The sequence below is a fragment of the Solanum lycopersicum genome, chromosome 7 (assembly GCF_036512215.1).
Source record: "Solanum lycopersicum chromosome 7, SLM_r2.1".
Lineage (NCBI taxonomy): Eukaryota > Viridiplantae > Streptophyta > Magnoliopsida > Solanales > Solanaceae > Solanum > Solanum lycopersicum.
Genome location: NC_090806.1, coordinates 59,341,693 through 59,466,444, shown reverse-complemented (window position 1 = coordinate 59,466,444; position 124,752 = coordinate 59,341,693). Strand labels below are relative to the sequence as shown.

Genomic DNA, 124,752 nt, shown 5'->3' with positions numbered 1-124,752 from the left:
ACCCAGATTATGCCATCCTAAAGTTTAAACCAGTAGGCAAGAAGGCCATTTAGGGGAGTAAACAAAGTTGAGGCGCTGTTAGGGTAATTGATTGAAAAAGAAAGCCATAGTAGTGACCAGAAAAGATGATTATTAAATTATTAATATTTCATGATGAATAAGTATAATCGGCTAAGAGGTTAGGGGAATAGAATTTTTTAAGCACAACATATGATAAAATGAATACCTACTTGCTAGACGATGATGATAACTACAACGTATTGATATTATATATACTAAAAAATATAAACACAGATGTAAAAAGGATAATCTATGAGAAATTATTAATGTTTGAAATAATAGAAGTTACAACCCAAGGTTGGACAGAATTAATCATACCAGATAATTTTGAAATTGACCTATATCATGACTTAGATATATATTTTGACTAATGATAAACTACGACTATTTGGATTATTGGATAGAAACAACTAAAAACCTAATACTACTAGGACATCTGATAACCAAAAATATAATGGAATATCAAAGAACTCAAGATATGCAGTATGAAGAATATATACTAGAGAACATAAATTAAATAATTAGGCTAACCAAACAACAAAGAGAAATTTATGAAAATGTTAAAAGACAATTCACTATTAAATAAAGCAACTGACATAACAAGGACTAAGATAAAAAGAAAAATACGAAAAATACGTAAAAAGTTAAAAACTTTATACAAAAATTATAAAATACTACAGATTATTAAGACAAATGAAAGTAATATGGACCACTTAATAGATATAATTTCTAAAACGGAATATAAATATATTTGCTATTTGAGAAAACAATATAAACAAAGAACATAAACAACAACTGATAGAGAAAATAATTGAAAAACGACAAGAGTTAAGACATCGAAAAGACGACTTTAAAGAAATATATTAGCAAGAATATGCCAAAAATCAATACTAGCACAAAGAAAAGTTATATTTACTTTAGAAATACAAATACGTCACCTTGAATACAAATTACAACATAACCTACCATGAATAAAGATGAATTTGCAGTAGATGAAAAGATATATGAAAATCAAGATGGACTAAAAATAAAAATAATATTTTCAAACTTAGGAAGGAGATATAAAAAGATAAGAAATATTTTATACCTAATGCTAGAAAAAGAAATGGCAAAACTAGAAGATAACCTAACAGTTATGTTACGTATAACAAAAGAAAATGAAGAGATAGATAAGCTAAAAGAAATTGAAATAATAAAATCACAAGCAAAACAAGAAGTACAATATATAGAAGAAATAAAAAATATAAATATCAACGAATTAGAAAAAGAACTAAATGAACTAAATTATTATATGAAAATAAACAAAAAAAAAAAGCAAAGAAATTGAATTAACTAACGAAATAAATAAAATTAAACAAAAGTTACAAGAAAACCTTGAAATAGATGAGATAGGTGAATTAGATACAATAGGTCATGACAAAAAATCAGAAATAAGTGAAACATATACAGAACTTTTAGAACAAATAAATAACTCAAATGAATTAGAAATAAATACAGGAGATGTTAAAATAGATGACAAACCCAGTACATCAGTAGTAAAAAACCCAAGAAGTAGTCCAAGAAGAACAACCCCCACTTATTAAACTTACAAACAATCGGATAGATCAGATACACTATGGAACAGTAGCCTAAATAAAAAATGGACACCTAAACCAATAACAGAACAACATAATTTTTAAATTTAGACTGTGTTACAGATACTAATAAAACAATCCAATTATGGATAGGATACATATCAAAACAACTAATTGACAATAAAATAGCAATCAACGAAACACCAGACTATATAGAAAGAACACTAATAGGAGCAACAAAATTATGGCTCGGAAATCTAAGGAAAGTTTAGAAACGCTCAGAAGTAATAAACAATTGGATGGAACTATAGCAACAACAAATATGGATATACTAGCTAAATATGAAATGACTATAAGAAACGAATTCAGTAGTATGACTACAGAAATAGAAGAACAAAATAAAGAAAAATTAACCAATAGATTCCTTATGACAAAATTATCTATATGCAATATGTGTTATCTGGATGAATATACATGTGCATTTAAGGAATATTATTACAAAGGAAAATACGATATAAACGAAAGTAAGGAGATATGAAAGCTATATTTCTCAAAACTACGAGAACCTTTTGGTTCCAAAATACTTAAAGATTGGAATAATGAAGGAGTAACAGTTACCCTAGGAGCAAGAATAAAATTCTTACAACATTGGTTTATACAACTATGTGAAAAACACAAAATCGAAATAAAAATGGAAAAAGTATTACTCATAAACCTAAAATGCTGCAAAATTAAAACAGTCCCACAATTTGGATGTACAGAAAAATATTATAAAAAACGACGACCTAGACGATATAAAAAATATGGAACTAAATATAAATACAGGAAACCACGCCAAAGATATTATGTAAAGAATTATAAAACAAAAGGACCATATAAGCCAAAAAAGAAACCATCAGAATGTACTTGTTACAACTGTGGAAAGCTAGGACACATTGCTAAAGATTGCAGACTACCAAAAAATCCAAAGAAAAAACAAATAGCAGAAATATTAATAGACAATGAAGAATACATGCAATTAGATTACTTAGACTATGAATTAAGTGAAAATGACAGCATATACGAACTATCAGACAACGACCTAAGCTTAGAAATAGATGAAGAAATAATCGAAGAAGAAATCTAATGTCTGAAGAAGATATAAAAATAATATCAAGAGAAAATTATCAAAACGAAGAATCATCAGAACAAAAAATCATATTTGATAGTACAATATTTGAACAAATAAAAGGAAAAGAACTAGACTTAAGTGTCGAAAAAGTACTTGAGATACCAACCATAAGAAATTGGTTTAGAAAGCAAAAAGATGAATACTATATAGTTAGTCAAAAGGAACACATCAGATTGTAAATATACAAACGGAAAGGCACAAATACCAATAATAAATAAAAGAATAATAAACAAGGAAATACAAGATGTAAAAACCAAGACACCAATAAAATATGTACATTTAGGAGGAAAAAAAATACTAATAAAAACATGTTTTAGAGAAGGAATAGATATTCCTATTGAAATATACCTAGCAGACGATAGAATTATACAACTTATAGAAAAAAGCATAATCAATACAGTAAAAGGAAACTTAATATACCAAAAATTTAAATTCATAATAAGTGCTAACTATTCAGTAGCATTAACAGACCGAAATATAGATAAATCATTAGTTCTATACTGGAAAATGTCTGGCATAGAATTAGCACTAGGAAGTAAGATATTCACAGCAAGATGTAAAAATTTATATGTATTGACAACAAAACATAAAATAACGGCAAAAAATAATATTAATAAAATAAAAAGAGAAAATCCATTTGAAAGGATAGTAACTGTAATAGATAATAACGACTACAGTTATAAAGAAATCGACATAGAAAAAGACCTAGAAATAGTAAAAGAATAATTAAGTACTTCAAGCGTACCGAATATACTAACAAGAGCTACATCATCAAGAATGAGTACATCTAAAAGAAACTATATACTCCCACAAAACTTACTACTAAACACAGGCGAAATAACACCATACCATAACTACATAACCGGAATAATGGACCAAAGAAAATACCAAATCTTAATAAATACAGGACAAGAAGAAAATTATATAACAAGAGAATTAATACCAGAAACAGAAATCATAAAAACAGGATTATTATGCCCTGAACTATCTAGAGAAATAAGAACAAATGAGGAAATGACAGAAAAAGAAATAATTATAGGAGGAATACCCTTAATAATTCAATTTAAATTTTACCAAGGAAATCAAAACATTACCTTAGGGATAAAATGGCTAGAGAAATTTAAACCATATAATATAGAAAATAAACAATTAACTATAACTTATCAAAATAAGAAGATAATTATCAAAAGAACAAAATGAATAATGAAAATCTATATACTTGCAAAAATTATTGTAGAAGGATATTACAACAGATATTATACACCAATGATAGATACAGGAGCAGAAGCAAATATATGTAAGTATAATTGTTTATCTAAAGATAAATGGAAAATATTAAAAACACCTATGGTGGTAACATGATTTAATAACGAAGAAAGTATGATTACGTATAAAGCAAAAAATGTAAAAAATATAAATATCGGATAAATGTTAACAATAGGAGAAATCTATAATTTTGAGTTCACAACAAAAGATATGTTATTAGGAATGTCATTCTTAGATAAATTATACCCACATATAATAACGAGAACACACTGGTGGTTTACCACACCATGCAAACATAAAGTAGGAGCAAAAAGAGTAAATAACAAACAACGTAAATCCACAGAATGGATCAAAGGAAGTGAAAAAATTACGCAAAAAATTGGAAAATATAAGCAAAAACAAAACAACACAATTAGAAATTATTATCTTTGCAATAGATAAAGTTAAAGCAATACAAGACAAGCTAGAATTACTCTACAATGAAAACCCACTACAAAGATGGAAAAAACATAAAACAAAAATAAAAATTGAGTTAATTGATGAAGCTAGCATAATAACACAAAAATCCTTAAAAGACAATGCTAATGATTTAACAGAATTTAAGATGCATATAAATGAACTACTAAATAATAACTATATACAAGAAAACAATAGTAAACACACGAGCCCAACATTTATTGTAAACAAACATAGTGAACAAAAACGAGGTAAAAGTAGGATGGTCATAGATTATCTAATCTAAATGCAAAAACAAAAACATATAACTACCCGATGCCTAACAAAATATTAAAAATTAGACAAATTCAAGGATATAATTACTTCAGTAAATTTGACTGCAAATCAGGATTTTACCATCTAAAACTAGAAGAAGAATCCAAAGAATTAACGGCATTTACTGGACCACAAGGATTTTATGAATGGAATGTTCTACCATTTGGATATAAAAATACACCAGGTAGATAGCAACATTTTATGGACAATTACTTTAATCAATTAGAAAATTACATTATCTATATAGATGATTTATTGTTATATTCAAAAACACAAGATGAACATGTCAGATTATTAGAAGAATTTATACACATCATTGAACATTCTGGCATAAGCCTAAGTAAAAAGAAAGCAGAAATTATGAAACCTCATATAGAATTTCTAGGAATACAAATAGAAAAAATGGGATAAAAATGCAAACCCACATGATACGAAAAATAATCACCCTTGATGAAAATATAGATACAAAAAAAAATTACAATCCTTTCTAGGATTAGTAAACCAAGTGAGGGAATACATACCAAAATTAGCAGAACATTTAAAACCATTACAAAAAAAACTTAAGAAAGATGTCGAATATCATTTTGACAATAGAGATAAAGAACATATAGATATATAAAAAATTTATGCAAAAAACTACCGAAACTATATTTTCCAGATGAAAATAAATCATTTACTTATATTGTTGAAACGGATTCGAGCAATCACAGTTATGGAGGAGTCCTAAAATATAAATATGACAAAGAAAAAATAGAACACCATTGCAGATATTACTCAGGATCCTATACAGAAGCATAATTAAAATAATAAATAAATAGAAAAGAATTATTTGAATTATATAAATGTTTATTAGCATTTGAACAATATATTGCTTACAATAAATTTATTGTGAGAACAGACTACACAAGTAAAATGGTGCATAACCAAAAAGGTACAAGATTCAGTTACAACAAAAGAAATAAGGAGATTAGTATTGAATATATTAAATTTCACATTTACAATTGAAGTGATCAAGACTGACAAAAATTATTGCAGATTATCTCTCCAGAGAAAAATAATGTAGATACATTGGAAAAAATACTAGCTACCATGACAACACTTTGTCAGAAAATGGAGAAAAATTGAAAGCGAAATACAGATGCTAAAAAAGACAGCTAATAGTCAGCAACATGACTCTAAACATGCGGAGCTAAGTCAGAAGCATGACTCTAAACATGCGGAACTAGAAGGTGGCGTTGGGAAACACCTTAAAACCCATAACAAAATGTTAAATACAGTTGCAGGTAGCACATCTACAGGAGGATCAACTACAAAAAAAGAAGATGGTAAGATAAAATATACAAATACCAATATGAATAAACTATTCTCCAGACTATACCTTCCAGAATATACCCAAAAAGATGTATTTGTTCCCCCACAAGTAAATACCTACAAAACCAGTTTGGATTCACACAAACAAATATATAACCTTATCACCAGGACGTATATAGAAAATATACACAAAATTCAAACCTTTTTGAATCTAAACCCCAGAGCTAAAAATACCCAAAATCCAAATGAAGATTATATAATCCAACACTTACAGGAATATAATAAACTCATAGCACAACCATGTACCGATTCAAATCTAGTAGCAACTTGCTACAATTATGGACTTTTAAGTACAGTATACACCATAACAGGTGAAGAAATAACTAAGATACCAGAACTACACAAAGTGTTTCTACATTACAAAAGAATAACTAATGGAACTTTATTTTATACAAAGTTTTATTTAGCAACTGCGAAAATATTATACGACGAAATCAAACCTATAATACAAGTTATCAAGATTGGTTTGACCAAAGAATTGATAATCCCGGAGAAAATAGAAATACAAGAAGAAATACAAAGGGTAAATATCCTAGAATTCTATGCAAATAAAAGAACTATTGGGATAGCTACCATTTTGAATGAATTATCGAATAATTATCTAAATAGAAACGCACTTTGGAGCTAATACAATCGAGATCAGACGATGATATATTCCAATTGCAAAGAGCTAAAAATAGCAGATATGGAAGAACTACGCCAATGGATACTAAGCCTGTTGAAACCAGAGCAGCCACCTACCACAAAAGCTATCAGAAAAAAATTTATTTCACAAAATATGATGACTAGATACTGTAAATTAGTAGGCCAAAAATACCCAGATCATCTATGCAAAAAATGTGACGGAGAAGACAACTACATTCTAGAAGTACAGCTGGAATAATAAAAGCAGAAACAGCCAATAACTAGAAGACAAAGAAATTATGTAAAGTTATAAATAGTATGTCAGACCATATGTAAAAGTAAAGGCCATTATGTAAAGTTATAAATAGTATGTCAGGCCATATGTAAAAGTAAAGGCCATTATGTAAAGTTATAAATAGTATGTCAAAAAAAAATTGTATATATAGGGGACTTCTTCTCATCAATAAAGACAGGGACTTTACCGTATCCTCTCATCAATAAAGAAAGAAATCCGCATGTCACCAAAAGATGAATAACTCACTGCATTTCGCACGCCAAAAGGTATTTATTGCTACAAAGTGATGCCATTTGGTTTAAAGAATGTTGGCGCCACATATCAAAGGGCTATGCAAAATATCTTTGGCGACTTGCTCCATAAAAATGTTGAATGTTATGTTGATGATTTGGTAGTGAAGTCGAGGAAGAGGGGTGATCATTTGAAAGACTTAAGGATGGTGTTTGAGTTATTCTGAAGATATCAGTTAAGGATGAATCCGTTGAAATGTGCCTTCGGAAATACTTCCGGCAAGTTCCTTGACTTTATTGTGAGACATCGAGGAATTGAAATTGACCAAGCCAAAGTCGATGCAATATCAAAGATGCCTGAACCTCGAGATATTCATGAGTTAAAAAGTCTCCAAGGAAAGTTAGCCTACTTGAGAAGGTTCATCTCGAATCTAGCGGGGAGATATCAACCATTCAGTCATCTCATGATGAAAGGTGCTCCTTTTAATTGGGACCAAACATGTAGCGAAACCTTTAAAAGTATCAAATCGTATCTAGCGAAACCTCCAATTTTGGCAGCCCCTATACTTGGAAAACCATTGATACTCTACATTGCAGCACAAGAAAGGTCTGTAGGAGCCCTGTTAGCTCAAGAGAATAGTGAAGGCAAAGAAAATGCTCTTTATTACTTAAGTAGAACGATGACGCCAAATGAGCTAAATTATTCGCCAATTGACAAGTTATGCTTGGCACTGGTCTTTTCAATTCAAAAGATGAAGCATTATTTTCAAGCTCATGTTGTCCGCCTTATTTCTAGAGCAAATCCCATCAAGTTTGTTATGTCAAAACCTTTCCTTAGTGACCGACTATCAAGATGGTACCTCCAATTCCAACAATTTGAGATTGTGTACATCTCTCAAAAATCCGTGAAGGGACAAGTACTAGCGGATTTCTTAGCAGACCATCCTATACCAAATGATTGGGAGTTAACCGATGAGATGTAATGTTAATTGAAGTTCAACCTCCTTGAAAATGTACTTTGACGGGGTTGCACATCGCGATGGAGTTGGTGCTGGCGTGGTGTTCATCACTTCACAAGAAGAGATTCTACCATTCTCTTTTACCCTAAAACAATGTTGCTCCAATAATGTCGATGAATATCAAGCATTGATACTTGGACTTGAAATGGTCGTTGACATGAAACAATTACATTTACAGGTCTTTGGTGACTCTCAATTGGTGATTAATCAACTCTTAAGAAGTTATGAGGTAAAAAAGCCTGAATTGTGCCCTTATCATGATAATGCTCAAAAGTTGATAAGATGGCTTGGAGATGTAACCCTTCAACATGTGCGTTGAACAGAGAATAAGAAAGCTGATGCATTGGCTACTCTAGCTTCAACGCTAACCCTTCCTGATCAAACGCAAGTAACTGTCTATCAAAAATGGATAGTACCACCGTCAAATGAGGAAGAATATATTGAAAATAAGCTTGATCATATCGTCACCATTGTTGAAGCTGCGAAGGAAGATTGGAGACAACCCATCATTGACTACCTATGTTATGGGATACTTCCAGAAAATCCAAGAAGAAGAACTAACATACGTCGTCGTGCACCTCATTTCCTTTACTACAAGGATACATTATATAGGAGATCATTTGAGGGTATGTTATTACGATGTTTGGGAGAGAAAGAAGCGATTCAAGCTCTGCAAGAAGCACACTCAGGAGTATGTGGATCACATCAATCTGGACCAAAACTTCACTTTCACATAAAAGAGGATGGGGTATTAGTGGCCAACCATGGTGAAAGATTGCTTATATATTCTGCCAGGAAATGCGATGTTTGTCAATTTCATGCAAATTTCAAATATCAGTCACCCGAAGTATTACACCCAACCATCGCATCTTGGCCATTTGACGCTTGGGGACTGGATATTGTAGGACCATTACCAAAGTCTTCTGGTGGACACTTGTACATCTTGGCTGCAACTGATTACTTTTCAAAATGGGCTGAAGTTGTCGCTCTTAAAAAGGTGAAGAAAGAGAATGTCACAAATTTTATCCGAGTAACTATTATCTATCGCTTTGGCATCCTTCGCTATATAATAACAGACAATGGCAAACCATTTGATAACAAGTTAATGAACAAGATTTGCGATCTTTTTTACTTTAAGCAGCGTAAATCTTCTATGTACCATGCTGCCGCTAATGGTCTTGCTGAAGCATTCAATAAGACTCTATGCAACCTGCTCAAGAAAGTTGTCTCCAAATCCAAACGGGATTGGCATGAAAGAATGGAAGAAACTTTGTGGGCATATAGGACAACATATCGCACACCAACTCAAGCAAGAAGCTTTGTGGGCATATAGGACAACATATCGCACACCAACTCAAGCAACACCATATTCACTTGCTTTTGGAGTTGAAGCCGTCCTGCCACTACAAGCTTGTTGATGCTGATGGCTTAAGGATCGGTCTTATTAATGCGAAATTCCTAAAGAGATACTATCCTTGAAGTAAGATGGTTCTCCTTAAGGTACGAGCCTAAACTGCATGTCACTCTTGGCCCGCAAGAGTATAAACTGTGTACGGCACAACCACAAAAAAAAATCACTCAAATCCCCATAACTACGTTGTGAATTGATCCTCTTTATTGAGGTACGTAGGCTCTTAGAACCATATTCTAAGTTCAGTTGCATGATTATAAAAAAAAAATGTTCCCACTTGATTTTTCGCATGAAAGTCAAAGCGATATGTATTTTATTTTATCTTTTGTCGCATAAAACTTTAGGCTTGTACAATGTATTGATAGGTCAATGGAGGGGCAAACCCTTATAAAATATGAGTCTCTTATTAGTATGGTTGAAGTCTTTAAATTAGATCAAGTATGCAAATTGAAGTCTTTATATCCTTCAAGTTTATTTTTTGAAGTATCCAAATTCTCTTAGTATACAGGTTGAAGTATTCAAATCCTCTAAGTATGAAGGTAAGGCTTCAAGTATGTAAGTAGAAGTCTCCAAATGCGTATGTAATTGAATTCCATGCCTAAAGGTGCGTGAGGTTTGTCCCTTTGCACCTTAAGCTAGCTTTGTTGCGGATTATCCCTCAATAGATCTTTGAATTTATATGTTCTAAGGTGGACAAACTTTTTCCTTTGCACCTTAAGCTAGGCCTTTTCACGGGTGTATACTTAAAAGAATCTTTTTAAATTTTCATGCCTTAAGGTGGACAAGATTTGTCCCTTTGCACCTTAAGTTGACCTTTTCACTGGTGTATATTTAAAAGGATCTTTAAATTTCCATGCCTTAAGGTGTACGATATTTGTCCCTTTTCACCTTAATCTAGCTTTGTTGCGAATTTATCCTTCAACGAATATTTAAATTTCTATGCCTTAAGGTGGAAAAACTTGTCCCTTTGCACCTTAAGCTAGAGTTTCCATGGATTTATCTTTAAAGGATCTTTAAATTTTCATGTCTTAAGGTGGACAATATTTACCCCTTTGCACCTTAAACTGGTCTTTTCATGGATTATCCTTCCTCAAGTTGGTTAAGTATTAGAGACCTTGTAACACCTTGAGTTTATTTTCAAGGCGGGAGTGTTACACGGTATTCTAGTAAAGCTTCAAATTGGAGAAGCATTCGAGATCTTGTAACACCTTGAGTTTATTTTCAAGGCGGGAGCATTACAATTCTAGTAAATCTTCAAGTTGGTTAAGCATTCGAGATCTTGTAACACCTTAAGTTTATTTTCAAGGCGGGAGCGTTACACGATATTCTAGTAAATCTTCAAGTTGGTTAAGCATTCGGGACCTTGTAACATCTTGAGTTTATTTTCAAGGCGGGAGCGTTACACGGTATTCTAGTAAAGCTTCATGGTTAAAAACTCGGGACCTTGTAACACTTTGAGTTTGTTTTCAAGGCGGGAGCGTTACACGGTATTCTAGTAAAGCTTCATGGTTAAAAACTCGGGACCTTGTAACACCTTGAGTTTATTTTCAAGGCGGGAGCGTTACACGGTATTCTCGTAAAGCTTCATTGTTAAAAACTCAGAACCTTGTAACACCTTGAGTTTATTTTCAAGGCGGGAGCGTTACACGACATTCTAGTAAAGTTTCAAATTGGTTAAGCATTTGGGGCCTTGGAACACCTTGAGAGTATTATTTATTTATTTTGTTAAGGCATGTACGTTAAACACATTTTTATGTGATAAATCCTTCCATTATGTAGCCTCCGTAAAATATAAAATTTTTGTTGTTGATCTACCAAAAAAAAAAGAAAAAAAAGAAGAAGAAGAAGGAGGAAAATACAAGTGAAGGAGAGATAGTTATCCGTCAAAATGTTTGAGACCCAGAAGGTATTAAATCTTGAATCTTGCATGTGTTGTAGACCTTTATGTCTAGATTCGAAATCATCAAGAGTATTGTGATCTCGTTGTTCCTATGTCAAGACACGAGATTTTTAGTAAGTCACACAAATCTGAAAATTTTAGCATGGCAGAATCTAGAGTTAACTTCAAAAAATCATCTAGAAAGATTCTGAAGGTATTAAATTTTGAATTTTGGATATGTTAGAGATCGAAAAGTCTAGTTTCTACAAAATCAAACGGTTCATGATTTTGATTTTTCTACAATGAGATATGAATTTTATACAACGGACATGTCAGGCTGTAAAAAAAGTGATGAATTTTTAGCATGACAGAATCTAGAGCTAACTTCAAAAAATCATCTAGAAATATTCTGAAGGTATTAAATTTGAATTTTGTATATGTTAGAGATGTATAAGCCTAGTTTATGAAAAATCAAACGGTTCATGATTTTGATTTTTCTACAATGAGATATGAATTTTCTACGACAGACATGTCAAGCTGTAAAAAAGTGACAAAAATGAATAAAAAAGGAGGAAAATTACCTTGAGTATGACCTTTTCTTCGTAGGCTTACAATCTGTAACTGAGGATAAAATTATGGAGACAATGTATTTATTTATAGATGTCATGTGGTGGGATAAAATCCTTCTCCCAGTTCAATTACAATTTCTTTTTTGGCTTGGGCAATAAAACATATATATGAATATGAAATTGAGTAGGATTACACTTCCTAGTTCAATTACAATTCCTTCTTTTGACGCGCGCGCGCGTGTGTGTATGGTGTGTGTGTGTGTGTGTGTTGAATTCATAAATATATTAATCCAAATAAATATTGTGGATTGATATAATTGAGTTAAATATTTAATTCCAATAAATATGAATTTAATTAAAGTCTAAATTAATTGATTTGGGCTACATTGGATGAACCCAATTTGTTAAAGGGCAACTTTCACATATAGCAAACAAAAAATTCATATTTGTATGCTATAGCAAACTTTGCATAATTGCGCTCCATAGCAAACATAAAACTGTATAATTTGCTATACATATACAATTGTATAATTCGCTGGCCTAAATTGTATAATTCACTGGCCTATTTCGTTGTAATTGTATAATTTGTTTTGCATACAGTTGAATCGAATTAAAATGTATGTATATTGCATAATTATAAGTGTATAGCAAGAAGATATATGGTTTTCTCGCTTTATATAAAAACATAAACACAATATATACACTTTTGTTGTATAAAGCTAGAGAAAATTGTATTTCACTGCAATTGTATAATTCGCAATTGTATAATTCGTTGGCCTTTTTCTCTGCAATATTTGAAGTAAAATGTTTGTAAATTGTATAATTAAGTGTATAACACGAAGATATACATTTTTGCATGTGTATATACAATTTTTTCTCGCTTTATACAAAACAGAAAAACAGAATTATACACTTCTGTGTATAAAGCGAGAGAGGCGAGCGAGAATGGAGAGTAGCGAGCGAGATTTTTGGGAGAGAGACGCTGGCAAATTTTAGCTAATGTTTGCTATGGAGCACAATTAAATCAAACCCTAGCTATTCCATTTAATTTAGGTTATTAATTTGCTATTATATACAATTTTCCCTTTGTTAAACCCAATCCATCTCATTCTAGAGCCCATCTTGGCGCCACGTGTGCAGATGATGTGGCATGCCAAGTCAAATAAGAAAATCAATAGAATCATGACATGTGTCAAAGATGACAAGCCCACTCCATAAAGCCCAAATGTCATGTCACTTAAATCTGATTGGCTGAACGAAATCCTATTCCAATCGCAACTCCTCTATTCTAAAATTATAAATAGGGGTCCTCATAATTCATAATAGGGACAGAAAATTCTAAACAAGAAGCTAGAGAAACTCCGTGGTACAAACGTCATCTAATTCTCTACAAAGCTACAAGTTTAAGAATTCAAGCGTTCAAGTTCAAGAACGATCAAGATCAAGACCACCGAATTCAAGACCAAGCTCGAAGCCCTTGAATTCAAATAAAAGTTAAGATCAAGATAAAGTTCAAGTTTAATTTCTATCATAGATTCCAGAACAAGTTTCAAAGCCCTTGAATTTATAAATGAAAAGGCGAATTCAGAGTAATTATAGAGATTGTAACACTCGCATTTGAAATAATAAAATTGATTGTTGCTATAATTTTCTGTTCTTGATTATTATTTTCTCAACGCGAATTTTATTGTCTACAAATACATTGAATAATTAACACATATATCAGTGTACTTTATAAAAGTTATTTTATTTCAAATTTAATTTTAAAGTAAATCCCGTAAGCTTAACATATAGCCCGAAGATGATAAAACAAAAAAAAAATTAACTCACCACAATTGATTTGGATATTTCTAATAGCAAGATATTTTTATACTTAACTCTGAAGTTAAACCCTTCTTAGCTTTTGTCATTATTTTATATTTACCTGGTTGATAGAAAAGATTAATAAATTCTGTATGAATTGAATAAAAAGAGTAGCTATAGTTCTGTAATCTATACAAATGTATACTCCCCGTGATGACATTTTCCACATTATCATATCATTAATAATTAAAAGAAAAAACATAGGAGATTTGCAAATTATAAAACATGAGAGATATATGTACGATAATAAGGAGATGCGAGATATTGCATTAAGTAGAAATGAGGAAAGTTAGACGTAGATCGCCGAAATATTTGAGAAAATTAGACGTAGATCGATAAAATATTTGAGAGAGGCAATTAAATAAGACATGACACAAATAACATATATATATACTATAATTTCAAAAGCACTGCTCATCAAGTATATACAAAACATTTCTACCTCTATTATTGTAATGGGATTGAAATCCGATTTTGACATCCCAACGTATTAAAAGGTGACACGTGACATTCAGAGTTTAGCGGCCCTCAGATCGGGCATGCCTTGAATCGTACCCCGGGAGATCCAAAAGAATACTTTTTTAATTTATCTTGAAATCGGGTAAAATTAAATCATAAATGTCTTCCTTCTACAAACTGAGCAGTATAAACAATATTATACATAGGATTTTGTTATGTGCATGCCATGCTCTGTAGAGTTATCAATTTGCAGTATGCAGTATTTTTGCTGGTGAATGGGCTTAGAAAAAAAGCCAATGCTTCTTTCTGGGAACTCTAACTGGAGCTTCTGAAAGAAAAAACCAAACGTGTTGTCAGAATAACTGACCAAAAATTCTCAACTACTGCGCAACATCGAAAACAATAATGCACTTACCTCCAATTTCGTATAACGAATTGTAGTGAACTTCACTCCAAAAACTCAGCCACAGTTCTGAAAATCGAGAACAACGAGTCAAGAGTTCTGTACTTTCACGAGATTAAACATGTTGACGGCCTATACACATTGATAAATTGCTAGATCAAGACAACAATGTTCATCAGCACAACACGATACATCTACTAACTAGTGATTTGGAATTTGTTTACTTATGAAGACAGGATTACTTTTTTGATGACCATGGTATCCAGGTTAGATTGTAGGCACCTCGACTAGTTTCTTGGGGTACCTGCTACCTCCCACTAGCATAGATATAAGCAACTCTATCCACCAAGACTTGGATAGACGAGGAAAAAGTCACCTGACTGATTTCAAAAATAAAAAGTCACCTAGTGTTTTTCTCTTCGTATATCTGAACATCTAAGCCACACCGTTGGGTGTCAGACAAGGTTAATCTTATCAGGTTTAACTTAGTCTTTCCTAAGAAAACCGTGAACCTGTGTGTTTGTCTATATAAATAGAGTCAGTAGGACTTGATAAAAAAAAAATGATTCAAGTTTACAGTTCATAACAAATAAAACTTAACCAGTGCCCGGCATTATCAAATTGTGTCTCATGTGATCCTCGACTTCTGGAAGTTGCTCTAATTTAGTACTTAACAGTTGCTTAGTAGCATTTCACTTTGGGATGATACTTGTCCCAAGCAAAAACAGCAAGTACTATTTTATTTAAATTCTGGATTTGATATCACAACTCGTGATCTGAGTATTGTTTAGTAATTTTCAGGTATCCTTTTTGTATTTTTGAGTTTTAATATTTATGCAGGAAATTTAAGAATTAATAATCATAAATGAAATAACTGTCACAAGTACTGATTGGACCATGATCATTAGGTAACAGAAAGGATGACATACCCCTAGAAGGTTGTATGTCCTTGGGAAGGATATCAATGTAGCCATTGTCCCGGAAAGAGGTGACCAAACATATTTTTACCCCAAACTGCAAATAAAATCCAAAAAATTACATAGAATTAGAAGACAGCAACATCAATCACCTAACAACAGGAAAAAAAAAGAAGAAAGAAATGCAGATAAAAACGTATGCATGAGAGGCTTATTAACTTGCTTTCATGCTTTTAAGTTGCTTTCATGTCTGATGCTATATTGAACTTCAATCAGTAACAGTGGAACTACTTTATTTGAATTCTTCCCCTTCACCAGTAAGAAAAAAGAGGCAGAAGATATTGTTTCTTTAACGGCGCCGTTTCTTTAAACAGTTTCTCTTCTTCATATTTTTCGCTCATACTAAAAAGTACTAAATCTCGTCTTCTTTAGTTTCAGTGACACAATAACATGACAAATGAGCCAGAATTGCTGGTTTTGTACTCATTTCCTGATTTCCATAAAACTGCTGTTGCCTTTTGGGACAAATACGGCTTTACTTCTTGAAGTAAATAAAACACAAGGGGATTCCAATCCAGACTCACTTTGTGATACAGATTATCTTTCAAAGACCTATTTGATGTCTTAAACAATTGTATGCCTTCTTAAAGTCTTATGTAAATTGACAAGATGTGACGAGCCAAATTTTACTCTTCCCCACTTCTGCTCTAAAACCTACAGTTACTTTTCAGCAACATACATGCAACACAGGTATACCACATAAAAACTAGATCAGGTTAAGCAAATGAGATGGTGCCCGTTTTGCAAGGAAGTAAGAGGTACTACTAGAAACGTTCATGTTAAGATGATCAGGTTATTTGCTGTGACAGTTTCGGTCAAGAATAAAACTCCATCATAGTCAAAGAGTTCCAAGTAGACCTCCTTAATTCACTAGTTTTTTCTCTTAACAAAAAGAACTTCCATGAAAGCCAAATGGTAAAAGGCTAACAGCTCAACCACGGTGAAGCTTTCAGAATTGCACTGCACTCATAACTTTTGATGCTACCACATTATATACCAACATCAACTGAAAATTTCACTTCCTAAAATCTTTCAACTTTTCCACTATGTATATTATGCAATGATAGGATGCTACTAACAAGGTTACTTCATTGCTTTTTCTTATTTAACAAGCTCAAGTTTGGAATGCATCAGTTTTTCTGTCCAGGGCTCCAGGCAATACATCTTTACTAACAGTATAATTTGTTGGCTTTATCTTGTAAGCAATGTTCCAAATCACAATGAATCATAATATTGCATAAGTACATCCTCATTTTTCTTCTGTGCTACCTCAACAGTGCCATTGAATATTAGTTCAAATGCTGCATTAAATATTCATAAGGATACCACATATATGCATCCAATGCTTGTTAAGACACAAAAAGAGAAACTTGCAACTTACTCTATCAGCAGCTGCTTGTAGAGTGACATGATCTCCCCATTCTCCCGACCTGGTTAGAATGAGAATATGTTGGTTAAGTATTGAGATTTCTTGATATAAGCACAGAAAATTGACCAAACAGCTTACCTCTTCATCTTCTTCAAGTACCTTTTGTATTTCATGGGTACATAACCTTCATATAACTTTCTAAACTGCTTTAGCTGAAATGAATTGCCAACTAGGATAAGAAACATGTAGGACAAAAACTAGATATAGAGATAGCGTCAAACTCAAGCAAGTAATTGTATTAATGTTTACTAGATCCAGAAATTAGGTCAAGCAATTGAGCTGATGAGTCTCAGATAAAAACCGAGAAAATATTCTTTATTATTATGCACAAGTTACCCAGGAGCAGCAAAATGAGAGTTTCACCAGAAATGTCACACTCTGAACTTATGATATAACAATAGTTGTTCTTAGCCTTCTCTTTTCCCAAAAGAATAAAAAAGTCAATCCTTTTTCTTGGCCTACTTTAGTTAACAGTCTATAAGTCCTCGGGCAAATTATCCAATCGATAGTTGTTTGGATTTAATAGTACCAGGTACAGTAAGTGGCAATCTTAGATGCACACAATCCTCAAACATAAGCATAATGTAATTTTCAATTCTTAGCATATCCTGTTTCCGATGATGAGCAGAAAATATTAAAAACATGCACTATACCTGTTTAACAACCTCCTTCCTTACATGCTTGTGATACTCTGGATTATGATACAACTGATCTGAAAGGGCTCGAAACTACAATAAGTCAAATAAGACAGTCACAACCAGGTTCAAATTGCCTGTGAATTAATAAGTAGCATGTGGGTCTGAAGTGCAACGAAAGCTTGTCGACCAGTCAAAAGAGACCAACCTGGCAATTCCCATCCCCTTCTATTTGCATTTCAAAGAGACCATATGTCGCCAACCTGAATCGAAGATAAACATAGGATCAGAGTTGTCAAAAGGGAAAACTGTAGAAAAACATCAACAAGTTGTCACCTTTTAAGTGCAAAGCGCAATTAAAGTGTGGGTTCAGCTATGTTTAAAGGTTCTAATGAAAGGACATAGTGTGTATATATATGTGTGTGCATATATATATATATATATATGTTACACATAGAGACTCACATGTCTGTAAAGTGAAAAAGAACTTATGAGCACAAAAAGTAATAATCTGGATAAATACTTGAAATAGTATAATTCCGTGAAATATATGACGTAAAAAATCATGTCAATCAAGTTCAAAAACTAATATAGAGTGATTTTGATAGAAAGATACAGTTTTAAGCTTTTAGTGACTAGTTTTCTTATAGATATTTCTAATTTTTATTTTTATTTTGATAGGAAAGCACAAAAAAGGCTCCATCCTAGCTCTGGTTTTACATTTTTTGTAATCTTGCTACCAACTGCCTATTTCATTCATCTTCCCAGAAAGACCTTACAGATGAGTGGATGGAATTGTAATGTGAACCAACTCCCTTATCTACCATGAAAGATAGTTGCAGCTATCTTTGTTACAAAGAACACGGGTTTACAATAGAAATAAAATAAGAAGAACTTGATCACAAGACAATTATTGTTAGAGCAGGACATTAAGTAATCCAGTAATTTATATCTATATAGAGGAAATAAAATAGGCTCAAGGATCAAAACTGATATATGTTGGATTCACAAAAGTAAGTCAACCAAAGGCCTCAAGCTGAACAATTGTGGCATGATCAGTATAATGATAAATAACCTGCTGGAGAGTCTTCCGTGGTCTAGCGTGGCATCATTTGGGTCAGGTATCTCCCCAATTACCCGTGGAGTGTGCTGCCAGGAAAGTAAGACTGTAAATAGAATGCAGAGATAGTACACAAAGGTTTCCATGGGATAAAGCTCATGAAGTAGTATACTGCAATGCAAACTAAGGACACATACACACAATTCATTCAAATATACTTTTGCTAGAGTTTGCAGAAAATAAGAAACAAATGTAAAAGTTATATGCTTGTTCATAAAAAAGTCAAAAATTTCCCTGGATTTGATATCTTTTATAGATCATAGCAGACACTAGACGTTATCAGGGACAAATGTATAGATAAAATATGGGGCAGATGAACCCGTGGTCTATCCATAAAACTAGGTATTTTATGTACGTATTTTCTAAAATTGATATAATATTATCTGCCGTCACCCATGATACAAGAGGGCTAAATGGTACACTTGGTCGGATTTAAGGATCCATTTCCACTTAATAAATCTTTACCTTCTGCCCAAGTTCTAAAAATCTTAGATTCGTATTTGGAAATTACAAACAAATCTCTACATAAACCCCAGTGAGTCCATGATCATCAAATCATAAAACCTCATTGAAATTACTTCCTTTCTCGTACTAAAACAAAAATACAATCATACCGGTATCGAATCTAAATGAGAAAGTCTCTTTCCAAGCTTGCCACCATACTTTCTAGCATTTTCCTCTTCTTCAGCTAAAATAGTAGCAATGGCATGATCATCCTCAGTACCCTGCTGTGAATTGCTATTCAAACTAGATGCAGAACTGGAACTTGCTCTTGAATTCCCATAGTATTCATTCATGTTATATCAAACAACTTCAAACAAACAGAAAAAGAATTCATATCAATAAACATCATCCAACCAAATAAACCCTCAAAAAAAGAATCTTTAAAAGTTTGTAAGGTTCGAATCAGATAATTGTCAGCATATATACGCAAAATAAAACACCCCCATTACTTTAGTCAAAATACCCATATAAAAATTCAAGAAAAGGAACATTAAAAGATCCAAAATCAAGAAAAAGAAAAAGAGAGATACCTGTAAATGGAAGATAGCGAAAAAGGGTTTGGAGAAGAAACAAAAAGTAGTTGGTTGAAATATAAAAAAAAATAAACGTCATATATTTGTGTTGAAGAGATTGAATGTTTGGGTAAACCAACAGCCAAAGGGAAACGGAAGCGTGTGCGGGCTTAGCTATGGAAGCTTCTTTCTTATATCTAACTCTGACTTTTACTTGCACAAATTCGGCTACTAACTATAATTTTTTTTTTTTTTGGAGGTTTAAAAAAGAATTTTCTACATGTTTATACAGACCTGAAATAGTTATATATAAAAAGATTGAATGTATTCGGAATAAAACTGAAAAATTAAAGGAAATTACAGCCATATATAAATACAAATTATTTTATACAAAATATAAATCAAATAAAGAATTGTTAGTTGAAATTATAAAAATATGACGAATTATACAAATTAAACGTGATTAATTATACAAATTTAAATTTAACTCACGTAATTAGCAGTTAATATTATTCACGAGTGATAATTATTATAAATTGTAGCTATGATATCTAATTAGATAGTATAAGTTTATTCTTTTGGCTACATAATTTTGGATAATAATTAAAAAATATTTCGAATAAATCTTTATGTGTCAAACCATATATGATTTGATATATCGTCTTAATTAAGTAAATGTTTGATCACATTTTTATCTCATTGTGAAATTTGAAAATTAAATTTTTATTTTTAAAGTGAAAAAAATTACATTTAAAAATTAAAGTTATGATTGGCCATAAATATAACTGTGTTATGAAATCTAAGCTCAGTAAAATATAAATGAAAGAGAAGAAGACATAAAATGTAGATAGAGGAGAGAAGTTTTCTTCTTATTCAAGTGTGTCTTTCAAATTGTGAGTGATATCTTTATTTATATTGTTGAGATATCACTCCCAAAAGTCATCCAACTAGTAGAGACATAGTTATCCTAAATGACCTTATCACCTTGAAGCACTTATACATGAATTCAATTAATTGTTGGATAAATCTAATGGATAATCCACATAATACAATGGATTTATAACACTTCCCTTTGAATATCCATAGATAATGTGCCTCGTTAAAACCTTACAAGGAAAAATCTTGTGGGAAAAAATTCTAGTGAAGGAAAAAGAGTACACATATTGTTTGATACGCACTATTTGTTGCCTCATTAAAAACCTTGCCAGGAAAACCCAGTGGGACAAAACCTCGGTTAATGAAAAAAAAGTGCAACGCGCATTACACTCCCCCAATTAAAACATCACTTTATTTCTTGCGATGATGTCTCCAATCATGTACATCATCTTCTCAAATATTGACATTGACAATGTCTTTCTGATCAAATCACATTCACGAAGATGTTGCATCGTTGAACTCATCTTGATATATCATTTTCTGATTTGATGAATATCAAGACTTTGAGCTTTGCCGGATATATTTATTGAATATCATTCTAGTCGTCATGACCTTGTTGTTGCAAGTAAATTGCACATCAAACTTGTTCACATCAATAATCATCTTGTGGACAATTTCATTTGCAGTTGATTGTCTATATACATTGTGGTTGGTAAATTCTTTTTTAAAGAGGCATATGATGTGTCATTGATTTCAAGCGGATGCACTCTCGACTTGCTTCATGGAAGACTTTATTTCTACATGGTTTGAAGAAGAGATCACCTGCATTTGCTTCATTGATACCAAGATATTATTGTGTCTCTACATGCAAACAAATAGCGTGTTTGAGATCAAACTTTATTCGGATCATATTAATATTCTGTATATGCATAATCAATCAATTCTGTCTTAGATTCCTTGGAATAGAATAAACTCATAACTATGGTCCTTCGAAGATATTCAAGTATGTGTTCAACACCATTTTAATGTTCTTTTGTTGGGGAGGAACTGATTCTTGCCAGTAAATTTACTGCAAAACAAATGTCTGGTCGAATATTGTTAGTAAGATGCACTAGTGCCCTGATTACACTATGATATGGAGTTTCATCACCAAGAAGTTCTTCATACTTATTTTGAGATCAAACTGAATCATCATTTATGTCAAGTGATTTCATAATCATTAGGGTACTCAATGGATGTGATTTATCCATATAAAAATCACATCAAAATTTTTCTGTGTATTTTAATTGATGGACAAATATTTCATTCGTCAAATTCTCAATCTAAGATTTGTCTTTCCAGAATCTTTTCATTTTAAATCCCCTTCTCGAATACTCAATAGTTTTTAAAAGCTCCTAATGTTCAATTCATCAACATACAAAATTTATAACAAATTCAGATCCTGACCTTTTCATAAAAATTCAAGGACAATTAAAGTCATTTTTTATACTTTTTTTTATTATTTCAATCCATATAAGGATTCTTGAAGTTTTATTGAAAAAATTTCCTTCAAAATTTTATATGCTTCATACACCTCGATTGATTCAAGGATTTTCATATAACCTTCATTGTCTAACTAGACATGACAATTATTCATTATATGCATTCAAGTTTTTCATATGTTGTCAGATCAAAACAAACCCCATAGCATCCACCATAAGAGAAAACATCTCCAATAATGTCAGAATTTTTACGACTAACATTTATGCCCCAAGGCACAAACCGTACTTTATGTCTTACGATTATACTACCGCATTATAATTTATTGTACCACACTGACACTATAACTTGATTTATGGACTATCAGTCCAAAACATCATTTTCACTTTTCCAAGTGAAACAAAATATACTTGAATTATGCAGTTTACTTGGCAAACCATTTATCAGTCCACACTATATGACAGATTTGAATTCAAGATCCTCGTCACAATTTATATTACTGAGTACTACGTCATATCAAAGATATCGTCGATGATTATTTGATATCGATTTAACATGACATAACTTATCGAGATCTCTTCATTTTTTCATTATTTTTCAAGTACCTGAACCTTTTTCAATGTTTTATGAAGTATTATGTCGTGGTGCTCTCTCATAGCACTTTCCTCATTATCATGACCATATTGATCATTTGCTCCTCTCCTTCTTCAAGGAATTTTATATTTGAAGCCGATTGTCTATTACGCTTCCGGCGTACCATAGACTCTGTCCTTCAAGGACTTTACATTGTAGCATTTGCAGCTAAATTATATCATATGATCATTCATCTAACAATATATTTGCAACATTATGCAAAAGAATTATCCCTTGAACTTCAAGTTCGCATTTTCTTTAACGAGGATCTAGTTAATTCATAATTACCTCATAAAAAATTTCAGCTGTCAATCATATCTCTCCCCATAATGTTAGAAAATCTAACATTCATCCCAACCTTATTTGGAAATTCATGTTTGTGCGTGGTGGAGCAATTAAAATCATAATCGAACATTCAAATTTTAGATGAAAATTATTTAGTTCCTAACCCTGAACCAATTATGATGGGGAAAACCTTGTTGACTTGATGCATACATGTGTTACTATAAGTTAAATAAATTTATCTCATACCAAATCTTATTTGGGAGTTTTGTTCTAACACCACTGATTTAGCTATAATTGGAGGCATATAAATTTTGCTAAACCAATCAGCATTATCAGTTGAATTTCATAGTTGGAACTGTGCTCTTAATTTAACAATCGAGCAAACAACCAAGTTTACAACAAAGCACATGTGACCCAGCATAGATGCATCTATCATAAAGTTACAAATCATCCACATGGCAGATGAATGGACTCATATTCACCTTTTTATATGTTTCCAATGATTTCAGGGAATACAATCCCAACCTTAGCTGGTACAATAATAATTTTATCAAGAGAACAAGCAACACAAGAATTCTTGAAGAATCTTTTAGTTCTTCATCATATAAGCCACCTAAATTCTCAATTACATTTGCATCACATTTAAACCAGAATGGTCAACCGGTCATGCCAACTAATCTTTATTTCAGTATACTTATAATTTACTTTTATATGTGATTCCATCACCATGCCCACGTTTGTGTGCAACAAACAAGAGAAAAAATGGGTAATTTTTTTATAATAACCCGCTTCGATTATTGTAATATGAAAATAATAAATCTTTTCATAATTTGTAGTCTCAATATTTCTTTTCAATTCATCTGAAACTTAAAAGTTTCTTTTGAGACTTACTACAATCCCAATATTATTCCTCTGGTAATAATACAACTCGTTAGAGCTTGCAATTAATTTTGTGTACTGTCACATATTCCATGATACCATCCATATGGTGAATATCTCCTGAAGAAGAAATTATATTATTATTATCATGATCAAAATTATTACGAGCAAGACATGTTTCTTGCTTTACTTTGTTGTACCATAGGTATACAACCAATGACAAATTTATTGTTACACAATAATATTATTTTGGTCATGACACAACCTTTACAGGCAAGAGTTTTTATTTCTTTTGCCCTTGGTAGTTCACAAATAATCATACCATAATATTTATGACGTATAAACATAAATGACTATTGACCATTTCTGCGAAATAAAAATTTATTTTTTCCTCTCAAACCTCTTGTAGAGTTGAGTTGTGGCATATATCATTTTTTTTAGAAAAGACATAAATACATCATCGAAGTTGTCCCATATTTTCATAAAGACACCTAAACTTTAAAATTGTCTTATCACCCCACTAAACAACTATATATCATTGTAAATTGGTCATTTTTACCCATTCCCTTGTCTACGTCGTGCGCGTGTTGCTCACTCCCTAAGATAGAATTAACCCGACCCAACTTATCTCTTGAAGAAAAGTCGTCTATGTTCTCTTCTCATCACCCATCACCAGATTAGGTAAAGAAATAGGAACATCCATGGAAAATTCAAAGCCATTATAAACGCACAAGCACTTAACAAGACAAGAAGCCTCTCTGATAAGTGAATGCAACTGAAACAACATCATTTTTACTGGAAATCTCCCTTCGTCTTTGTCAGGTATATCCATTACATCATTTATTAAATTTAACAGAATGGTGCTCGTTCTCACCATTGTGTCGATAATAATCTTCTGGTTAGAGCTTGTGTTCTCATCTTGAAGTATGGAAAGCAAACCCAAAATCGATTGCATTGGTCGTCTCATCCCATTGTTCATTACCCTCTTAAACGAATTACTTGCCTTCACAACATTCTCCTTAGCTTGTTGCAGACCGTTCCTCGCTTGTAGTTTCTCCCTTATTAACTCTTCAAGAATCGTCGCATGGGATAGGGCCACAACCACCTGATCAGCAACTACTTCCACTATCTCCATCTCATTATGGCTCCGATCATCATTTGCACTCGGAATAACAAAAACTAAAATAGCCTAACGAGTGTCAATCAACTCAGACGTCACACCTTTGAAATCCGAAGCAACATAGTTCTTGCTATGAAAATCAAAATATTAGGGCTACCACATCTATTTTGGGTTTAAATTGGGAAAGATGACATAAATTGATTAAATAATTAATAATAAAGTAAGGAAATAACATGTGGCCCTTTTAAACAGGCCAATTAAAGTGAAAACTAGTCCATGACGCGCCTAACGTGTGTGTAAACAACCCAGACGAGGGAATGGGTGAAAATGACCCATTTACAACGATATAAGTTGTTTAGTGGGGTGATAGGACACTTTGAAAGTTTAGGTGTCTTTATGCAAATATGAGACAACTTTGATGGTGTATTTATGTCTTTTCTCTTTTTTTTCTTCTCAAACCTCCCATAGAGATAAGTCGTGACATATATCAAAACCATAATGATTTTATCATATATTGACACATTCTCTTATAGAATGGTCGATCATTCACTATACTCATCACAAGTCACATTCTCTTCAAGGAATGGACTAATCATTTATATGTACTTCATAAATTTGCATTATAAGCACATTGTCACTTTGAAAGATCAAGTGTTCCATCACTTTATCTTCTTGTATTTTGACGGAGGATTTATAAACTTGTCAAACGATTAGATCGATAACATTCATAAGTCCAATGATCTTTCATACCATTTTGATGACAAAAATTGCCTTCACATTTTGAAGGACTATTTGGAGAACCCATTGTGTTTTTCCTTTTATAGTCACCACAATGATGACTATTATAATTTCGTCTCTTCACACTTTTTTTATATCGTTTATCATTTGTCATGTATCAGACTAATTATTTACTGCTATCATATTCATACAAATAGAATGAAGCAAGTCAACATGAGGATTTCAAAGTTATCATATGTTGCTACCACATTCTTTTCAAGAAAATGAACAAATTCAATATGACAAATTCAAGACTTTTCATCAAATATATTATTTTTGTCTTAGTCATCATTATCATCATTATGGTGCATTAGCCTTAAATCCAACGTCTTATCCATATAAAGTCATCTTAAGTAATAAATTTATGAGATTGGACCCAATACCTTATCATCATGGTGCATCAAAACTCAAATTGATGTCTTACCCTATTGGTGTGATAGAAATTGAATCTATCGTCTTATCCTCAAATATTTTTCATTACGTGCATCCGGACTTTAACTTGATGTCTTATCCTTTTGATGAGATAGGAGTTGAATCCATCGTCTTACCCTTCAATCAATGTTATATAAGTCAATACCAATAGAACTCAACCATGAACCTTTAAAACAAATCAAGAATTATAGAAGCAAATTTAGTCAAAATAAGACTGAGAGTTTTCTCACCTCTAGCAATTATAAATATAAATAAGTTCTTCATAATTAACACTTAAAAAATCAACATGAAAATTTTCTTCTTTATCCTTCAATTCTTTTCTGAAACGAAGAACTGTTAGTATAATCATAAATCAATGTATAAAATTGTTAAAGTAAAACAAACCAATATGTTCTACCTTTTCATATATCACATATATACTAAAATAAATTATTAGTATAAGAGGAACTTTTGAAAATATAAATGTGTAACAAGAAAAATAAATAGAACATGTTCCTGGTCACAAGTGTTTCAACTACAACACTTTTGCGAAATGCTACAACTTTTAGAATATATTCGTGCTTATAATGTGTTATAAAATCTAAGCTCAATACAATATAAATGTAAAGAGAAGAAGACAAGAAATGTAGATAGAAGAGAGAACTTTTCTTTTCATTCAAGTGTATCCTTAAAATAGTGAGTGATATCTCTATTTATAGTGTTGAGATATCACTCATCCAGCTAGTAGATATATAGTTATCATAAATGACCTTATCACCTTTGAAAGCACCTATGTACATGAATCCAATTAATTGTTGGATAAATCTAATGAATAATCCACATAATATAATGGGTTTATAACAAATTGGAGTTATTTTTTACTTTTAATGAGTAATTTAAAATTAAAAGAAAAATGTTTTGTTATTATTCTCTTCTTTTAAAAAAAATCAAATTAAATTTCAAAATTTTACCTTTAAACATATTCTTCAAAATTCAACTAAAAAAAAGTTTCTTACTCAAATGTCACTATATAAGAAGTTGGTAATAATGATCATATTTATTTTTAGCATATGCACAACGGAAGTAATATTTAAAATCATGATTTATATTACAAATAACTAAACGACATAACTTGAATATTTATAGAAGAACACTAATTTGTTGAAACTTTTGCACAAATTGCTTAAAACACATAGATCCAGGACTCCAATCTTATTACAACTTGATTAATCAACACTTATATGGTCAAGTGAATATTTTGTTCTCTGAAAAGGTGTATCTTTTCTAAAGGAAAACCAATCCTTTTTTATACATGGTTTCCAATTGAAAAAATTCAAAAATTTGAGTAAATATTCCTCTATTAAAACTTAAAAGTTTCTATCTTCAAGGTGAAGTATGACTGAAAAGTTTTTGTATTTTTTTTAGAACATTAAATCTTTCTTTCTTTTTTTAGAATACCGCTAAATAAAATATACTTCTTCTTAATTTTCAAACATTTTTCCTTTATTAAAAATTGATTACTTAATTAAGCATAATAAGGACCGCAAATTTATTATTTAAGACTTTCAATTATGATATTGATTCGAAATTAGTGAATTATCGTTTCACAATAAGCTACAAGATATTCTATTAAAATCTTGTAACTGCACTCTTTGATTCAACTTCATAATTTTATATAACATTGTATGTTTTCAATGTCTAAAAAAGAAGTATTTTGCTTATTTTCAATATCACTTTGTATATCAAATAGTTTGTATTTAGATTTGATTTTGTATTCATCCTAATGTATACCATAAAGTTAGTAGTTAGATTTGATTTTGTATTCATCCTAATGTATATCATAAAGTTAGTATTTAGATTTGATTTTGTATTAATCCTAATGTATACCATAAAGTTTTGTATTTATATTTTGATTTCATATTCATTCTCAACTATAAATAGTCAAAATACAGTTTATTTATGTATTCATTATATGTGTATTCATCCTAATTGCATCAGTCAAATAGTTTTGTATTTTATTTTGCTCATTATATGTTTATACCAACTAGTTTATCTTTGATTTGGTATTCATTCACAATTTTAAATAATCAAAATACAGGTTTTGTATCTAGATTATCACTTTATAAAAAATAAATTTGACTACAAGCTACAGAATATTCAAAATACTTTCAAATACTTTTCGAAATAACTCAATACTTAAATACTAATGTAGATTCTACTAAATTTGAAATATAAAAACAAATAATAAAAAAAGATCGACAAAAATTATTTTAAATACTAAAAATCTGAAATACATAAATATTTGATGAGTATGTTAACAAATTCACATAAAAATTTAAAAAAAGTGACGGATAATCCTCAAAACATACAATCCAAAAATTCAACATAATGTGTGATTTTGAAAAAAAAAAATCTCGCAACATAAATGACGAATTCAAAAATGCCTTTATTAATTGAGAGATTTCTTTATTAATTGATAAATCTGAACTAATTATTATGAATTTGAATAATTAGTTCTTTTTCAACAATGAAATTTTGATGAAAGAAAAAAAAAAGCAGAAAAGTGAATGATGGGGATGGTGAAAATTGAAAAGTTAATGAAAGAGAATTTTTTTTTAAAAGTTAAAGATGAAAAATAAATTTAATGGTACTAAAGCATGTGAAAAAGTATAAATGGGTAATGGATGTAGAATTTGATTCAAAGTTGAGAAATAAAATGTGAATACAAATCACTTTATAAAATATTGACATTTTGATATTTTCAATAATTATTTTAAAATGTAGATATTTTTATTAATCAAGTTAGGGATTGTGACTAGTTTGCTGATTTTCCCTAAAAATTTGCCAAATGATGGATGGGCTTTGACCCATTTTAATCACAACAAGCTGCTGAACTGGGCTTTTGACCCATTTTTTCGCCTGGACCTGCTGGAATTACTTTTGGGCTTTCATTTTGTCTTTGAAAGTATGTGTATACATTCAGTGTACACCACAATACATAGGTATATTTAGCCCTTTTTCCTGTACATCATACTGTATATCAAGTATATACAGTATAACTCAGCTTCTAAATACCTGTATTTCCTTATTTAGACCAGTATATCATTATAGATAGTTATATACTACATGTATACAACCCATTTTGAACTTTCGTGCCTGTATTTGCTGCCTTCTACCTGTTCATCAGTTTACTTTGCTTCACATATTAGTCCATTGGGACAAATTTAAGTATGACTCGACAGAGGAAAAGAATTGGACCTTCAAAGCCCCCTTCTAAGATGCCAGGGGGAAAAAGAGCCCACAATGGACTCAAATATGGAGTTTTTCTCATTCAAACGAGGTAAAAAAAAAAAGAGGGGGGGGGGGGGGGGGGGTTGATACATAGTCCAACTTTAGATAAATACAACAAGAGTGAGCTGATTAAAAAAATGCACCAACTCAAAAGAGTATCAATAAATAAATAATCCCACTAAAGTATTTTATGCAGAGACACATTAAGCACTAACAACTTTAAAGGAGTAATTCATAGGACAAACTACATAAAAATTAGTGGTTTAGGTTTTAATTACTAAGATTTTCAATAATTTCAAATAATACTTCCTCTATCATATTTCGTGCTTATGATATATGATTCAAATCCACAAGATACATATTTTATTTCTTTAAATTAGTTGGTTGTAACTAATTTTCTTAATTAGAGGGTTAATGAGGATTTTTAAAATATACGGACAATTAATTAAACTACTTAATTTAAGGAAAAAATCAAAAATTATATCTATGTTTCATTAATTTCATTTTATTATATTATTAGTAAAAGATTAAAACATGTTTGTAATGTAACTTGATTAGTTTCATTTTATTACACTTAAAGTAATAATTTCATTAATTTGACGTATCTATCTGTTGATGCTTATTTTTGTAATGTAATTTGATTAGTTTCATTTATTACACTTCAAATAATAAATTCATTAATTTGATGTATCTATTATCAACATATAATGTATCCAACTAACTAAACACTTAGATACATGAGTATCTTGCAAGTACATTCATATGTATCATATAAATTAAATATCTAGTGTTAATTTCATGTGTCTATTTATATGATCTAACATAAATTTTATGTGGTTATTTATATGATCTAATATTAATTTCATGTATCTGTTATAGATCTAATACTATTTCATGTATTTTTATATGTATAATTTGATTTATTGGGTATCAGTTTTATACATTATATCCAAAACATGTATTTTAGATAAATACGAAAATAGTTAGATATATTGTAATAACACAACAAATATATACATGAGTGGATCTATGTAGACGGGTGGGGGTGTCACAACACCAATGATCTCAAAAAACGCTTTAACTCTTCTTGAACACATTTCTACTATCTGATTCTCAATACTTGGCTGAATTTCTCATCTTATCACCCCTCCCTTTTAGGTTTGAAACTGACAGTTTAAAGCAACGAATCTATTTTATCATCTCTAAACTGATTTACATTTGCTTTACTCTATTACTCGGGAAAGGCTTATCTCATAACTGAACTCTCCATATGTAGGTACTAAGATTCTGTAAGGGTCCTGACCAAGTAACTCTACATAGGCACGGTGGCGACAAAGGTTGGCATGAATGACTTTGTCAAGAGCCAAAGTGCGGGTGGAATCAATCATGCGTTGTTTGAGCAAAGTGTTATCATGGTCTAATGGTACCAAATAATGCTGGAAAGGAGGTGTCATGACATGAAATGGATGTTGGCAAGGCAACACTATGCAATGTAAAATACAAGGCTGCTACATGTTCAATAAATGGACAACCTTGTGTGTTGGACGTTTTAGGGAGGATAGACTTGTTATCCTAAAGATGAAAGAGGGAAGATTAAGTATGGAATTTCACCAAGACACATAGAAAAAGCATGAGAATTTTAAAAAGGTGTCGAAGGCAGCAACCGACTTGTGATTGTGTCTGTTGAAGTTGGACAGAATTGTTGTTCCAACGAGTGAGTGCCTTTATATTAGTTTTGATTATTAATATAGAGGTTGAGTTTGTCCATATGTTTATGTGTTGATTTAATTGTTGAAATTCTGAAAAATAATCCAAGGTAAAAACAGTAAGATGTCCTTAAACGTTAGGCAGACTAGGCTGTGAAAGAGCTGAGTTAAGTGGGACTTGACTGCCTCACATTGAGCTAACCTCTTGCACAAAATTTATGTGAAGTAATATGCCTGTGTGACAATTTGGTATCAAAGCGTTGCTTAGATTATTCGATGGCTGGTGAAAATGCTAAACTACGGGAGAGGGTAACACGATTGGAAACACTAATGGGTGGGAAAAATGATAGGGAGGACTTGGTTGATCTGGTCACTCAAATTCAAAGAGTGAATGCAGAATTGACTTTGACCAAAGAGGTCTTGAACGAAAAAGTTTGTTATTGGAGGTAGAATATGTAGCCAAACACGAACCCATCCAACAAGAGATGGAAGTAGTACGCAAAGAGAAGGAAGACTTGTGTGGTGAAGTTCTTCTTCTACACAGGGCGTTGCAACGGACCATTAACCCCATAAGGATGAAGGTTCTCAAATCTAAGGCTTACAATGGTATGAGAAGTGCCAAAGAATTGGAGAACTTTCTTTGGTATGTAGAAAACTACTTCAAGGCAACAAAAGTTTCGGATGGTGAAAAGGCATCAATCACAACAATGTACTTAAGTGATGATGCCAAAGTTTGATGGAGAACAAGGGTTGCTGAAGTGGAAGGTTTGAATCTACCACGAATTGAAACGTGGAAAGTGTTAAAGAAAGAATAACAATTCGTCTTGGTTGGCAAGGGACGGGCTGCAGCGATTGAAACAAAGCAGCACAATGAGGGATTATATCAAGGAGTTTTCATTCTTGATGTTGAAAATAGGCAACATAGTTGAGGAAGATAAGTTGTACTATTTCATAAGCAGATTGAAAGGATGGGTACAAAGAGATTTAAGAAGGCAAAATGTCCAAACTCTTAATTCTGCCATAGTGGAAGCATATAAGTTGGCTGAATTAGATGAGGGTGACGATCCAAGAGATTCTTTGCACTTCAAACAGAAGTACAAGGGGAAATAGTGGAATAAAAACAAGAAGGGCCATGTTACCGAAAAGGAAGACAAAGTTGGGTAAACTAGACAAGGGGAGTCTTATTTTCCAAAACACAAGATAAAGTTTGAGGGATTCTTACATATAGTGGTCCACATTTAAAAAGGGACTATCCGGTGCAAGTGAAAGTAAATGTCATGCTTGCTGCCGAATTGGAAAGGAAAACAAACAATGAGGCAGGAACTTCAAATTTAAACTCTTTAGCGTTGGTTGAAGATAAAGATGATGGGAAGGATATGATTCTTGTCCGGAATCCAAATGAGATCAGATGAGGAATGACCTCGATGTGGACGTCGATTTCCATTAGGTGGGGGAAGTTTGTAAGGGTCCTAACTCGACATATACATGGTTGCGGTAAAGGGTTGGCATGAATTACTTTGTTAAGGGCCAAAGTGCGAGTGAAATCAATCATGCTTTTGTGAACAAAGTGTTAGCATGGTATAATAGTACCAAATCATGCTAGAAAGGCAGTGTCATGACATGAAATTGATGTTGGCAAGGCAACAGGCCATGACATAGCTTGGACGCTGACCGACATTGATTTTGGGCGAAGTTGGCATGCGAAAAACACATGATATGGTCAAGTGTAGATAATCAACCTGAGCAAAATTAAAGCATAGTCAAACGTGAATGAAATGCATCAAGAAAACAATGAATGGCACAGGTAATAAAAGATAATATGGCCAAGGCAAGGCAGTGACAAGGCGTCGGTGATGCGCAAGCATAGAAAATGGACGGATGAATTCGGGTAGACTTTGATGAGACAATGAATATACAATATTTAGAAATTGTATTACAACCAAAATTATGGAGGGATAATGCAGCAAAGGGCCAAAATCTAGTAAGTCAAGTCATATGCAAAGCACATGCGATCATTACCTTTTTATAACTACTTGTGTCAAGATTCACCGTATCTTTTGAATGCTTTTTGAATTCAAAATTTAAATGCTTCTTATCAGTTGGGGATGTCAACTGAAATATTATTTAGTGGGTTGATTGCTTGACAAGTGTTAGACATGTGTCACAATACTATGCAATGTAAAACACAAGACTGCTACATATTCTATAAATGAATAGCCTTATGTGTTGGACATTTTAGGGAGGATAGACTTGTTATCCCTAAAGGTGAAAGAGGGAAGACTAAGTCTGGAATTTCACCAAGACACTTAGAAAAAATGTGAGAGTTTTAAAAAGGTGTCAAAGGCAGCAATCAACTTGTGATTGTGCCTTAAGTCGAAGTATGACAGAATTGTTATTTCAACGAGTGAGTCCTTTGTATTGGTTTTGATTATTGATATAAAGGTTGGGTTCGCCCGTATTTTAATGAGTTGATTTTATTGTTGAAAGTATTAAAAATAATCTAGGGTAAATAGTAAAACGTCTTTGAGCATTAGACAAACTAGGTTGTGAAAGGGTTGAGTTAAGTGGGACTTGACTGCCTCACATTGGGCTAACCTCTTACACAAAATTTAAGTGAAGTAATTTGCTTGTGTGACAGATTCCTTCTAAGACTTCTATGTATGATACTTCTCTTAACCTTTTCTCATTGGCGTCTAGGGTTGCTTCATCTAAATTTTAAGGAAAAATAATGCTTACATTAACTTATTCCATATTGATAGATTAAAATATTATGTAGGCACACATGAAAAATCATAAACTTAATTGGAACCTCGTCTGGCTACATATGATATTGTATTAATGTTCTTGCTAATATATGACTTAGGACTCATTTGGTTACACTTAATGAGAGTTTGAATCTTAATCAATCAGATTTATCTCATTTAGTGTGTTTGTTTTTTAGGACTGAATTAATTATTCATATTCAGCTCATTGAGTTTGTTTTATTTTCTTGTAAACATCTTAATGGACCTGAATATATCTGAATAAATCAAATTTGTAACACACTTTTAACACCATTCAGACTCAAAAATAAGACTTCTCTCTTAATTCAACTACATCACAAAAATTCATAAATATTTTTTTCTTATTTAATTAATGTTAATCACATTCTTACCGCTATTATTTATTTTATTATTATTAACTTAATATACGTCTTTTACTTTTATAAATTAATCAATATATTTAAATTGATAAGCACTTCATGAAATAATATTCAGCACGGTTATAGAAAATAAGAAAGTATTAATTATTTGATCGATAACAATAACAAATATCCATTAGAAAATAAATGTTTTTCATAAACATTATATTACTACTCTATATAAACTATTTTACATTGAATTATATTAGATTCTTAAAGTTTTTGAGTGCAAAGTATATCATATTAATGATGTAACTTAATGTTAAATTCTTAATAGATGAATCGTATTACCTTGTTATGATAAGAATTTTCAAAATATTATTTTCTATATATAAAAAACTATTTGGTTGCCCTTCAATTCTAAAACTCAGGCTGAAAAATCAGGCTTCAGTAATGTCACTTCGACTTGTGGCTAGTTCATTATCCATTTTGCATTCCCAAACGCTTCATCTATTCTATTGTAAACATTACCATTTTCCAAGTATAATATCGTCCTACAATTCTAATATATGTCAGATGGGATTTAAGGATGCATTCATTAAAGTCTCTGGCTTCTTGATCAGTTACCTTATTCCCATTAATTCTATCTTCCTCACTTAGGACTGAGTTGAAATCTTCAATAGTAATTCAGTCCCCTTGCGTTCCTCTGCTTTATTCATTTACCTCTTGCCATAGGTCTCTCCTATGTTCAATTGTATGCAATCCATACGCTGCTGTCAACCTTAATTGTGTATTGCTAGAAGGTATCATAACTTTTCCATGAATGAATTGGGCATGTTTAGCCAACGTTGTATATATGACAAACCTGGGATTCTGTACAATTCATATTCTACCTCGAGTACTATGAATTTACTTGTCGCACCACAGCCAACCTGGTGCAATCTTAATTATCACCTTCGGCGCTATTTGCTCCTTAATTTTGTGTTCTATAATAGCTATAAGTATCACTTTATTGATCACTGAGAACTTCTTCATCTCTTTTTGTTTATACACCTTATTCAATCCCCTCACATTCCATGCTACTATCATTGTACATGATTTCCTAATTAGTTCCATAACCCTTCGATTGTCATGGGCTCTCCCTTAAAATCGTAAGCCTAGGTTATATCTATCATCTTATGACTACTATGCTCTTTTATTCAACACTTTACTTGGTCTTCACTAACACGATGACACATCGAGATAAACTCCCTCCTGGTTAACGTATATTCTAAACTAATCTATACTAGTAACTCTTACTCTACCTTCTGTCATGAATATCTACACAAACTCATCACTTCTTAGTCTACCCATGAAGGAAAACTCCTCATTAATAACTAATTACGGGTGCGGACTAGAACAACATAATTTGTCTCATAACTATCTCCCTTTCTCAGTTTTTCTAGAAGTACGAGGAGTTACATAAAGTTTCTTTTTTCCCCATATCATTTCTAGCGAATATAGTCTTGAATCATAACAATTTTGATGAACTAATTTTTTTTTCTTAATTTTGTCTAATTAGCACAAGTACTTATCACATGAAATTGTTAGTGAAACAAAAATTTAATAAATATGATTTTAAAACAACTAAAGGAATTGTTAATCTCCAATTCAATATTACAAAACTGTAGCCAAATCTTTCAATTCAAGAGGCTACTCGAAGGGCCTGTTTAGCCATAGATTTCCCAAATAATATTTGGGAAAAAACTTGGCAAATAGTGTTTGTTCATACACTTTGTTATTAGGCAAATATTTTTGATAAATATCCCAAATTTTCAAATACTAGTTTTTTCTAGTATTTGACCCTGATCTTATTATTTGGGATCTTTTATAAATTGAAATTTTATCCTAAACTTTTATCTTTTACAAAAACATCATTTGTAGTTGTTGCTTGTGTTATATTACATAATTTTTTACGTTAACACCATAGTAGTGACAAAATATTCAGTGAATGTTAAATGATGATATGGTTATTGATAAAAATGATGAACAATCGGCTAAGGGTAAAAAAAAAAGTCATGTGTTTTGTCTAATTCACGATGTATGGAATGATGCTTGTAGCACTCACTTCATATTACCACATTGCTCTAGTGTCATAAACACTATTTGTTATTGTTGTAATGAAGATCCAATTGACTTATAATACAAACTTATGATTAGTTTTGATAGTTTTTAAAACTCATGGGTGTATATCATATTTTTATAAAAAAAAAAGTGAAATATATTTACCAAATATTATGGCCAAACACATGGCGAAATTTCACCCAAATTTTTACCCAAATAATATTTGCCAAAAATATTTGGAAATTTATGGTAAAATGTCAGAGGTGAAGCCAGAATTTTCAATAATGGGTTCATAATCTGTAGAAATAAATAATTGAAGGAGATTCGACATCTACTATACGACATCTACTATATATACATATAAACTTATTTTCACTATATATAAATAATATTATTTTCCGCCGAAGGGGTTTGGATAGCCCTGCCAAACGCTAGCTATGAAGATACCTATAAAGTAGAAAGTTACGTTAATCGAAACTTGAGCTAGTAAGTTGTACAAATCTATAACTATTTATACTAAAGAGGCTATATATTGACAAACTCATACAAAATGCATTAATTGATATTTTATTTTGATTACATGATCTAATTCGTTCAGCCTGGTCTTATCTAATTCGATTTGATTTTTTTTCTTCTGAAGGAAGAATTAAATTAAGATAACAAAAATTTGAAAAGAACAAGAAATTGTTAATGAGTAACGGCTTACTCTCTCCTTTTAAAATCGATCTTCACCTCAGATTGAATTACACGTGATATTTCTTAAAATTAACTATCGATTTTCTGTGATATTATTACAGCCATAAGTGATGATGGTGACGTACAAAAGAGTAAGGATCGTTATTTCCTCATCTACCTTTTTGTTTGCTTTCACCATTTTATTTTATTTTTATGACAAATACAGAAGATATTGGAGCTTTGTCCCCCTACATTAATTAGTTTTCCTTTATTTAATCATAGATATAGTAGGTGAGATTGGATTCTTTCATTTGTTTTTTTTTAATACATTAATTAACGATCATGAAAAATGTCCTTATCGCTAATTCACGTGGTAAAAATACTATGAATTTTAGTAATATTTAGGTTAGTAATGTTGGTAGTACTACGTAATATAGTTATATTGGCATTATTTTTTATATATTGTTTGGTTTGAAGTATTAGAAATAGAGAGTGTTATTGAACTAATGATAACTTTAAAAACATTTATTATGTGACTAATTTAACATAATTACACTCCCGATCTTCTAACTTGAATGAAATACACTCTTAAATTCTTGCCAAATTTAAAAGTGTTTCAAAACTTTCATTGTTTTTTATTATAAGGTCATACTCCTTCAAGAGTTTGAGATCACTTGCTATGTCATGTGAGATGAGAGGTATATGTAAGTCTAATTAGTCAAGTAAATAAGTATTTTAACACTGTCGTCTGTCAATAGTTCACAAATAAAACTAATAATTTGCAACAATTAGTTTAGGGGTGCTTTTATTACTCTTCCCATTTGAAATAACAAGTATGGCATAAAGGGATAATTATATCATTAGTCAATTTACGGTATATGTTGAAATCTTTTGCATTACTAATACATGAAAAATTATGATATAAGTATCGGGGAAGGGCCTAAAATATCCCTCAATTATTTGAATTGGTAAAAAGACTATCCTCTATTCATATTTGGACCTCCAAATACCCACGTCAATCTTTTGGATAAAAAATACCCTTATGTCTAACGGACCATACTCATCAGGTGGAAGATAATATTGTACCAAATCTAATAGATTTTAGGCCTTTTTTCGTTAAAATAATTTGAAATCACTTAATTTATAAGGTCACATGATTGACTTAGTAGGGGTTTAGCCATGCGAGATACCATATCACTATATGAGATGGAATCAGTGTTTGGATATGCGATTTCAAATTTATAATCACATTATTACTTTTAAAATTTATTATTCTCACCAAAATAAAATTTATTATTACTTTAAATTTGATAAATATAAAAAATAAAGCAGGAATTGATTTGGTGAATTAGTAAGAACGGTAGGAGTAATACTTTTAAGTTTTTTCATAATAAAAAAAATCTTCTCTTTCGGCTACATATGAAAATGTTTAAAGCAATTTAATATGAAAAAGGATGAATTTGGTGATACTATATGTTTAATAATCACTACTTCCAATATGTTTGATTTTATTACGAAATTAATACTCTAAAAATATGTAATCACACACAAGTGAAACAAGACATGAGTCATTATGATATTGAAACACAAGTGAAAATTATCATAACTTCTGCAGTGTAACATATTATTTGCGAGATTGTCAAAGGAGTGATGAAAATTTTTTTTGGTCAATAAACATATAAGTATAGTTGTGAATGATATTGACCAACAAATGACTTGACAAAACAATGATGGTTCGTCTTTTCGGTCATATGATCGAGAAATGTTAGTTCAATGTGAGGAGACTATTTGTACTATGTCGGAGAATATATTAAAAACTAGTACACAACAATTCATGATTTTTTTATTGAATTAAAGTTACACGAAACGATTACTTAAGGAAGTACAAATAACTTTGAAATAATTTATTATATAAATTTTATAAATTTTTGTTTATTTAGTAAGAATGAATAACCAATTGGGTATTTTAATAATTTTATAACTTATGATGTTTTTATGTTGATGAGAAAATATACAACACAAAAATTTCATATCGCATATCTAAACAAAACTTCAATTTCATCTCATAATTTGATACTTATTATGATATCATACGAGAATTCAATATCATATGGCCAATGAACCCTTAATCTTGAAACTCATAGTGAATTAAACAAAAAAGATTAGGCACGTTTAAGACCACAAGATTAAAAGACAATTTTGTATATTTGACATAATTTTAATTTAAGATCACATGATAAAAAAATTTATTTATTTTCTTAAACTCTATATCAAGTCAAATTAAATTACTCTTTGTGAAACGAATAAAACATTCATAAACTTGTTCGAACTTTGTGCAATAATAAAAAAATTCTATTAACTCGTGGTTTAATCTTTATCTAATACCTCAACTTTATAAACAATCTAAAAGCTTAATTTGCCCTTTTACTTTTTATTCAATTCGAAAAGATAATACAAATAACAAATCTATGTGAACTTGTTTTTTCAAACCAAACAACAACAAAGTATCTTCCCCAGATGATATTCAGCCTCTGCTTGTGGAAAAGGGAAGCAAATGAAAAGTGGCTTTATTGATGTAGTATAAAACAACAAAAATAAAATCCATTTGTACCTTTATTGAATTGGTACAAAACAACTAAAATAAAATTGGAAAATAGTGAAAAAATTTATTAGCCTCGATTATACCGAATATGTTATTGTTATGATTTCTCCGATGATAAGGTCCCCTTCTTCTCATCAATCAAGAGTTGTATAACCTTAACAACTCCATCCATCTCCTCTTCTCTTTGAGATCTCACATTCTCACCAAGATTATTCATCTTCTTCCTCAAATTCTCCCCTGTTTCGTCACGAATCACATGTTTAATTTTCTCAGCTATATTAACTCTATCAAGATTCCCTTTTTCATCTCTTGGGACCTCAACAGCTACTCCATTTTCGACCATCAACCTAGCATTCAAAGGCTGATCATAAAGCATAGGCATAGCTATGATTGGAACACCAAATTCTATGCTCTCTAATGTCGAATTCCAACCACAATGCGTTACAAATCCACCAATACTTGAATGCTTTAGAATTCTTTGTTGCGGAGCCCATCCTTCAATGATCCTTCCTCTATCTCCAATTCTTTCTTTAAAACCTTGTGGAAGTTCTAATTGTTCCCCTTTTTGATACCTAACAACCCATATGAAATCTACACCGCTAACCTCTAATCCATAAGCTACCTCTTCCATTTCTTCTTTGCTTAAGAAATACTCACTCCCAAATGAAACGTAAACAGTTGAATGCTCTGTTTTCTTCTCAAGCCATTTGACAAGTTCGATATCAATCTTATCGACATCACCAACGCCATCTTCAGGAGATTCTGTTCCAATTGGTACAACTTTTGCTTGCCCTGTTCCGCAAAGATAATCCATGTACTTCCCATCTATTGATTTAGTGCTATGAACAAGCACAAATTTATCGGATTCAGTAACTTTGTCTCTGTCAACTTCAACCTCCGCATCATCAGCAACTTCATGTGTCATCTTCGCTAGCTCATAATCCCTCATATAGAGAGCTGGGAAAGGGAATTCCTCTCCTGGATTGAAATAAAAATGGAAAAAATAACTAAAAATGGCTGCGTTTACAGTGTAGAATCTTAACGATGGGATGTTGAGTGAAGATGCAACTACAGCTGACCACAGTAACATGATATCATAAATAAAAAAATCAGGTTTTAAGTCACTCAAGATTTGGTGAAGCTGTGGTTTGGTCATCTTAAGTGTTTTGAAAAGAGTTTGTTTAAGATGATTTGGAAGGCCATTGGTAGTGTGGTGATGAGGAGGAAGTTCAGGTAAATTTGGTAAGTGAAGTTCAACTAAATGAATTGAGGAAGAGTACTTTTCTGGGATTTTTGCCTTGATGAAGCTAAGATTGATGGGAGAAGAACATATGTGAATGGAGAAACCTCTGTTTGAGAGTTTCTTGGCTAGTTCAAGAAAAGGTGTGATGTGGCCATAAGCTAAGTATGGCAACATTACAATTCTCATCTTTTCCATCACTTGTGTCTCTGTATTTTTTTCTCAATGAAAAAGAAGCTCTTTATAGAACAACAAATTGGATCCACCTCAGTAACCATTAACCATAGTTAAATTTCCTTGATTGACCAAATGAATTTTTATCTTAACCATTAAATAAATAATTACACATGTCTAAACCTATCAAAGCCTGAGAGATATGTTAATGAAGGTAGGTGAGCCAAGTCCAAGCAATATTCCCCCCCCCCCCCCCCCCCCAAAATATATTAGAAGTAGGACCGGACATAGAATATCGAAAATTAAATTATCAAATTTATTACTCATTAATATAAGTTTAAAAGAAAGTTATAGTTATTTGGTAGAGTGTATTAATATATTACAAAATAGAGTATAATAGTTATGTTTGCATTAAATTTACATAAATATATTTTTCGATATGCTTCACTATTATGGCGAAAAAAATATAAAAAGGTATTAGGGGCAATTGGTTTTTTAACTGAGTTAATGCATGCATTAAAAATATTGCATTGCTAATACCTAGAAATCAACGGTACTAAGTTGCAAAAAAGAACCAAATCAGGTACTAGTAATATACAAGGCTAATGCATAAATAAATATTTTTTATACACTCTACCAAACGACTTGATCAATTTGCTTTTTTAAACATATGTCTTTTAGTTATATCAATTTACTTTTCTTAATGTCTTCTTACTTGTTGATCTTCTATATTATTATGTCTCCACATAAAAAATGAAAATAATACGAAAAATAATAGTATTAGGAATACAATGCTATAACTTCAGTACTGTATTAGTGAATGCTATCAAATTAAATTTAATTTATTGTTCATTGAATTATTGAAACATTTTTTTTTAAAAAATACTTAATATCTACTTTTTACTATCAATTATTGAAATTACCAAATCTGAAATTAAAAAAAGAACGTGAACTGAATATTGAACGCCCATCTCTTATTAGATGAGTGGGTTTTAGGCCTCATTTGTTTCCGTTAAGATTAAGAGATCTGAATCTGAATACACATCTGAATATTAAGATTTGCATTAAGATCTGGATGTTTTGATTTGAATATAGATCTGAATATGAAAATCTGATCTCTAAATCTGAACAGTAAGTAATTAATGTTGTTTGTTTTCAATATCTGAATCTAAATGTGGAAGTGAAATCAAACATTATCTTGATAAAATATTATAAAATTTTCATTTTAACAAAGTATATCACTTTTGATAAAAAAAGTTTTAAAAGTTTTAATAATTATGTTTTGGAGTATTATTTTTTTCATTCAAAAACCTTGATAAATAACAATATACCAAAAATATTATTGCAAGCAGTGTTTTTGACACACATCAATACAAGAAAGTTATTAATACTTGAAAGGATTTATGAAAATTTACCAGTTGGGAAAAAAATAGTGTTTACTTGATAAAAGTGAAAAAAAGTTTTTAATTATGAGATAAAAATGCATACTCAAAGCAAACAAACTATGATTTATTATTTAATAACTTATCAAATGAGTCTAAATGTTATTAAGAGTCTCCTATAGATATGATTTATTCAGATATCTCCAGACCCATTAAGAGAGTTTTTAAAAAATAAAACAAATGAATTTAATGTGCTGAGTTTGAATGATTCAATCAAATCTAAAAATCAAACGTACTTAATGGATTGAATCTAAATAATTAAATCAAACCTCTCTTAAGTGCAAACAAATAAAGGCTTAATAAGAACGTGTCTGTTTTTTCGTAATTCAATACTTATTTAAGGACATTTACGACAGTCAACTATTTCCAATTTAAGTTTTGAATTTACGAGTCATTAAAGGAATGCAGTCCTTTCACTTTCTTACTTTGAAATACATATGAATGTGGTTCAACATATCTTTTGTTTTATTAGTTTTCCTATTTCGTGTAATTTAATTAAATTACGTTTTATAACATGGAGAGTATTTTTAATATGTTTTTCTTTATATTTTAAATTCAAATTTAAAATCTTTAATGAAGAGTGAATTACTTCATTAGGGCATTACAATTCATATCAATAACATCTCATTATTTTTCATTCTTCGGTACTTTTTATTTTTTCGATAACATATTTTCTTGAGTGCTTGCTTTCACTTCTCAAAGTTAAATTATGTAATCGGATCAATATTTGACAATATAACTTTAGGGCCTATTTGGAAAGATATCTAGCTAATTGAATTTGGTGTAATTGGTGTAGTTATTCTGTCTTGTCTTATTTGGAAGGATATATAATTACTTGGTCAGCAGATAATTGATATAATTGAATGATTGTAATTACACTCTATAATTCACAGACAGAGGCTGTGAATTGATGGTAATTACCACTTGATTACATTTTTTTTATTTCTATCTTAACTTTTTTGTTTTAATTTTTTTAAAGTTTATTTTTTATTATTATTCTAAAAATTTGTAAAAGTTTATTTTTTATTTTTTAAGAATGATGCATAAGTATCCCCCGTCAACCTATATTCGAAATCTCGGAAACACATTTATACTATACTAAGATCCTATTACCTCCCTGAACTTATTTTATTAATAATTTTCTACCCCTTTTCGGCCTATGTGACACTATCTTGTGGGCCCAACACTGGTTGATTTTTTTAGCTAGTGTCACGTTGGCCGAAAAGGGGTAGAAAGTTACTTATAAAATAAGTTCAGGGGAGTAATAAGACCTTTGTATAGTATAAGTGTGTCTCTGAGATTTCGGGCATAAGACCTTTGTATACTTGTGGATTTTCCCTATTTTTAATTATTATACTTCATTTTCTTCTTGTTCTCAACCTTACTTTACGTCATTCTATGTCATTTTCTCGTATTATCTATTTATTTATGTCATGCTTATTTTCTTATTAGCATAATTTAATTAGTATTCTAATTTTTAAATTAACATAAAATTTATTGTTAAGTATGGTTGTAGACACTTACATTTTCTTTATTACGAAAAAATAAAAATAAATTATATTTTTTGCTATGTTGAAATTTGTTATAAGAGTATTGTGTGAATTTTTTTGTTTTGAATTTATAACTTATGTTATATTTTTAGTTCATTTGTTTTAGTAATATTGAATTTACATTGCACATCATTCTTAATTAGACTTGATAGATTATGTTTTTGTCAAACATATAATAATTTATGACATTTTATTTATATATTATTCTTTTTTATCAAACATGCATTTTACGATATTCGTAGAAATTTCATAGTTTTAGTTGTTACAATCAATTCAATTGAAATATTTTAATTTGAAAAAATATAAATCAATTATTTGTTCATAATTTTATAATATTAGTTATAGAAAATATGTTATTAATTAATACATTTTAAAAAAAGAATATATATCTGAAATATTTGATTTAATGTTATTTATAAAGTTTCTTATTTGTCTAGCATAAATTTTTAATAATTAATTTTTATTTTTAAAATATATTATAATTTATGATTGCAATTGTGCATCCAAATAAACATATGTAATTAAACTGTGGCATCCAAACAGTAATGTGTAGTTACACTGTTGCAACCAAACAAGTCAGTGTAATTACTAGACAATGTAATTACTAGGTTGGTAATTACTAACCTAGTAATTACACCAATTCTAATAATCAAGTGACTTTCGAAGCAGACCTTAATCTTTCACCTGAAATTTTTTTCTTCTTATAGAACTTCTTGGATAGGTTTTAAATATCTTTATAAAATACTAACAATTAACTAAGATGATTTAATTTTAAAAATTAATTAAACTAATTCTTATAAAAATGAAACATGACAATTAATTTGTGAGGGGAGAAAAATATACATACTATCTTCTGTCTCTAACTCTCAACAAAGACTTAGCACACTAGACAAAAAAAAGTACTCCCTAATTAATTATATAAAATTTTCTTCCCCTACCCACAAAGCAATAGAGTAAAGCTGATTTTTGCTACTTCCTTCACATTTTTTTTAATATCTGGGCTTTGGGCTCTTCATATGTTTACCTTTTTTCTACAGTATAACAACTTAATATCACTAGTAGTATCTATATTAATTTCAGTTATTACAATTTAAAAATAATTATGATGAAACGCAATAATAATTTTGAACTATCAGTTAATGAATTTGCAACTTTGCATATATAAATAATGTGTGTATGCACAGCACAATCAGCATTATGTGTGCATACGGTATACAAATAGTTCAAACAAAATGCCTTACCTAGGGAGTACTACGGATAGTGTGTGTGTATTAACAGCTCAACAATCTGCAATTTATTAACAAATAATATAAACAAGTTTCGGCGGATTCTAAATTTGTATTCCAACTCAATGTTATATATAATATAATATACAAAAGATAAATATTGGGTCCATGCGGAGACGTATTTAGGATTTCGGTTAGATGAATGCACAATTATAAAAAAAATGCATCTTAAATATAAATTTGATTGATTTGACTTTTAGGTACTTAATATGAACCATAAAATATTAAAAATTATAGGTCCAAATATAATACTACTAGTTTTAAATTTTAATATACACATTTAATTTAATTATAAAAAAATTATAGTGCTAATTTTTTTAAGGAACTTTTAATGTAACACATTTGAAAACTTTAAAAGATTAAAGGGAAAAAACAAAAGCAAAATTAGTTGAAACGTCAAAAATGTAAATGATAACCACTTGGAGAGGTGTTACTCGAAAAAACAAGTGCACCTAATCATCATTTTATTATTTATGATACTCCCTCCATTTCACAAAAAAATGACTTAGTTTGGCTTTACACGGAGTTTAAGAGTATAAAGAAGACTTTTGTATCTTGTGGTCCTAAATTAAAGTTAGGTTAAATGTACAAAATTGCCCTTTGATCTTGTGGCCTTAAAAATGCTGCGTGAAAAACTGATTTTAAAATGTTACCCCAAAAAAGAAAGAGATCATTCTTATTGAAACAGACTAAAAAAGAAAGGATGTCATTCTGTTTTAAACAGAAGGAGTACTTTTAACATAGGTTCACACATCTATAGTTAAATATTTTTTTAAAAAAGGGTTTAGGTTCAAATATACCCCCGAACTATCGTAAATGGTATGCATATACCCTTCATTATACTTTTAGTACATCAATGCCCTTACCGTTCAAAAATCAGAGCACATTTGCATCTCACTCTAAGGAAGAATAATTAGTGACACGTGGCGCAATCCTACGGCTCAACCCGATTTGACCAATTAACCCAATATTTGTGTGGGTCAAATCGGGTTGAGCCGCAGGATTGCGCCACTTGTCACAAATTATTCTTCCGTTAGAGTCAGGGGCAAATGTATTCTGATTTTTTGACGGTAAGGGCATTGATGTATTAAAAGTATAACGAAGGATATATGCATATCATTTAAGATAGTTCGCGGGGGGGGGGGGGGGATATTTGTTCTTTTTTCCTTTAAAAAATATAACACTAATATATATGATCTAAAGAGGGGAGCATGGGTTCACGTGAAATCACGGCACCCCTTTTAGATACGCCTATGCGTGCATGAACAAGCAAGCATCATCTAGTTATTAGAAGAGAAAAGAGATAAACTAGAAGGTTCTTTGCTAAAGTGTATTAGAAAAAAAATAATGCATGCAATAACTTTGTGTTTTATTGCTACTCTCTCCATCCATATTTAATTGTCATAGTTTCTTTTTTTATAGTCAAATTATAAGAACTTTCAGTAACATTTTACGATGTATTTTTCATTATATTGATATGCGAAAAATAGTAATTTATAGTACTTTTTGTATAACTTTTTAATATCTAAATTTTTATTTAAAATAATGTTATCTAATTTAACTTTGAAAATTAATCAATTTGACTTTCAAAAAATGTAATTTGAAAATTAAAAAAAAAGTGGATGGAAATAGTAGTACCTTATTTGATATTCTTTCTTGACACTTGAGGGTGCTCCGTGTCGTTATAAACTTGGTGACAGAGCATAAGGTTTTGGGAAATTGTTTAAGGTCCAAAGTCTCACAAGCCACGTTTAGTAAAGTCTTGTTCATCGGTGTGAGTCGCGACACATCCATGAGCGAGAGGCCATAAGGCGATAGAAGTTTCACTTTCTTCATTACTCTCGTGCCGTGCAATAGAGCTTAACTCCATATGCTCTCTCTTTTATTTCCCTTGTCCGGTGGTCTTCTAGTTGTGATTGCTTGGAAGAAGGTGAGTTTTGATGCTTATTGTGGTTTTGTGACTAGTTGTGTTTATGGGAATGTGGATTTGAAAGATTGTGATGTGATGCCATTTATGGTTGTGTGTGATTTATGAGATTGGAGGTATTATGATGTGAAGTTGTATGATGATGTAGTTCTAGCATGATAAAAGTTATAATGGTTGAATGAAGTCTTTTTTGGGAAAAATGAGTTATCATATGGTTATGTGCAATGATAGTAGAAAATTAAGGTGTAGATTTGATGAGTGTTGAAGGAATGTGGTAAATGGTAATAGTTGAGGGCTTCTCTCTTGTGTGGATAATGTTACATAGTTGTCCTTGTGTTGGATTAAAGTCCTTGTGTAGGTTTACTCCAAAGAGGGAAATAGTGTGCTTACCTAGAAAGTTAATTGTGAGGTTAGAATCTACATAGCAAGACTGTTGGTTCCTAAATGAATCTACCTTAATGGGTGGAAAGAGAAAGCGGGAGTTTTGTTCCATGAGTTTGAGTTATGTGGTGCCTTAGAGTTGAATGAGGTGATGTTTAAGAGAGTTTGTCTAAGCTTGAATCTTAAGAGGAGAGGGTTATGCTTCACTAGTAAGGTTGATTGTTAGTCTTGGTGTTCATGAGTTAAGTTTAGTATGGGTTCCCACCTTATGAGAGGTATAGTGGGATTATGAAGTATGAGGCCTTGAAGATGCTTGGTAAGGATCCTAACAAGAAATGATGGGAATAGGCTAAAGAGTTAATTTGGAATAAAGGCCCCGGTAAGTCATGATTCCTTATGGTTATTTGATTTGTTTTAGATGAGTTTACCCTAAGTGGGGGAGAATGTATTGAGTAATAAGGTGTTAGATACCTTTATCTTTTCCTTCTATTCTTACTCAAGCTTGAGACCAAAATCTTTAGTAGTTTGGTTATGTTTTGGAGTCTTGAATTTGAGTATGAGTTGCATGTCTCCTTGTGTTATGAACTTCATTGATGATATGATGTTTTGCATGCTCTTGATGTTCTCATAGTTTCATGAGTAGATTTGTAGTTAATCTATATTTCCCATGTCAAAGTGTAGCTAATGGTTTTGCTTAATTGCTTCAAAATTATTATGTCTATGTGCCAATGTGTTATTTGAAGGTTATTACATGTTGAGCTTTGAAATGATATGATGATCATGTCTAATATTGGAGAAGATAGTTCCTTCATAAATGAAATGAAAATGAAGAAGTGAGTATCTACTTTGAATTGTGGAAATTGTTCCAATTTGTCTGTGTTGCTAAAAATGCTTAATAATGTGTAGTTTATGTTCCTTGTAAGTTTGACGCATCGACTATTGATGTTATGTGCCATATGCTTCTATTTGAGTCCTTGATGTTCTTGAAAGTGTTTAGTGTCATTCGAGGACGAATATTTTTCTAAGTGGGGGAGAATGTAGCGACTCTCATAATGAACTAGGTCTAACTAGATCTTAGCAAGTGTTTCATGAATGAATAATGTATTGAAATAGTGAATCTTAGTGTTTGAAGTCAGTTTGGTAAGTTTGAAAGTCAAATGTCAAGGGACGACCAAGACGCCCGACGACTAGACGTCTATGTACTTGCTATTTTTTTGGTGTGCCTTTGTATGTTTGGGGTTCAAATTGATAGGGAAGGAACCTTAGACCTAAATGAACATGTTTAGGAGTTTAACTTCGAAGTACGACTCCACATAGAACCCACGAAGGGACCTAGAGAAGGACTCAAGACTTGGCAACAAAACTGCCAAAACAGTGTCAATCAACGAACCAAACGACAACCTGTCGACCAATAGACGGTTCGTCGACTTGGTACATCAATTGGACCTGCAAGTCTGTAAGTTTTGGAGCTACATACCCAAAGCACTAGACCTCATCAGTGGGACGTCTATCAAATGACGGTCCATCGTTGATGAGCGTCGCCTGTAAAAGTTGTTGTGATGCGGCCTCACTTAGGGTATTTTAGTAAATTCACTCCAAGTATTTTATGGAGCATGAAAATTTGTTTTAGGGTATTTTAAGTTGGTTTATATTCCTAGAGCCTAGGTTAGCCTTTATTTTAAAAAATTAAAACCCCTATCTTAAAACACCATTGAAGCTAGAACTCAAGGAAGGGCTAGGAGTGAAGGTCTTGGACGTTTTCTTCACCGAATTTCGTAGGTTTCTTCACATTGAGATATGGTAGTTCATCCTTGAACCTTCTTCATTCAAGGAGTCATTCCAAAGACTTTTCAAAAAGGGTTTCAAACTCTAAATTCTTCTATCTTTGACTCTAAGAATGGATCTTTGACTCTTTGCATGAAAATGTTTTAATGGATGAAATATGTTATTTTCAATGTTAGTTGATGATTTTGATGTCAAAATCCCAATGAACCGATGCTCATGCATATTTCCTACTTTTGGATCATGGAGTGAGTTTAATGTACATGCTTAGATAATGTTAGGGTGGTTTTTCTTTATGTTGTAATATGAATAGTTATTGCTTTTTACGCTTATTTATGATGATTTTGTGAAGTCTTAAGAAAAGGTAGATAAGGCTTGGATGAAGTGTAAGTTGGTTTATGTTGTTTAGTTCTTATTGAAGTACTCTTGAGTGTATTATTGTCCACATTTAGTGGCGGTGTTTGCTTGAAGTATATGAATGTATGTATGAATATGTTTATGGCGATTATGGCCTTGAAAAGCATAACATGTGAAATGAAGTGATGATTATGAAGTATATTGAAGGCATAACATGTGGAGTAAAGTGATGATTATGATGTATATGCTTGATATGTCTTATGAACTTGTTACTGTGTATCTTGAAGATATTATTGTCTAAATGAAGTATATGTATATTTGAAGCATGATAGTGTGTGTATCATGATAGTGTGTGAATTATGATGAATGAAGGTGTAAGTATGTTTAGAAGTCAATGTTATGAATATGTTGATTATGTGAAAGGTGTGCTCACATGTACTCGCACACACTATGAATGAAAGAATGAAGTTATTAATGAAAATGGGAGATTGTAGGGTAAACACTCTTCGTGAGTAGAGATGAAGTGTCTAGACCATTCCCTACTATTCCTAATGAACTTTAGCAATGAAAAGGGGATTTTGGGGTGAACACTCTTCGTGAGTTGAGATGAAGTGTTCAGTAGCAACCTCACTATTCCCAAGAGCTTTCTGAGATAGGTTGGAGGTTGGATACCCTTCGTGAGTTGAGATGTGGTGTTAAAAAATAACCTCTAGGGATAAGTACCCTTCGTTAGTTGAGATGTGGTGCTAAATAGCTATCCCTTAACCTATAGTTAATGAATATCTCAGACTCCGTGGGGGAGTTATGCTTAGCACCGAGAGGACTTGAAGAATGGGTGGGTACACTTCAAGAGTAGAGATGTTGTATCCAATGTACCTCTTGAGATGAGTGATCTTCATTAGAAGAGAATGAGTTGCTTAGAATCAATCTCCTTATCCCTTAACTATGCGTCCGCATAGGTGTAGTTATTAGAGAATCCATGTAAAGGCTAAAGAGAATGACCTTACCTTAGGCAAGTGGGCATCCCTCATCCGATAGGTATTAATACCGAGATTTCATGTCTAGCTCTCATGGTCTATGTCGGTTAAAGTTAGCCCCCACAAATGAATACAATGAACTAAGTCTTTTAAAGGGTGTACTACTTAGGGTAGGTAGTGGAATGAGATGTTATCTATCCACTGCACAAGTGGGTATTTGGAGGGAGTCTTGGTGTGTCCTTATATGAAAATGAATGAAGAGGTCATTATGTATGTAAATGAAGTAATGTGACTTTACATCTAATGAAAGTGAAGCATGTTGATTCTATGTCTAAGATTCATGAAGTATGATGATTTATGTGTAAGATTTATGAAGATTATGTATATGATGAATGTGAATGTGCCTAGTCTATGGTAATCCTCAAGGAGCACTAAGGTGGAAAGTATCAAATGCTACTTTCACATTGCACTAAGTGTAACTTGGGGGTTGTCTTGGAGGATGGTTCTGATATGAAGTTCCTAAATGCAAGTATGTGTTTTTGCATAATGTCATACTTAGCACGTGTTTGTACTAATCCCATACTTTTATATACTCTATAAGTATGGGTGGAAGGCAAGTGAAGGTTCTTAAAAAGGCAAATCTTGAGAAGTGAATCTCTAAAGATTGGTATGTCCTCATATATTCGAGGACATAGTCTATATTTCTTTAGTTTCTTCTTAAAAACTTGTATAAGACTTAATATGTATATCTTTCAATGTAAAGGATCGTGACCCTAAGTTATTTAAGATGTGTCTTTAAGTTGGCTTGTGACGATGAGACTTATTCCTTAGTATGTTATAAAAGAGTTTCTTACTTATATTGTTGTGAAAAGTTTTAATTCCACACTACTTTTCATACTTATGTAACGAACGATAGCTAAGAGGCTTGTGCAAGACTTCCGAAGGATCAATTAATTTTCTATTTAACGATGTTTGAATTTAAAATAATCTATTTAGTCAAACAATATTTGATATTTTTTAATAATAAGAGAATCCAAGTGACATATTGATCATAAAATGATGCAATAAATGTTCTAGTGATATCAAATGCGTGGAAAAAACTTATCCTTACCGGATGTTTACATCAAGTGAATATATGCATGTCATATGTTTAAATTTATAGTTCATTGTGCTTCATTAAATCACATAAAATAATCTCCTCTCTTGTCATTTATATGTTTTTTCTTAAGGATATCCTAAGATATAGTATATTTTTGTATTTATTAATAATTTTTTTTTAATTTTTTTTTTTGAAATAATTTATAGTAATACAAATATCTATTACTTATTTTAAATTTGTAATTTTACAATAATCAAATTATATCACATTAAATAAAAAAGAATATTTATATCTCCCCATTTATTTTTATTTGTCGAAAAAAATAGTTTATTTCATTTTTGGTCCACTCCTTGATATTAGAGTGTGCAATAATTATCGATACAAACGAAGCACAACTCGAGGGAATTCTTCAGTACTTCAATATGCAATGCCTTTGTTTTCGGGCCAAATATTTTATCTACTCAAATTATTATTGTAGCGCGTGATTTGTCTACTTGGGAAAGGTATATATATATATATATATATATATATATATATATATATATATATATATATATATATATATATATATATATATATGTAAACATTTATGTTAAATTTTAAACAATTCAATTATATATAACACTGTTCGTTTTTTGTCTATTTTATTAAAAAATATAGTTATTCAACCTATTTGTTAAGTTTGAAAAATCAAAAAATAGACTATTCGTAAATGTATAGATTCAAACATTCGGACCAGTAAATTCACAATAAGTAGGCCTGGACTTGGTGCTTTTGCAATTTATTTTAATCCTTCCCACATTAATCTGAATCTTAGGGTTTAATAGCTAAATAAATTACGAATCATCTTTTAGCCTTCTTTCCTCGTGTATATATGTTATTCTTGCATTAAATTTAACAAACATGATGTATATACATCAGACTTCACTAACGGAAATAATTTTTTATACAAATCTTAAATTAATCTATATATACATATCAATCTAAAATTGATTATGCATACAATCTAAGGAATATCTTGTATACCAATCAATAATACTATGTATACAACTCTAAAATTAATGAGCAAAGGTATAAAAGACATGTATGCAATATTCAAACAGTTGTATACATTATAATAGCTAATATATTACTATTTACTACGAAGTATAAGAGACTAGGGAAGCAACGGTTGGTAAACATGCTTGCTTCCCTAGCTAGGGGCAATATTAGAATTTTCATAATTTTATGCTGAAATAATATTTCTTTTGTTCATAATTATTTGTCCACTTAAATTGATACATATATTAAATAAATAATAATTGAAATAGTGAGTTTATTATTTTACCCATATTAATTATAAAATAGATGAATTAATAATTTAAGATGTTCAAGAAGCTCTACATTTTTTCAAAGTAATTAATTTGAGGATATAATAAATAATTTTTATTTATTTATTTATTTGTCAAAATGAACAAATAATTAACGATACCTAAAAAAGAAAATGTACGTATTGTACATGAGTATTTTAGAATTGCACTTTCTCTTTGTAGGACATAAAAGTCAGTTCAAAACTTATTTTTTTCTTTATTTCAATCGAAAAGTAGGCTTATTTTTTAGAGCAATTTTCACATATAGCAAACACAAAATCATATTTGTATGTTATAATCATAATTTGCATAATTACGCTCCATAACAACATAAATCTGTATACTTTGCTATACATATACAAAATAAAAGAGTTGTATAATATGATTCTTTTCCATATACATATACAAAAAATCAATTGTATAATCTATATATGTATAAAGCGAGAAAGGTAGAAAGGTAGAAAGACAAAAGAAAATTGAGCAGGGAAAGACCATATTTGCATAATAATAAGTTTATAAGACTTAAATATATGCATTTGTATTTGTATATACAATTTTATCTCGCTTTATATATACAAACACATACGCAATGTATATATTTGTGTTTGTATAAGGTGAGAGAGGCGAGTGAAAGTGGCGAGCGAGCTGAAACAGGGGAGAGAGGAGAACGAAAATATATGTCTATTTATAATTTTCTCTCGCTTTATACAAACAAAAACACATTTTATACATTTGTGTTTTTATAAAAATGTGAGAGGCGAGGGGACTGCCGGCAAGAACAAGAGTGGCGAGCGAGACGAATAACCACTTTGAAACTCAGACCCGAAGAAAGTTATGAAAACCTAGCCACAAAATGAGTGGGAAGTTGTCAAACCCTAACTATCATGCTTTGAAATTGTAAACATAATTAAAAAAAGGAAAGAATTACTAACCTACATCCACGAATATCACTTTGCAACCCAACCATAAAGAAAACTGTGAAATCCTAGCTGTGAAATGAGGAAGAAGGGGTGAAATCATTTCAAAAATGAAATACGGGGGGGGGGGGGGTAATTAGAATTTAGACTATGAGGAAATGGAACCCTATTGACATGCAATGTGACATCCAAATGACATTATTTACTTATTGTTGTAAAATGGATGTTCACATTAATATGACATGTGTTTTAAGTTAATTATATACACAATATATTAAGTGGTGTATGCTAGTTAATCGCATAATATACTTGATGCTCAAAGTGTATACATGGCAAGAAGATATTCATGTACCACACTTGGTACCCAAGTATATACAATTACATATACTCCTTTTCTTGCTCATCCTCCTTTCTTGTTATCTTAGTATTAATATTTATTTTATAACATGTTATCAGCATAAAACTCCAAATTCTATGTCAGGTTTAATGAATACATCTCTTATATATTTAGTTCTTACTTATCTATTTAATTTTAATTAGTCAACTTGATAATCCTTATATAATATATCTGACTCTATTATTATTCTATGAGTTATATTAGTTTTAGCATGTATACATTGGTTACCTATATTTCGAGTAGGTAGTAAATTCAATATATTTCGTTTTAAGTTTATGGTACACATTGTTAAGAAGTCTCACATCAGCAGAACTATAAAAAAATTGGTCTCCTTATATGGACATGGACAAACTTTCCCTCATGAGCTAGTTTTTGGGGTTGAGTTAGACACAAGTGTCATATCTTTAATATGATATCAGAGTCAAGTTCATCCCAAGTTGTTGTTCACCAATGTTGGACCCCCATTTAGAAGTGTTCACGTTCCAGTTGATGTTTGGGCGTACGAGAAAGTGTTAAGAAGTCTCACATCGGTATATGGATGAAAAAATGATCTGCTTATATGAACTTGGGCAAACCTCCCATCATGAGTTAACTTTTGTGATTGAGTTAGGCTTAAGTGTCATATCTTTTAACACATATTTTTGTTTTTGCTCCAAATTTCTTATAATATTATTTTATAAATATCAAATCACTAATATCTCTTAATCTAATATTTATGTATTCTCCAAAAAAGTTTCCTTCTTGCGAAATAATATATTTTTAAAAATTATCTAATAATCATGTTGCTATAATTGGTTTTTAAAAAATAACTATGAACTTGTGAGCAAGACAAGTCCAGTAATATGTCACTAAATTATGTCAATGATAAAGTAAAATATAAATAAAGGTAGTACGCATTATATTTCTTTTAACTTAAAATATCTGTTTTCTTTTATTTTATTACAACCACAAAGTGTTGATGGTGAAAGACAAAAGAGTTAACTAGTAATTGGTCATAGATTTTCAAATATTTTTGGCAAATATTATTTGGATAAAAATTTGGGTGAAATTTTACGTGTTTGATCAAATTATTTAGGAAACATATTTCTTTTTTTAGAAAAATATAATTTATATCCAAAAAATTTAAAACTATCATAACTAACATTAGTTTGTATACAAGTCGATTGAATTTTTGTTGCAACAAATAACAAGTAGTGTTTATGAATCTAGAATAATGTAATAGTTTCGAGTGAGTGCAATAAGCATCATTCTATGCATTCTGAAGTAGACAAAACATATGATTTTGTTATCCTGAGCCGATTGTTCATCATTTTCATCAACAATCATATCACTACTTTTTTATTCACTGAATATTTCATTACTACTTTGGTGTTCATGTAAAAAAGTATGTAATACAATACAAATAACTATTATAGAGGGTACTTTTGTAAAAAATAAAAATTTAGTGTAAAATTTTAATTTTTGAAAGATCCTAAATCATTAGATTTGACTGAATACTCGAAAAAAAATTAGTATTTGGGAATTTGAAAAATTTGCCAAAAATATTTACCAAATAATATTAAATTTTATGAACGAACACTATTTGCCCTTTTTTTTCTTTCTAAATATTATTTTGAAAATTTATGGCAAAACGAGCGGTTAGGATCGTTATTTCCTCATCTACCTTTTTTGTATGCTTTCGCGATTTCTTTGGATAAAAAATACAAAAGATATTGAAACTCAGTGTCACGGATTTACATATACCCCTAAATTTATTCAAGACATAGTAGGTGAGTTTGGATACTTTTGCTTGGATTCTTTCATTTGTATTTTTTTAATAGATTAATTAAGGATGAAATAACAATTCACGTGAAATTTAGGAGTGATTTCAATACTTCTCTCATTTAAAATAACAAATACGATATAGAAGGATACTTACGTCATTAATCAATCTATCGCATATGTTGAAATCATTTGCATTACTATTAAAATAATACATGAAAAACTGTGATATTTAAGTAATTTATCATAGTGTGAATGACTAATATTTCGCTTGAACAAGTTAAGATCCATCCATTCCTTCACCTTAATTATTATTAAAAAAAGAAAAAAACACAAAGCTACAATGACTTATTCATTTCTTCCAACAAATTAAAAGTAACAACATAAATGGTGTATTAATTAAGATTAAAATTCTTGATGTGTTGAATGAGAGCAGTGAGATTGTTCCATGAAGATCCACCTTCATCTGTTGCATCTTGAGCCATTTTGCTCATTGCCATAACTCTATCCCTAATATTCATAATCTCCTCAGAGTCATTACTGCTCATTAGTCTCTCAATTGCTTCTCTAATCTTTGCGCTTCCTATTACAGGACCTGTGATCTCAATCCCATCGTTCCATACATCTATCCCGATTTTGATCCCCAATCCATTAACCTCGACTACCTTCTCGTTGTAGAACTGATCAGCATAAAGTGGCCATGTTATCATTGGTACGCCAAAAGTGATTGCTTCAAGCACCGAATTAGTACCACAGTGAGTCATGAACCCGCCTGTTGCTGGATGTTCCATGATCGTCAGCTGTGGGACCCACCCTACGATGAACAAACCCTTTTTAGTCTTGTCCTCGAAATTACCAACTGGTAACCAGGACGCTGTTTCTTCATTAGGCCTCAATACAAAAATAAAAGGAACATTTGAAGCATGTAGAGCTTGAGCTATTTCATTCAGCTGATTCTCAGGAAATCTAGCCATGCTTCCGAAAGATACATACAGAACCGATTTAGGTTTCTGCGCATTCAACCAATCTACAACGATGTCATTGTTGTTATGCTCAGTAATTAGCTCCTTACTACGGATTTTCGATGCAAAATGAGAGAGCGGACCAAAATGCCAACATTTTGGTTTCTTTAATTTCTGATAATAATTGATGTATGCAGGTTCTAGCTCATAAAATGTATCATGAACAATGCCATAGCTCCGTTCCTCCGAAACTCGAACTTTCTCAAGTAATTCGTCAAAAACAGTCTTTTGGTCATCTGGTTTTCTCAGATCCTCTGTCAATTGGGATAATTTGAATTCAATCTCATCAGGTAAACCAGGAACAACGAAACTTTGAGATTCGTCTAGATTAGGCTGCTTGTGAGGTCTGTAAAGCTTAAGATTGTGCATAATGCTGTAGCACATGTAAGCAGATAAATTGTACAAAATACGAGGGATGTGAAGGTCCTCAGCAAGATCTACCGTCCAAGGGTAATACATATCAGAAAAAATGCAATCAGGATGGAGTTGACGAATCTTATCTTCCATTGGCTTTTGTAGAAGAGAAAGAGCATAAAATACTTTATGGGGCATTTCAGGTGAAGTGGCAGAGTTAAAGCTCTCAATCCCTTCAGGCAACCCAACTTCAGCAGAGGGGAATTTTATAGTTACAATAGAAATGGGAAATCCAGAAATTCGAACATCGTCTTCAATAGTAGATCTGAAAAGTGAGGCGTTATGAGGGGTAGTGAGGATTGTGGCTTTAACACCGCGGGAGGCGAATAGCCTTGCCGCGTTAACTAATGGGATGAAATGACCAGCGGACAAGAACGGAAGGAACAGAACATGGAGGTTTTCGCCTGCCATTTTTACTACCCCAATACAAAGAACAGTTGTTGTTTAACAACTCTTATACCTTGCTCTGTTACTCATCTTTATATTTATAGACTAATGAATGGTGAGTTTGATCTTCCTTAATTAATTTTATCTATTATATCTTTAATTAATCATTTCAATATATATCAATTTTTTTTTAAAAATCTTAATTTTTTAATTCATTCACTAATTATGGGTAAAATGGTAAATTCACTGTGATAATAATTGTTTTGTTAATAAGTGTGTCAATTTAAAAATAAACAAGTAATTAGAGACACGTGAAGTATTTTAAATCCAATTAAATGACATTAATCTTTGGTATCCTTTGTGAAACTAAGACCTTTTCTTTCTGATCCACCCCTCCGTGAATATTTTTCAAAAGTCAATTTGATTAATTTTAAAATTTAAATTAGATTACATTGATTCAATATGTTAAGTAAATAATTTTGATATTCAAAAATTATATGGAAAATACTATAAATTGCAATCTCATTTCAACTTCCTTCCCAAATCTACCAAACAAAGGGTTGCAACGGGATTCTCATCATAGGGGAAAGGAGTCTGCGTCGTAAGGTTCATCATATAAGTTTGGGAAAATGCACAAGTACCCCCTCAACCGATACCCGAAATTCCAGAAACACATTTATGCTATACTAAGGTCCTATTACCCCCCTGAACTTATTTTATAAGTAATTTTCTACCCCTTTTCGGCCTACGTAGTACTAGCTTGCAAAAAATAGTCAACTAGCGTTGGGCCCACAAGATAGTGTCAAGTAGGTCAAAAAGGGGTAGAAAATTATTAATAAAAGAAGTTTAGGGGAATAATAGGACCTTAGTATAGTATAAGTGTGTCTCTGAGATTTCGCGCATAGATTGAAGGGGTACTTGTGCATTATCCCTATAAGTTTTAACATTGAGATCTCGTTTCTTAGCAGGTGTGGTGTGGGGGACATCACGTGGTATTCTCTCTTTGAGCAATCTCCTTAGTTGTGTTTTGGTCTAAGTGTCACGATTCAACCCACAGGACCGTGCGGTCTACACTTCAGTAACAGAACCCTCAATTCCTAAACTTTTGAACAAATGCAAAAATTAAGAAAACTAACTATTGAAAGAAATTCAAGTAACATTTTATAAAATAAGAGTTTTGAAACGACTCAAAGTTAAGACTTGTAAAGTAATTAACATCTCAGGGATCTAGCCTAAATAGGTACAAGAGCTACTAAGAGTACAAATATAACAAAATTATAAATGACGCAGCTCCCACCATGCGGAAGGAGAAATAGAAGCTATTAGAGATTGACTTCGTCTTTATCTATGTCACATCACTAATACTGCAACCAAACTATGCCAAAAAAAGGTAAAGCAAGAGTAGTATCAGTACAACCATACATACTGGTAGGTATCATCTGTCAATTCGATGCCCACCACATAATATAAGAAATCGACTAGTAAGAAACATGCAATAAGATTGTTCATTCCTCTACCTTTATAATTACCAAATGCTTTAGAGGTTCTAAACCTTACTCACTCCGTTCTTGATCATACTTACTCATTCTATTCCTTAGAGAAAATTCTAGAAACAACTACTACCATTCCGGTCAACACTCACGACACACCCTTACTTATTTCACCAACCCACTCAACCCTCAACTTAAAATTTACTCTATCAAGGCTTATAACCGTTCCCATACAATTTCCTAACTAGAGTAGAACCCAACTAGTTAGCACTTACAACCTATCATCACCCCATGTACTAAAAGACTCATAACTAACTGTCTGACTATATATGAATCCTCTAAAACAACTTAGATAGATGTTGGGACAAGCCCCACAATATCCTAATGAACTAATATAATAATTAGAAAAAGTACAAAGGAATCCTCCGGAATGCAAGAAGACTCACCAACTGACTCTAGAGTGCTCACTGGATCAATGATGCACTTCTTGTTCATCCTGGTTACCTGCGTCTTCATCATAATACGATGCAGGTCAACTGACATCAGTACATTGAATGTACGCGTATGCAAATTGGAATGCTAAACATAATATAGGCTTGAAAAGAGTCCGAAAGAAACATTTACCTGGGCTTTACTTAACTCAACTAATTTCAGTTTAAAGCAGTGTAATAAATGCACTATAAATAAAAACTTTAAGACATAATTTTCAACTCTGTATATTTATAAATACAATGATAACTCTGTATGTATGCAATGATACAATATGAACTCTGTAATATATATAAAAATATAAATATTTCCGATGTATATAAAAATATAAGATATTATTGTGGGAGTTTATCTAACCGATAACCATCACGTAAGAGGCATTGTGATGATACAACGATTTTCCTCATGCTTCCAGAACATCTTATACCTTGCCAAGGATATAGGACCTAAACTACTAGATGGATCCACTAGTCTATGCTAAAAGGCACTAAAGGAATCATCTAAAAAGTATGATCATTTTCTACGCATGATGGCTACATGGTTTATAAAGGCTGTGTGTTATCTGAACTCTTCTCCATATCGGTGCTCAATACTACTCCCAAAGTATGATACTAGCTCTTATGCTTAAAAACATACTTCTTCCTGTGATTTGAGATAATTGCTCAAAAATTTAGCTCAAAGTTATCTTGGAAATCAAAGTTTCTCCTCTTGCTTAATTGTGAAAGAATTTACTCTTACATGAAAACTAGCTCAAAGGCTCTTTGAAAATCTCAGTTTCCATTCTTATTTAAATGTGAAAAACATTTAAAACTTCTTGGAAATACTTAGTTCACATATACTTCTTTGAAGCAAAGAACTTCAACTCAGAACTCTTTGCTTAACTTTGAAACTGAATTCTTAGAACAAGTTAAAACGTTTGTGAAAAATTTGTGAAAAACTTTAAGAACTTATTTTTACATTACTCTTGATCTTGACTTGACTTTTAACTTCTTGACTTGACTCTTGACTTTTCTTGAATTGAATTATGGATTCAAGGATCATGATTTGTGATAGGAAAAATCTTATGATGTTTAGATAGAAATCTTGGATAAGAACTTGAATAGAAACCTTGAAACCCTAGCTTGAAGGTAAATGATCAGAAAACCTTTCTTGAGATTCTTGAATTAGTTTCTTGAAATCTCTATGGACAAGAATTAAGATTTTCGTTAGTAAAGATAAAAATTTAATTGTTTTGAACCTTTTATTAGCCAAAAAAATCGTTTAGGTTTTAGAGGTAAAAAAAAAACAATCCTTTCTAATATCTTCATGTCGACTAATTCATAACAACACTGTATAGATTACTAAAATAGTCATAATTTTTACTTAGAAATTGAATTGACGCAAAATTGGTAGCATTGAAAAGTGGATTCAATTACCTTTAATTGGATATATTATGGCTCACGTATCTCCGTATATTATAAGAGATATGGTCATTTTAATTTGACCCCAGTAAAATCTTACATAAAAACTTAATGATAAGGAAACTTCAAGAACTCAATTTCTAGAAAAACTTAAATTCGTTGGGTGAACTAATCCAACGCTATGTGATCTCATATACCTTGTAGGGATCAGACCTTGACGAAATCCACAAGCGATTCTTGAATGTTCTTGACGAATCTTGAACTGTCTTTCATTTTCTCCTTTTTTCTCTCTCTCTAAGCCCTAATGTGAATTTCACTTTCTAAACTGAATAAAATCTTACTTTACTCCAATTATACTCCTAAAAACTAATTAAGTTGGATATGGAAAAGATTAATCTACCGTTCTAAAATTCATTTTTTAGACTAACCTTATTCCAACAACCCAACTTTCAAAAGGCATAACACACTTGTACGAGGTCGGAATCGCGCTAACTTGGCGGTGTTGGAAAGATCATTCCAAGAGATTTCCAACTATATCTGGAAGTACACTTAAATCATCTTAAGGAAGGAGTTATGACCGTTGGAAGTTAACAAGAAACTCACTTTTCCTAACTTAAAATTTTTTTCCAAATTTTTCATTATTTGCAAAAATGACTATTTCCAGTTCTTAACTTCTTCCCAGCTATTTCAAAATGTAATATGTTACACCGATCCATGTTAGTGTGCCGGAACATGACATTCAATTTGATATGTATGTCATTACGTGACATTCGATTGGAGTTAGTGAGTTGGAACGTAATACCCAATTCATTCGATAAGCCACCATCATAATAGCAATGTACATTCTCATAATCATACAATCATGTGTTGATTCATGACATACAATCATACATTCATACTCATTTACAACAGGTGTGATCAATAGTGCAACATTCTTATACATACATGCACTACAAAAAAGCAATTGCTATCATACATCACACAATAAGAATCAACCATCACCTACCTTGATTCACAGGATTAGTCTCCTCCAACAGTTCAATCCAGATGAAATAACTAGAATAACATGTATGACTATTCCTTTTTCGATGCATAAAAGTCTACGGATGAATTGTACTAGTAATTACTAGTATATTACGCGGTGTATCACAGATTTACAACTACTCAATTAAAGAAACCTAGTCTTCCTAGACGCCAAGCATCTGTACAGAATTATGGCTCCACTTCTTGTTTCTAGACCTCATGATGGTGGATTTGATCAAGAATTCGCAAGTTATCATCATCCTTGCGCTTGAAATTTCTTCCTCCTTCTTTCCCAAGCTCAGAGGCATCTTTTTCAGGATTTTTGGTGTAATCCTCACCTATTTTTGGTGTTTTGAAAAAAACGGTGAAAATAAAACTTCACGTTATTTAAGTTCAGTCCCGTCATTCCCGCTCTGGCACGAGATCTACTGCTCTAGCACTGTCGTTCTAGAGGCAACTGGTCCACTGTGGTGGAATGGTGGCCCCAGTTTTCCCTCGACATTTTCCTTTCATAAATAACGACGGTTCGAATCGTTACACTAAGATACTTCATTTTTCGTTTCAATCCATTTTTGAGTGATTCCTTGTTTTTTTTTTATTGAAATCAACCTAATCATATTTATTAGCTCATTATATTAATTATATATAAAGAACATGGACATTCATAAGTTTATACTGAGAATTAGCTAATTTATGGGTAAAATATAGTCATTGAATTTATTATTATACATAAGATCATTACCCTACACTTAAAGCTTTTGTTATTCCTCGAACAACTCATCATATCCTATACAAACCTAATATCTCATCAATTTTATTCACACAAAGTTACTCACAATTCAATTTGCATAGATAATTTTATCATTATCTGAAAATTTTCTCATTCAACCACAACTGTATTAAGAAAACACCATAACTTATATATATATATATATATATATATATATATATATATATATATATATATGGTCAAATGCAACTATTGTAGTCATCAAGTTAACAGTCCTACTATCAAGTACCATTACTTAAGCCTATTAACAGGATCGTGTTGAATTAGACTGGCCCACTAAATATCACGCTCCAAGCCTACACTCGGGGTGTGACCTTCACTCGAGAACCATTGATTGTCTCCAAATGAACCCTTGTCCTGTATGACTACTTAGCTAAAGACTTAATCAAACGATAATAGACTTTAAAATAGAATTTTGAACATTTAGAGTCAAAATAAACACTCAACTCAAACGGTCTGTAAAAGACTCAATAACACAAGTATAATAGTTTGTAAAAATATCTCAAGAAAAAGTAAATGCTGAGAGTAGGACTGTTCAAAATCGAACCAAAACCAATAAGCCGAACTGATAAAAAAGTTATTGATTTATAGCATTGGGTTATTGGTTTTGTGGTTTTGGTAACAGTTTTAATTTTTTTTGTTATCGGGTTATTGGTTCTTAACGGTTTAAAGTTTTTTCTTAATGGGTTAACCGATAACCCGATAGTAAATTAAATAATTATATTTATACCATTTTGTATATAAAGTCCTCGACTAGGAGTTTAATTTTCTACTTTTATTTTTTATTGTCTCAAACACTTGATTATTCTACAATGTAAAAGTGTTTTCTTTTGAGCAAGATGTAACTTGTGAACTCAAGTGCATGATTTATTTGATTTCTCACCTTGTTTCTAAGTGATTTTCAATGTTTTTTTCATTTGTGTCAAATCTTAATGGTTAAACCGATAATCTAACCGATAACGATCAAAAACCGATAAACCAATAAACGATAAGCCAATATCTTAATAGTTCTATAAAGATTTAGCATCTCTACAAACCGATAACCAATAAGCCAACCCGATAAACTTCAAACCGAACTGAACCGACCGATACACAGTCCTAACTGAGAGAGACTCTTCAAATTTATCTATCTTTGAGGCCTTTATTAGTCAAGATGGATATCGGGAAAAGACCAACGACATTTCAATATAATTGACTAGAAAATAAATCTGAAGTCCACCCCCTCTGAAATGCAAGGAGGCTCACCCAAGCTATCTAAAGTATAAAGTTATCTCAACAAAACGCTTGTTGATGTTCCTGAACGGTTGTATCTGCATCATAAAAATCGAATGACATTATTCATCAAATATACGAGTATGTAATATAGTTGAATGGATAAATAACTGAACTGATGAGGTTGAAAGAATACTTACCTCAACTCAACTCAATACAAAACAATAGAAAAGATGGAAATATTTAAAACTTCATAAATAAAAGGGATAATGCCCAAGTACCCCCTCAACCTATGCCCGAAATCTCAGAGACACACTTATACTATACTAAGGTCCTATTACCCCCCTGAACTTATTTTATTAATAATTTTTTACCCCTTTTTAGCTTACGTGGCACTATCTTGTGGGCCCAGCGATGGTTGACTTTTTTCTCGAACTAGTGCCACATAGGCTAAAAAGGAGTAGAAAATTACATTTAAAATAAGTTCAGGGGGTAATAGGACCTTAGTATAGTATAAGTGTGTCTCTGGAATTTCGGGCATAAATTGAGGGGATACTTAGGTATTTTCCCTAAATAAAATATTCTAACTCAAGGATATATATAAAAATACAATATTTTACTCTTTACTCTTATTTGAGAGATTCTCTAATTGACAATAATCACTATGAGCTATGTGATGATACAACGTCTCGCTCACGTTATTAGAAATTGTTCTATACCATGTCGGGGTATAATTTCTCCCAACTCAGTGTATCCACTAAGCTATAAGTGTTCATTTAAAAAGTATGATCTCTTAATCGTGTTGGCAGACATGCTTATGAGGATTTTGAGTTGTCTGAACTCATCCTCATATCGATGTTCAACAGTTCTTCCAATAAATATATATTTATGGACAAATGTACAAATGATACTTTTTCTCTATTTTGAGATAATTACTCAAAATGTTCTCTTAAATGACGTAATACTCTGTGGTATCTCTGAACTCATAAACTCATTTAGAAATCAAAGTTCATTTTTCTAAATATAAAAGTAATACATTTGGGAATCAATTAGTTTTCTTACACTTAACTAAAAAATTCTCTTTAATCTCTACTCAAGCTTTGCTTTACTTTCTTAAAAAAACTGCATAAGCATTGATGACGTCTTTAAATGTCATACTGCTTACACATTGATGGCATACTCGCTTGTCATACTAATCCTGAATCATTGTTCTCTTCTCAATGTAACAAAATGATATATTTGAGACTACTTAGTTTCCATATGCTCTTTCTCAAAATTATTTTACAAACTCTTTCTCAAGACTCTTTTATACTTTCGGAGTTTTAAAACAATTATGTTTGCTTAAGATATTCTCAATAAAAACTCAATGATTATTCAGGGATATGGTTTGTGTTGAAGGATAAACATGAAAAATTAAGTCAATAAATCTTAACATACAATATACAACAATTCAGTTATTCAGAATAGAAGTTCAATAATCATGAACTCAGAATTCAACATCAACTCATCGCAAGAATATTCAAATCTAAGGATAGATCCTTAAATTATTCATTTACTAACTTGAAAGTAGATGTAGGGCGTGAGGACGAACTAATCCAATATTATGATAGTCTTACATACCTGATTATGAAGCTTTTAGACTGGAAACTTTGGTGGATACTTTATTTATATTGAGCTTGAAATCTTAGGGGTTGATCTTGAGTGAAGAAACTCTTTTACGAGATCCTTAGAGTGGAAGACCTTGGGAAAACCTTACATAAAAAGTTTCTCTATGTATCTTAAATTTTTGGCATGGAAATTTTAGGATTTTTGATGGAAAAGAGAAAGCCTAGGTGAGTTTTGAGAGAATTTCTAGATACTTGAATGTTTAGATTGATGATTTTGAGAGGAAATGATATACTCTGGTAAAATGCTTAGTTGAATCATTTGAAAGATTGTGTGTTTTTTAAAGTAATGTGACTTTTCTTAAACGTCGTCTTTTTTTCAAAGAGTTGTGATTTTTATCCTTTGTTGGTTGTAAATAGAGAGTTTTTCTCTATGTTTCCTTCTTTTGCATATATTTTTCTTGCAAAACAAAATATTGTCTATGTGTGATTTGTTATTGTCTTTTTTAATTTGTGGAAATTATTGGAGTTTGAGGCACCACTACCTCTTTAATGGTTAATCCATTTTATTTTGTGAGGAATTGATCTACAACCTTAGATACTTGAGAGGATTAAATTTTTTAAGGACTAATAGTAGATTTTATGGACTTGAATAGTTCCTTTTTTTTTAATTTACTAATCTTAGAGATAACTGTGATTTATAGGAATGTACTAAAATAATGACATTCATTTTTCTCATCGATACATCGATATGACAAATAATGACATTCATTTTTCTCATCAATACATCGATGTGACAAATTAAAATGATTGGAGTGTTAATACATTTTGTTTGTCCAATAAAGATGATTGATATAAATATCTTTACTATGATGTTCATATTTGACATTAGTTCAATTTTAGATAATAATTCTAAAATACGTATTTAATGTTAACTGTAAAGCGTAAAAAAATATATATACTTTTTTATTTTATCAAAAACAACAAATAAAAAGTTATTTTAAAAATAACAAGCGCATAAAATGAACCGAAAAACTAATAGTTTCATTACCCACTCTAACAAAAATATATCCAAATTTACTTGTATTATTTGATCATTTTACACTCACAAGGAAATAATTTTTGTTGTAGTACGTTCTTTGTCTAACCAACAAAATAATTTCCTTGGCTCTCATTGCTAATATCAGTGATGATTAAAGTAAAATTTCACTAAATTGATACTTAATTTGAGATAAAAAAAAAAATATTTTGAGCAAAAAATTACACATTTCAATATGATAATATATTTTTAAAAGAATCATATATAAGTGTATGGACCCATTAATATTATCAATTAATGACTTTTTAAAAGTACAAATATATCTAAGACAATTTAGTGAAATATGATGTTACTGTATATTTTTTTGTTAAAATTTAAATCTAGTTGAAAGTCATTTCTAATTTTTCTTATTGCATTTAAAAGTTTTGATATTGTCTTTTCGAACTTCACATTATATATGCGATATGTGCTTAATTGATTCCAAAGATATTGTATCATCTTCACCTTTATCATAAACATTGTTTATCCAATAATATCAACAATTTCTTCTAAATTATGGACTTCTATTAATGTCCAATTTATTGTGGCAACCAAGATCATTAATCATGACCTCAAATTCATGAATATATATTTCACGAGTAGATTCTTTCAAATTCTATGAGATTTCATCTCCAAAGAAATTTCGTTATGTTAAACACTCTTTAAATTAATAAATATTAATTTATCAATTAAATAATATTTCTATAAAATAGTACTATCTTATAAAACTACCTATATTGATTTAATAAAGTTTTATTATATAATAAATAATTTACAATTAATTAAATTCAATAATTTTTGTTCTAACCAGATGCACGTCAAAAATATCTGTTGACCAAGTGCAAAAGGTGGAATTCTAATCAATACGGGCATTGGAGTCTACTAGCATTAACTTCATTTCGTACCAAATGTAATTTGCTCTTTTTAATACGTAATTTAGAATAAAAAGCATTTAACATATATTAGCTGAGTTAATATCCTAAAAGATCACTCAACTTTAGGAATTAATCTATTAAAGTTTGTTTTGTATCAAAAATTACTCAACTAAATTTTAGAAATTGATCTAGTAAAGTCATTGAAGTTTGTTTTATATAAAAAAAATCACTCAACTTAGATTTTTATATCAATAAAACCACTCAACTTAGACATTTGTGTTAGTAAAATCACTAAACAAAATTTGTCATTTTTTTTTGTTTCATATAAAATAGACCCTACAAATAAATAAAATTAAGAAAACTAATTTAAATTTTTTATGGGAAACTTCTTTAGTGAAACAAATACTCTTTATCTTAATATGCTAATTACTAAATATAAAGAAATAAATAGGAGTTCTATTTATTGGTTCACTAGTGTATCTGTTTTTGAGAATTAGCACAAACAAATTATCGATGAAATTTGTATTTACAAATCTAATTAGGACTCATTAGAGAATAAAAGTACTAAAATAATATTTAAATTTGTGACCTCAATTAACTTTCTAAATATATTATAACTGACAAGTTTTCTTTAAGAATGCAAAAATTAAACAACAGTGCTCTAATAAAATTTATCTTATTTGTTTTGTAACTTTTTTCAATAAATAAATTTATATTATTGTACTTCTTCATTGAAGCTTGAAATTAATTTGGCTCTGTTAATCTTGATCTTTTTTTATAATGTTAAAATTTTTCAATTTAATGTTTTGCTTTAACTAGTCAATTTTGTGTAAATGTTTTTTTTTGAAATAATTATAATAATGTCGTAATGCTTACATACTTTAATATTATAAAAGTATATATTTAATTAATTAAGTTTGTTCCTAAAGCTTATTAACAAATTTTTAAATTTTCTTATTCATTTATAGAGTGCATATTTATAAGACATAGAAAATAATTTTTTTTTTACTATATCAAATGTTTTTTTAGTGATAAATTTAGTTAAATGATTTTTTTGAAATAAAAATCTAAGTTGAGTAATTTTATTGATACAAAATAAAGTTTAATGACTTTGTTAGATAATTTTCAAAGTTAAGTGACCTTTTGAGATATTAACTCTATATTAGGTACTATAGTTATCATTTAAGAAAATTGCAATTTGTGATGATAGTTTCTTAATTCTTATTATTAACTTAATTTGTAAAATTCTCTTATTTTATATAATTCAAAATTTAAATAATTTAATTTCTGATCGTAAAAATTTAAAATTTCATATATACTTACACTAGCTATTTGTATACAATTTGTGAAAAATTTATTATAAATTATTTAGTTTGTGTATTGACAAATGAAATATACAAACGAAATTCTGAAGAAAACAGAATACAAAATGTGTAAATTTAAAATTTATATATAATTATCATATTTGTACATTTGTAAGAGAAATATAGAAAAAGGCAAAAAAATACAAACCGCAGCCTCCATAACAAATGGAACTATAGTTAGAATACAATTATCGAAACTATAATTATAGAGCTTTATTATATCTATCATTACTGTTATTTTTTGAAATTTTTCATTTTCGAAAATTTCTTTCAATTCTTTATTGAAAAGATCATTTATTTTGGATTATTTAATAAAGGGAAAATGGTCAAAAACATTTTCTATTCATGTTAAATTAAATAAAAATATTGTCAGTTAAGTTTGGACTTAAAAAGCTATTACCGTTTTTAATTTGATTCAAAAATATTCTTCCTTTTTAATGGGTCAAAATATCCTTCCCCCCTCCCCCAACAGAGAGAGAGAGAGAGAGCAAGTGGTCATCTTTTTAAGTTAGAAAATAATTATCTTACAACCATTTGAAACATATTAATTTTTTTTTTCTATTTTATTAGAAACCTTTTTAGTTTTTTTAAAGTAAAAATTAATGATGAAGTTATAATGACCTTATATATAAGATCAATATTATCAGTTAAAACTGTATATGAAGTTATTCTATTTTAATTGTTAAAACAAAATTGAGTTGAAAAATAAATTCTGCTTATTTATCAATTTAAGTGACTTTGGTAAGTACTCTTTCATCCTTAACCAAGACGTCCCAGATTTGATTCCCCTTGAATATGTAGCGGCCTTTGTTAGAGAGCGTTTTACAACTCGATGTTGGACTTCCCGGTGCGAATTAGTCGGGCTCCAATGTAGATACCTGAGACCAGATGGTAAATAGTGACTTTTAAAATAAGAATTGACTTATTTAGAAGTAATATTTTTTACTAATAACAAAATATATTTAAAAAGAAAAATTTATAATATTATATCAGGAAAAAAGATACTTAAATCTAATTCGGGATTTTATAGGGGTGAGCTAAGATTTTTGGAGTCTATTTAAGAAAATGACTTTTTCTCCCGGCCTGAATAATCCTGTTGATATGTGGGGCTTGAGAAATATATGTAGGGCCGGCCCATGGGCCAATAAAAATTAATTAAATAAATATAATATTATATTAAAATTTAAAATTTAAAATTTAAAATTTAAAATTAAAGAGAGTCCAAACTCAAAATAATTAGGTTAATATTTCTATAGGAAAATTGTATTAATAGCAAACTATTAATTCAAATTAAATGCCATAAATATACTTTGATTTAATTGTACCCTATAGCAAACTATAACTATTCTCGCCACTCTCCTTGGTAGATCTCGCTCCGCACTCTCGTTTGGTTGCATTCTCGCTCGCGTCTCTCGCTTTTTATACAAACACAAATGTATAAAATGTGTTTGTGTTTTTATAAAGCAAGAGGAAATTGCATATATACATATATTTTTATTCCCCCCTCTCCTCTCTCCCAAATTTCACTCGTCACCCTCGCCACCCTCGCCTCTCTCGCTTATACAAACAGAAACGAAATGTATAAATTATTTTTCTGTTTGTATAAAATGAGGGGATAATATCCAATTACTCCCCTAGCCTATACCCAAAATCCCTGCGACACACCTTATCTTTGATGAGGTCCTATTACCCCCTCCAACTTTTTTTTAAGTAATTAATTACCACTATCGTGCCTACGTGGCAATAATCGTGATTTCACCCATGTAGGGCGCGTGAGTGCAGATTTTGGCTAACAATGACCAATAAAAGTTAGCCACGTGTCAATGCAATTTGAAAAAAAAAATCAAAAATAAATTTTATTGTTTCTCTCAAAAGCAGTTCTTCTTCCTCTTTTGAAAAAATAACCCCATTTTCATGGTTCTTCATTTTTTAAGAAGCTTCATCCATTATTAACTATCAAAATCCAACATCGAAAAATTAACTATCAAAATCCAACATCGAAAATCAAATTTTAGTTGGAAATCAAATTTCTAACCTTTGAAATCGATCCAGACATGCAACACTTTCCCTCTTTCTTTCCTTGTTACTTAATTTTTTTTGGTAAAATTAATTTGGAAAACATAAAACGCCAGCTTTTCAAACTTGGGAAGTGTAAAAGTTACTTTTTCGAAAGCTGAAAAAGTGGGTCCCGGCGTGTGTTGAACAAACACATCGACCTTTCAGATTATTATTGCCACGTAGGCACGAAAGTGGTAATTAATTACTTAAAAAAAAGTTGGAGGGGGTAATAGGACCTCATCAAAGATAAGGTGTGTCGCAGGGATTTTGGGTATAGGCTAGGGGGTAATTGGGTATTATCCCTAAAATGAGAGAAAATTGTGTATACACATGTAAATACATATATTTTCGTCATATACACTTATAATTATACAATAAAAATACTACCCTGCCAGTTTCTTTTGTCTTTCTCTCTTTCTCGTTTTATACAAATTCAAATTGTATATAATTTCTCTCTTTCTCATTTTATACAATTCGATTCAATTGTTTATTCTCTGCCCAAGTCTCTTTGTCTTTCTTTCTTTCTTATTTTATACAAATTCAAATTGTATATAATCGTCCTATACACTTATAATTATACAATACAAATATTTCTCTGTCCAAGTCTCTTTTGACTTTCTCTCTTTCTCGTTTTATACAAATTCAAATTGTATCTAATTTCATTCTTTCTCGTTTTATACAATTCGCTTCAATTGTCTATGTATAGCAAATTATACATATATATATGTTTGCTATGGAGCGCAATTATGTAAATTTTTCTATAGCATACAAATGTGAATTTTGTGTTTGCTATATGTGAAAGTTGTCATATTTCTATTTATATATTTATACTTTTACTTGGAAAAAAAAACTTAAAAATATTATAAAGATAATTTCATTTATGGATTTGATTAAGAAGTAGTAACAGTAATATCATCTAATATTGTTATGTCGATATTTATGATAATATTTTTAAATTATAATTATAATTAAGTTTAATAATGATAAAAATATTTTTTTTAAAAGTGAGCTGACCCGGCAAGTCCCTAGCCCACGTACTCGTGGGTTGAGCCGGCCATTTTCTAGCCCACGTCAAAAATGAGCTAGTCCGACCTGACATGTAAAATGTCAAAGCATGTATGAATTAACCCGGATGGGATGAGCTAGCTCATATTAACAGCTCAAAGTGTTTTATTTAATTATATTTGGTTGCTAGTCTTTAGCGATTCTTGCTATTTGTTGGGACCCCACTTCTTCCACTTCCTCCTAAAATATCTCTTCAAATCAGTTTGAATTTCATATTCCTCTGGATTTTGGCATCAAAATTTGTATAAACTGAATTGAACAGTTGGATGATTTGTGCGGAACGTTTTTAAAGTTTTTCTAAATTTGTAAGTGCAGTACGAGTTCGTTTGTATCTATGATTTTGTGTTTGTATATTGACTTTATTTTGTATATTGGTATGTTTGATGGGTTTAAACTTATGAATTGTATATGTATAAATTAGTTATAAGTCTGGAATCTGTATATATATACAATTTTTTTAGTTATAGATTGTATATGTATATTATTTGTGTTAAGCTTGTCTATTGTATATGTATACGTATATATAAGTGTAGTCTGTCTTGGATAAAATTATGTATCATCTGTAAATTGGATATGTATAAAATCATTGTCTTAGGATTGTCAATTGTATATACCATATTAATTCATGTCATTAGCCTTGTATTTATAAATTGTCAAACATTTTATTTGTGTATTTTCGATCATACATACAAATAAAGAAGGAAAAGTATACAAATCAAAACGAAATTATAGATTATGTTGATGATATTACAATACAAACTCATAATGACAGTCAAAATTTCAAACATGTAATCAAATGATGAACAACCATTTCCACCCGGAAAATTGTATTCATAGATATTTTGCAGAATTCAAAACGACGAACTAAATTGAATATAGTATGCGTTTTTCAATCGTATGTTTTTGAATCTATTACGTAAATATATACAACTTGAACTGTGACTAAGGAAGAAACGATAGCAATATAAAATCAATACCAATTTTCTCGACGGTTCAAAACCAAATTAGAGTTTCAAAAATCTCAATATACATCAATACGTTCACACAAAAGGAAGATTTGTAATACCCAAAAAAAACTTTTGAACTAATTCTCGAATCATCCTTCGTTGTGAGTAGGATTTTACCAAGAAATTCAAAAATTTAAGTATTAAGGTAAGTTCACTAGATGTAGCACCTTGAGTTTCAAAAAAAATTAAATTGAAAATAGCAAAATCTGAAATTTTGCAAGTTATGCTTAAGTTATGAGTTTTGGTCAACTTCAAATGACCATAACTCTTAGTAGAGGATGATTTAGGTGGAATAGAAGATAGAGAATGAAAGGTTTTTGAATTACTTTTCCAACGCCACCGAGTTTGCTAAGTTTCGAGGTTGGATGAGTGAGATATTCATTTTTGAAGTCAAGTTGTCCGGTTAAGAAAAGTTACCCAAAAGTAATAAGGGGTATTTTGGTCTTTTCCTTGCACAATAAGACTTAATTCGTTTTTAATATGGTTGTAAGGATGTAATCCTATTAGGTTCAGTATTATAATCCTAATATACGAAGAGAGTTTTAGTTGAGAGCTCAAAAAGAGAAAAGAAGATAAAAGTTTTTATTGATCAAGCTAAGGCGTTCGTCGAGGTTCTTGAGTTTTGATGCGGATTTTTCACATGGGTTTGATTCCTAAGAGGTATGTAAGCTTCAATAATGTTGGTTCAGTTCACCCACACGTCAATCATATGTTTCCTTTGTGAATCTATCCAGAAATATTGAACAATTTAATTACTTGACGAGTGTTCTTGAAGTTTCCTTATTAATTAACTTTTGATGAAAGATTCTACTTGGGTAAGATTTTTACAAAGGAAATTAAAAATTTCTTAAGTATTAAGGTCAGGTCAGTAGATGTAACACCTTGAATTCTAAAAGAACCAAATTGAAAATAAGAAAAATCTGAAATTTGAAGAGTTAAGCTAAGTATGAATTGTGGGTCAACTTCAAACGGCCTAACTTCTAGCACAAGATGAGTTAGGTCGCTACAAGATAACTTAGGAAAATATAACGCCACCAAGTTTGTTAAGATTCGAGTTTGGATGAGTGAAATATGACCCTTTTGAAGTTAGGTTGTCTAGTTAAGGAAAATTAGCCACAAATAGTAAGGGGTATTTTGATCTTTTCCTTACCCAATCACATTTAATTCGTTTTTAGTAATACTTTAGGGTCTAATCCTATTAGGTTCAGTTTTATAATCCTAATATATGCCTAGGGTTTTAGTTGATAGTTCAAGATAAGAAAAGAACAGAAAAGAGGAGAAGATCAAGCGTTTGTCGAGATTCTTGCATCTTGTTGTGAAATTTTGCCATGGGTTTAATAGGTACGTAAGCTTCCATGATGATGAGTTTTTTCACCCACACGCCAAGTTATTTTCAGCACAAATTTCATTTTTGAAGTTGAAAGATTAGAGTTATTGATGAGTTCTCAAGAGATGTTCTTGAAGTTCATTCTAAATATTGTTGTGTTAAGTTTTTGATATTTTCTTGAGATGTAACTGAGTGTTTTGAGGGTTGTAATGAGTAGATTAGAGTGTACTTATGTTAAGCAATCAAATCCAAGTGATTCGTAAAGAAACTGTTCGATTTTAGCGAGTTAAGGTGAGAAAACGAGCAAGAAAATTTGTTGGATTTTCTGGGTTGGAGCCTAGCACGATGAGCCAGCCAGAGAGACCTAAACCCTCCTCTGAAGTTTAGGTGTTGGCTCCCTGCGCCTCTCAGTGCACCAGGGTCGTCTGCCCCATCTAATTGGTCTTCGGTTGCTCCGTTTGAGTTTGTTTAAAGTGCACCTCCACTCTGTTTCGATTTCAACTACTCTAAGTTACTTCTAGACACCTAAAATCATTCCTAACATGATTATAACCTTGAATTCATTATTCAAATTAAAGGTAGAGTTGAGAGTTAAGTTTTGCAAATTCTTTCTAACATCCTAAGAAAGTCCCTATGATTCCTTTTATGGAGTCTTTTACAACTTCTAGTAACTTATTTTAAGACTCGAGCAATTGAGTATGAGAGTGAGGACAATGTATTCATGAGTCTACTTTGTCATCACGAGCTCCTTCATATCATGAATAATATTTCTTGAATTCATAATTCACATTCAAGAGAGAGTTAAGAGTAGAGTTCAAGAAAGTATTTGAGCGCAATTGTGAATCCTTTGAGATCAATTATCAATTTGAACTAAATTTTGGGGAAGTAAGTAGGAGAATGAGAAGAGTCATATACATGATTATTGATATTTTGACCCTTGAGTCGAGTTGTTCATGCCTATAACTTCCGCATGAATTTCATAAATTGAGTAGCATTGAGAGGATCAGTAGTATCTTCAAGTTCTAAGTCTTGAGTATTGAGTTCCTAATCCCCTTTGAGTTTATCTTCCTAGTCAGGGGACTATTACATGTTACCCAGGAAGTCTTTGAGTTGAAGTGTTCATGCCCATAATCCGCATGAACCCTATAAGTCGAACAATCTTGAAATGAGTAGTATCATTAAAGTTATTGAGTTCTGAGTATTCAGTTATATCTATGGTTAATTGCAAACCTTGTGTTAGGTTATTAGCATTTTAATATTAATATTTAACCTATTAAATTGCTTTATTTTGGAGTTATAAGAATGGATGACTTCTATATCATCCATTAGCATTGGTTATCCATCAATGTATTTCATTCTTAATTCCTCCATTACTCCCTTTGTAACCTATGTAACATATGTAACTCCCTATGTAACATATGTAACATATGTAACTCCCATTGTAACTTATGTAACCTATGTAACTCCCATTGTAACCTATGTAACTCCTAAGGCCATTATCTTCACTATTTACTACCTCCATTATCTTCCTATTCATTACTAGGAAGACTTCTTGTAGTATAAATAGTGGTAGTCTTCATTTGGTTTTAGTCACACACAATTCATAAGAGAAAACAAAGAGTGAAAGAGTTAGTCTAAAGAGAGTTCTTATTAGTTGAAGGGAGGTGTTCTTTTTTTGTGGAGCTTTGGACTCAACTCTTGTCCAGAGTTGTTGAGTTATACTTTGTAAAGGCTGTTGTATCCTGGAGGGGACAAGTCAAAGAGGACTACTGCTGGACCGGTGAAAACATTTGCTGCAGTGGGCTTGAATCTCCTTAAAGAGAGCGAGATATCCGCGCCTCAGCCTGAAGAGATTACTTTCTTCATTTTATTTTCAATTGTAATCTTGCAATTTTATTATCTTGTAAGTTTTTTCACTAACAATTTTAAGGAGATTCAATATGGCTACAATTGAAAAAACCGCGGATGTCAAGATGGGAGATCTTAACAAGCCATTTCGGTTCAATGGTAACCATTTCAAAAGATGGAAGGGTAAAGTACTTTTCTACTTAAGTCTTCTCAATGTTTCTTATGTATTAACGGAGAAGAATCCAAATAAAGAAGACATCACCACTATGAATGATGATGAAACTATTTCTCATCTAGAGAAAGTGGAAAAGTACGATGGTGATTCCTATAAGTGTCGGTATTATCTTCTTAATTGTCTATCTGATAATTTTTATGATTATTATGATAGAACTTACTCTAGTGCAAAGAAAATTTGGAAGGCATTGCAGAGTAAGTATGATACCGAAGAGGCTGGAGCGAAAAAATATGCAGCTAGTAGATTTTTTCGTTTCCAAATGGTGGACAACAAATCAGTGGTAGATCAAGCTCAAGACTTCATCATGATTGTTGGAGAGCTTAGGTCCGAAGAGGTTAAAATTGGAGATAACCTTATTGTTTGTGGCATAGTGGATAAACTTCCACCTTCTTGGAAGGAATTTCAAAAAACTATGCGCCACAAACAAAAGGAAACCTCTCTTGAAAGCTTGATAATGAAAATTCGCATGGAAGAAGAAGCAAGAGGCCAAGATGCACTTTTACAAACAGAAGAGAACAACATCACATCGAAGGTAAATTTAATTACTTCGAATAATGCTACTCCTGAAACTCACAAAAATACTTCTTTAAAGCCTAAGAAGAAAAAATTCAAGAAAAATAATGGTAGACCTCCCAAGAAGAATAATGGTGAAAATCACCAAGCACAAACTCAACAAGTTCAAGAAAAGGGACCATGCTTTGTTTGTGGCAAGAGTGGGCATATTGCTCGATTTTGCAGATTCCGGAAACGTGGTCCTAACCCTCAGGCAAACGTTACCGAAGAACCTTTTGTGGCGGTGATTACCGACATAAACATGGTTGAGAATGTTGATGGATGGTGGGCTGATTCTGGTGCAAACCGTCATGTCTGTTATGACAAAGACTGGTTTAAAAAATATACTCATTTTGAGGAGCCCAAAACCATCATGCTTGGTGATGCTCACACTACTCAAGTGCTTGGAAAGGGACATGTTGAATTGTGTTTTACTTCTGGAAGGATATTAACATTGAAAGATGTACTTTATACTCCTTCTATGAGAAAAAATTTGATGTCTAGTTTTCTTCTTAATAAAGCAGGCTTTAAACAAATTATTGAATCTGATCAATATGTAATAGTGAAGAAAGGTATTTTTGTGGGGAAGGGGTATGCATGTGATGGGATGTTTAAGTTGAATGTTGAAATGAATAAAACTTCTACTTCTGTTTATATGCTTTCTTCTACTAATTTTTGGCATGCTCGTTTGTGTCATATTAATGATCGTTATGTTGGAATCATGAGTAGTTTAGGATTAATCCCAATGGTTAAAAAGAATTTTGAAAAGTGTGAGACTTGTAGTAAAGCCAAGATCACTAAAAGGCCTCATTTTCAAGTTGAAAGAAAAACTGATTTGTTAGAATTAGTTCATACTGATATTTGTGAACTTGGTGGAATTCTAACTCGTGGAGGTAATAGATATTTTATCACTTTTATTGATGATTTTTCTAAGTTTACATATGTTTACTTGATGAAAAATAAAAGTGATGCTTTTGAAAATTTCAAAACTTATCTCAATGAGGTTGAAAATCAGTTTGGAAGAAAAATAAAAAGAATTAGAAGTGATAGAGGCCGTGAATATGAATCAAATGAGTTTAATTCTTTTGTTAGATCATTGGGAATAATTCATGAAACTAATCCTCCTTACTCTCCTTCGTCTAATGGAGTAGCAGAAAGGAAAAATAGAACTTTAGTTGAATTGACTAATGCCATGCTAATTGAGTCACATGCACCTTTAAATTTTTGGGGTGAAGCTATCTTAACTGCTTGTTATGTGTTGAATCGTGTGCCTCATAAAAAGTCTAAATTGACACCTTTTGAATTGTAGAAAGGTTACAAGCCAAGTTTGGGATATCTAAGAGTTTGGGGTTGTCTAGCCTTTGTGAGGCTAATGGATCCCAAGATTACAAAGTTGGGTAAGAAAGTTACTACTTGTGCTTTTCTTGGTTATGTTTCAAATAGTACAGCCTATAGATTTTTTAATCTTGAAGATAATATTGTAATAGAATCTGGTGATGCTATTTTTCATGAAAATAAATTTCCTTTTGATACTAAAAATAGTGGGGGTCAAAGGATTGAACAAAATATTTTGTCACTACCTAGTTCTTCTACTTCAACTTTGAAAAATAAAGAAGTTGTTGATTTTGAGTTAAGAAGAAGTAAAAGAGCTAGAGTAGAAAAAGATTTTGGTCCTGATTTTTATGTGTTTAATGTTGAAAATGACCCTCTAACTTTGAAAGAAGCATTATCTTCACATGATTCTATTTTTTGGAAAGAAGCTGTAAATGATGAAATGGAATCTCTAATTTCTAATAAAACTTGGAAGTTAGTTGATTTACCACCGGGTTGTAAAACAATTGGTTGTAAATGGGTCTTACGGAAAAAGTTGAAACCGGATGGATCTATTGATAAATACAAAGCTAGGCTAGTTGCAAAAGGTTTTAAACAACTAGAAGGCCTAGAATTTTTTGATACTTTTTCTCCGGTAACAAGAATTACATCCATTAGACTTTTAGTTGCTATGGCTGCAATTTTTGATTTGCAAATTCATCAAATGGATGTAAAAACTGCTTTTCTAAATGGAGACCTAAATGAAGAAATTTATATGGACCAACCCGAGTGTTTTGTTGAAGCAGGCCAAGAAAGCAAAGTATGTAAACTTACTAAATCCCTATATGGCTTAAAACAGGCACCAAAGCAATGGCATGAAAAGTTTGATTCCTGCATGATTGAAAATGGTTTTAAGACAAATGAGTGTGATAAGTGCATATATCATAAGTCTTGGAATAATTCACATGTGATCATTTGCCTATATGTTGATGACTTGTTGATCTTTGGCTCTAACATGAATGTTATTGATGAAGCTAAACGTTCTTAGAAGCCATTTTGATATGAAAGATCTTGGTGAGGCAAATTTTATTCTTGGAATAAAAATAACAAGGACATGTGAGGGGATTTTCCTTGACCAGTCACATTATGTTGAGAAAATTTTGAAAAAATATAACTTTCATGATTGCAAGCATGTTGCTACTCCTTTTGATTCAAGTGTTCACTTATTTCCTGTTGAAAGTGAAAATGTTGTAACAAATCAAAAGGAATATGCTAGTATAATCGGAAGTTTGAGATATGTGACTGATTGCACTAGGCCTGATATTGCATATGCAGTAGGAGTACTTGGCAGGTTTACAAGCAAGCCAGGTAATGAACATTGGCATGCTATAACAAGAATTATGAGATATTTAATTGGAACGAAAAATTGTGGTTTGTTCTATAAAAAATATCCTGCTGTACTTGAAGGCTTTTGTGATGCGGATTGGAACACTTTGTCAGGTGATTCCTGTTCTACAACTGGTTATGTCTTTACTTTAGGTGGTGGTGCTGTTTGTTGGAGATCAAAAAAGCAAACTATAATTGTCAACTCTACCATGGAGGCTGAACTAATTGCTTTAGCTTCAGCTAGTGAGGAAGCGAATTGGTTAAGAGATTTATTGTTTCAAATTCCTTATTTTGAAAAACCAATTCCTCCTATTTTAATTCATTGTGATAGCACCGCTGCAATTGGTAGAGTTCAAAACCGTTATTACAACGGTAAATCCAGACCTATAAGGAGGAAACACAGTAATGTAAGATCGTATTTGACAAATGGTACCATTAATGTTGATTATGTCAAATCTTGTGATAATCTTGCAGATCCTCTTACAAAGGCCTTAACAAGAGAAAAGGTTTGGAGCACATCGAGGGGGATGGGATTGAAGCCTACAAATTCTTGAGTCATATATGAGGAAACCCAACCTGGGGACTAGAGATCCTATAACCAGGTTCAAAGGGAAAAACTAATCATATGATGACTTGTTGTGAAAAATGCACTATTTTTTTCCCTCCCTATGATGTGAGTGCATTATTTCCTGTAGTTTGTGAAGGTTGAGTTGATAAAACTCTTAATGAATATCTGTAGCCCGTATGGGTGGAGTGTTAATCTTACAGGAGCACTCTCGACAGATTTCACCTATGTGATGTGTGGAAGTAGGTCGCTTCCTATGAGAATGGGGCTTATTCTCAAATGCACTCATGAAACCGGGATAGCACATGGCCATAACGTGCTGGCTGTTAAAGCTCATGTCAACACCTTGATTATTATGTGTGAGCAGTGATATTTTATTTCCCTTAAGTAGTCATAGTTCAAGTCTGAGACCACTACGACTCTGGAGTAAAAGTTACTGTTTCACTAAGTGGAGGTTCAATGCAAAGCACACCTTCATTATGCATAGTAGTCTTCCTTCAGCTGATATACTCTCTTATCTAAATATTAAAATGAGTGGGGGATTGTTAGGTTATTAGCATTTTAATATTAATATTTAACCTATTAAATTGCTTTATTTTGGAGTTATAAGAATGGATGACTTCTATATCATCCATTAGCATTGGTTATCCATCAATGTATTTCATTCTTAATTCCTCCATTACTCCCTTTGTAACCTATGTAACATATGTAACTCCCTTTGTAACATATGTAACATATGTAACTCCCATTGTAACTTATGTAACCTATGTAACTCCCATTGTAACCTATGTAACTCCTAAGGCCATTATCTTCACTATTTACTACCTCCATTATCTTCCTATTCATTACTAGGAAGACTTCTTGTAGTATAAATAGTGGTAGTCTTCATTTGGTTTTAGTCACACACAATTCATAAGAGAAAACAAAGAGTGAAAGAGTTAGTCTAAAGAGAGTTCTTATTAGTTGAAGGGAGGTGTTCTTTTTTTGTGGAGCTTTGGACTCAACTCTTGTCCAGAGTTGTTGAGTTATACTTTGTAAAGGCTGTTGTATCCTGGAGGGGACAAGTCAAAGAGGACTACTGCTGGACCGGTGAAAACATTTGCTGCAGTGGGCTTGAATCTCCTTAAAGAGAGCGAGATATCCGCGCCTCAGCCTGAAGAGATTACTTTCTTCATTTTATTTTCAATTGTAATCTTGCAATTTTATTATCTTGTAAGTTTTTTCACTAACACCTTGTATTGAGTCGTTTACGTCCATAATTCGGCATGAACCATATTTAAGAAGTCTTTTACAAATGTTTTATCTTTGTTTTAAGACATAAGCTTTGAGCTGAGTAATTATCTCACATTTGAGAAAGAAAGGGAACATTGTTTCCAAGTGAGCGTTTAAGCTAAGTTTTGAGTAATTATCTCAAATCGAAGAAAGAAGTTTTAAAAACATATGAGCTAAGTATATTTTTGGGATTAGTATTTAGCATCAATATGGGGATGCAAGTTTATATTGACTCAAGTCTCCATAAATTGTGTAGTTATCATGGGTATTAAAGGTTCATATTTTTTAGATGATTAAGTTAAAGCTAGTAGATCCACCAAGTGAAGAGTTCTATATGAAGGCAAAGTATAGGACAGTTCCGAAAGCGTGTACAAGACGTTGTATCATCACTTAAGCTCATAATGATGATTATCTGTTAGAAAATCTCGCACAGAAATTATATTACTTTATTATATGAGTAAAGTTGAGTTTGTTATTGCATTTTATTTAACGAGCTAAGTTGTTTTCTACAGTTTTAAAAGTTTTCCATATAATACATGTATATTATTGTTTTGTATTGAGTTGAGTATCCAAAGTTGAGTACCAAGAGTCGAGTATCTAATTTTTTAGTTGAGTATCTTATTCTTGAGTTGAGTTGAGTTGAAAAGAGGTACGTATGCTTCTTTTTTATCAAGTTCAAGATTATGTTTATGCTTTAGACTGCATCTTTGGATGATGCTGACACATGTATTCATGACCATCAACTGGAGCTTCATTGATACATCCGAGAGTTCGAGTTAGCTATAGTGAGCCTCCTTTCTTTCGGAGGATTTCATTTACTTTTCAGTATAGTCAGGACGTCATGGGTCTTGTAACGACTTTCATCTTTGTCATTTAGCGGCTTTATAGATAGTTAGTATAGTTGAGAAGTTTGTATCATTTATTTATTAAATGTTTTTAAGATTTAAGTAGCCTATTTATGTCCAGTTGAACACATTATTTTTATTTAGAGTTAATCTTTTAAGTTAAAGCTTTGTAATGGAGCTATTGATTTTATTTAGTTTTTAATCTTTGTATGCTTGATTCAGTTTTCCGCTTGTATTCATCCAGAATGAAGGTTCGCTTAGGAACCAACAATGGTTCTCGAGTATTTGCCACGTCCAGGGTGTAGGCTCAGATCGTGACATGTATATTGAAGGGGTGCCGCTTCAAATAAGATCTAAATGGTATATCTTGTAAATATTTATTAAATTAGAATGAACACATGGCCATAAACGTGCTAAAGAAAATATTGAGATCTCTGAGCTATAATAATATTATGTGTGTGATATTTCCGGTTTTGAGGCGTGGAGTTGTGGTTCAAATCTTTTAAGATACCAATTACTTCGTCAGAACTTTAAAGTACTTGCACTAGCGGAAAGTTCAAAACTATTATAGGATACTCTGTTATATGCATGATACTATTATAAATATTACAAACTAGCGGGGAATTGCTGGATATTTAGTAAAATATAGATGTCTTTAAATGAATAAACACATATGTCACGAAAGAACATGATCTTTATGAAAAGTTATTGTACATGAAAGAATATGACTCTTATGAAAAGTCATATCTTCATCAAAGAACATGACTCTCATTAAGAGTCATCTCTTAAGTTCTATAAATATAAAAACTCTTTAAATGTAGCTTAAGAAAAATTTACACATATAAGCAAAGGGATTTGTTATATTCTTAAAGAGAATTGTTTGTATTTATCCCAATATATGCGCAATGTCCCTTTAAAAAAAAAAAAAGGGGTTACACGCCTCAAATCCATCTTCTTTCTTCAATTATATTCCCTATTCTTTTTTTAATAACATTAAATACCTTTACCTAATGTTGATTTCTAATCTCTACTGTTTGCATTGCTCTAGATTAGGCAATTTGAGCAACCAGTAACAATGCATCACTTCATCTTGCCGAAGAGCTCATTTGTTTTAAAAATAAAATTATATACGAATAAAACATATTTTTCAATTTATACGGATTAGATGATTCATGACAAACATAATTAGACTATGGAGTGCAAATGGAAAAATTGTAATTATAAAATGCTAATATAATTATTATATATGATATTCCTAAAATTTACTTTTAAAAAAGGGGGTGGGGGTGGGGGGTGGGGGCAGGAGAGGGGAGGGGGAGCCAGAACTGTTATAAATTGTAAAATACATTATATCTTACTATAGGGATAATTGTATATAATAGCAAATTAATAACTTAAAATAAATGGAGTAGCTAGGGTTTGATTTAATTGTGCTCCATAGCAAACGTTTGTCAAAATTTGTCAGTCCCCTCTCTCTAAAAAATCTCGCTCGCCACTCTCCCATTCTCGCTCCAATCTCTTGCTCGCTTCCTTACTTTTTATACAAACACAAGTGTATAAAAACTATTTCTATTTGTATAAAGCAGAGAAAATTGTATAAATACATATATTTTTATTCTTCTTTCTCCTCTCTTCCAGATCTCGCTCGCAACCCTCGCCTTTCTCACTTATACAAATAGAAGCGAAATGTATAAATTGTGTTTTTGTTTGTATAAAGCGTGAAAAAAATGTATATACACATGCAAGTACATATATTTTCGTCCTATACACTTATAATTATACAATAAAAATATTCCTTTGGCCAGTTTCTTTTGCCTTTCTCTGTTTCTCGTTTTATACAAATTCAAATTGTATCTAATTTTTCTCTTTCTCGTTTTATACAATTCGATTCAATTGTATATTCCCTGTCCAAGTCTCTTTTATCTTTCTCTTTCTAATTTTATAGAAATTCAAATTGTATATTATCGTTCTATACACTTATAATTATACAGTTCGTTTTATACACTTTGTTTATACAATTCTCTGCCCAAGTGTCTTTCTCTTTCTCGTTTTATACACTTCGTTTTATACAATTCGCTTCAACTGTATATGTATAGCGAATTATACAGTTTCTATGTTTGTTATGGAGCGCAATTATGCAAACTTTGCTATAGTATACAAATATGAATTTGTTATTTGCTATAAGTGAAAGTTTGCCCTACTATAAATGATAATTATGAAGGTAATATATATTGTATATGTAAATTGTAAATTGACGTAACTATTAACTCCTTGTCATATTACTCAAAATATAGTTTAATTATTTGTTGCAAATGTCCTAATATTCAATATTTTAATCTGCACCAAATCAAACCTGTGCCTTTTTTTAAAAAATAAATAATATGTGAAGTGTTTGATTAGACTCATGAATTTAAAAAATTTAAGTTGAAAATATTTTATAAAGAGTAAAATAAAAATTAATGTAATACTTTATTTTTCAAAACAAGAAAGATATTTTTAACTTTTTAAATAATAATTTAGACATTTTTAAATTCGTTGAACATTTTAAAATCAAATTATTAACTCCCTGTAACATTACTGAAAAATAGTTTAATTATTTGTAGAAAATGTCCAAATTTTTAATACTTTATTCTGCACCAAATCAGACCTGTACCTTCTTAAAAAATATATACGAAAGGTGTTTGGTTAGACACATAAATCTTTTTTAGAAAAAGTTTAAGCTAAAAATATTTTTCAAAGAGTAAATAAAATTTAATATAATATTTCATTAGAAAAAAAGGCACTTTTGAGTTAGCAAATAATATATGGGATACGCTTAGATCAGCTGAACATTTTAAAACTAAACTATTAACTCCTTGTCTTATTATTGAAAAATATAGTTATTTTAATCTGCACCAAATCAGATCCGTGTCTTTTTCAAAAAATAATAAAGTAAAATATACGACAGCATTTGATTAGACACACAGATTAAAAATATAAATGAAAATGAAATTTTATAAATAAAGAAATAAAAATATATATATATATATATAATATTTTATCAAAAAGGGAACTTTTGAATTATTAAATAATAACTGAGATATTTTTGGATCCGTTGTACATTATAAAATCAAACTAGTAACTCCTTGTCACATTACTGAAAAGTAAATTAATTATTTGTGGCAAACGTCCAAATCAGATCTGTGCCTTCTTTGTTAACAAAATAAATATATAAAGGTACTTGATTAGACACGTATATTAAAAAGAAAAAATTTAAGTCAAAAATATTTTATAAAGAGTAAAATAAAATAAAAACTTTATTTAGAAAAAATATATTTTTAAGTTATTAAATAATAATTGGGATACTTTTGAATCCATTGAACATTTTAAAATCAAACTATTAACTTCTTGTCACCTTACTGAAAAATAGTTTAATTATTTGCAAACGTCCAAATCTTCAGATCTGTGCCTTTGATGCTAAAAAAAAATTATGCCACCGATGTTTGATTAGACACATAAATTAAAAAAATAAATTTTAGCTGAAAATATTTTATATAGAGTAAATTAAAAAAAATATTAAATATATGAAATTTTGTAACAAAATATTTTTTGCTTCTTTTTCTAAAATAAAGTTTACACTTAACAAAATTGTCATTTAATTATTTTTTGAAATATTTAAAATTATATTGTCTGTGACCCCGCTCACCCATCTTCATCTCCACCACCACGCACATTCCCACGGTTATCTTTACTTTTCATAATATTTATCTAAATTATATAAAACTATTTTTAGAATAATACTTTTTGTCAACTTATCAAAAACAAAAAAAAAAAGTAAATAAGAAATATATTTATTTTTCTAAAAATAATATTTTTAATTTTAACAAACACATCTTCAATAATTATTAATCATATACTCATAGTATTGCATACGAAAAATTGAATACCCTCTCGATCCATGAACAGATTATACCATTACATACTTAAAGCGACACTTTATGCACATATAGTCATCAAAGTTCTTATTTTTAGTTTTTTTTTTCAAAAACATTTTACGGAATAATTTTATTAAGTATATTTTAAAATTTATTATTAATATGTTATTGTTAAAATAACAATTAGGATAAAAATAAAGAAAATGTGCATACACTACTAATTAATTTAATTATAGACTCTCAATTATCTACGAGTTTAACTTGAGATTATGATTAATGATTTCGGTTACCACAATAAAACGGATATCAAAAATCTGTTGAATTATTCAGGTGAAAGTGATACATATTTAGAGGAACCACTTAAGGAACCCTAATCGTATCTAGACCTCTTCACAAATTTATGATGTAGCTTAAAGAGACAACATTGGAGTTCTCCATGTAATAAGAAAAGTTAGAGATAGTTTTAACTAGATTTAAATTTAAAAAAAAAACAGAACATAATCTAATCATATTTCACTAAATTGTCTTAAGTATATTTGTACCTTTAAAGAATTATTAATTTATGATATTACTGGGACAATATATTTATATAGGGATCTTCTAAAATATATCATCTCATCAAAATTGATGATTTTTTTTTCTATTGGCCCAAATTATGATAAAAAAATATTATTTTAAAAAAATTATTAATTTATCGAATATTAATTTCTAGAAGTTGGCCTTAATACCACAAAAAATTTAATTTAATGTCAGAAAACTGACATATTGAAAAAGACTTGAAACTGTCCTTTCTAATATAAATATATAATATATAATATATATAATAAATATATAGAACTTCGAAGTAAGTGTTTTTATTTTGTTCTGATTTTTTGTTTACATAAGTGTTATGGCCGATGTACGTTCGTTAACACTCCTTCAGTCCTTTTTATACTATATATTTGCATTTGTGAGACAATCCAATATATTTGTAATGAAAAATATTTAAGTAAATATTTTAATTATATAATTTTAAAAGTAATGCAATTTATCTTTAAAAAGATATAAAAATTCATCAAAAAGAAAAGGATAAATATAAATAAATCAAATATTCATCATGAAGTTAACTAATTTAATTATTTTAAATAATGAAAAAACTCCAAAAATAGTGAGAGTATTTAATTATCGAAGTTATTAACTTAAGGGAAAAAATTTTTGGCCAAAATATTTTATCAGAATCACAATTTTTCTATGTTATTTTACCTTTTTAAATATTTTTACCCTTTAAAAAATTTAATACCTTTTAAATAAAAAAAATTTAAAAAAATTCAATGTATTTTAAAATTAAAAAATATTATAATTATTTTAATTTCATAACCAAATACTAACCAAATTTTCTAATTATTTAACCCATTCTTAAATTTAAATTACCAGAAAGAAAGAAACCAAAATGTAGACTAAGAAGAAAATGACATCAATAATTAATTATTAATAACAAGACAAATGGATTACTGTGCATATCTATAGCACCTCACAATAATTTCAACGAATTTGACACACGTTTATTAATGTTCCACGGCTGGCCAGCCAGAACAAAACTTTTAAAAGTGTATTATATTTCTTTTATACTAAAATAAATTTATGTTTTTTTTTATTTTAGTTAAACAATATAAAAGTTAAAAGTAATAAAAATATTGAAAAATAATATGGATAAAATCATTCTAGCTTTTATATTAAAATATTTTTTTTGAACTTTTAGTTAAAAACATGAAAGTTAAAGTAATAAAAATATTTAAAAAGGTAAAAAATAATATGGATAAAATACATTCTAGCTAAATTTTGGTGAAAATGATTTTTTCTTTTTAAAATAAAGCTACATTATATTTTTGTATATTGCTAAATGACGAAAAAATTTAATCAGATTAGAAAATGAAAAAATTATAATATTTATTTTATCTTAAAATAAATTAATCTTTTTTCTATTTTTAATTAAAAAGATAAAAATATTTAAAATAATAAAATAATAGAGTAAAATATCATTCTAAAATAGTATAAATAAAATATTATTCCGACCCAATTCTTATTAAATTTTCTAGTTATAAAGATTTTTCATATCTATAGCACCTCACAATAATTTAAACGAATTTTGCACACGTTTATTTATGTTGGACAGCTATATTTTCAAAAAATAAAGCTACATTATCTTTTTTTCTATTGTTTCTGAGGACCAAATGATTATTTATTTTATTAAAGAAAATCCAAAAAGATAGATGTATATAGTACAATAAAGCCGAGAAGAAATAATCTTTATCAGATGGAGACAGGGCATATCTAGGAGGTTTATTACCACTAATGGATCAAAATAAATAATTGTCGAATAATATTATTTTTTAATAATTTTCTAAAACAATTTAATTGCAAGTTTATTATTTCAGTTAATGATTTGAAAGTAAATAATTTTTATCTTAATAAATTATTATTTACAAAACGTTAACTTCAATTCAAAAAGGATAGACCATCTATATATTTGAAATCTAAAAAACGATAACAATAGTAAAATTGAATAAAATAATCTACATTTATACGTAAAAATTACAAGTTAAATCTTTAATATGTATGCAATTTAAGTTTAAAATATAAATAATTAAAAAATCATATATATATATATATATCAACGAATAGTACATTTAAATAAAATCTCAAACGTTTATTCGGGGTGCTAAAGCCGAATTCTGTTATGTGATGAAATAATTTTAAAACAATAATATTCTAAAAGTCATGCATACATTTAAACAGTGACATGTACAGTGTGATGCAGGCAAAAAACAAAAAAAAAAGAATCTCAGATTAGAAGGAAAAATTTCTTGATATGAAATATTTTACTCTTACTATTTTAAGTGTTTTTGCTCGATCTAGATTTGAAGTTTCTTAATCAAATTAAATAAAAGAATATAATGTTTTAAAATCTATACATTTTTAATAAAGATCTTTTATGTACAAAAAATTAAAAATTGCATTGTTTTTTTTGTCCTAGCTTTAAGTGAGAGAGAGAGTCAATATTAGAATGAGACATAGCACGTGATGAGGAACACTTTTTCCAAGGTATAGATTGCGACACCACTTTTACCCTGTTCGGTAGATTTGGGGTAATGATAATTTTTTTTATCGGACTTTTTATTTATATGAATTTTAATATAATTACATTTTAACATTAGATAGAATATATAATTAAATAATATCATACAAATTGAGATAAATGAATTAAGATTCGCGGAGAAAGTGATTTGATTCTCGAGATGATAATGCGAGTTTCAAAGTGTTTTGTATATGTGAAGTTTTGACCAAAATTAATATTTGATGGGAGTTCCAGTTTAGTAAGGAGCATGTGCAAAGGCTTCTGATAGATTAATTATTGAGGTCCCAAAGACGGAGAAGACAAAATAAGCTCACATTGCTTCTTATCAATTCATTAACTTCTCTGGTCACGAGTTCACACAAATTTATATTTTTTTGTTAATATACTATTTTCTTCGTTCGGAATTATTTATCATATTATTAAAAATTAATCAATTAGATCATATTAATTTGATATTTTTTTAAAAAAATAGATATTTTAATATGAAAAGTACTATAAATTATAATTTTTTACATATTAATATGATAAAAAATATATCGTAAATTATTAATTAAATTTTTTTATAATTTAACTCTAAAAATAAAAACTATGTCAAATTATATCGAACGGAAGGAATATATGAATAAATTAGTGAATCTGTTTATACTTGGCCTGATTATAAAACACAATAAAATATTTGAATAATATATATTTGCTCGGATGTATAATTGATTTTATAGAGGAAATATTTGGTTAGTATAGTTAGCTGACGGACTTTTAACAAAGTCTAAAGTTATTATTTTAAACTATTAACAAAATCAAATTAAAATTATATAATACAAAATTAAAAAAGGTCATAGAGAAAACTACAAAAATAAATAAACAATGCACATCATTCCTACTATATTAATCATTTGAATATAGGAGAATATGAAATCAATACACAATCTTTCGAGATACGTCCATTCCCTCTAAAAGGCTATCACCATTTTATAATAACCTTTATTTTATTCTTCAAGTCAAACTATGTTGAAAACATAGGCTTAAATGACTATGTGATCATTTCCACAAAATCTTACAATATCTTTATTCATAGAACTACAATATGAATACCAACTAATGTCAGGAATATGAAACTAGTTTAGGGCTTATGATAGTAAGAAATTATGGGAGTAATGAAACTAAAGATCATTAAGTTTTGCATTGAAGAATATGAATGAATGATTAATTGACACATTTACTTTTTTTATTGTAAATATAGGAAAATAAAAAAAATTCTTAGCCAAAGATTATAATATAAAGATGAAAAACTCAATAGACTTAAGACATTATTATGGAGTCCGGAGCCTAAAGGTACAAAATATTAATAAAAATTACAAAATGGTATATAAAATTTTATATTAACCAAAATGGTAAAAACGCTGCACTAACAGAGACTTACACCACCGAAAAAAGCAAAATCGCTGCCTCTGCAGCGATTTTGCAAAATCTGATTTTTTCTAAAAAAAAATTATGAAATCGCTGCTTCCACCAACGATTTCTTTATTTTTTATTTTTTGAAATCGCTGCTGGGGCAGCGATTTCCTTATTTTTAAATTTTTTTAAAAAAATCGCTGCCTAGGCAACGAATTCTTTTTTTAAAAAAAAAAAATCAAATTTTGCGGTGGGGTAAGTCGCTGTTGGTGCAGCGATTTTACCGTTTTGGTTAATATAAAATTTTATAAACCGTTTTAGAATTTTTGTTAATATTTTGTACCCTTTAGGCTCCAGACTTCATTATTATGTAGATTTTACTGTTATTGTGTAGATAAAAAGCTCATATTTATATCACTGCAGTTCACTTGTGTAAATTTGAAATTGGTAATTCTAAGTGAATCCTTAATGGGAAGCCCTCGGTTGGATGGAATGATCATGAGACTAACTAGGGTTGGAGATTAGGATATAATCTGAGAATATTTAGGTCATTCAGAGTTAATTTCATATTGTGATTGTTGTTTATAAATTAAGTATAAGCTGAAGTTTCACAAAAGGGAAAAACTTGGGTCCAGTAGAGCATTCAGGCTTGATTTAATGTAGGTGATGGTTGATTTATTTTCCAATTTACGTTATGTATGCATGTTAAATCTTCATTTATATTGTTTGTACAATACATGTTTAGAGAATAAAGAAATGGATATGAAATAATATTTTGTTGTCAATCTCACGCAATGAACTTGTTTAAAGTACTTGTGGTGTTACAAGTGTGGGTGTATTAATTATAGTTAATAATGTGATATCGGTAATTCTCGGTTAGCTCATACTACATGTTTGGTACATATTATTGATTGGCTCGGAAACCACACTATAAATCCCCAAAAAAACTTTCAGTTAAGATCCGAACGATTCTTTATTTGTATGTAAAATCGTATCAGGTAATTTTTAAATTGCTCATATGCGAAAAAGGTCAATTATTTAGTGTCGGAATGAATTTGGATATGACCTAAGAGTTGAGTTGAAAGCTTTCTTACCTATTGAGTTTTGACATAAAATTCTACTTAAATCAACTTAAAACGATCATATCTCCACAACATAATGACTTAGGTGGTCCATGATCTACCAAATTGAAGGTGTTTGAGTTTTTTTTTTCCAACGCCACCAAGTTGCCTCATTTCAAGTTAAGAGTAAAAACTTATGAGTATTTTACCAAAGACTATCATATCCGAGTTTCCTGAAGTCAGTACCTACGACTAGCTTCTACATGCTGTCAAAATTTCGATGACCCATACTGTCAAAACATCAAAAAATCAAAGACTTGAATTTTGGGGTCCAATTCCTACGGATCCAATTAAAAAGGGGTTGGCGAGGCAGAAATCGAGTTTAGAGAAATTCTTATTTTTTCATCTTTCCAAAAATAACATATAGGTCATAAATTACCCTAGAAACCTGAGAAAAGTTATTTCAATTTTGGAAAAGAAGAAGAAGGAACTTTTTAGCATGGGGATGTCGAAATCTTGCATGATCTTGGCCCAATTCACCGCATCGAATCCGGAAAAGTTGGAAAAGAGACCATACTTTGTACAAATTGCTTGGCACCCAAGTAGGTTAAATTTTTTGTGTATTAAGTAGTGGTAAATCCGTGTGTATCGTGTAATATTTGAAAATAATAGTATGGGATATGTATGGACCTTCGTGCACCGAGTAAACTCCATGAAAAAAGTTATACACTTATGACGTATTTGGGATTAGTGCTTGATGTAGTGAATTGATGATTGATAGTGTTCTTATTATTTTTCTTGAGTAGAATTCCTTCATTAAATAAGGGTATCCTGTAGAAGGGAATGAAATTCGATCTATGCTAGGTCAAACCTATTGAAGTAACTTGTTGAATGTTTGGTAATTTTAAGTTTAAAACCCTAATGACGAAACCTAATGCAGAGCTAGGGCTGAACATAGTCTCTTGTGTGATAAGGAATTCGAAGAAAATTTAGTAAGTGATGGGGGTGATTTCATGATTTGTGTGATGTATGCATGTTCTTGTTTCATTATGATACTTGTATGTATAGAAATGTTGCAATATTGATCACGTTGTGGTAATTGGATAGATGAATAATTTAGCCACGAAATCATGATGTAAATGTATGATCTTGATGATATACTTGCAATTGTGTTTGTGGTGTGTGATTGGGGATCAGATTGTCACGTTCCGGCAAGCTAACTTGAATCGAATTATCACATTCTGACATAAATACTGGATCAGATTGTCACGTTTCGGCACAACTATGTGATCAGTTTGTCACGTTTTAACAAGCTAACTTGGATCGGGTACCACGCCGCTGCACTAACAGTTTAAGTTTGGGTTCTGTAAGATGACTAACTACTTGTGATAAGTTGAAGAGAAAAACATGTAATATTTCGATATTATGATGTTGTTATACTTGTGTTGATTTTGTTCTTATCTTAGCATGACCTAGTGTAGGTTGAAACATGGGTAAATATGTGAGTGTGGGGTGATGTGTAAATATCTTATGAGGGGTACTTGTCGAAAAAGAGTGATTTGTCGAGGCGTTTGTCGGGGTAAGTATTCGAAGGAGAAATGTGCCAATGTCTAGAGACTGAGGCAAGGGGGAAACCTTATGGATGGGGTAGATAAGGTGGCGATACTTTAAGAATGTGACAAGCTTGATTGGTAGGAAAAGGATGTTAACGGTGGTTGGGATTATCTTATGTGGTTAGCAGTGCTTAGGCTATGACTTAACAGGACTGAAAGCGTTAGTAGTTAGGAAAGAAAGTGGTTAGTAATTAGAGTGTTGTTACAAGTTAAGGGTGTTGTAAGAAAAGGGGCAAATGTGGAGAAACGAGTGGTACATGGATGCTCCCATTATTCTTTATTGTATTATGAGGTGGACTTGGGATGACCGAAGATACCTACTAGTACGTGTGGTTGTACTGATACAACTCTTGCTATGTCTTTTTGACATTGTTTGAATGCGGGATTGGTTACATTTCATTAGGTGAAGACGAAGAATTTCTCCAGCAGCTTCGACTCTTCCTTCCGCATGGTGGGAGCTATGTCTTATTTAATTATTGTCCATCGTTATTCATAGTAGCTCTTGTACCTGTTACTCTAGATCCTTGGGGTTATTAAATTAGTTTACACGTTTAACAAAAAGTGTATTTAAAAAGAATTAATTATTTAATCTTCTTAATTTTGTTGCCCGTCTTCTTTAATTTTCACTTTTTTTTCTCTATTAGGTTATGAGAGTTCTCCTACTTAGGTGTTAGAATGGGTGACTTTAATCAATCTCTCGAAAGCTCCGTATCTCTATACGTATTTTTCTTTATTATAGCAAAAGTGGTTTCACTCAAATGCTCCTTTCTCAATATGTACTTTTCAACAAGAGTAAAGGGTCCTCTCTCTGCATAGTCATTTAGAGTAGGTTTACGTTTTTTTTTTTTTTTTTATAAAAAAAGTGGTTCATATATATCTTAATGTTATATGAATGTGTCACATATACTCTTTTTCTGTAATAAAATTTTAATCTAATTTTTTTGTTCATTCTTTTTTAGAAAATATAATCCATTTGAGGTATATTTGATCTTTCTCACACATTTTTTTTGATATTTTTGTTTTAACTACTAATTTAAATTCATTATATTGATGGTCAAACTTATTTAGATTTCACAAATTTTCTTGTAAAATATATTATAGATACCCAATTTTTTTTTTAAAAAACTAAAGTACAATATAGCCGAGAAATAGTGTAAATTATAATATAATCATAAAAAAGATTAGTTTTTTTAAAAAAATTTCTGTACACTTAGAATTGATGAAAAAATAAGAAAAAAAATTCAAATGATGATAATCAATGAAGTCAAAAAACAATTGATTGATGTATGATAAAAGATTAAAATATCCCTTAAACTTTGCTACAAGGACCCTACGTGATTTTTTTAATACCTAATAGTTAAAAATATAAATTTAAATTATTTTTTCACTTATGTTGAATTAAATGTATATGTGAGTTCCTTTTGTAACGCTAGAGGTATATGTAGGTTATTTATATAACGATAAAAATATATATAAATCACTTACATAACGAGAAATAGATCATGTCTAAATAATAAAATTGGGAGATATATAATACTCTTTTCCCTTACTATGTTATAGAAAATAGTGGTTTCAAGTTTCAACGTGGTTGTTTCTTGTCATTATCGATAAGGTTGGGGGTAATTTTGGCTTTATTTGTTTTCATTAAGATTAAGAGGTATGAATCTGAATACACACCTGAATATTAAGATTTGCATTAAGATCCAGGTGTTTTGATCTGAATATACATCTGAATATTTATATGAGATATCTAAATCTGAACTAAATAATTAATGCATTTGTTTTCAAAATCTGAATGTGAAAGTGAAATTGAACATTATATATTATTAAAATATCATAAAAATTTTCTTTCAACAAAAAATATCAACTTTTTATTAAAAGAAAGTTTTGAAAGTTTTAATAATCATGACTTGGAGTACTATTTTTTCATTCAAAAATCTTGATAAACAACACACCACATAAATACAAGAAAATTATTAATATAAAAAAAACTTGACAGGATTTATGAAAACTTACTAGTTGGAAAAAAATAGTGTGTTTGATTGACAGAAATAAAAAAGAAAATTTTTAGTTATGAGATAAAATAGCACGCCCAAAGCAGAGAAACCATGGTTTATTATTTGATATCTTATCAAATGAGTCTAAATGTTGTTAAGAGTCTCCTACAGAGTCGGATTCGTTCAGAGCTCTTCAGACCCATTAAAAGATTTTTTTTTAAAAATAAAACAAATAAACTTAATGGGCTGAATCTGAATGATTCAGACTTAGACCTAAAAAAATAAACTTACTTAATGAGCTAAATCTGAATGATTAAGATATAGACCTCACCTTAATCATTATATATCTCCGCAAAAGTGGCTTGCGATTAACAACTAAGAATAGCAAACTAAACTATATAAAGATGGTAAGAATATCGTTTTTTTATATATAAATTAAAATGACCCCATGGTCATAATTAATTTTTTTTTTTTAAAAAGAGAGACAGGCTGGTAGGATTAATAATATACCCAAATAGGATATCCAATCGTCATAAACGTTAGAAGTATCAGATGAAAGTTGGAATTACAAAAATATGAAAAAAATAAAAAGATATTAATAATTTTAAAACGGACTAAAAAGAAAAAATAATGAGATCTTCTTTCAAATTCAAAAAGATTTGGATCATTTCTTGATTTGTGGGTGACATTCTTGCGCAAAAGTCGCGCTGATCTTTTCTAAATGGTTTCAATTTTATTGGTGTCCCCATCAAAGGGACGTAAAGAGACACTAGAAAGTAGAATTCAAGAAAAGACTAGCAACCTTTATCTTATTTAGGAAATTACCAACAACACAACCAAAATACTTGATAACAATAGGAACATTGAGGACACTCATCAATCTTAAACAAGTAACATTCTATCTTGTGATATGCGCGATGAAAGAATCCAACTCCATTCGAGAAACACCACCTTCCTCCGTGGACCGCTTTACAGCCTTCCTTAGTTCTTGTGCTCTTTTCCTAATCATATCACCTTCTTCCGATGCCATTAATTTGCAAACTGTATTTTGAATGGTGGAAGCAGTCACTAACTCATTCCGCTGCTCCCACTCCCTAACATGGAGCCCTATTTTTAACACTTCCGCGACTAAAAAAGCATTTTTTGGTTGATCAAATTGGATAGGCCAAGCGGCTATTGGCACACCTTCAATAATGCTTTCTAAACAAGAAGTCCATCCACAGTGACTCATGAAGCCACCAGTAGACGGATGAGCGAAGATTTCTTGTTGAGGTGCCCATTCTCTCACCACTAAGCCAACCCCTTTTACCCTTTCTTCAAATCCTTCTGGCAACTCAAGTGTTCCTGATCTATTCTCTTCGCATTTATTGTTAACAGGATCTCCTACATCAGCATTTCTAAGTACCCATATGAACTTTTGTTTGCTTAGCTCTAAACCAATTGCTAGCTCCTTGATTTGTTCAGCTGAAAATGAAGTAGATGTTCCAAAAGACACATAAATAACTGATTTAGGAGGCTGTTTGTTAAGCCAATCCAAACAGAAGTGTTTGGTTTGGACCTTATCATGATCTTGTGTAAGGAGAATTGGTCCTAATGCCCATAACTTTTTGTTTTGCATGGTGGCAAGATTTGCCATGGAATCAACAATAGCAGTACCATCAATTACTTGACTTGTGTTAAAGATATCACCAGCATTCTTGCCCATGCAATGATTTAGATACTTAGCATGGTGCTCCACATCCTCAGGGTTGTAACATCCATCATTGGAAGGTAGCCTTTTAAGAAGCGCTTCTTCAAGTGGAATAGGGAATCCTGCAGCTGGGGCATAGTGACTACAATACATATCGAAAATAGGTAGGCAATGAAATACATAGGATTCTCCATTGGGATATGAAGAAATATCCTGAACATTATAGGACATTAAAAGATCATGAACAACAACAATTCGTCTTGCCTTTGAGGAGATATCTCCAAGGAAAGAAGCAATGGGTTCACGTGTTCGCATAGAAGCATGCCAAATATGCATGGGAATATCTGGAGGAGGATCTTCATTAGGAATTTGGAGGTCATGGAAGTGGATTTTCTCTATGTCACAAGGATTTAAGGTAGTCGAGTGTTGCCTAGCTTCACGGTTAGAGGCGGCTAAGCCGAGATAGTAGACCGGTAGACCATAGGAGGAAATTCTACATGCAAAATGGAGAAGTTGTCGGAGATGGCTTTGAAGATGTAATGGAGCTATCACAACAGCTACATCATCTTTGTTATCCATGTGTGAAGATGTTGTGGAGTATAACTATTAGTATTTTTTTTTTTTTTTTTGAAGACTTATTGGAGTGTTACTCTAAACAAGGATATATAGATATGAAGTAACAACTACCGAATACCAACAACCGTATTTTTAATGTTTGCATATGAAAATAATAATTTAAACAGACAGCCTAAAATTTAGATTCATCATTTTTCCAAATATATACTTCAATGTGTTGAGAAGAAAATATCATAAATAAGTCCATTAATTTATGTATTTTGAATCATGTTAAATTTTAACTACTTTAAATTATATATTAATCATTATGATTTATAATACTTCTAAAATAGTTTTCAATTGATATACATATATATATATAACTATTTCTATCTCAATTTATTCGACACATGAAATTTTGAAATTCAATCAAACTTTTAATAAAAATAAAAATTTAGTTGTCAGTTATTGTAATTTGTTAATTTAAATTTTAATTGTCAAATAATAATCTCAATCTATGTATCACGTGTGAAATTTAAAATTCAATCAAATGTCGTTTATCATTAATTATTGTCACTAATAATATACATTATTTTCACTGTTTCAATTTATATGACACAAATAAAATTTTAAAAATTTAGTTTTTATTTTTTATTATATAGAAGAAGAAGAAGAATTTACTACCTTTTCACGTGCGCATAATGGGTGTACTGTATGTTAAATAGGTGCTGGGAGTGGGGTGTGGGGGGCGAATGGATGTGTTGAGTGAATACATATCTTTTTATTAATTAAATAGAAGTCATGTGTGATGATTTAAAATAATAAATAAATTTTTAATTATAAGATATGATTTTCATCCAAATATATACTTGAAAAATGAAAAGAATAAATAATGAAAAGGAGTTAAATTCATGTTGCGTCTTGTGTGGTTTGTTCACATGTAGAGAGAGTGACACCTATATGCAGTATGGGAGTTGAAGAAAAAAAGAAATAAAATGAGGGGAGCGGGTCAGTTCTGACGTGGGAGATGGGTGAAGTGGGAAGGTAAATTTAAAATTAAAGAAAAAATTGAAAATTAGTCAAAAAGTAAGAGAAAAAATAAAAAAGAAAAGGATAAAGCAAAATTTAAGATAAATATAATTATATTTTAAATTAATTATCACGTGTCATGCAGTCATTAGTGTATGATGATATTTATTTTTTAAAATTTCGTATTAATATGATAAAACACCCCCATAATTAAATTATCTTTTAGAAATTTTAGAGAACTACCTTACATTTTCTCTTTTCACATTTACTTGTTTTTTTAATTTTACATACCTTTTCCTTTGACGCAAATGGATGTGTTGTGTGATTTTTATTTTTATTTTTTTTTAAAAAATAGATAGTTATTATTTTTAACTTAAAAGAAGTTAAAATGTTTATTTCATATATATAAATATATATATATAATTGGACTTTAAAAGAGTTGGTGCTTTCTCCCTTTTCAATGCACATACCATAGAACATATACTAGTTAAGGATTCCATTAACATAAAGCATGATCATAAGCGAAGACATATTATCATAAAGTCATGTGAACATTTCATAATCAAAAGATCATATAAACATAACATAAAAAACACTTATCAATAATCTCATCCTCAACCTATAAGTGCAATGATCATGTGGAGCCCCATAACCTCTCACGATCATATAAATAAGATAAGAGACCATGAGTAAAGCTTTGCTTCATATAACTTTGAAACATAATTATTCATCACATTATAATCCAATAACATATTCATCGTAATGACCAATGCAGTATGTTATCACACAACTCCAAGACCCTCAGGTGATATGCCATAAAATCATATACACGTATAGTGCACCAAAGAAACAAACCACTTTAGTGGGATTGCTATAAAGGGGTAAGTCGTGATTTTATATATAATATATAACAAATACAATTCCTTAAAATAATGAACAGAAAAAGTAATACTAGTTTGATTTATCCACAATAAATTTAACCAAAAAATTAAATTTACTTCTATTATTTGATATTTCATACCCTATTTAGTTCTTCATTTTTTTTACTTGAATACATCTTAAAAAATTATATTCAAAGTTTGGAATTGTTATAATAATTTTGGTTAAAAATTTAACATATTTCAAAACTTTTTTCAAAAAAATAATAATTGACATAGTGAATTTACAATTTTATCTCTTTTAATTGATAATATTTCAAAATCAATTTACTGATTAACAAGGTTTTACTTTTTCAAAAACATTAATTTTATAAATAAATTGAGAACGTAATAAGGAAAAAATATTATTATTTGTTAAAAATGATAAAAGTAAAAAAGAATTAAATATAAAATCAAAAATAAACAAGGAAAATGAAATAATTTTGTAGTATACGTGATTTGTCCAACAAGGGGTGGCATTAACTTTATTTTTGTCAATTCTGAACTCTGGTCCACTCCTTGAAATGAGAATTCATTAGAGTCTGTTTCATGTAAATTGAATACTTCTCAATCACGGGAAGATATTTGACTAAATACAAACAAACAAAAAAAATTGAAAATATCTTATAAAAGATGAAATGAAAAAATTAAAATTAAAATTAAATATTTTATTAAAATATGTAAAATTTTATACTAGGAAAATCTTTCTATGTTGGCAGATCTATGTATGCTGTACGTTAAATCAAAGCTCCATTATTTATGTTCGACAGCTATATTTTGAAAAATGAGCCCCATTATTTTTTTTTATGGTCCTAAAAGATTTTTATTAAAGAGGACCTAAGAAGATTTTTATTTTTCTGAAAGAACTAAATTAGAAATAGCAATAGCAAAATTTGAAATTTTGCTAATTAAGCTTAAAATAAGAGTTTTTGGTCAATTTTAAATAATCATAATTTTTGGTATATGATGAGTTGGCCTATAACATATCAAATGAAAGATGTTGAAACCTTCTTTACAACGTCATCGAATTTGTTAATTTTAAACTCGTATAAGGAAGATATAACCGTTTGATGTCATATTATTCAATTATATCATAGTGATAAAATAAATTATCTCATTTATATAATAGGATAAGTTATTTCAGAATAGTTAATCTCAAAATAACTTATCCTAAAATAACTTGCTTCGAACTAAACGATCCCTAAAATATTTGAACCAAAATTTCATGTGTCAATATTTGCTCTAACACGTTCGTAATCTTGATTTCATGAATACTTGTAAGATCAATCCTTGAGGTCTTACCTAAAGCATCACCGCTTCAATATACATATAAGCAAAATTAGTTATTATGTTCATTTACTAATTTCATTCAGAATTAATTCAACCTCTTTATGAAACACTATGCCCTATGAAATTTGTCAGTATGCTCATATTATTTCAGGCACTTAACAACTCCTTAACTCTTCACATAACATTTGTAGTACACTTGAATCAAAACTCTAAATGAGAAGACCCATTAAATTTGTATGGTCAGAGTATATATATAGTAATACAAAGTTGAGTTCCCATCATTTAAATTTAGTTTTAAGGACATAGATTAGGAGTATTCAATTTTCAACATTTCGAGTTATATACATCTTTTTCTTTTAAAAATATATAATATTTTAGCGATGTCGATATACATCTTATTAATATACAAGAGTGTAATACTGGTGCAATTCTTTAATATTTTATCTTTGTAATTTTTATATTGTCTCATCATGAAATTAACGAATAATGTATCATCAATATAAATTGCGGTGTACACGTGGGAGTGTTTCACCCTTAATCATAAGTCTCATGTTCGAGCTCTGGGGTTAGGAGAAAATCTTGTTGGAAGCGTTTAGTCGGAGCTTCAATGTGTGCTCCAGACGCCGAGTAAGAAACAAAAAAGATGGATAATATATTGGGAAAACTGTATAAAATAGCAAATTATTAATTCAAGTCAAATGTTATAACCACAATTTGATTTAATTGTAACTCGTAGCAAACAATTGTCATTCGCCTATCTCCCCAGATTTCTTGCTCGCCAGTCTCCCTCGGCTCTCTCACTTTGTACAAGCACAAATGTATAAAATGTGTTTGTGTTTGTATAAAGCAGAGAAAACTGTATATACAAATATATATACATACATTTTCATCATATACCCTAATAATTAAACAAATATAGATCTTTCCGTTGCCAGTTCTCTTTGCCTTTCTCTCTTTCTCGCTTCATACAAACACAACTTATACAAATTACAATGTATAATTTGTGTTGTATAATGCGACAGAGATGTATATATTTTGATATACAAATTTTATTTCGATTCAAGTGTATACAGATACAAATTTTATGCAGATATACAGACACACAAAATTGAATTTAGAGTCTGCCATCGATTTATACAAATGGAGCGCAATTATACAAATATGATTTTTATGTTTGCTAAACCTAAAATTTACTCGTGTATATATCTACATAAAATTTAAATTTCTTTACAACGTATCGAGTTAAAATATTTATTTTTGTATATAAAATTTCTCTTTCTCTTTATACAAACACAAATTATACATTTTATTTTGTATAATTTATATTTGTATAAAGCGAGGGAAATGAAAAGGCGAAAGAGAACTGAATAGGGAAAGATTTGTATTTATGTAATTATTTGTATATTGGACAGAGAGATATGTATTGACATTTATATATACAGTCTCTCACTTTATGCAAACACAAACACAAATTAGTGAAAGATGCAAGTGATAGATGGTTGAAAAAGAGGAGAGAGGCGAGCGAAATTAAAGAGAGAGGGGAGAGAGGCGAATGGCAAGAAGCTTGTTGCGAATTAGAATTAAATTAAACTGTAGCTATAACACTTATTTTGAATTAATAGTTTGCTATAATACACAATTTTCACTATACAAACACAATCATTGATAAATACACATAGTATTTATATATATACAATTATCTAACATATATATATATATATATATATATTCAATTCACCTCTGTCAACTCTCTTACTCGCTTCTCTCCTTTCCCTCCCAATCTCGTTCGCCACTCTAGCCTAACACAAAGATCATATACATATACAAACACATATTTCACATATATCGTTGCAATTTTCATACAATTCGCCGCTATTTATGCAAATCAAATATTTCATAGCAAACATAATTTGACTATAGAACGCAAATAATAAATTGTAATTATAAAATGGTATAATATAATTGTTATGTTTGTTATTCCAAAACACAGGATTTCATTTCGAGAAAAAAGAACCTTTCAATTTATTTAGATAATTTAAGCAAATGATGAGAAGTATCAAAATTCATTCCACACTAAATAATTGAAGGAAAATTTTTCAAAATGTCAATATTTTAACATTTAAGAGGGTTCATTAGCAACACTTTTAATATTTAGTAGAAATGTCAAATTTTAGTTTGTTATGTATCTTATTTATGTTTTTATTATTTATTTTTATTTAAAGAATATAATTATTTAATAACAAAAGGGAGAAAATCAAGGGAGAGAATATTTCAGAAAAATGTAAGGATCACTTAATTTTCTCATCAGTTACATTTTCAAGTAAAATCTAAACTTAGTTCTTTTTTTTCTCCAGATTTTTACCTTTTTAAAATTATATTTATTCCACAATATATTCTATTTATATTCATTATAGTTTTTTATTAGTTTGTATTCATTCCAATAGGTAGTCTAAATGTATCTATATAGTCATTTAAGAAACATATTTGTACTCGTATATTTTTTTCCTTCTCCAGTTATTTTTTTCTTCAAAAATCTTGTATTTCGTATTCATTTCAATATGTATTTTATTTGTATTTCTATTTATTCTAGTTTTTATTTAGAATTTTGTATAATAATATATAAAATACAAAAAATTAGTATGATGAAAAAGTGAGAATAAAATATAAAATTGAAAAGAAATAATTGAATATTTGGTGTAGTCATTCTTAAATAAAATACATAACTAGTTGACATACCTTTAGAATAAATACAAATTAAAATAAAATGTCAAATTCATAAACTATGCAACATAATTTTTGAATGTATACAAATATTAATTGTATAAATACGATTTTAAATACAAATTGAGAAAGGATACAAATTCTATTTTTTTATATATATAAACAGAAACTAATAGGATTTTGTTCTTTATGTAAATAATATACATATTTAGTTAGTACAACATGAGATTATGAATGAATATAAATATTAATAGCATACATACTAATTTGAATATTAATTGACAAAGGATACAAAATTCTAAGAAAAAATTACAAATACAAATATATAAAAATTTCATAGCATACAACACAAATCCAACAAAAGTTCATTAATAAAACCTGAAATGTCATGGTCATGTAAAATGTATTCATAAATTATTGAATATCTACTAATGTGAAAAAATATAAAGGAATGAAAAAAAATACATTATCAAAATTAACAAAAACTGACCCCAAAATACAATAATAAAATAACAACTGAATACAAAATACAAACTAATAAAATATTGCACAATGTACATAACAAAAAATTTACAAATATATTCAGTACACATTGTTGAACAAATTGTTATTTAACTTCAACTGAACACGCAAAAATCTAAACATGTAAAAAATATTTAATACCTCTTCATCAGCAATTTGGTATTCGCCGTCATTTTCTTGTACCCTACGAGTTAAGTTTTCAATATGAATTTGACGAAGACTTTATTCTTGTCGTCTTTCATCCCTAATTTTAGAAGCAGATCTTACAATATCTGCTATTTCTTGAATAATACATTGATTAAATGATGGAAATCACTAGAAACCGTTTTACTAAGATGAATATTGACTCTTAGAATCATTCTTTGAAGAGTGTTTTATAGATCTAAACGAGAAGAATCCTTTTCCACCAATGATTTAAACAACAATAAAATTAGAAAATAAAGCTATAAAAAGAAGTTAACGATGAAAATACCTTAATTAGAGGAACTTGTGTGAATTCAAATTTTGAAGATAAAAAAAAATATTTCGGTAGAAGATAATAAAAAAATTGGAGTTGAAGAGAAGAAGAATTTGAAGGTTGAATAGGAATATGAACATGAAAATATGGAGAGAGAGAATTTTATTTTTTTTACTTATGCGATAAAAATGGAAGAGAGAGATATGGGGAAAATTTGTAGATTTTGATTTTTTTTTAAAAATTAAAATAATTTGGGAAAAGTGAACTATAAATATAGAGAAAATAATCTAAAACCCTTCCAATCTATATGTGAAATCCTACATTCATAAGTTGGAGTGGTTTACACGTACAACAGTTGTCAATAATTTTTTTTATATATTTTTAGTTTCTTCTTTCATTTTTATTCTATTTTATTTTATTTTTCTTTTAGAACTTGTAGACTCTACATATACACAAATTGATCAATCAAATTTTAGATTGCTAGAATACTTGCCTCAAAATCATTCAGTTGTTTTCTTGGATTTATAAATTTCTGAATAATCGAAGAAAAAATTTATTGTTCTTCATTGTGTTGTTGGATTTGTGCGAATCTATGAGTGTGATTAAGTTTGTTGTATGAAATCTATACATTTCTTGTTACTTGATTTCGAATTTGGTGTGAAGATTTGAGGCAAAAACTAGAAAACTCCATTGATGTACAAAGTTGTTAAAATAAAAAAGAAATGTGGGTTTCTGGGTTTGAATTTAAATATGAAAATTTTCATTTGCAATTACTAATTTGTGGATAATAAATTGAATCCTTTTGTAGAATTTCATTGTTGAGTTCTCGAGTTTGAAAACATCTAATCAATTGATTTGAACTAAAAAATTGATGAATGAATGACGAAATACAAATCTATGGACAACCATTGTCAAAGAGCTTTGAAGCTCAAGTATGAATATTTGAATTTGTCGATGAATTAATCTTTTTCAGTGATTATTTCCTCCTCATTGCCGGTTCGTTCGATGAGTTTCTCTAACAAATATAAAATTCATCATTTATCAAAGTGTCACGACCCAAATCGGGCCGCGACTGGCACCCACACTTACCCTCCTGTGTGAGTGAACCAACCAAATCTAAACCTTAACATTTCAATGTTACTATCAACATAAAGTAATGCGGAAGACTTAAACTCATTAATAAAAACCAATTCAATAACTATTATTTCTCAAAATCTGAAAGTCATCATCACAAGAACATCTACTTCAAATTACTAAATCTAAGAGTTTCTAAGAAGCCAAAAATACATTAAAGCTAGTCCATGCCGGAACTTCAAGGCATCAAGACATGAAGAGGAAGATCCAGTCCAAGCTAGAAGCATTAGCTCACCCTGGTATCCGGAGTAATGAAGACTGGCTAGAGTTACTGTTGAGTCGAAGATGACGGCACGTTTGCTGCACTCCACAAATAACAAAGAAGAAAACATAAAAGTAGGGGGTCAGTACAAACACAAGTACTGAGTAGGTATCATCGGCCAACTCAAAATAGAAAACAGTATATATCAGATAACATCATAAAATCAACTAATATCCTTAGCCTGCAGCATTTACAATTACCATAACCCTTGGTTACAACACCAAGCTCATCAATGAGGACTCACGCCTCCTCATCATACTCATTTGGGAATTATGTTCATTAGATTGAATATATTAATATCTTTCAAGATTCATTATCTTTATTCCTCTCGTGTCGGTACGTGACACTCCGCTCCTCAATATACTATCCTGGTGTCGGAACGTGACACTCCGATCCTCATTCTATCCTGGTGTCAGAACGTGACACCCGATCCATATTCTATCCTGGTATCGGAACGTGGCACCCGATCCATATTCTATCCTGGTAGCGGAACGTGGCAACCGATCCATATTCTATCCTGGTGTTGGAACGTGACACTCCGATCCTCATATACTATCCTGGTACCGGAACGTGACACCCGATCCATATTCTATCCTGGTGTCGGAACGTGACACTCCGATCCTCATATACTATCCTGGTACCAGAACGTGGCACCCGATCCCCTAATCTCACTACTTTCGTTCATCAAGCCCTCTTTTATACCAAGGCATCATCATTAACAAAGTAGATTAGGGTTTCTTTTTCAAGATTTAGGATTCAATAGTTTCATCATGCTTATTTCATCACAATTATATCATCACATTCATGCAAGCATACAATTAAGCATATAGAAGGGTTTACAACACTACCCAATACATATCATTCGCTATTAAGAGTTTACTACGAATAGCATAAGAGAAACCATAACTTACCTCCGCCGAAGACTAGTGATCAAGCAAGAATTTCCCAAAGCCCTGTGATTTTCCTCTTCGTTTGTTCTCTATATCGATTCTCCTTCTCTCTCTTTCTGTTCTTTTCTTTTTCTTATTCAAACCCTCTTTCTTTTACCCTAATTAGCATATAATTAAGAATTAAAGATGGCAATAATAACCCACTAATTTACTCAAGGTTACCTCTTTTAACCCCCAAGTAATTAGACTTATTAACATAAACCCACTAACTTTATAATTAAAGTAGGAATAGTCCAAAACGTCCCTTAAAACGTGTAAAGAAATCCGACCCAGACTGGGATTACGCAACCTGTGACGGCGCCCGTCGTGCCTGCGACAGTCCGTCCTGCAGGTCGTCGCAAGGTTCAGAGACTCAATTTCCACCAAAGAGTCTGTGACGGTCCATCACGCCCGTGACGATCCGTCCTGCCATTCCGTTACGAAGTTCAGAGAGTCAATTTTCAGTACCCAATTTCAGAATTTCTAAGTATTTTGAAACGAGACCCTTCGACGGTCTGTCGTGCTCATGACGGTCCGTCGTGGGTTTCGTCGTCTCAACCTGTTTTTCCAGAAATAAAATCTGCTGCTCAAAACGACTAAACATGTCATTACATTAGATACCAATTTACCCATCGTTCGTCCCCGAACGATCGTAAGAAGAAAAACAAGTGCGAAAAGGAGTACCTGAATCTGTAAATAGGTGTAGGTATCTTTCTTTCATATCTGCCTCTTTCTCCCAAGTGGCTTCTTCAACGGGTCGATTATTCCATTGAAATTTGATGGATGCAATCTCCCTTGATCTCATCTTGCGAATTTCTCTATCTAAAATAGCAACAGGCTACTCCTCATAAGAAAAATTCCCATCAAGCAAAACGGAATCCCAACGGATGATGTAGTTTCCATCCCCATGGTATCTTTTCAACATCGACACATGGAATACCGGATGTACTCCGGACAGCCCTGGAGGCAAGGCTAACTCATAAGCCACCTCCCCTACTCGCTTAAGTACTTCAAAGGGACCAATGTACCTTGGGCTTAGCTTGCCTTTTTTACCAAACCGCATCACCCCTTTCATTGGCGAAACTTTCAACAAGACTTGTTCACTCTCCATGAACTCTAAGTCTCTAACCTTTCGATCTGCATATTCTTTTTGCCTACTTTGCGCCACTAGAAGCTTTTCTTGAATAGATTTCACTTTATCTAACGATTCCCTCAGAAGGTCAGTACCCCAAGGTCTAACCTCGAATGCATCAAACCACCCAATGGGAGACCTACATCTTCTCCTATATAATTCCTCGAATGGGGCCATATCAATGCTTGAGTGATAGCTATTATTGTATGAAAACTCCGCTAAGGGTAAGAAGTTATCCCAATGGCCACCAAATTCTATCACACACGCACGAAACATATCCTCCAACACTTGAATCGTTCGCTCAGACTGACCATCGGTCTGAGGATGGAACGCAGTACTAAGGTCCAACCTAGTACCCAATTCCACATGCAATGTTTTCCAAAACTTAGAAGTAAACTGCGTTCCTCTATCTGATATGATGGAAAGTGGAAATCCATGCAATCGAACAATTTCTGAGATATAGATTTTGGCCAACTTCTCTGCATTATAAGTCACCTTAACCGGAATAAAATGAGTAGACTTAGTTAACCTATCAACAATCACCCAAATAGAGTCGTACTTACCCATCGTCTTTGGAAGACCAACAACGAAGTCCATTGCGATTCTCTCCCATTTCCATTCCGGAATGGGCATTCTCTAAAGTGTTCCTCCGGGCCTTTGGTGTTCATACTTTACTTGTTGACAGTTTGGACATTTGGCAATAAAATCCACAATATCACGCTTCATTCTACTCCACCAAAAGTGTTGCTTTAGGTCACGGTACATCTTGGTTGCACCCGGATGTATCGAATACCTTGAACTATGAGCCTCTGTCAGAATAGTGTTGATCAAATCATCGACGCAGGGTACACATACCCTTCCCTTAATCCTCAAAACACCTTCCTCATCGATTGTCGCTTCTTTAGTCTCTCCTTGCAACACTTTATCTTGGATCCGGATCAATTTTTTATCATTAAACTGCTTTCCCTTAATCTTGTCAAGGAAGGAAGATCTTGCCTCCACACAAGCTAAAAATCCTCCCTTCTCATTTACTTCTAATCTCATCAAGTCGTTAGCTAGAGTCTGAACCTCTCTAGCCAATGGACGTCTAGAAGCTTGCAAGTGAGCTAGACTTCCCATGCTTCCCGCCTTTCTACTTAAAGCATCCGCTACAACATTCGCCTTCCCCGGATGATACTAAATAGTGATGTCGTAGTCCTTCAGTAGTTCCATCCATCTCCTCTGTCTCAAGTTCAAATCTTTTGAGTAAAGACATACTGTAGGCTACGATGATCCGTATAGACCTCACACTTAACCCCATATAAATAGTGTCTCCATTGCTTTAATGCAAACACTACCGCGGCTAATTCCAAATCATGAGTTGGATAGTTACGTTCATGCACTTTTAATTGTCTTGAAGCATAAGCAATCACATTCTTCTCTTGCATTAGCACTGCACCCAAACCCGAATAGGATGCATCACAATAGACAATGAAATTCTTACCTTCCATTGGCAAGGTGAGAATTGGTGCAGTAGTCAACAGAGTCTTGAGCTTCTGAAAGCTTTCCTCAAACTCATCCGACCATACAAATGGGACATTTTGCTTAGTCAAGTTCGTCAGTTGGGAAGCAATGGAAGAGAATCCCTTGACAAATCGGCGGTAATAGCTAGCTAAACCAACAAAGCTCCTTATTTCTGACACATTAGTAGGTCTTACCCAATTCTTCACTGTCTCAATCTTAGAAGGATCCACCATCACTCCATCCTTAGAAAGCACGTGCCCCAAGAAGGACACTGCATCTAGCCAAAACTCACACTTAGAGAACTTGGCATAAATCTTTTTCTCCCTCAACATTTCCAATACCATTCTCAAATGCTCCTCATGTTCCTCCTTACTTTTAGAGTATATCAGTATGTCATCAATAAATACGATTACAAAGAGATCCAAATATGGCTTAAAAATCCCGTTCATCAAACTCATGAACACAGCAGGGGCATTCGTAAGACCAAAATACATCACTACAAATTCGTAATGCCCATACCTTGTTCTAAAAGCAGTCTTTGGCACATCCGTTGCCCGTATTTTCAATTGATGATAACCGGATCTCAAGTCAATCTTAGAGAAGATACAAGCACCTTGTAACTGATCGAACAAGTCATCAATGCGAGGAAGAGGATACTTGTTCTTTATGGTTACCTTGTTTAACTGCCGGTAGTCTATGCACATTCGAAAACTCCCATCCTTCTTCTTCACAAACAAAACCGGAGCACCCCAAGGAGATGCACTTGGTCTAATGAAGCCTTTGCTCAACAACTCTTGAAGTTGGGCTTTTAACTCCCTTAACTCCGCGGGAGCCATTCTATAAGGGGGTATAGAAATGGGGCGAGTACCCGGTTCAAGATCAATACAGAAGTCAATATCCCTATCTGGTGGCATACCAGGAAGATCTGCAGGGAACACATCTAGAAACTCACGGACCACCGAAACCGACTCAATCAAAGGTACTTGGGTAGTGTCATCCTTGAGATGTGCCAAGAAAGCTAAACACCCTTTACTAACCATTTTCTTAGCACGAAGAAATGAGATGATACGCACCGGTTTGGAAGTGTAGTCACCCTCCCACACTAACGGATCTGTCCCAGGCTTGGCTAATATCACCATTTTAACATTACAATCCAAGATCGCAAATTGCGGAGAAAGCCAAGTCATACCCAAAATTACATCAAAATCAACCATTTCTAAGATAACCAAATCTACATAAGTGTTGCTCCCCATAAAGTTCACCAAACAAGACCTATATACCTTTTCAACTACCACAGACTCACCCACCGGAGTAGAAACACGAATAGGCATATCAAGCAATTCACAATGTAAATCAAGACCATTAGCAAATGCGGAAGATACATATGAAAATGTAGAGCCAGGGTTAAACAATACAAAAGCCATGCAATCACAAACCGAAAGATTACCTGTGATGACAGCATCTGATGTCTCCGCTTCTGACCGCCCAGGGAAAGCGTAACAATGGGCCCTCTCACCTGTCTTTCCGTTGCCCCTACCATGTTGTGATGTAGTGGCTCCAGTTTGCCCATCATCCAACCGTTTTGGTGACCACCATTACCTCGACCACTGCGTCCTCCAGAATGACGACCTCTTCCGTAACCACCTCTACCTCTAACATTTGGAGGTCTGTAACTCTGTTTTGGACAATACCTCTTAATGTGTCCAGTCTCCCCACATCTATAACACTCTCTGAATTCAAGCATAGGTCTCTCAGAGAAGTGTTGACCGGTCTGAGGTGGACCCCCAACTACAGTCTGTAGTGAAGACTGAATTGGTCAGACTGAGTAACCTTCTGAACCCTGTCCTCTAGAGTAAGAACCATTAAACTCACCTCCCTTTCGAAACCTTTTTGATGTAGTTGCCATGGTGAAGTCATCTGGCTTCACTCCCTCTACCTCTATCACGAAGTCTACCACTTCTTGAAAAGATTTTGCCGTAGCCGCTACCTGCAAGGCTGAAATCCGCAATTCTGATCTCAACCCCTTCACAAAACGGCGAATCCGTTCTTGTGGACTGAAACATAGTTGGGTGGAATACCGGGATAATGCACGAAACTTAGCCTCATATGCAGTAACCGACATCCTACCTTGCTGTAGGCTCAAAAATTCATCTCTTTTCCTATCCCTCAAAGTTCAGGGGATATACTTCTCCATAAACAAGCTAGAGAATGATGTCCAAGTCATAGGTGGTGCCTCTATTGGTTGACACTCATCATGTGACCGCCACCACATTTTGGCGTTCCCTTGAAACTGATAAGTCACAAACTCAACACCAAACCGTTATACTATACCCATCTTGTGTAGTAGATCATGACAGTCAACCAGAAAATCATAGGTATCCTCAGATTCAACACCCTTGAAGACTGGAGGTTTCAATTTCAAGAACTTACTGAAAAGTTCATGTTGATCATTTGTCATTATAGGCCCTGTAGTCAGACGAGGAAACGTGCCTATTTCCAATGGAACATCCATGCGGGGAGCCGCAGCAGCCGCATGTTGTACCTCCGAAGTCTGAGGTGGTGGTGCAGAAAACACTGGAGGTGTCTGGCCTTGATCAGATAACCCGCTAAGATAAGCAAGAACCTGATTGATCATTTCTGGGGTAGGTTGGGGTGGCAATTCCTCATTTTGCAATTGTTCATTCTCCCCATCCTCCCCTTCTCTTAATACTTCCTCAGTCGGTGGAGGAGTCACCGCCCTAGTACCAGATGGGCTAGGTGCTCGTCCCCTTCTCCTAGAGGACGTCCTCCCATGACCTCTTCCACGACCTCTTGCCGCTACTCTTCCTCTAGCTACAGCCCCAATGGTTGGCTCAGACGCACCCTGTTCCGCCGGTGCTGGTGTTGGCGTAGTCGTTGTTCTAGTTCTAACCATCTGCGAAAGAGAGTGAAGATGGTCAGATACCAATTTGTATCACCTAGATACCAATTGGATTCAAGTAGTAGCATGAAAGAAAGAAAGAAAGAAAGAATGAAATATTCCTAGAGTCTTATAGCCTCTCAAAGAAAAGCAAAGGTGTCCCCCTACCGTTCCTTAAGACTCTACTAGACTCGTTCTTGTGTGATGAGACCAACGAACCTAATGCTTTGATACCAAATTTGTCACGACCCAAATCGGGTCGCGACCAGCACCCACACTTACCCTCCTGTGTGAGCGAACCAACCAAATCTAAACCTTAACATTTTAATGTACTATCAACATAAAGTAATGCGGAAGACTTAAACTCATTAATAAAAACCAATTCAATAACTATTATTTCCCAAAATCTGGAAGTCATCATCATAAGAACATCTACTTCAAATTACTAAATCTAAGAGTTTTTAAGAAGCCAAAAATACATAAAAGCTAGTCCATGCCGGAACTTCAAGGCATCAAGACATGAAGAGGAAGATCCAGTCCAAGCTAGAAGCATTAGCTCACCCTAATATCCGGAGTAATGAAGACTGGCTAGAGTTACTGTTGAGTCGAAGATGATGGCACGTTTGCTGCACTCCACAAATAACAAAGAAGAAAACATAAAAGTAGGGGGTCAGTACAAACACAAGTACTGAGTAGGTATCATCGGCCAACTCAAAATAGAAAACAGTATATATCAGATAACATCATAAAATCAACTAATATCCTTAGCCTGCAGCATTTACAATTACCATAACCCTTGGTTACAACACCAAGCTCATCAATGAGGACTCACGCCTCCTCATCATACTCATTTGGGAATTAGATTCATTAGATTGAATATATTAACATCTTTCAAGATTCATTATCTTTATTCCTCTCGTGTCGGTACGTGACACTCCGCTCCTCAATATACTATCCTGGTGTCGGAACGTGACACTCCGATCCTCATTCTATCCTGGTGTCGGAACGTGACACCCGATCCATATTCTATTCTAGTACCGGAATGTGGCACCCGATCCATATTCTATCCTGGTACCAGAGCGTGGCACCCGATCCATATTCTATCCTGGTGTCGGAACGTGACACTCCGATCCTCATATACTATCCTGGTACCGGAACGTGGCACCCGATCCATATTCTATCCTGGTGTCGGAACGTAACACTCCGATCCTCATATACTATCCTGGTACCGGAACGTGGCACCCGATCCCCTAATCTCACTACTTTCGTTCATCAAGCCCTCTTTTATACCAAGGCATCATCATTAACAAAGTAGATTAAGTTTTCTTTTTCAAGATTTAGGATTCAATAGTTTCATCATGCTTATTTCATCACAATTATATCATCACATTCATGCAAGCATACAATTAAGCATATAGAAGGGTTTACAACACTACCCAATACATATCATTCGCTATTAAGAGTTTACTACGAATAGCATAAGAGAAACCATAACCTACCTCCACCGAAGACTAGTGATCAAGCAAGAATTTCCTAAAGCCTTGTGTTTTTCCTCTTCGTTCGTCTCTCTCTATCGATTCTCCTTCTCTCTCTTTCTGTTCTTTTCTTTTTCTTATTCAAACCCTCTTTCTTTTACCCTAATTAGCATATAATTAAGAATAAAAGATGACAATAATAACCCACTAATTTACTCAAGGTTACCTCTTTTAACCCCCAAGTAATTAGACTTATTAACATAAACCCACTAACTTTATAATTAAAGTAGGAATAGTCCAAAACGTCCCTTAAAACGTGTAAAGAAATCCGACCCAGACTGGGATTACGCAACCTGTGACGGTCCGTCGTGCCTGCGACGGTCCGTTCTGCAGGTCGTCGCAAGGTTCAGAGACTCAATTTCCACCAAAGAGTCTGTGACGGTCCGTCCTGCCATTCCGTTACGAAGTTCAGAGAGTCGATTTTCAGTACCCAATTTCAGAATTTCTAAGTGTTTTGAAACGAGACCCCTCGACGATTCGTCGTGCTCATGACGGTCCGTTGTGGGTTCCGTCGTCTCAGCCTGTTTTTCCAGAAATAAAATCTGCTGCTCAAAACGACTAAACAGGTCGTTACACAAAGATGGGGTTGGGGCTATTGATTCTTCTCCTCCAAAGTGAAAGAGAAAGTTATATCTTCCATTAAAAGGGTTTCATTTTGCTTATAAAAATAAATAATTAATATATATTACTATTTAATTATAACAAAAAAAATAGTTGCTTTTTGCTTCTCACTCTCTCAAAGAGAATGAATATACTTTCTATGCCAACTCCATATTTAAGGAGTCATTTATTTTATTTTTTAATAGTCTAGGGGGGTGATAGGACACCCGTAAAGTTGCAGTGTGTAATTGAAATTTCGGGTACAGATTGGAGAGGTTTTAGACTATTTTTTCATGGATATACATAGAAATGTAAATAAATTATTTTTTAGGAGATAAAATAGGAGTTTAATTAGGATACATATTCTTTTTCAAAATAATGACATTTTTGACATTTTAACTAATATTCTTAGAGTAAAGAGTTTTTTACTAATTAAGTTATTGATTTTAACTAGTTTGCTAATTTTTCCATAATTGAAACTTTGAATAAAAAAATGACAACCTAATTGAGAATTCATTTAAGTTACAATTATAGATTTCAAAAAAAAAAAAAAGAAGAGATAACTAGATTACAAAAAAAAAATTAAGTACAACCGAAATAAGGAAATAAATAAAGGAAAATTTTTCAAAACAATAATACTTTGATATTTAATGGGATCTCTTAGCAATACTTTCTATATTTATTAAAAACGAAAATATTTTAGTTTATTATGGGTTGATTTGTTTTTTTTTTCTTTAGTTAATTTAACATAATATAATTAAGAAATAACAAACTAGAGAAAATCAAGGGGGGTGGGGGGATATTTCAAATTAAATTAAGTTGCTGAAAATTTTTATTATTTTCTTTATCAAAGATTATGAGACCTAAAATAAGCGGTTTCTTCCTTCTTTCTAAAAGCCATTATTTGTCCTTGTCTTTCAAAACTAGTTATTGTTATGAAATTTTAGTATAATACTTTAGAGTTTTATCTATTAAATATTTTATTTTTTTAAAATTTACAAATTTGAACACCTATAGTTTTTATGTTATTTGACATACTTTTCACACTATATTTATTTTATTTATCAATAAAGTTTATCCTTTCTTAAATCGTATTCATTCCAATATGTTTATCATTTGTATTCATTCTAGTTTTCATGTTGTATTTTTATATGTTATTTGAAATACTTTTTTCACAATGTGTTTACTTTATTTACCAGAATTTTGTATCATTTCTTAAATCGTATTTAATCCAATATGTATGTCATTTATATTTGTATTCATTCTAGTTTTCATGTTGTATTTTGTATAATTAAACTTGTATTTCTTTACTAGTTCATATTCATTCCAATAGGTATGTCAAATGAATTTGTAGTTATTTAAGAAACATATTTGTATTCATTTTATTTTTTTGTTGTGTATTTTATTTTTCTCTTCAAAATGATTTCCGTTCCTAAGTCGTATTCATTCTAATTGATATATTATTTGCATTATATTCATTTGAATTTTTATATCATAATTTGTATAATGATATATATGTATTCAACATCACATTAAAAAATGTATTCAAATATTAAAATGTATTCAACTCAAACAAATAAATATATATGTATGAATTTCTAGAATCTACAAAATCTGAAAAATTAAAAGATAATTACAAAAGAATTTGAAAATTATAAATATATAATGAATATATAAACAAAATCACATGAAAATTAGAATATTCGAAATCCATAATGTGTAAAATCGGTACTTTAAACATTAAATCAAAAAAATTATTTTGGATGATGAAAATTATCTTGCCAATCGAGAAATCTGTTTGAATTAATAAATAGTTTTAGTTTAACAATAAATAATTTCTTGGTGAGCAAGCACCTTGAAGGAATCTAAACTTGAAATGTAAGATATGGTGAACAAACGTGAAATGTGGGGAGGAAAGATGAATGATAATGAAAAAAGTAAAGTTTATTAGTTTTTTCTTTTAGTTTAAAACGGTTATTAGCGTATATTTTGGTCCAATTAATGACTCTTTCAATAAATAAAATTGATTTAAAATACTAAAATATGAATACGTATTATTTTATAACAATATTGTCATTCTGCCATTTTATTAAATATTTTAAATATCGTTATTTTAACTAATTATGTTAGTAATTGTGACTTAATTGCTAATTTATCCATAAATTAAAACAAAAAAAAGAACCCAGATTAAAGACTCATTTTTTCTCGAATATTTGACCCATTAAGTTCAAGTTGTGATTTTTCCGGCCTATGGCCCATGGATCCATAGCTTCATTTTGAGGAGGTTGACTCGAAGAAACATATAATATTTGGGCCTGTTTTGTAAATGCAAGGAATGGAAATTATTTTCTTACGACGTGTTTTTTTGGAAAACAGTGAAATTCTAACTTATTTTTTCATAGTTTGTTGGTGAGTAAAAAGTATTTTTTAATATTTGATTGGTAAATAAAAAATATCTTCTAGATTAATATTTTTTATTTTTAACTTGAGACTAAAAAATAATTTTTGACCCGATAATTGATAAAAAACATTTTTTTAAAAATAGTTCAAAATTAAACGGGATGGTCAAGCGAGGGGGGGAGGTGGACGTATAAATTAAATTTTTAAAATTTTGATATATTTGTAAAAAATATTTTAAAAAATAAAAATTGACGGGGTGGCATGGGGTGGTGGCTGGCGTAAATATTAATTTTAGGTTTTGAATATTTTTACAAAAATATTTTTTTTAAAAATCTTTTGACCAGGTGGTCTAGGTGGGGTGGGGTGAGGGGGAGAGGGGGTAGGGATGGTGCGTGACATAAAAATGATATATTTTTTCAAAACTATATGGTATGACATGAAGTAAAAAATGAAATTTTTAAAATTTGAAAATACTTGGGGGGAGGAGAGAGGATGGGGGAGGAAGAGGGTAGGACTAGGAATTGGATGAGGTAAAAATAATCTTAAATTTAAACTAAATTTTAAAATTGTATTTGTTTTTTGGGGTTTTGGGTTTTGGGTGTTGGGGGGGGGGGGGGGGGGGAAGGGTTGAAGGTAGGAGTAAAATAAAAAAATATATGAATTTTTTTAATTTGGATGGGTAGGGTCGGGAATGGGTAAGAAAATAATATTGTAATTTAAGGATAAATTAGAGTTTTGGAAAATATATATATTTTTTAATTTGTGAAGTCATTTTTTTTTATATTTGAGAAAAATAAATTGATGTGAAAAATATTTTCTAAAATTTTCACGCCAATCAAATATAGAAAAATTAGAAAATATTTTTCAAAAAATATCTCCTTCATAACAAACACACCCTTAGTTATTATCGTTTTTTTTAGAGTCAAGCAATAAAAACTTTAATTAATTTATATGCAAAAAATTACAAATTATAATCCTTTTGAATATGTAAATTTTTTATTTAAAATATCAAATTAATTTCATCTAATTTTAATTTTAAAATTTGATTAAATTGAATTTTAAAAAATGCAACTAAAAATGTAAGGCAGGAATATGATGATAATTTTAGTCAAATGCGTAAATGAGCTAGGAAGGAAGAGTGAAGACCAGTAAATGAAGGAGCGTAATTGGTTCTTGTTTATTTTAAGAGGAGGAAACAGAGGAGCATAGTTAGCTTCATAACATATAAAAAACTCGAAGAGATTTGTCTAAATTCAGTAACCATTAACCAACCAATAAACTGATTGAAACATTAAATTTAAGCATCCTGTAATTGTGCTTATAGTTGACAAGATAGAAGTGATTTATTGATCATTCTAGCTTTCGAACAATCATAGGAGCACCATATTGTGGTTGTAGAACAAGAGCTGGCATTGTTGGACCATGAGCATAGGATGGGGAAAGCTCAAATGAGTAGTTCTGTAAGATTTTAGCCAAAACAAGCTTCCCTTGAATCATCGAAACATTCATTCCAAGGCATATCCGAGAACCCCAACCAAATGGGAAGTACATCAGGTCCTTTGATGCTTTTGATACCCCTTCTGAAAACCTTTCTGGATTGAAAATTAATGCATCTTCACCCCATGCCTCTGTATCCCGATGAATTGTTTGTAGAGGCACTAAAAGTTGCGCACCTGCTGGGATTGTATACCCTCCGAGCTTTGTTTTTTTGTTTGTTTCTCTAACGAGAGAACCTGATGGATAGAGCCTCAGAACCTCGTGCAAAATCATTGTTACCTACAGTACCATTTTCCTCCTATCAAACAAATTAATAATTAGATAATAACGGAATAAAAAGTGTGATGGATGGGAAATCTTACAATCTTTAGGTGGTTGAGTTGATCAAACTTAGGTTCATCTTTTCCAATGACTTGAAGAACTTCTTTCCTAGCTTTCTCTTGCCAATCTGGATGCATAGTCAACACAATTGCAGTCCATGTTAACAAAGTTGCAGTAGTCTCTTGACCAGCAAAGTAGAAAGAGTTACACTCTTCTATCATATCCTCTGTACTCATTCCTTTATTCGAGTTCTTATTCCCTTGCTGTTCTTCCTGATTAGATTTCATCAACAAACCCAATAGATCTTCGTTGTGTGATTTTCCAGATTGTACCTCTTTCTCTCGTTTCTCAATGATTGATTTTAACGAACTACGAACTGTGTTATAGATGTACAATCTTCTCCTATTAGTTTTCGTTGGCACAAACCTATTACATACATCATCAATTGTTAAGACCCATAGCGAAAAACAGACTGAAAGGCATTAGTTAATTGCAACTACCTTAACCATGGGAAGACATTAATAGCAAGCTTTGCAGTGAAAATTAGTTCACATTGCTCTCTCAGAAGTGAAAATACCAATTTCCCTTCTTCAAAATTGCTACCGAAAGCTGCTTTCGATAGCATATCTCCAGTTAAATTATGAAATTCTTGAGAAATATCCAATTCACAAGAACCCGTTGAACCCGTTAGCTTATCCCATCTGCTTATCATGTCATCCGTGCATTCAACAAATAATCCCAGCATCACCTGTGCAAAGTGCAAAACACAATAAATCACGGAAAATTATTATACATAAACCAGAAAACTAATATACCTTCAATTTTTCCATGTGGAATGCCGGATTAAGAATTTTTCGATGTTTGGCCCATTTTTCCCCATCGTAAGTCCCTAGCCCTGTTACAAATAGCTTCAGAAAAGCACTGATTTTTGGTTTTCTGAACTCACCAGATTTGTTTGACAGTACTTCCTTTATTAACTTGGGATCCAAAATGGTTAATCGAGGGATGGGTCCTAGCCAAAACAAGTAAAGTTTCTCTGCAATAACAATCACTAGTGTTCAAATCAAATGTAATTACTATATCAAAAAAGGATGGAGAATTATTAGTAAAGAATAATTACTGTAAGTGGTAGCGAGTTCATAGAACAATGGATTAAGTCGAGGTGTGAAATCGTGGTGCAATGGCATGGGTTTAGATTTGGCTATTTTGTTCATCTCTATCATCTCTTTTAGATTTCCAAATAGAAATCTATAGGGACGCCCATAGATTCCTTGATGACGCAGTTCATTTTCTACTGTTTTCGGACGCCACCATACAAAGTAGAGCAATTTTAGGCACCAAAAAGTGAAAGGAAAAAATATGGCCAAAGCTATGAAAATTGCAATAGCCATGTGTTTGTTTCTTCTCTCCCTTTGCTTCTTCTCTACACATTATATAAAAGGGTGGGTAGGATATCACTAAACGAATCTCAAATACTCGACTTCTAAATTATACACTTCCCCTTGTTTGGAGGGTTGTTACCTACTCTGTAAATATTCCATTTATTATTTTTATGATATTGTTAAATTTATTGTTAATTAATGAGAGAAAAAAAGGTTTCTTTTGTGTAATATTGTTCTAGTGTGGTTGTACTGTTGTTTAGTTTTTTATTTTTATTGACTTCGTTCATTTAAACAAAAATGACCTATTTTTTGTAGACTATTTTAAAAAATAATGATATTTTTCTTTTCTAACAATATTTTTATTTTTGTTTTAAAGTCACTAGGCTAAGGCTTGATTTGTTTTCATTAAGATTAAGAGGTTCGAATATGAATACACATCTAAATATTAAAATTTGTATTAAGATTTAGGTGTTCTAATCTGAATACACATCTGTATATTAAGATGTGGTCTCTAAATTTGAACACTAAATAATTAATGTTGTTTGTTTTCAATATTTAAATTGCATTTGAAATTAACATTAAATTAATAAAATATCGTAAAAATTTCGTTTCAACAAAATATATCACTTTTGATTAAAAAAAAAGTTTTAATAATCATGATTTTGGAGTACAATTTTTTTCATTCAAAAACCTTGATAAACACCAATAATCACCAACAGTGTTCTTGACACAGTCAATACAAGAAAAATATTAATATAATTTTTTTTTGGAAGGATTTATGAAAACTTACCAATTCAAGAGGGAAAAAAATGATGTTTGATTGAGAAAAGAGAGAAATAAAGTTTTTAGTTATGAGATAAAAAGCACGCTTAAAGCAGAGAAACGGTGTTATTATTTGATAACTTATTAAATGAGCCTGAATGATGTTAAGAGTCTCCTATAAATCTGATTCTTTCAGATCCATTAAGATGTTTTTTTTTAAAAATAAAACAAATGAACTTAATGAGCTGAATCTGAATGATTCAGATTTAGATCTAAAAATCAAACGTACTTAATAGGCTGAATCTTAATGATTAACATTCAGACCTCCATTAAATACAAACAAATGAGGCCTAAATGACATTTTGATATAACTTTATTGTGAGATCACTAGATTGTAAAGTCTTCTTTTAAATTTCAAGTTAAGTCAAACTAAATTATTCATTTTAAAACAAAGGAATAGTCATATTTTATTAGCCCCCTCCCCGTCTTTTTACAATATGTACCTCATTCGCACTTATTTTCTCAAAAGCTTTATCTTTAAAAAAAATGTGTGTGAAATTATGTAGTAAAATTTATTCATTAAAATAATCAGTATAATATAATATATATACTTATATACTATGAACCAATATGTAACAGTCATTCAAAGTGACTGGCAGCCTGATTAAGAGATTTCCTCATTTCAAGTTTAAACTTGTCAAAGCTATCACAATTTGCTTCCTTTCATCTCAAATGCTCCCTGCACATTGAAATTCACAATTAAGCTCCATTAAACTCAAATGACAACTTTTCAACCGTTCAAATACTTAGAAAGCTCATAAACACGCACAAAAAAAAAAATTAAAAAAATCTGTAGTCAAAATATTAAATTTTTGCTCTGTTAGACAACTACTTATTAAGTCAACAAGTATTCGGAGAACAATGCGACATATAAAAAATATCTTTCCATAGGGTCATGCTAATTTTTTCATTCTAATTTTATCGACGGTACATAGAGAATACCATATGCTTGTTCATATTGTCACTATCCACTAATGAAAACATCTCAAATAAATATCAGCACGACTTTTCTAATGCTTTAATATCGAATATATGGTTTACTTTGATCAAAAATATATTCGGTAAAAACTTATTATCAGGTGCAATTTTTACATTGAAAAGATATTTAATTTGAAAATGCGATCGTTGAATACTAGGTTGGTGCTTCATGTGCCAAATAGGTCTGCAAATATATATAGAGATCCTTCCGAAGAGTCACACAATACTTTATCTTCATTAATCTTCCACATCTTGGTATCTCATTAGTGATTTAGTTTCTAGTATAATTAGGAGAAGATCACAATTCATAACATTCATGTATTAGTTGATTCTTTCCTTATTTGTGGTTTTGATCTCTTGTATAAATATTTACACATGCATATTAACAAAACTATGTATTTCTCTCTAGCGGTAAATCTTATAAGGTATCAAGAGTCTAAAAGTTTAATAACATTTTTTTCTGAGCATTTGTATCTTTTTGGCTGCCACTAACAATGGTTTCAACCAATGCCTCCACTGAGAGCATCTCAACCACATCTTCACCTATATCTATACCGAATTCTCCCACATTTATCGCTATGAATAGCAATGAGCAGTTGATCAATATCAACATTGTTGTTTAGACACCTCTAAAGTTCAACAATACAAACTACCAGTCATGAAAATACCAGTGGAAAACCATCCTGACTGCATATGATTTCTACATTTCATCGAACAATTTCCAAGTTCAAGAACCACACATTTTCACTAATGACACGATCATCTCATTCGGAGTGTCATTATTGCCACTTTATCTTCTGATAGCGCTCTTTTTGTCATTGATGTCAAATCTTTCTATGCTCTTTGAGAATATTTTACGCCAGCCTATGCAAAGCCATCGCGTGCTCGTAGTATAAGTCTTAGAGAGTCTTTAAGCAACTTGGAAAGGGTTGTGTCATGAGAAACTCCAGTGACATTTGAAGAGCTTCATGAAAAGCTTCTTGATTTAGAACAGAAACTCAATCTCTCATCTTATAAATTTTATAACTAAATCATCGCTTCAGAATAACCGCTCGCGACCCAATCATTTTGGTGCTCACCTTGCCGGTCAAAATACCAACAGGAGTCGTCTTCGCATTACTTGTCACCTTTGTGACAAGCTTGGTCATCACGTGAAGTGTCAAAAATTATTAGCAATTCTTTCTCTAATCAATGGATCTAAATCAAATAGACATATAAGAAATAATGCTCATTCTCAAACACAATGGCCACATGCTTATTATTGTTGAGTTTTAATTACGCTAAATTTCTTACCATAAATAGGTTTTCCTTTTAGAAAAAAGTTTTGGATTGACTAATCATTTTTTTGAAGGAAAATGTTTAGAATTCTATAAATAGAGAAAAGTTCCTTCTAACTTAATCAGCATTCACAATGTAGTCTTAAGGGCTATGAGAGTTTTTGTTAGAGGGAGAACTTGTGGGTCACAAGCTTGATACATTATCACTTGTGTGAACCTCCCATATATTTCGAGTGAATTGGTGAGGTTGTTTCTCTCTGTATTTTGTACTCTCATATTTATAGTGGATTGCTCATCTACTTTGTGGACGTAGGTCGATTGACCGAACCACGTTAAATCTTTGAGTCTTTTGATATATTTCTCATTGTCTTCTTACTCGTGGTCTTTCGAGGTTTGCTTTGCTAGCTTCCGCATTTACACCTGCTTATTTTCGGTCCTAACAAGTGGTAT

The 124,752-nt window shown here is 31.1% G+C and overlaps 6 protein-coding genes, 1 long non-coding RNA gene and 1 other non-coding gene across 8 annotated transcripts; all 8 read right to left on the bottom strand.

Annotated features, from left to right (window-relative positions):
• Positions 1–14,472: 14,472 nt before the first annotated feature.
• Positions 14,473–20,490, bottom strand: LOC101253803 (OVARIAN TUMOR DOMAIN-containing deubiquitinating enzyme 11-like). Its single transcript, XM_004243587.5, has 10 exons — positions 20,161–20,490; positions 19,741–19,937; positions 19,082–19,155; positions 18,215–18,269; positions 18,025–18,099; positions 17,450–17,523; positions 17,324–17,372; positions 15,895–15,979; positions 14,978–15,034; positions 14,473–14,890 (listed from the first exon to the last, which is right to left on the bottom strand). Exons 2-10 carry the CDS (start codon positions 19,921–19,923, stop codon positions 14,844–14,846), a joined length of 699 nt encoding a protein of 232 aa, XP_004243635.1. The 5' UTR covers positions 19,924–19,937; positions 20,161–20,490; the 3' UTR covers positions 14,473–14,843.
• Positions 20,491–24,940: 4,450 nt separating this feature from the next.
• On the bottom strand, positions 24,941–25,429 carry LOC138337535 (protein EIN4-like). Its single transcript, XM_069287450.1, has one exon. It carries the CDS (start codon positions 25,427–25,429, stop codon positions 24,941–24,943), a length of 489 nt encoding a protein of 162 aa, XP_069143551.1.
• A 14,473-nt stretch (positions 25,430–39,902) lies between these two features.
• GAME18 (UDP-glucosyltransferase) lies at positions 39,903–41,985 on the bottom strand. Its single transcript, XM_004243588.5, has one exon. It carries the CDS (start codon positions 41,536–41,538, stop codon positions 40,198–40,200), a length of 1,341 nt encoding a protein of 446 aa, XP_004243636.2. The 5' UTR covers positions 41,539–41,985; the 3' UTR covers positions 39,903–40,197.
• A 14,934-nt stretch (positions 41,986–56,919) lies between these two features.
• GAME1 (UDP-galactosyltransferase) lies at positions 56,920–58,633 on the bottom strand. The gene is given in 1 exon segment (NM_001246924.2): positions 56,920–58,633. A coding segment is annotated over 1 exon segment (1,452 nt). The 5' UTR covers positions 58,587–58,633; the 3' UTR covers positions 56,920–57,134.
• Positions 58,634–64,741: 6,108 nt separating this feature from the next.
• On the bottom strand, positions 64,742–66,849 carry LOC138337233 (uncharacterized). The gene is made up of 2 exons (XR_011210768.1): positions 66,587–66,849; positions 64,742–65,064 (listed from the first exon to the last, which is right to left on the bottom strand). It is a non-coding gene; the product is annotated as an uncharacterized lncRNA (long non-coding RNA).
• A 30,254-nt stretch (positions 66,850–97,103) lies between these two features.
• LOC112939989 (U6 spliceosomal RNA) lies at positions 97,104–97,207 on the bottom strand. The gene has a single exon (XR_003247600.1). It is a non-coding gene; the product is annotated as a U6 spliceosomal RNA (small nuclear RNA).
• Positions 97,164–99,685, bottom strand: GAME17 (UDP-glucosyltransferase). Its single transcript, XM_004243589.5, has one exon. The coding sequence runs from the start codon at positions 98,717–98,719 to the stop codon at positions 97,349–97,351; it is 1,371 nt and encodes a 456-aa protein (XP_004243637.2). The 5' UTR covers positions 98,720–99,685; the 3' UTR covers positions 97,164–97,348.
• A 19,494-nt stretch (positions 99,686–119,179) lies between these two features.
• On the bottom strand, positions 119,180–121,301 carry GAME6 (GLYCOALKALOID METABOLISM 6). The gene is made up of 5 exons (NM_001365979.1): positions 120,964–121,301; positions 120,659–120,879; positions 120,344–120,591; positions 119,885–120,269; positions 119,180–119,801 (listed from the first exon to the last, which is right to left on the bottom strand). The coding sequence occupies exons 1-5, from the start codon at positions 121,232–121,234 to the stop codon at positions 119,376–119,378; spliced, it is 1,551 nt and encodes a 516-aa protein (NP_001352908.1). The 5' UTR covers positions 121,235–121,301; the 3' UTR covers positions 119,180–119,375.
• Positions 121,302–124,752: the final 3,451 nt, after the last annotated feature.

Coding starts and splice junctions, on each gene's coding strand:
- GAME6 (NM_001365979.1), bottom strand. CDS start 121,234: ATGGCTATTGCAATTTTCATAGCTTTGGCCATATTTTTTCCTTTCACT. Junction 120,270..120,343: donor AATGTCTTCCCATGGTTAAG/GTAGTTGCAATT, acceptor TGTATGTAATAG/GTTTGTGCCAACGAAAACTA. Junction 119,802..119,884: donor AACTCAACCACCTAAAGATT/GTAAGATTTCCC, acceptor ATGGTACTGTAG/GTAACAATGATTTTGCACGA.
- GAME18 (XM_004243588.5), bottom strand. CDS start 41,538: ATGGAAAAGATGAGAATTGTAATGTTGCCATACTTAGCTTATGGCCAC.
- GAME17 (XM_004243589.5), bottom strand. CDS start 98,719: ATGGATAACAAAGATGATGTAGCTGTTGTGATAGCTCCATTACATCTT.
- LOC138337535 (XM_069287450.1), bottom strand. CDS start 25,429: ATGGAGATAGTGGAAGTAGTTGCTGATCAGGTGGTTGTGGCCCTATCC.
- LOC101253803 (XM_004243587.5), bottom strand. CDS start 19,923: ATGAATGAATACTATGGGAATTCAAGAGCAAGTTCCAGTTCTGCATCT. Junction 17,524..18,024: donor GGAAGGAGGTTGTTAAACAG/GTATAGTGCATG, acceptor AATTCATTTCAG/CTAAAGCAGTTTAGAAAGTT. Junction 17,373..17,449: donor TACTTGAAGAAGATGAAGAG/GTAAGCTGTTTG, acceptor CATTCTAACCAG/GTCGGGAGAATGGGGAGATC.